This window comes from Scyliorhinus canicula, chromosome 2, assembly GCF_902713615.1.
Source record: "Scyliorhinus canicula chromosome 2, sScyCan1.1, whole genome shotgun sequence".
NCBI lineage: Eukaryota > Metazoa > Chordata > Chondrichthyes > Carcharhiniformes > Scyliorhinidae > Scyliorhinus > Scyliorhinus canicula.
Window position 1 is genome coordinate 110,510,390 of NC_052147.1, and position 144,179 is coordinate 110,654,568.

The window sequence follows — 144,179 nt, forward strand, 5'->3', positions numbered from 1 at the left end:
CAAAAGCTGATACCATGCCAAAAGGGAGCTAACTAAAAGGTTACATAAAGAGGTTTTTAACAAGTGTTTTATGAGATGGTGTGGAAAAAATAAAATTCCAGGTCGTAGGGTTGAGATTAAATAACAATGTGTGCACAAGCAGCCAGAATTCAAGTTACGAAGAGTTAACATTTAAAGTTATAACAATTTACAGAAAAAGGAAAGGGTATGAACGAGGTTACACACCAAGATGTTAGGAGACGAGAAAACCAGATAGGTTGATGGTTGAAGTGGATCTGGAGGATAGGACGTGGGAAACAGAGTTTTGGGTTAGCTCAAGTTTATGAAGGATAGATGATGTGCTGCAGCCAAGCCCGAAGGTTACAAAACGTATAAATCCAGGGTTCAGTAACTGAAGTGTTGAGGCAAGGAAACGAGCTAGATAATGGTGTCAGCTCAGAAGTGTAATGCAAGTTGTGAACAGTCTTCAATCCAACCAAAGATGGTGGCTAGAGGGGAGAGTGAGCAGTGAAGTTTGTGGTGGAGAGCCAAGATGATAGTTTTGATCTTCCCAATATTTTAACTGGAGGAAATTACAGCTCATTTAGCATTGGACATCAGTCAAGCAAGCTGATAAAGATATATTATGGTGGTGGAAGTCTGAAGACGTGGTGGACAATAGCATACAAAGGAGGTGGTGGTGTAGTGGTATTGTCACTGGACTAATAAACCAGAGACCCAGAGTAATGCTCTGGGGATCCAGGTTCAAATCCCTCCAGCAGATGGTGAAATTTGAAATCAATAAAAAAATGTGGAATTAAAAGTCTAATGATGAGCATGATACCATAGTCGATTGTCGTAAAAACCTATCTCGCTCAATAATGGCCTTTAGGAAAGGAAATCTGCCGTCCTTACCCATGTTTGGCCTAAATCTGACTCCAGATCCACGACAATGTGGTTGACTCTTAACTGCCCCCTCTTTAGGGATGGGTAATAAATGCCAGCATAGCCAGCGACAGCCACATTCCATGAACAAATACATGTAGAATTTACTACAGATTACGTTCCCAAGGGCAGCACTTAGATGATATTACAAAGCTGATGTCAAAATATTAACATTACTGTCAAAGCTGATGTCAAAATATTAACATTACTGTCAAGTGAGCAGCACGGTGGCGCACTGCTGCCTCATGGCACCAAGGACCTGGGTTCGATCCCAGCCCATGGTCACTGTCTGCGTGGAGTTTACACATTTCCCCCGGGCCAGTGTGGGTCTCACCCCCCACAACCCAAAGACGTGCAGGCTAGATGGATTGGCCGTGCCAAGTTATTTTTAAATATAAATTAGAGTACCCAATTCATTTTTTCCAAATAAGGGGCAATTTTGCGTGGCCAATCCATCTAACCTGCACATCTTTTTGTTGTGGCAGCACGGTGGTGCAGTGGTAGCACTGCAGTCTCACGGTGCTGAGGTCCCAGGTTCGATCCCGGCTCTGGGTCACTGTCCATCTGGAGTTTGCACATTCTCCCCGTGTTTGCATGGGTTTCGCCCCCGCAATCCAAAAGATGTGCAAGGTAGGTGGATTGAACACACTAAATTGCCCCTTAATTGGAAAAAATGAATTGGGCACTCTAATTTTTTTTAAAAATCAGTGTTGTGGGGGTGAAACCCACGCAAACACGGGGAGAATGTGCAAACACCACACGGGAAGTGACCCAGGGACGGGATTGAACCTGGGACTTCTGCGCCGTGATGCAACAGTGTTAACCACTGTGCCACCGTGCTGCCCTTGGCCACATTAAGTTGCCCTTAGTTGGAAAAAATAATTGGCTACTCCAAATTTATGGGGGAAAAACTTTATGGTTAAGTACTATAATTTTAGTATTATTTGGTGCAAGTTTGAAAACTGGTTTGAGACTGGTCAATGAAGACGTCCTATTTAAATATCAAGGTTTTGTGAACACATCACCTAATTAATTCTGTACTCACCCTTCATTCATTTTGTGCCTGTGCGCATCCGCAAAGGTAACTTCTCCAGCCTGTCTCATGAAATCTTTCAGATCCTATGTTAGATCAGATCAGTTAGGTAAAACAAATATGCATACTTACTCAGTCATCTTCTAACAAAGTTACTACGAAAGAAACCAAAGCTAATTTCATCAAAATGTATTACCTTCCTGTACAATTCCCTAGGCTATTCAACCAGCCAAATGCAAGAAGAACTTGCAGAGGTATCATCACGACTGACGACCCGATGGTGCTCTTCAGCACCCACTCGACGTGAGCCTCCCCGGACATCACCCATCCTAAAGGCGGGCTTTGGCGGTGCCATGGGAACAGGAATTGCTAAATCTTGTGTTGTTACCAAGGGCTCCTCACACTTCAAATCGAGCTTCCAACCAAACCTACTAGCGAATTTCTTTCAATCAAGGACCTCATTTTAGAGTCAGCTCTCAACTCGACTTTAGGACAACTCGTTACCAGCATTTTCAGAGGCGCAGGAACGAACCCCGGCTCTTAAGGTAGTGCCCACCAATGTTGGTCAGACCAGCATAATACAGATCACCAACTGATTGAAACGTAGGACTGGCAATTCAACTAGGCCCACCAAGAGACCAAGCCAGAGCGATTAGGAAAACGTCACTCGTCACAAGGCCAACGATACGAGAGGCTGGTAAATAAAGGTTTTAATATTTGGTTAAAGTTTGCACATAATTCAACACAGAAACCAAACCACATTTAAGGTTTTCAAATAAGCAAGCAATTTAGATAAATTACATAATTATGAATGTTAACTGTCAACACTCCTAAAGTTGCAGTACGTAATGAAAATTTTATAAATGGACAAATTAAAATTAGTTCAGTATTGTGCACCTTCAAATCCATTTACCATCTTCCTTCCCTAGGTCAGTTTGTGACCTCAGTTTGACAGAGGCAAATTATCTCGGTGCATTTTGGGCCAAGCTTCTAGACAACTCGCCCACCGTCCTCTGGCCAATATTTAAAACATAATTATTTTGAAAAGAAAACGTGCGTCAAATTATGCCAATTTTGTGATTTCTCTAAACATTAGGGAGTGCACACTACCAAGAAACATTTGGGAAGGAAGAAAAAAAATCTATCATGACGTTGATTTCTGACCACTATCAGCAACCTCTGCTAGAAACATGAATATCAGCAAAACATGTCAAGATGGGGCTTGACTGCAATAAATGCCAAGTAGAATTGCTAGTTAATGGTCACCATCTAGTACATACAAGTAATTGCAACTTGGCCAAAGTTCTGGAGAATCAGTACTCTCAGTGGAATCATACCCAGCATGAGTCACTGGCTTCAGAACCGAAGAAAAGAAAAAAAGGTGATGGACAAGGAGGTAGAAAAATACATTTAAAATTAAAGAACATTCGATCACCGCCTCTAATCTTTGACTTGGTTGCCAATATTGCACATTTGTCATTTAAAGTTTCTTAAGATAAAGGCAAACTTGTGGATTACAAGCCCTACTGGCAAGAGTTCAAACGGAAATCGGGCCACAAAGTTTCTGCAGTTTTCCAGAATCCAAATACTACTGGGAAGACAACATGGAACGACATCTTATGTCTGTATGAAGAGTAGCACCATCTATGAAATGCATCCTGCTGAGGTAGGTAATGCTCTTCACAATCCATTTGTAGTATTCTCTTCCTCACACAAAACAACCTCAGAAATTATGTAGCCAATTCCACATTCTAACAGGGCAAGGCAAATTTCAGGTTCCAATCCCTGCTTTCGTGTTTCTAATTTCCTCATTAACTTGTAACGCAGTAGTGCAAGCTTTGAGCAACATTGCACTTTGAAGATTTTCAGTCCCTGTTACACAGGTCCTCACCAGTAATATGTACTGCCATATCCATTTGTTTTTAGCTGTAAAAATCTCAGCTAATCTTGAAAGTACATTTCATATTAAATTATATTCATTTCCATTTATTACAGTGACAGGATCACAAAATACGATTCACTGTTGAATGCAACATACCTGCCAGCTAACTCGCGAAGACAAATTCTCAACAATCAGTCGGTTCTCTGTACGAACTGGAGGTCCATTTCTGAAACAAGCCACATGAACAGAGATGTAGAACTGGTTACGAGGATTCCCATATTCATCTTTTATTGAATAACTGCTCATCATGCAAACTTCAAATTATGGATATTTGCCATCTGATGTTAATAAAGGATGCCAATGTAAAGGTTCAGGAACCAACTTACATTGGTACCTCACAAATCACCTAGAACTCTAATGAATTGGTGCCCAGCAAAGAACAAACACTGTACATCAACAATGCGGACCCCAAGATAATTTTAAATGGGATTACACTACCAACAGCATGGTAGAATTGTGGATAGCACAACTGCTTCACAGCTCCAGGGTCCCAGGTTCGATTCCAGCTTGGGTCATTGTCTGTGTGGAGTCTGCACATCCTCCCAGTGTGTGCGTGGGTTTCCTCTGGGTGCTCCGGTTTCCTCCCACAGTCCAAAGATGTGCAGGTTAGGTGGATTGGCCATGATAAATTGCCCTTAGTGTTGGGTGGGGTTACTGGGTTGTGGGGATAGGGTGGTGCTGACCTTGTTGGCTCTTTCCAAGAGCCGGTGCAGACTCGATGGGCCGAATGGCCTCCTTCTGCACTGTAAATTCTATGAACATATATAGCCTTGTATGAAGTGTTAGTAACATTCAAGGTGAGACATTTCATTTCCCTATGCCCCTTCTCAAAGGATGCATCTTTAAATTTCAAGTGAATTTTAATGCACTTCATGAGATATAAATCACTTCCTGGATTTTCTGGGGAACAGAAGTACTACATCAATTCAGACTGTTTCTTTATAACAGCTATTCACTCAAAGACATCCAGAGCCATGATATTAACCTCTGCACAACAGGAGCCCAACGGGAATACATTTAAAGGGTGAAAGGTATTGTAGCACCCCAAGTGGTAGCTATTGGACTTGTACTGAAATCTGATTCCCGCAGTGCTATTGGGCCCTCAAATTAAAGTTTGCTGCAGTGTGATTTTCCCAGGAGTTAGTGGAAGAGTCCCTGGCTGCAGCCTTCTGTTGTTGTGGTTAGAATTTTCCAATTTGCCAGTTGAACAGGAAACTGACCAAAAAATGTTAATGGGTTTCCTCCGGGTGCTCCGGTTTCCTCCCACAGTCCAAAGATGTGCGGGTTAGGTGGATTGGCCATGCTAAATTGCCCGTAGTGTAAGGTTAATGGGGGGGGATTGTTGGGTTACGGGTATAGGGTGGATACGTGGGTTTGAGTAGGGTGATCATTGCTCGGCACAACATCGAGGGCCGAAGGGCCTGTTCTGTGCTGTTCTATGACTAGCACTGCTACCTCATATGCAAGGGACCTGGGTTCAATTCCAGCTGTGGGCGACTGCGTGAAGTTTGCATGTTCTCCCCGAATCTGCGTGGGTTTACTCCGGGAGCTGCCGTTTCCTTCCACAGCTCAAATATGCGCCGGTTAAATGGTTTGGTCATGCTAAATTTGCCAAAATTGTCCAAAGATGTGGTTATGGGTATACGGCAAGGGAGTGGGCCTAGGTGGGGTACGTGCAGACTTTTTGTTTTATAAATTTAGAGTACCCAATTAAGGGGCAAAACCCACGCAAACACGGGGAGAATGTGCAAACTCCACACGGACAGTGACCCAGAGCCGGGACCGAACCTGGGACCTCGGCGCCGTGAGGTGCGTGCAGACTTGATGGGCTGAATGGCCGCCTCCTGCACTGCAGGGATTCTATGAATCCTGCATTAAACTTGGTGGTCCCTGGCCTTATTTGGGGAAGTGAGGGTCATCTTGTACATGGGTTACTCATACATTATATTGAAAATAATCCTCTAATATGACTATATCTCATTTTTTCAAATTGCACGCAGGGAACCAAATCCAAGCAATCTCAAAGTTTTCAATTGAAATTCTTAAGTTAAAAGCAAATTACTGCGGATGCTGGAATCTGAAACAAAAACAGAAAACACTGGACAACCTCAGCAGGTCTGACCACATCTGTGGAGAGAACGAAGCTAATGTTTTGAATCTGGGTGACTCAAAGCTGGAAATAGGATGAAATTTATAGTTATGGGGGTGGAGTAGGATAGCGGGCCAATAAGATTGACAAAGTTGTGGATAAAGAGAATGTAAATGGTGGTGATCATGGCATTAAAAAATAGGTCATAACGTGTTAATGGCAAAACAAGCAGTGTGTCAAAGAACTCAGAACAGGGAACTCTAGTTGGGTGGGGAGACAATGGTGAGGAAAAAACAGATTAGTGGAAGGGAGTTCACAGCCTGAAGTTGTTGAACTCAATGCCAAGTCTGGGAGGCTAGCGCGCCTAATCAAAAGATGAGATGCTGTTCCTCCATGTTTGTGTTGGGCTTCATTGTGGACCAGGTTATCCCGAGGAAAATTTAGGCAAGAGTGAGGTATTTGTAGTACACCCTGGTGATCAGGAGGAGGGAATTGGGAGACTCCCCTTCAGGAGGGCAGTGAAGAGTTTCAGATACCTGGGGGTCCAGGTGGCCAGGAGTTGGGGGACTCTCCATAAGCTTAATTTTACCAGGCTGGTGGAACAGATGGAGGAGGAATTTAAAAGGTGGGACATGGTGCCGCTATCGTTGGCGGGTAGAGTGCAGTCCGTCAAAATGACAGTTCTCCCGAGGTTCTTGTTCCTTTTTCAGTGTTTGCCCATCTTTATCCCTAGGGCCTTTTTTTTAGAAGGGTGACTAGCAGCATCATGAGCTTTGTTTGGGCGCATGGGACCCCGAGGGTGAAGAGGGTCTTCTTGGAGCGGGGTAGAGATGGGGGGGGGGCTGGCGTTACCCAATCTCTCGGGGTATTATTGGGCAGCCAATGTGTCGATGGTGCACAAGTGGGTAATGGAGGGGGAGGGGGCAGCATGGAAACGGATGGAGAGGGTGTCCTGTGGAGATACAAACCTGGGGTCCCTGGTAACGGCGCCGTGGCCGCTCCCTCCTTCGAGGTATACGAGTCCGGTGGTGGCGGCTACCCTCAAGATTTGGGGGCAGTGGAGGCGACATAGGGGAGACGTGGGGGGCTCGATGGAGGCTCCGTTAAGGGGGAACCATAGGTTCGTCCCGGGGAACATTGATGGGGGATTTCAGGGTTGGTACAGAGCAGGCATCAGACAGCTGAGGGACCTGTTTATTGATGGGAGGTTTGCGAGCCTGGGGGAGTTGGAGGAGAAATTTGGGCTCCCCCCGGGGAACATGTTCAGGTATCTGCAGGTAAAGGCATTTGCTAGGCGGCAGGTGGAGGGATTCCCTTCGCTTCCCGCGAGGGGGGTGAGCGACAGGGTGCTTTCGGGGGTCTAGGTCGGAGAGGGGAAGATATCTGATATCTACAAGGTTATGCAGGAGGCGGAGGAGGCGTCAGTAGAGGAGCTGAAAGCTAAGTGGGAGGGGGAACTGGGGGAACAGATCGAAGACGGGACATGGGCTGATGCCCTGGAGAGGGTTAATTCTTCCTCCTCGTGTGTGCGGCTTAGCCTCATCCAATTCAAGGTGCTGCACCGGGCCCACATGACTGGGACGAGGATGAGTAGGTTCTTTGGGGGTGAAGATAGGTGTGTCAGGTGCTCGGGGAGTCCAGCGAACCATGCCCATATGTTCTGGGCATGCCCGGCGCTGGAGGAGTTCTGGAATGGGGTGACGAGGACGGTGTCGAGGGTGGTGGGATCCAGGGTCAAGCCAGGATGGGGACTCGTGATTTTTGGTGTTGGGGTGGAGCTGGGAGTGCAGGAGGCGAAAGAGGCCAGTGTGCTGCGCTTTGCGTCCCTAGTAGCCCGGCGAAGGATCTTGCTACAATGGAAGGATGCGAGGCCCCCAAGCGTGGAGACCTGGATCAATGACATGGCGGGTTTCATTAAGCTAGAGAAGATCAAATTCGCCCTGAGAGGGTCGGTACAAGGGTTCTTTAGGCGGTGACAACCTTTTCTCGACTTTCTGGCTCAACGATAGGGTACGGGGACAGTAGCAGCAGCAACCCGGGGGGGGTGCGCGCGGACGATGACTATGTTTGTTTATTTGATTTAAATTTATTTTTAAGTTCTTCTGTTGTTCATTGGGGTTGGGGTGGGATACATGCGTCGATACGGTCTGGGGGTGTTACAGTTATTATGTTGCATTTCATTGTTTGTCGTTACGTTTTATATTTTCTGCAAAAAATTCCAATAAAAATTATATTAAAAAAAAGGTTATCCCGAGGAAACCATCTGTGGAATACTGACAGGCGGAATGCGGAAAGGATGCATTTGATGGTAACGCCATGCGGGAGGTGGCGGAATTCTTTAAATTATTGCGTTTTACGTTTGGTTTGCACTTCCTTACTTCACAATTACATCAATCTATAACCACACTGTAAGAGTAATCCATAAGTATATTAATATTCAGAAATACCTGAAACTATGCAATGTGTTTTGATTGCATGGAAATGTATGTTTTAGTTCAACATGATGAGACATTCTTTACAAGAGCATTTTATTGTTACTACTAGGTCACTTTCGTTACTACATTTACCATTCTCTTTGCCATGACACCATTGTTATTTAATCTCCCCAACCCTATCCCAGACCGTCCCTTTTGGTCAATATGTCCCCCATCTTCCAACAGTATAAAGCCCATCACATTTTTATCATCTTTCACGTCCGAAGAATTGAAACTTTTCTCTCCAAAGATTATGCCTGGAGTGCTGAGTTTTACCAACACTTTTGTTTTGATTGATAAAATACTTTCTTGGTCAGAAATTATGCTCTAAATTTCCATTCGCTTAAAATTGGCATTGAGGCCATTTTTGGCACTCCACTCTACCTCAGATTAGCACAGGCTGGAGATCAAACCAGGTGTCCTCTCTCAATGCACAGCTTAGCAATTCATTGGATCATGTTGGGTAAGCCAGCAGTGCAGCTCCTGTTTAAAAAGAAGTGTCTCGACTTCCGGTGGCGGCGATGACGTAGGAAGCTACACATTTGGGAGCTCCCGTTTTAAACGGACTTTTCGGCTCTTTTTAGAGCCCCAAACGGAAATTTTTCGACGTCTCCCGGTGGGAGAAGGTGTGCTGATCGACTTTCCCCGCAGTCCATGACTCGAACTCGGAGTGGAAAGGGGGAAAAAACGGCAGCAGCTCCCCAGAAAAAAACAGGGGAAGGAATCCAAGATGGCGGCTGGCGGAGCTCCAGAGGAGTGGAAGCAGTGGGCCCAGGAGCAACAAGCTGCTCTCCTGCGCTGCTTTACAGACTTCAAGGCTGAGGTACTGAGCTCTCTGCAGGAAACGAACACAAGGCTGTCGGAGATTCACACGAGCCAGGGTGCTGCCATCAAGGAGTTGCAGACGCAGGCCACTGAACGAGAGGAGGAGGCCATGGTCCTCGTAAGGTGGAGGGGCACGAGGCACTCAACAAGAAGTGGCAGGAACACTTCGAGGAGCCTGATCACCGCATGAGGCGGAAAAACCTGCGGATCTTGGGCCTTGCGGAGGGGCTGGAGGGGTCGGACCTGACAACCTACGTGGCTACAATGCTGAACTCCCTAGTGGGGGCCGGGTCGTTCCATCTGCCCTTGGAGCCGGAGGGAGCACACAGAGTACTGGCCAGGAGGCCTAAGGAGAATGAACCCCCGCGTGCAGTGCTGGTGAGGTTCCACCGGTTCAGTGATCGGGAGTGTGTGCTGCGCTGGGCCAAGAAGGTGAAGAGCAGCAATTGGGAGAATGGGGTAGTACGGATCTACCAGGATTGGAGTGCAGAGGTGGCTAAGCAGCGGTCTGGATTTAATCGGACGAAAGAGGTGCTTTACAGGAAAAAGATAACGTTCGGAATGTGGGTAACTTATTCGGACCGGCATTATTATTTCGATTCCCCGGACCAGGCGTGGGCCTTCGTGCGGACGGAGAAACTGGACTTGAACTAGGGGTTGGGGGGTCGGTTGTAATGCTTTATTGCTGGTTTCTGCTGTTGCTGTGTCCTTGTTTTTTTTGTAATTTTGATATGGTTATTTATGAGGGTGTTGTTCTGTTATTTTTTTTTGCTGTGGGGCATTGTTTGAGTTTTGTATCTTGCGGGGAGGGTTGGGGGGGGGGGGGGTTTGTTGTATTCTAAGTCGGGTTGGGGGTGTGGAGTGGGGCTGGTATTTGGGAGCTGCGTCAGAAGGGTGTGGTGGGGCAGTGCGAAAGCGCGGGCTTTCCTCTGGTTTCCCACGCTGCGAGGCGGAGACAATGACGGGGGGATGCGGGGTCTTAACTGGTTCTTCCCCGTGCTGGAGCGGTGCCTGGAGGGGGGATAGATTGGGGGATGATCCCACTTTGGGAGGGGTCGGGTTATTTGCGGGAGTTTCCGGGGTCAGCAGAAGTTAGCTGACCCACGGAAGTACAATGGAGGACGGTTCGCGGCTGGGAGGGTTCCTAGTCTTGGGGGGGGGGGGGGGGGGAATACGGGGTGCTGCTGGTAGGGTCAAGAAGGAGCTGGTGGGGACAGAGGTGAGGTGTTGTCGCTGTGGGGACTGGGTCGGGCAGGGGGTGCTGGCCTGGGGCGGGTAGTCGACGGGGGAGGGACGCCCTCTGATCCGGTTGGTTACCTGGAATGCGAGAGGATTGAATGGGCCGGTGAAGAGGTCATGGGTACTTGTTCATCTGAAGGGGCTAAAGGCAGATGTGGCAATGCTTCAGGAGACCCACCTGAAGGTGGCGGACCAGGTCCGCCTGAGGAAGGGATGGGTGGGGCAGGTTTTCCACTCTGGGTTGGATGTGAAGAAACGGGGAGTGGCGATTCTGGTGAGGAAAAATGTGTTGTTTGAGGCATCGGAGGTGGCGGCGGATAGGGGGGGTATGTATGTTATGGTTAGGGGCAGGCTACAAGGAGAGAAGGTACTTGCTAGTGTGTATGCCCCAAATTGGGACGATGCGGGCTTTATGAGGCGTATGTTGGGACGGGTCCCGGACCTGGAGGCGGGAGGTCTGATCATTTGGGGGGGGGGGCTTCAATACGGAATTGGATCCTTCACTGGATCGGTCCAGCTCTAGGACGGGTAGGAGGCCTGCGGGGGCCAAGGTACTGAGAGGGTTTATGGACCAGATGGGTGGGGTGGATCCATGGAGGTTTGTGAGGCCGAGGGCACGCGAGTACTCTTTCTTCTCCCATGTACTCTCGGATAGACTTCTTCGTGGTGACTAGGCGACTGATTCCAAGAGTGGAGGAGGCCGAGTATTCGGCCATTGCAATCTCCGACCACGCTCCGCATTGGATAGAGTTGGAGATGGGGGAGGTGCGGGACCAGCGCCCTTTGTGGCGGTTGGATGTGGGGTTGCTGGCGGAGGAGGTGGTGTGCAGGAGGGTCCGGGCAAGTATTGAGGGGTACCTCGAGGTGAATGATACGGGGGAGGTTCAGGTGGGGATGGTCTGGGAAGCCCTGAAGGCAGTGATTCGTGGGGAGCTGATATCCATCCTGGCACAGGGAGAGGAGCGAGAGGGATAGACTGGTGGGAAAGATGCTGGAGGTAGACAGGAGGTATGCAGAGGCACCAGAGGAGGGACTGTTGGGGGAAGAGACTCAGCCTGCAGGCTAAATTTGATTTGCTGACCACTAGAAAGGCGGAGGCACAGCGGAGGAAGGCACAAGGGGCAGTGTACGAACATGGTGAAAAGGCGAGTAGGATGCTGGCTCATCAGCTCCGCAAGCGGGATGCGGCTAAGGAAATTGCTGGAGTGAGAGACAAGAGTGGGAATGTGGTGCGAAAGGGGGGTAGAGGTGAATGAGGTCTTCAAGGACTTTTACGGGCAACTGTACCGGTCGGAGCCTACGGGGGAGAGGAGGGAAATGGAGAGGTTCCTCGACGGGAGGAGAAGGTGGAGGGGTTGGGTGCGCCGATTGAGCTGGAGGAGCTAGTTAAGGGGATCGGGCAGATGCAGTCAGGGAAGGCACCGGGGCCGGATGGGTTCCCAGTGGAATTTTATAAAAAGTTTGTGGACCTAGTGGGCCCCTTGCTGGTGCGGACACTCAATGAAGCGTGGGAAGGGGGGGACTTTGCCCACGACGATGTCACGGGCGCTGATCTCGTTAATTTTAAAGTGGGACAAGGACCCCCAGCAGTGTGGTTCATACAGGCCCATATCTCTCCTCAACGTGGATGCTAAGGTGCTGGCAAAAATCCTGGCCATCAGGATAGAGGACTGTGTGCCAGGGGTTGTGCACGAGGACCAGACAGGTTTTGTGAAGGGAAGGCAGCTGAACACGAATGTGCGGAGATTGTTGAATGTCATCATGATGCCGGCGATTGAGGGGGGAGGCAGAGATAGTGGTGGCGCTGGATGCGGAGAAGGCCTTCGATAGAGTGGAGTGGGGGTACCTATGGGAGGTGATGGGGAGGTTTGGATTTGGTGAAGGATTCATTAGATGGGTAAGGCTGCTATATGGGGCCCCGATGGCGTGCATGGCCACGAATGGGAGGAGGTCAGAGTATTTCCGGCTTTACCGAGGGACCAGGCAGGGTTACCCCCTGTCCCCCTTGTTGTTTGCACTGGCAATCGAGCCGCTGGTGATGGCGTTGAGGGATTCAGAGAGGTGGGGAGGTGTTGTTGTATGCCGATGACCTGTTACTGTATGTGGCGGACCCGGTGGGAGGGATGCCGGGGGTGATGGAGCTGCTAGCTGAGTTTGGGACCTTTTCAGGTTATAAATTAAATTTAGGCAAGAGTGAGGTGTTTGTGGTGCACCCTGGAGACCAGGAGGAAGGAATTGGTAGGCTCCCGCTTAGGCGGGCAGGGGAGAGCTTTAGGTACCTGGGGGTGCAGGTGGCCTGGGACTGGGGGACTCTTCACAAACATAATTTCACCAGACTTGTAGATCAGATGGAGGAGGAGTTCAAGAGGTGGGACATGCTGCCATTGTCATTGGCGGGGAGGGTACAGTCCGTCAAAATGACGGTGCTTCCGAGGTTCTTGTTCCTCTTTCAGTGCCTGCCCATCTTTATCTCCAGGGCCTTCTTTAGGAGAGTGACTAGCAGTATTTTGAGCTTTGTGTGGGCACATGGGACTCCGAGAGTGAAGAGGGTGTTCCTGGAGCGAGGGAGGGATAGAGGCGGGCTGGCGCTGCCCAACCTTCTGGGGTACTATTGGGCGGTCAATGGTGCGTAAATGGGTGATGGAGGGGGGAGGGGCGGCGTGGAAAAGAATGGAGATGGCGTCATGTAGAGGTACGAGCCTGGGTGCCATGGTAACGGCGCCGTTGCCGCTCTCCCCCAAGAGGTTTACCATGAGCCCGGTGGTGGCAGCGACCCTAATAATCTGGGGACAGTGGAGACGGCATCGGGGGGGCTTGATGGAGGCTCCACTGGGTGGCAATCATCGGTTCATCCCTGGGAACAAAGATGGGGGATTTAGGGGGTGGCAAAGGGCGGGCATTAGTAAATTGAGGGACCTGTTTATTGGCGGGAGGTTTGTGGGCCTGGGGGAACTGGAAGATAAATTTGGGCTTCCCCAAGGGAACATGTTCAGATACTTGCAGGTAAAGGCGTTTGCTAGGCGACAGGTAGAGGGATTCCCTTTGCTGCCCTCGCGGGGGACAATGGACAGAGTGCTTTCGGGGGTGTGGGTCGGAGAGGGGAAGGTGTCTGACATCTATAAGGTAATGCAGGAGGTGGAGGAGTCGTCAGTGGAGGAGCTGAAGGCTAAATGGGAGGAGGAACTCGGGGAGCAGATAGAGGACAGGACTTGGGCAGGTGCCCTGGAGAGAGTCAACTCTTGCTCCTCATGTGCGAGGCTTAGTCTCATCCAATTTAAGGTGCTGCACCGGGCCCACATGTCCGGGACTAGGATGAGTAGGTTCTTTGGGGGTGAGGACAGGTGCACCAGATGTTCGGGGAGTCCAGCGAACCACGCCCCCTATGTTCTGGGCATGCCCAGCACTGGAAGAATTCTGGAAAGGGGTGGCGAGGACCGTGTCGAGGGTGGTTGGATCCAGGGTGGGGTCTCACGGTTTTTGGAGTTGCGGTAGAGCCGGGAGTGCAGGAGGCGAAAGAGGCCAGTGTCCTGGCCTTTGCGTCCCTAGTAGCCCGACGAAGGATCCTGCTACAGTGGAAGGATGTGAGGCCCCCAAGTGTGGAGACCTGGATCAGTGACATGGCGGGGTTTATAAAATTGGAAAGGGTCAAATTTGCCCTGAGAGGACCAATACAAGGGTTCTATAAACGATGGCAGCCTTTTCTGGACTTCCCAGCTCAAAGATAGGTATCTTGGTCAATAACAGCAGCAACTCGGGGGGGAGGGGGTTCCTTATTGTAGTTTCTATTCTGTAACTTTATATTGTGCTAACTTGTGTTGTTAAAATGCTGTGTTGTTCATGGAGGTGGGGCGAATGTTTATGATTGCTAATATTATTGTTATTTTACTATGGTGCGTTATTGTTGTATAAATTCAAAATTTTTCAATTAAAATTATTTCACAAAAAAAAAGTGTCTCACCTTCCCTCACTCTGTGGACGGCGTGGGCTAAAGCGACCTTGATATCGTCCTCCTCCACGACCTCCTCTAGGCCGTGCTCTGGCATGTTCAACTGTAACTCTGCAGGAGCAAAATAATCAATTGAAATTCCCATTTTAATTTAAATCACATTTACAAAGCAGCTATTATAACTTTTTGTTTTACCTTTCACTACACAACTCTTTTCCATCCAATTCATAAACAGCATCATCTGCATCCCTGTGATCTTCAAATTCCTAAGAGTTGACACAATAGCAATAAAAGTTAAATTTATATACACAAGTTGGTTTGTTCCAAAGATTGTTTTTCTGAATATTTTATTGGTTATGTTTTAGTGCTCAAATCTGTTGAACCGAAAAGCAACCTTACCACAAATCCAAATCCATTCTTCAAATCAATTTCCTTTATTCGCCCAAATCCTTTAAAGAATTTTTCCACATCCCTTTCTCTGGCATGAGGACTCAGTCGACCAATGAACACACGAGAGCTCATTTTGTCTAGTGGCATTTCATAGAAAATAAAGTTAGAAACAAGATGGATTAAGTTTGGATGTTGCTCAGGGCACTAAGGACCTGAGTTCCATCCCAGCCCTGCGTGAAGTTTACATTCTCAGTGTCTGCATGGGGGGGGGGGGGGGGGGGGGAGTGTTGTTGGGTTACGGGTATAGGGTGGATACGTGGGTTTGGGTAGGGTGATCATTGCTCGGCACAACATCGAGGGCCGAAGGGCCTGTTCTGTGCTGTACTATGTTCTATAATTCTTGATGGAAAGGCCAAATCAAAACAGATCTATTGTGGCATTGCTCCAAGTTGAATGACATGACACTAACAATAAAGTCATGCCACATAATGGGAAGGCTGCGTAGGCAATACTTGTATCTATATTTTTTTCCACATACAGAAAATTGAGCTGTGATCAAATCGAAGCATTCAAATGGCCACGGTAGTTCATGAAGCTATGAAGAGAAAGGATTTTCCCTAGTGAGTGTGTCAAGATTAATGGGAAACGGAACCTTAAAATTCGAGGCAGATCAATCATGGACAGGCACTGTAGCCGACCATTATTACAGTGTGCCGAGTGAGCATTGGCACAGAAAGAGTTTGCATTAGGGATGAGTGTAGTCAAATTAATGAGAAGTTTTGAAGTTACTCAATTGTCTTGACCTCCACACACTCCCACTGATCTCTTCCTGGATCTCACTTCATAGAACATAGATGCAGGAGGCCCTTCCTTCCTTGTCTGCGCTGACCCTCTGAAAGGGCACCTAGGCCCACTCCCCCATCCTAACTATGTAACCCAACCTAACCTTGGGCACTAAGGGACAAATTTGCATGGCCAATCCACCTAACTTGCATGTCTTTGGACTGTGGGAGGAAACTGGAAGACCCAGAGGAAACCATGCAGTACAGAAGGAGGCCATTTAGCTCAAGTCTGCACCAACCCACTTAAGCCTTCACCTCCACCCTATCCCCATAACCCCTCCTACCCTTTTTGGACACTAAAAAGCAATTTAGCATGGCCAATCCACCTAACCTGCACATCTTTGGACTGTAGGAGGAAACCCACGCACACCTTTGGACTGTTAGAGGAAACCTAGCACACACGGGGAGAACGTGCAGACGCCACAGACTGACCCAGCGCGGAATCAAACCTGGGACCCAGGCGCTGTGAAGCCACAGTGCTAACGTGCCGCTCAAAACATAGAATACAACTGTAAACTCTTTCAGGAGTTCAAATGAAGTCCCAGCTTGTGTTCGAAGGGTCAAAAATCAGAAAGAACAGATGATTGAAATCATTGGGGGGGGGGGGGGGGGGGTTGACTATCACCCTTACATCCAAATACTCTGGGGAGAAGAGCTCCTGCGGCCTGATGGCATCAGGAGACGGGAGGGTTGGGCTCCGGATTCCCCTCCCCCACAAACACGATGCGGGCAACGTGGAACGGCCATTGTGCAAGAAACGGCAGGGAGATGGGGAGTAGGAACCAGAGGCTGCGGTTTCTCGCCGAATGGGGGGTGGGTATGTTTCCGCCAGCACCATCTGCACAATTTAAACAATACAAAGCCTTGGGCTGAATACCATATCGATCCGGGGAGGGAGGTGAACAGTTCCATGACCCCGCCGGCGGGATGTACTACGGGGGGTAACCCCGATCTCAAATTAAATCCCCTCTTAATAAACACAAGAGCTGCCTCACTCCACGAACGCCTTTAAATTCCCCCTCTCTCTCCCCCCCCCAAAGAGTAAACACTCCCGCTCTTACCCGCTCCGACACTCGGCTTCCACTGACGCAGGTGGAAATAAAAAACCGCCGCACAAAATGGCGACTGACCCACCGCAGCAGCCAATCAACGCCCGGCGGTGCGTCACTTCCAGCCCCGGTCGCACGTCATCCTCCTCGCGTCCCCCATCTCCTCCTCCCCCATCTGCCCCTTGCCCGCGCTCCTTCCCACAGACTCCCCATCCACTCTCCCGCCCCCAGACTCCCCATCCACTCTCTTCCCTCCTCCCCATCCACACTCTATCCCCCAGAATCACCTCCACTCTCTCCCCTCCTCCCCATCCACTCTCTCCCCTCCTCCCCATCCACTCTCTCCCCTCCTCCCCATCCACTCTCTCCCCTCCTCCCCATCCACTCTCCCCCCTCCTCCCCATCCACTCTCCCCCCTCCTCCCCATCCACTCTCCCCCCTCCTCCCCATCCACTCTCCCCCCTCCTCCCCATCCACTCTCCCCCCTCCTCCCCATCCACTCTCCCCCCTCCTCCCCATCCACTCTCCCCCCTCCTCCCCATCCACTCTCCCTCCCCCAGAATCACCTCCACTCTCCCCTCCTCCCCATCCACTCTCCCTCCCCCAGACTCCCCATCCACTCTCCCTCCCCCCCCAGACTCCCCACCCCCCACCCCCCCAGACTCCCCACCCCCCCCAGACTCCCCACCCCCCAGACTCCCCACCCCCCCAGACTCCCCACCCCCCCAGACTCCCCACCCCCCAGACTCCCCACCCCCCCAGACTCCCCATCCCCCCCCAGACTCCCCATCCCCCCCCAGACTCCCCACCCACTCTCTCTCCCCCAGACTCCCCATCCACTCTCTCTCCCCAGAATCCCCTTCACTCTTCCCCCAGACTTCCCATCCACTCTCTCCCCTCACTCCCCTTCCACTCTCTCCCCCAGACTCCCCATCCACTCTCTTCCCCCAGACTCCCCATCCACTCTCTCCCCCAGACTCCCCATCCACTCTCCCCCCCAGACTCCCCATCCACTCTCTCCCCCAGACTCCCCATCCACTCTCTCCCCCAGCCTCCCCATCCACTCTCCCTCCCCCAGACTCCCATCCACTCTCTCTCCCCCAGACTCCCATCCACTCTCTCTTCCCCCAGAATCCCCTCCACTCTACCCCCAGACTCCCCATCCACTCTCTCCCCTCCTCCCCATCCACTCTCACTCCCCATCCACTCTCTCTCCTCCTCCCCATCCACTCTCACTCCCCATCCACTCTCCCCCCCCAGACTCCCCATCCACTCTCCCCCCCCCCCAGACTCCCCATCCACTCTCTCCCCTCCTCCCCATCCACTCTCTCCCCTCCTCCCCATCCACTCTCCCCCCTCCTCCCCATCCACTCTCCCCCCTCCTCCCCATCCACTCTCTCCCCTCCTCCCCATCCACTCTCCCCCCTCCTCCCCATCCACTCACTCTCCCCTTCTCCCCATCCACTCACTCTCCCCCAGACTCCCCATCCACTATCTCCCCTCCTCCCCATCCACTCTCTCTCCCCCCCAGACTCCCCATCCACTCTCTCACCCCCAGACTCCCCATCCACTCACCCCCAGACTCCCCATCCACTCACCCCCAGTCTCCCCATCCACTCACTCCCAGTCTCCCCATCCACTCACTCCCAGATTCCCCATCCACTCACTCCCAGTCTCTCCACCACTCACCCCCAGTCTCTCCACCACTCACCCCCAGTCTCTCCACCAATCACCCCCAGACTCCCCCTCCACTCATCCCCAGACTCCCCATCCACGCTCCCCCAAGACTTCCCATCCCTCTCCCTACCCCAGACTCCCCATCCGCGCACCCCTGACTTCCCATCCACTCTCCCTCCCTCAGACTCCCCATCCACTCACCCCAGACTTCCCATCCACTCTCCCTCCCCCAGACTCCCCATCCACTCACCCCCAGACTTCCCATCGACTCCTTTCTCCAGAACCCCATCCACTCCCTCCCCAGACCCCGCTTGCCCCTGACCCCCCCTTTCCCCATCCGCTCTCCATTCCCAGACCCCGCTCTCCCCCTGACTGTCATCCTCGGACTCCCTTCCACTCTCCCCTCCTCCCCATCCACTCACCCCCAGACTTCCCATCGACTCTCCTTTCTCCAGAACCCCATCTGCTCCCTCCCCAGACCCTGCTCGCCCCCAGATCCCCCTCCTCCCCAGACCCCCCTCCCCCATCCACTCTCCCTTTCCAAGATCCCCTCCCACATCCTCAGATTCCCCATCAAGATTCCCTTCCCCTCCTCCCCACCCGCTCTCCCCTCCTCCCCATCCGCTCGCAGGGTGGAGAAGCTGATCTCCACCCCAACAGGACCCGCCTTCGGGCGTTCAGCAAGGCGCAGGCTGAGACATCTGTCCTCGCACCCACTTCCAACCCAGGCTGGTCCAAGACCCCAATATGGCTTCTCGGGGACCTGGTTCGAATCTCACATGCACCACCTTCAAGGTTACCCTGAAGACCTCCCTCCAATACTCCTCCAGTTTTGGGCAAAACATATGAACATGATTTGCAGTGGACCCCCGAACCGCGTTCACAAGCATCCTTTACCCCCTCAAAGAGTCTGCTCATCCTCGCCTTTGTGAGGAGTGCCCTATACACCACCTTCAGCTGTATCAGCCCCAACCTTGCGCTGAAGCATTCAGCACCTCACCACAACCCCTCCATACCCCCCAACTCTTCCTCCCATTTTGCCTTAATCCCCTCCAGTGATACCTTATCTTCGCCCAGAATCACCCCATAAATCACCAATACCACCCCCTTCTCCATTCCCCCTGTTGTCAGTACCTCTTCCAACAGTGTGGTGGCCGGCACCATCGGAAAGCTCTGTACCTCCATCCTAGCGAAATCTTGGACTTGTATCTATCTAAACATCTCCCCCTGCCCAAACCCATATTTCCCCTCCAGCTCCTCCAGTCTCACAAACCCATCCCCCAGAAACAAATCCTTTAACACCCTAACTCCCCTCTCTTGCCATCTCCAAAAACTCCCACCCCACTTCCCTGACAAAAATCTATGATTCCCCCGAATCGGTATTTCCCTTGACCCCGCACACAACCTAAAGTGCTGGCGCAACTGCCTCCAGATCTTCAACATCGCCACTACCACCGGACAGCGAATATTTCCCCGGTGCCATCGGTAGCAGCACTGTTGCCAACCCACCCTCAGCCCAGACCCCCTGCACAAACTCTCCTCCATTCTTTCCTTTTTGTAAAATATTTTATTAAGGCATTTGTGATTTTATAACAGCAACAGTAAACTATATACAAACAACTATAAACATAGTGCAAAGACCCTCTACCTCCCTCACAGGTCCCACCCTCCTCGAACGGTAATCTAGACTAACCCCTGCTGACAGTTAATTTTCTCTAAGGAAGTCAACAAACGGCTGCCAACTCTGGACAAACCCTTGATTTGACCCTCTCAGGGCGAACTTGATTTTCTCAAGGCTGAGAAAGCCAGCCATGTCATTGACCCAGGTCTCTAATTTCGGGGGCTTTGAGTCCCTCCATGCTAACAGTATCTGTTTCCGGGCTACCAAGGAGGCAAAGGCCAAGATGTCGGCATCTCTCGCCCTTTGGACTCCCGGGTCCCCTGAAACTCCGAAAATCGCCACCTCTGGACTCATTGCCACCCTTGTTTTTAACACCATGGACATGACATTTGCAAACCCCTGCCACAATCCCCTAAGCTTCGAACATGCCCAAAACATGTGGACATGGTTTGCTGGCCCTCCCTCACATCTTGCACACCTGTCTTCTATCCCAAAAAACATGCTCATCTGGGCCACTGTCATGTGTGCCCGGTGAACGACCTTAAATTGCATCAGGCTGAGCCTGGCGCATGATGTGGACGTGTTGACCCTGCTTAGCGCATCCGCCCAAAGACCTGCCTCTATCTCTTCCCCTAACTCATTCTCCCATTTGTGCTCTAGCTCCTCTGTCTGCGTTTCCTCTGACTCCATGAGTCCATGAGACCTCCCCCTCTCCCACCCATACTCTAGAAATTACCCTATCTTGTATCTCCCATGGCTATAGGAGCGGGAAGGTTGGAACCTGCCTTCGCAAGAAGTCCCGAATCTTCAGATACCTAAACCTCCCGTCAACTTAAACTTCTCTAACTCCCTCAAACCGGGGAACAAATCTCCCATCCTCCCGATCCCTGCTCTTTGCCATCTCCGAAACCCTCCATCTAGTCTCCCTGGGGCAAACTGATGGTTGCTACAGATTGGAGCCCAAACCGATGCTGCCTCCGCTCTCGCATGTTTCCTCCACTGCCCCCTGACTCTCAGGACCGCCAGTACCACCAGGCTTGTGGAGTACCGGGCCGGCGAGAACGGCAGAGGTGCCGTGATCAATGCCCCTAAACTCATGTTCTTACAAGATGCTGCCTCTACCTTCTTCCACACCGACCCTTCCCCCACTACCTACTTACTAATCGTGGCTATATTTGCTGCCCAGTATCACTCACGGGGTTTTACCCATCCAACCAAAACCGGAGATCACCTTAATTACGCGCTTGAAAAAGGCCTTTGGGATAAAGATGTGGAGGCACTGAGAAACAAACAGGAATCTTGGGAGGACCATTATTTTCACTGTCTGTACCCTCCCTGCCAGTGATAACACGAGCATATCCCACCTTCAGAAGTCCTCTTTCGTTTGTTCCACTAACCGGGTCGTTTAGTTTATGTAACAGCCCCCAGTCTCATGCCACCTTCATCCCTAAATAACGGAAGCTACCTCCCACCACTCTGAACGGCAGCTCTCCCAGTTTCCTTACTGCCCCCGTGCCTGGATCGCAAACATCTCGCTTTTCCCCATGTTCAATTTGTACCCTGAAAACCGGCCAAATTCCCCTAAAATCCTCATGATCTCTCCTATCCCCCCTTAATGGGTCGGTAACATACAGGAGCAGGTTATCGGCGTATACCTGTGTTCCACCCCACTCCGGACCAGCCCCTGGAAGCTCTTAATGCCATAGTCAGTGGCTCAATGGCAAGAGCGAACAGCAATGGAGAGAGGGGGCATCCCTGCCTAGTCCACTGGTGCAGTCTAAAGTAGTCCAACGTCAGACAGTTCATCCAAACATTCACCTCTGGTGCCTGGTACAGCAGCCTGACCCCGCCCAAACCCGAACCGTCCCAACACCTCCCACAGATAGTTCCATTCCACCCGGTCAAAGGCCTTCTCTGCGTCCATTGCGACCACTACGTCCGCCTCCTTCCCCTCTGGGACCATTATGATTACATTCAAGAGCCTTCTAATGCTGGCCGTTAGCTGCCTCCCCTTAACAAACCCAGTCTGGTCTTCCCCTATCACCTCCGGGACACATAGAACATAGAACATTACAGCGCAGTACAGGCCCTTCGGCCCACGATGTTGCACCGTCCTGTGAAACCCTTCTAAAGTCCCTCTACACTATTCCCTTATCGTCCATATGCCTATCCAATGACCATTTGAATGCGTTTAGTGTTGGCGAGTCCACTACTGTTGCAGGCAGGGCATTCCACGCCCTTACTACTCTCTGAGTAAAGAACCTACCTCTGATATCTGTCCTATATCTATCTCCCCTCAATTTAAAGCTATGTCCCCTCGTGCTGGACATCACCATCCGAGGAAAAAGGCTCTCGATGTCCACCCTATCTAATCCTCTGATCATCTTGTATGCCTCAATTAAGTCCCCTCTTAACCTTCTCTCTAACGAAAACAGCCTCAAATCCTTCAGACTTCCCTCATATGATCTTCCCTCCATACCAGGCAACATTCTTGTAAATCTCCTCTGTACCCTTTCCAATGCTTCCACATCCTTCCTATAATGTGGCGACCAGAACTGCACACAATAGTCCAAATGCGGCCGCACCAGAGTTTTGTACAACTGCAACATGACCTCATGGCTCCGAAACTCAATTCCTCTACCAATAAAAGCTAACACACCGTACGCCTTCTTAACAACCCTCTCAACCTGGGTGGCAACTTTCAGGGATCTATGGACATGGACACCGAGATCTCTCTGCTCGTCCACACTACCAAGAATCTTACCATTAGCCCAGTACTCTGCCTTCCTGTTATTCCTTCCAAAATGAATCACCTCACACTTTTCTGCATTAAACTCCATTTGCCACCTGTCAGCCCAGCTCTGCAGCTTATCTATGTCCCTATGTAACTTGTAACATCCTTCTGCACTGTCCACAACTCCACCAACTTTAGTGTCATCTGCAAATTTACTCACCCATCCTTCTACGCCCTCCTCCAGGTCATTTATAAAAATGACAAACAGCAACGGCCCCAAAACAGACCCTTGTGGCACACCACTAGTAACTGGACACCAGTCAGAGCATTTCCCATCAACCACCACTCTTTGTCTTCTATCAGCTAGCCAATTTCTGATCCAAACTGCTAAATCACCCTGAATCCCATGCCTCTGTATTTTCTGCAATAGCCTACCGTGGGGAACCTTATCAAACGCTTTACTGAAATCCATATACACCACATCAACTGCTTTACCCTCATCCACCTGTTTGGTCACCTTCTCGAAGAACTCAATGAGGTTTGTGAGGCACGACCTACCCTTCACAAAACCATGTTGACTATCTCTAATCAAATTATTCCTTTCCAGATGATTATACATCCTATCTCTTATAAACCTTTCCAAGACTTTTCCCACAACAGAAGTAAGGCTCACTGGTCTATAGTTACCGGGGTTATCTCTACTCCCCTTCTTGTACAAGGGGACAACATTTGCTATCCTCCAGTCCTCTGGCACTATTCCTGTAGACAAAGATGACTTAAAGATCAAAGCCAAAGGCTCAGCAATCTCCTCCCTAGCTTCCCAGAGAATCCTAGGATAAATCCCATCCGGCCCAGGGGACTTATCTATTTTCACACTTTCCAGAATCGCTAACACCTCCTCCTTATGAACCTCAAGCCCTTCTAGTCTAGTAGCCTGTATCTCAGTATTCTCCTCGACAACTTTGTCTTTTTCCTGTGTGAATACTGATGAAAAATACTCATTTAGCACCTCTCCTATCTCCTCGGACTCTACGCACAACTTCCCACTACTGTCCTTGACTGGCCCTACTCTTACCTTAGTCATTCTTTTATTCCTTTCATACCTATAGAAAGCTTTAGGGTTATCCTTGATCCTACCTGCAAAGACTTCTCATGTCCTCGCTTGGCTCTTCTTAGTTCTCTCTTTAGAGCCTTCCTAGCAAACTTGTAACTCTCAAGCGACCCAACTGAACCATCACGTCTCATCTTCACATAAGCCCCCTTCTTCCTCTTGACAAGTGTTTCAACTGCTTTAGTAACCCATGGTTCCCTCACTCGACCACTTCCTCCCTGCCTAACAGGTACATACTTATCAAGGACACGCAGTAGCTGTTCCTTGAACATGCTCCACATTTCCATTGTGTCTATCCCCTGCAGTTTTCCTCTCCAGGCGATGCATCCTAAGTCTTGCCTCATCGCATCATAATTGCCTTTCCCCCAGCAATAAATCTTGCCCTGCGGTTTATACCTATCCCTTTCCATCGCTAAAGTAAACATAATCGAATTGTGGTCACTATCACCAAAATGCTCACCTACCTCCAAATCTAACACCTGTCCTGGTTCATTACCCAGTACCAAATCCAATACGGCCTCGCCTCTTGTTGGCCTATCTACATACTGCATCAGAAAACCCTCCTGCACAATTGGACAAAAACGGATCCATCTAAAGTACTCGAACTATAGTGTTTCCAGTCAATATTTGGAAAGTTAAAGTCCCCCATAACAACTGCCCTGTTATTTTCGCTCCTATCCAGAATCATCTTTGCAATCCTTTCCTCTACATCTCTGGAACTTTTTGGAGGCCTATAGAAAAGCCCTAACAGGGTGACCTCTCCTTTCCTGTTTCTTAACTCAACCCATACTACCTCAGTATTCGAGTCCTCATCAAATGTCCTCTCAGCCACCGTAATACTGTCCTTGACTAACAATGCCACCCCTCCCCCTCTCTTACCACCTTCCCTGAACTTACTGAAATATCTAAACCCCGGCACCTGCAACAACCATTCATCGCCCTGCCCTATCCATGTCTCCAAAATGGCCACAACATCGAAGTCCTAGGTACTAACCCATGCCGCAAGCTCACCCACCTTATTCCGGATGCTCATGGCATTGAAGTAGACGCACTTTAGACCACCTTCCTTCCTGCTGGTACACTCCTGCAACTTTGAAACCTTACTCATGACCTCACTACTCTCAGCTTCTTGTGTACTGGAGCTACAATTCAGGTTCCCAATCCCCTGCTGAACTAGTTTAAACCCTCCCGAAGAGCATTAGCAAACCTCCCCCCCGAGGATATCAGTACCCCTCTGGTCCAGGTGTAGACCATCCCGTTTGTAGAGGTCCCACCTACCCCAGAATGAGCCCCAATTGTCGAGGAATCTGAAACCCTCCCTCCTGCACCATCCCTGCAGCCACGTGTTCAACTGGTCTCTCTCCCTATTTCTCGACTCGCTAGCACGTGGCACAGGTAACAACCCAGAGATAATAACTCTGTTTGTTCTAGCTCTAAGTTTCCACCCTAGCTCCCTGAATTCCTGCCTTACATCCCTATCCCTTTTCCTACCTATGTCGTTGGTACCTATGTGGACCACGACTTGGGGCTGCTCCCCTCCCCCTTAAGGATCCCGAAAATACAGTCTTCTATTCTTGAGGACAGGATTTTAGCTAGCAGTTTGGCATCAACATTCAATAGGGAGATCGGCCTGTAAGACCCGCATAGCTCAGGGTCCTTCTCCCGCTTCAGGATCAGTGAGATCGAGGCCTGTGACATTGTCGGGGGAAGGACACCGCGCTCCCTTGCCTCGTTAAACGTTCTCACCAACAGTGGGTCCAGCATCTCCGAGAACTTTTTATAAAATTCCACTGGGTAACCATCTGGTCCCTGGGCCTTGCCTGACTGCATGTCCTCCAGCCCCTCTGCTATTTCTTCAATCCCAATCGGGGCTCTCAGCCCTTCTACCAACCCTTCATCCACCTTGGGAACTCCAGCCCTCCCAGAAATTGCCTCATTCCTTCCACTGCAGCTGGGGGCTTTGACTCGTATAGCCTGCTGTAAAACTCCTTAAACACCCCATTGACCCCTGCTGGGTCCAAGATTGTGTTCCCTCCTCTGTTCTTCACTCTCCCTATCTCCCTAGCTGCCTCCCTTTTCCTGAACTGGTGTGCCAGCATTCTACTGGCCTTGTCTTCATGCTCATGTATCGCCCCCCCCCTCGCCTTCCTCAAATGCCTTCCCTGTAGATAACAAGCCAAATTCCAGCTGTAGCCTCCGTCGTTCCTTCAGTAATCCTACCTCCGGGGCCTTAACATACCTCCTGTCTACCTGAAGTATTACCCCGACCAACCGATCCGCCTCTGCCCTCTCTTCCTTCTCCCTATGGGCCTGAATCAAAATCAGCTCCCCTCTGACCACTGCCTTCAGTGCGTCCCACACCGTTGCTGCTGAGACCTCTCCTGTTTTGTTAATCTCCAGGTAGTTCTGGATGGATTCCCTCACCCGCCCGCACACCCCCTCATCCGCTAACAGTCCGACATCTAATCTCCATTGCGGGCACTGACCACCTTCCTTGCTCACCTATAGATCCACCCAATGTGGGGCATGGTCCGACACAGCAATCGCTGAATACCCGGGGTCAATCACCCCGCCAGTAAAGCCCTGTTCAAAATTTTAAAAGTCGTTCCGGGAGTGCACTTTATGTACATATGAGAAGAAGGAACACTCCTTCGATTTTGGCCGTCCAAATCTCCATGGGTCTCCGGCATCCAACTGCCCCATGAACCATTTTAGTTTGTTCGCCATTGCCATCACCCTGCCCGTCCTTGAACTCGACCGGTCCAGCCTTGGGTCAGCTTGTGTGAATCCAGATCCGGGATCTTCCCTAACATCCATTTTACAAACTCCACATCATCCCAGTTTGGTGCATAGACATTCACAAGCATCACCCGCAACCCTTCCAGCTTCCCGCTAACCATGATATATCTACCCCCCACATCTGCAAGTATTCTCCCCCCCTCCGTTAACAGCACAATAAATGCAACCCCCTTCAACAAACAAAACATATGCTCACCCCCCACTGCGCTTCCGTGAGCCAATCCACCCAGCTGGCTTGGTGACTCCCCCCATGGTGCCAGATATTTTATCTCCTATTGTTCCCTTCCCCTCCCCCCACTCGGACATGTACCTAGTCAAAAGGCACATTTCCACCCAAACCCACCCAAATAAAAGCATCAAAGATTCACCCAACCATCCCCCACCCGTATAAAGTTAACTCACAAAACTTGGTAACAGCCCAAAAAACGTTACAAAAGGCATTTCTCATGTAGTGCAAGAGTAAGAACAATTTTAGCAGAGTCCCTACAACAAAGATCAGTCACCTCAGTCTCTATCTAGACCTTTGCTTTTCACAAAATCCATTGCTTCATCCGACGACTCGAAGTAAAATTGCCGCTCTTCATAGGTGACCCATAAAGGAGCTGGATAAAGTAGACCAAACTTCACCTTCCTCTTGAAAAGGGTCGATTTCACTCGGTTGAATCCCCCTCTTCTCTTGGCCAGGTCCGCACCCAGATCTTGGTAGATGCGCAGAATTGTATTCTCCCACTTACAGCTCCGAGTCTCCTTGGCACAACGCAAAATCTGTTCCTTATCCAGGCGACCTCGCAAGCATTCTGTGTGCTCTGTCCACTTCCAGTGGCCTAGAAACCGACCCCTCGCCCATTAACTTCTCAAACATATTTGCCACATAAGCCCTTGCATCCGTTCCCTCACATCCCTCAGGGAGGCCAACGATCCTCAAGTTCTGCTGGCGGGACCTATTCTCTAGGTCCTCCATCTTGTCTTGCAGCCTTTTCTGGTGCTTTTTCATCAGTCCCACCTGCGCCTCCAGCATAGTTAGGTGTTCCTCATGCTCAGCCATCGTTTCCTCCATCTTCTGGACCGCCAGATCTTGGGCTTCCAGTCTTTGCTCCAGCCGAATGATCGACTCCTTGATCAGGTCCAGGCATTCCTTTTTTTGCTTGGCAAAGCCCTCTCGAATAAACTCCACCAGCTGGTCCGGTGTCCACTGGGCCGCCGAGCCAGTACTCTGCAGATCCGCTATGCTTTCCTTTACTGCAGAATCTACACGTGCCTGCTCGATTTGGTTCTTCCTACCCTTTCGTCCACTTCTGTACCGTGTCTACATATATTGGGTGGAATTCCTCCTCACAGTCTCATCCACCACCGACCCCTCAAACAAATTCCGAAAAAAGTCGGGGGACAAAGGTCCAAAAGGTCTGTCATGAGCGGGAGCCACCAAATGTGCGACCTATACCCTCATGGCCGCCGCTGGAAGTCTCCTCTCCTCGATTCCACCCCACTGGGAGTTCACTGGGAATTTACATTCTAGAGTGAAATGGGCCTATACGACCCACACTCTGACGGATCCTTATCCTTCTTGAGAAAGAGGGAGATCAATGCCTGACCCAAAGTCTGTGGCAACACTCCTTCCCTCTCGCCTCCTCAAACATCCCCACCATCAGCGGCACCAACGTACCTTTAAATTTCTTCTATTACTCCACAGGAAACCTATCTGGCCCTGCGACCTTCCTCAACTGAGTCTTTTATCTCCTGCTCCCCTATCGCCCCCTCCAATATGGCCCTATCCTCCTCCCTCAACCTCGGGTATTCCAAACCATCCCCTCCCCCGTACAATTAAACCCCATGTACTCCTCCAATCTTATCACAAAACACTCAGTTCCCCAACAGCCCCACATCTGATCTCCACCTCGGACTCTGCACTGCCCCCTTCTCCAACACCATGTCCACCCAATGTGGCGCATGATCCAATATTGCAATTGCCGAATATTCCGACCCCTTGACCCCGGCCAACAGCGCCTTCCCCACCACAAAATATCTATCCGCGAATAGACCTTATGAACCAAAGAGAAAAATGAATACTCCCGCTCCCCCGGGTGCAAAAACCACCGAGGGTCCACTCCTCCCATTTCCACCATTAGTCCAGCCAATGCCTTTGCTCCCCCTGACTGGACAAGCGACCGCGGCCGAGACCTGTCCAATCTTGGTTCCTGCACCAAGTTCCAATCTCAAGCCACTATCAATTCATGTGAATCCAAGTCGGGGATGGCCTTCTTTACAAACCCTACATCATCCCAGTTGGGACCATACACGCTTACCAGCTCCACCAGCCTCCCCTCCAATGCCCCTGTCACTATCACATACCTACCTTGCTGGTCCTCCACCACTTTCTCTCTTTAGAACCGCACTCTTTTACTAACCAGGACTGCTACTCCCCGCGCCCTGCCATCAAATCCCAAATGAAACAGCTGACTAACCCAGCCCTTCTGAAGCCTCACCTTTTTAAAAATTAATTTAGAGTACCCAATTATTTTTTTTTCCAATTAAGGGGCAATTTAGCATGGCCAATACACCTAATCTCCCTCGCTGGGTCAAGAAAAGCTAGAACAGGAGCGGTGGTTAGCTTCGCTTTCAACTCAAGCCACTCTGCTTGATGTGCGGGTAGCCACTGGAAAGTGGTGGAATTCTTCACCAGGTGCCTGAGGGCTGTGGTGTGTGACGCGAGATTGGGAATGAACTTCCCCAAAAAATTTACCATCCCCAGGAAGCGGAGGACCGCCTCCTTGGCCTCTGGGGTCTTCATTGTGTTGATGGCCTTGACTTTGTCCGAGTCTGGTTGTACACCCTGCTGGGAGATCTGATCACCCAGAAACTTAATTGACGACATGGCAAAGGAGCATTTGGTTTTATTTAATTTCAGGCCGTTGGCATGTATGCGCCTGAAGACTTGTTGCAGACGAGAAATATGTTCCAGGGTCGTGGACCATATGATGAAGTCGTTAACATAAACCCGCACACCGTCAATGCCCTCTAGCATTTGCTCCATTATTTGATGAAAGATTTCGGAGGCCGAAACAATACCAAATGGCATGCGGTTGTAGCAATATCTTCCGAAGGGTGTATTAAACGTGCAGAGCTTCCTGCTGGATTCGTCCAGTTGTATCTGCCACAAGCCATGCGATGCATCCAGCTTTGTAAAGAATTTGGCATGTGCCATCTCACTCGTCAGCTCCTCCCACTTCGGGATCGGGTAGTGTTCCCTCATAATGTTACGGTTCAGATCCTTGGGATTGATACAAATGCGCAGTTCTCCAGAGGGCTTCTTGACACAGAGCATCAAGCTGACCCAGTCAGTTGCTTCCGTCACCTTGGATATTATTCCCTGATCTTGGAGCTCCTGCAGCCGCGCCTTTAGACGTCTTTTAGAGGCGGCAGCACCCGGCGTGGCGCATGGATGACAGGCCTGGCATCAGGCCTGAGCAGAATTTTATAGCGGTAGGGCAGTGTTCCCATCCCACTGAACACATCCGGGTATTGCAATAGTAGCTCCTCAATGTTGGCCTGAAGAGTGCTGTTGGCAGAGGACATCTCGCTGGACCAGATGGAGTAGCTTGCATGCATGGGCACCAAGCAGAAAGCCTTGCCGGGCTTGACGATCTCAAACCGCAAAGTGGCCTTGATGGCCTTGTTGGATACATGCATTTGACAGGACCCTAACGCAGTGATGGCATTTCCATTGTAGTCGAGCAACTGGCAGGCCGGCGGAATAATGGTAGGCTGCCTTTGGATAAGAGCAAGATCTGCTTGGCATATTAGATTGGCCGAAGCACCGGTGTCCAGCTTGAACCGGATGCTACAATCGTTGACTTGTACTGTGGCACGCCACTCGTCCGCATAATCCACATTGAGGATGGGTGTGTGTGTTGCTGAATGCGAGGAGGCCTTGTCACGCATGGTGATGATGCCCCCTCGATATGGGGACTCCGGGCAGTTGTCCTCTGGATCTGTGACGGGATCAGGTTCCAAATCCAGCAGCCCTTGCTGTACACTTCGAATGCCTCTGCATTGGAACTGGGATCGCTGGCCCCCTATCGGGGGTGCTGACCTGCACAAAGCCGCATAATGGCCAAGCCTCTTGCAGTTGAGACATCGCCTGCCTCTTGCAGGGCATTGCCGCTTTAAATGGGTGGTGCCGCAGTTGGGGCACGTCATCACGTCGACGTCGTGACGCTTGGTGCGTCATCGCACATGCGCAGTTAAGTCAGCCGTTGTTCGCACCTGTGCAGAGTAGTCTTCGGCCGCTTCGTTCTCCCGACTGTGGTGCGCATGCGTGGGACCCCTGGAAAAGCGCGCAAAATGGCCGCCTTCATCGATGCTCAGGCGCCGAACTCAGGCGATGGCCTGTACACTTTCAGCCTCGTGGTTTGCGGGTTTCTCTAGGCCAACTGGGTCGGGGGTGTCTGGGGCCAACCGGGTCGGGGGTGTCTGGGGCCAACCGGGTCGGGGGTGTCTGGGGCCAATCCTTGTATCGCCTTCTTACAGGCCTTGAGAATGCCCTCCCTCTTCCACACCAGCAGCCGATTGGCTGGTAGGCGGCCGCCTTGGGGTCCGTGGTGGCCTTGGAGTGGGGCAATTCTTTGCACATGCCCCACCTTCTTGCAGGCGTGACACCGCATGCCATCTGCAGACCAAAATATAGGGAAAGTCTCACCTTGATGGGAGATTCGAATCCCCTCTCCAATACCTCCTCCTGGACGGAAGCCTGGTGTCGGAATGAGCAGATGGGCCTGAGGAAGTGGCGCCACCTCGGAACGTCCTCCCCAGTATTTGGAGTCGTGGAGGAGGAGCTCCATAGGGAGGTAGGGTGGGACATCGGAGAATATGACCTTCTCGGTGGTGGCCTCAAGAGGGGTCCACTGTCACCTAGGTCCTGCCCACCGTGAGCCCCTTTTCAAGGGAGAGGTGGACCGCCCTCTCAGCCCTCATCAAAAACACGAGCTTCCTGTACATACGAAAGGCGGCCACAATGGCCGAGCGGCTGATGACTCCAGCCATTGCGTGAACGGACTCCTCTACCGTGACGGTGGGGTGAATGTAGCACTTAACCCCGAGTTTCAGGGTTAGCAACCAGAAGAGTGGCGGGGCTGCGGGAGTAATGGGGGCCTAAGAGGCCAACACCCCCGCATAGGTGACTCTGGACTGCCCGCCACCGTCATTAGTGGAAGGGCCATCAGGACAAGTGCCACATTCACGTCAACGTAAATAAATAAATAAATAATCTTTATTGTCACAAGTAGGCTTACATTAACACTGCAATGAAGTTACTGTGAAAAGCCCCTAGTCGCCACATTCCGGGTACACAGAGGGAGAATTCATAATTCTCAGCTGGTACAGGAATTGAACCCACGCTGCTGGCCTTGTTCTGCATCACAAACCAGTTGTCTAGCCCACTGAGCGAAACCAGCTCCTGTGAGCCTCGTCATGTCGGTGTCGATTGGAAAATGGGTGTGGGGGGGTTAGGGGAAGAGAGAGGTGGAACAATGTTCTCTCTCCCTGGAATGTATGCGGAAGAGTGAGGAAAGGACGGGACACACAAGGGGGGGGGGGGGGGGGGGTGGTGGAGGATAGCGGCACAAGATGATGGGGCACCATGGATGGATTGGTGCCTGAGGTGGGAGTCTCCTGTGAAGTTAGAGGGTGGGAGGATAAGTGAGCACAAGCAGATCTTCAGCCTGCGAGGGAGCAGAGCAAAAACACAGTCTGTGCTCCCCCCTGGAATGACCACACCGATGGAAATAGGTGCTGGTTTGCGAGGTCTTCAACCCATTTAGGGCTCAGCAAAAACACAGTCCTTGCTCCCACTCTGGAATGACCACACCGGTGGAATCTGACATCCTCCTTGCCAAAAGAAGGTCTTCAGCCCGGGCTCAGCAAACACCCACTGTCCACTGGATCCCCCTGTTCTGGAACAAGCATACTTGATGGAAGATGGAAGCCTTAGTCCTTACTGAAGGCAGATGTTGATAATTGGGCGAACCGGGCCAGGCAGGGCCCTCAGCCTGGGAGGGGCCCAGCAAACAAGTGGTCCAAAGGGCTCTGCTCCCACTTTGGTGCTGAAGTCACCTTCTTTTTGTCCCTCTCTCCTCTCTCCTTCCCTCACCTCACCTTCCTCCAAGCAGCTCACCAGCAACCGACCCTGGACAAAAGCAGCAAACTGAGCATTAACAACAGTAACAGCCATGATGTGGAGATGCCGGCGTTGGACTGGGGTGAGCACAGTAAGAAGTCTTACAACACCAGGTTAAAGTCCAACAGGTTTGTTTCAAACACGAGCTTTCGGAGCGCAGCTCCTTCCTCAGGTGAATGAAGAAGGAGCAGTGCTCCGAAAGCTAGTGATTCGAAACAACCTGTTGGAGTTTAACCTGGTGTTGTAAGACTTCTTACAGAACAGTAACAGCAACAGAGAGGGAGAGCAGCAGCAGCAGCCACTCTCCACCACAGCAACAACTCCTCTATTCCAAAGTCTGCAGTGAGGGTGCCTGCTTCGGATAGGCCATGGAAAATTGCCCCTCCATTGGAAAAAAATGAATTGGGTACTTTAAATTTAAAAAGTAAAAATAAATTTAACTATCCTCCATCGGAGTGGGATTCTAAAATATAATAGAAGCACAGTGGGCTAGACAGCTGGTTTGTAATGCAGATCAAGTCCAGCAACGTGGGTTCAATTCCCGTACCGGCCTCCCCGAGCAGGCGCTGGAATGCGGCGACTAGGAGCTTTTCACAGTAACTTCATTGAAGCCTACTTGTGACAATAAGTGATTTTGATTATGATTGGAGTTGATGCTTTTTTAAAATTCATTTTTACAGGAGCCAACATTTATTGCCCATCCCTAATTGCCCTTGAGAAGGTGGTTTCCGATGTAACATATGCTTACCTATGTTAAAGTCACTGAACCTCAAAATAATTGATTGTGTACAGCATATTTTAATATAAGTAAATATACATCACATAGTTTGATAATATTACATTTACATGGTAGTTAAAAAATTTTTAGAGTACCCAATTAATCTTTTCAAATTAAGGGGCAATTTAGCATGGCCAGTCCACCTACCCTGCACATCTTTGGGTTGTGGAGGCGAAACCCACACAAACACAGGGAGAATGTGCAAACTTCACACAGACAGTGTCCCAGAGCCGGGATCGAACCGGGGACCTCGGCGCCGTGAGGCAGCAGTGCTACCACTGCGCCACCATGCTGCCCGTTTGCATGTTAGTTTAACATTGAATTCCAAGATTCTCCAAATTGGAGCCAAGTAAGAATCATTGATCCAGGTAGATTGATTGGCAGGAATAACTGAAAGCCAACTTCAAAAGTATTTAATGGAGGAGAGTTAGTGCAGTGGAGGAGTTTATGGAGGAAGTTCTAAAGAGTTGAGGGAGCTAAAAGCTATGTTAAAATGGTAGAGAAAAAGTAGGGAGTCCAGTGGAAGTGATAAGCTTGGAAAGGGCACATATGAAACAAAGCTTTTGGTCGAGAATGGGTGGGACGGTCAGAGCAGGGGACTGGGGATGAGGGAGAATCATCCAATCAGCTACACAATTGGTCTCAATTGTAAAGTTGCTCAAGGCCACAGGCTTTTGATGTTTGAGGTGAGAGTGGAAAGGCAGAGGATATGTTTTGGTTATGGTTAATTATGACAAAAAGTAGGAATCTAGGATTGTCATCATCGTCTAGGACATTCCCTGAGGTAGTTTTGGCTGAGGAGGGAGACATACTTTTGGCTGTTTTAATTGGAACAAACATGAGGTTTGAGCTCTAGCTCTGACTAAAGCAAGTGAAAATGGGAGGCACTGTATTATTTCCAAAGGTGAGGCAATCAGTGTATAAGATTGATAGCAAGAGATTCTGTGATAGGTGGAGAGCAAGAGAATAAAATTTGAAATTTGGAAGCAAAGCTGTGAAGTTAAAGAGGTTTGGAAATTCGACTTGGGCAATGACGCAACACAAGCAGTGTCAGCTTAGCCGCCAGTTCTCTGCACAGGAAGGCAATGAGGTGTAGTATCTGTAAAATCTCAAACTTCGACCAGAATTTTAATCAAAGTTTTACCTAGATGTTTTTAATAGCCAGAAAAACAAAGGACAACACAAGTATAAAGTCAAACCAATTTTATTCAGCAATATTTATCCTTAATCAAAAACCATATTCTAAAGATTCCCAAGATTCGTTATACTACCCGTATTGATAGGTTGAGCCATGGATCGATTCTCTGAGTCCCGATTTCCTCAGGGTCTTTCTTTGTTGCGAAGGTGGGTCTCGCACTCTGCTTCCTTCCGCCTTTGGTTTGCCTCTGCGTGGACTCTTAGCTGTTGGGAGGTCCGGGTGTTTGATTCTTATACCCCTCCTAGAGGCTTCAGAAGAGGGTCCAACACCCAATGAATTAGATTTTCACAGTAACTTCATTGCAGTGTTAATGTAAACCTACCTGTGACACTAATAAAGATTATTATTATGAAGACTGCTTGACAGGACACCGGAGCCCACCCCCTGGTGGTGTTGCTGGCATGTAACCTGTTGCCATAAAAGGTAACGGCAGGAACTCTGGGTGCCAGAAAATCTGGCTTGATCTGGATAATCCAAAACAAATTGGTGCATATTCTTAAAATCGCTGATCTCCTGATGGGTGATTGATAAGGCAGGTCCAGACATGCCCTGGCAGCTTATCTGAGTTTCAATGTATTTGAAATCGGCCAAATTCGAGTTTCCATCAGGCTGCTTGCTAGAGCTGACTGTGGCATGATTTAAAATGTCCAATTTTTAAATTTAAAGTGTCCGATTTTTAAAAAATATATAAATTTAGGGTATCCGATTCATTTTTTCCAATTAAGGGGCAATTTAGCGTGGCCAATCTACCTACCTTGCACATCTTTTTGGGTTGTGGAGGTGAAACCCACTCAAACACGGGGATAATGTGCAAACTCCACACGGACAGTGGCCCAGAGCCGGGATCAAACCTGGGACCTCAGCGCCGTGAGGCAACTGTGCTAACCACTTGTGCCACCGTGCTGCCTTAAAGTGTCCGATTTTATCGGGCCTAAAATCCAGTCGTTCCATATCAGCACAGAGAATGGCAACTCTGAAGGAGGGCAGTGGTATGTGGGTACAAGAGATAGTCTAGTCAGAAATCATGTCTTTGGTACAAAGCTGGCCAGTGATATAGCTGGTAAAATTCATATCATGGATGTAATGGAGACGATAGGGGGATAGCAATGTCAGAAGGATTAGTTGGGTTGTTTGGATACAGAACAAAGCTCTGAATGGCAAGAAGTGCATGAACTCTCCTGCATGGGATTATTTTCCCAATGATGCCTTTGATCTGAGTGGTAAACATATGGAGTCAGAGCCTGTGCTTGATGGGAAACACCATTTTCTCTGCACTTCAACGATTGGAACAGAGTATCACAATTTAATTTAACAGATGCCATCTTTATAAGTGAACTAGGAAATTCAGCAGACCTGTCAGTTCAGACATTTGTCTCTTGCAACAGATACTCCCTCGTGGAGTCTGATCTTTCCCTGCTAACAATTAACATTGTCGCAACAAACTGTGATTATTTAACAAGTCTGTTCACTGAGAAAGATTGCTTATCTGGCATTTATCACAATGACAATTTAGGGATGCTTTTATAAAATGATGCTTGGTGTGTTGGGTATGCTGGGTCTGCGAGGACTGCGTTTACCATAGCAGTGAGAGAGACAGGCTTCCAACACTTGTAGAAATGCAACTCTATTTTATTGAACTATCAACTGTTAAACATACTTGAACTGTGAGTTGACACTATGCTGAGTTGACTGGAGACCTGAGGCTAACCTGACCAGACTATCTTACTACCACATGGTGGATGTTCATGTTGCTGCTCACAGGCTCTGGCTGTCTCAGAGGCTGCATCCCAAGAGAAACTAGTGTCCTCTGGCTTTATAGTGGCCGTGTCCTGTCTCATGATTGGCTGCTGTGTTCTATGTGTTCATTGGTCATCCTATGTGTCAATCAGTGTCTGTCTGTGCACCATCGTATACTTGTGTGTATATTATGACAATGCTTGTAAAGTTTAATGTGCAGCTGATGCAGAGGATAAAAACTGTGTCTTTGTCCCCTCCAATGTTTTACTTTACCTGTTGAAAGTTGACATTACCGTGGGCAGTTCAAAAGACATCAGCAGTGTTTAATTGCTACCTCCAATGTGTTATTCTTGATGCATGGAATGTCAGGAGATTAATAGAGTGGTATAACCAAGTGCAATTCTATTTTCCAAGAGTAGTGCACTCAAGAATAATGATGAGAAACAGGTACCCCAAATTATTTTACCTGGCCAACTTTGCCTGACCCCAGTTGAAGCATCATTAACGTTTCTAATTTATGTGCTCTGAATTTGCTTTGACAATGGGTTCCTCTTTCCAACCTTTCTCTTGTCTGCTCATGTTGGCTTTCCATTTCTCCCCTTTCCTAGTCTCTATGTTTTTCTTTCTAGGATTTGAAAGATTGCAAGAGTAGAAATGATTATGGTCTTAAAAAGCTCACCTGAACAAGTATTTGAAAAAGCTAGTTACTTTACAATGGCTTTATGTGCCTGTATATTTGCCCAACTTCTGATGTTCCCATGGTGATGAAACATGACCATCAAATGGGCTGACCAGAAGAATTGGCTAAATTGACACAGTGCTACAATGGAAAAGTACTAAAAGGTTACTTACACTTCGAGGAATCCTACCCAAATATTAGTCAACATCTTTAGGAGGATAATACACCAATAGGGAGTGAAAGTTGCCAAAGTCCTAGGATCATAGGCTGCTCTCCTCATTTTTGAGAGTGCTGACTGGTGGTGATTTAGCTGGAGGGTCATCACTCCTCAGGCAAGGTGCAAGGTTGAGAAAGCGGGACCTTCATGAATATCCTCAGTCGCAACACAATTTAACCCGGGCTGTTGGCGGCGCTCCGCATCACAATCCAGCCATCCACCCAACTGAGTTAACCGACCCCCTCACAAACGGGGAGTGGGGACAATTGAAAAGTTATTTTGAATCTGGATGACCCTTCGTCAAAGCCTCGATGAAGAGTCATCCAGATTTGAAATGTCAGCTCCATTTTTTTTGCCATAGATGCTGTCAGATCTGCTGAGATTTTCCAGCATTTTGTTTTTGTTTCAGATTTCAGCATCTGCAGTCATTTTTCATAGAATTTATAGTGCAGAAGGAGGCCATTCAGCCCATCGAGTCTGCACCGGCTCCTGGAAAGAGCACCCATCCCAAGGTTAACACCTCCACCCTATCCCCATAACCCCACCCAACACTAAGGGCAATTTTGGACACGTAGGGCAATTTATCATGGCCAATCCACCTAACCTGCACATCTTTGGACTGTGGGAGGAAACCGGAGCACCCGGAGGAAACCCATGCACACACGGGGAGGATGTGCAGACTCCGCACAGACAGTGACCCAAGCCGGGAATCGAACCTGGGACCCTGGAGCTGTGAAGCGATTGTGCTATCCACAATGCTACCGTGCTGCCTTTTGCTTTTATATTAAAAAGTTATTTTAGTTTATAGCATTTTTTCAATTCCTGAATTAGGCTGCAAGCATGGGTTTATTCACCTATATTTTGCTTGCTAGATATTTCTGCCAATTACTGTGATTGCTTTTTGTAAATTTATCAGATGTCCGCAAGGTAACTAAAGCAGGCTCTCTGCTAATATTCTGAATTAGTTAAGTTCAAAAGCAAAGCTATAAATCTGACTGAGCAAACATTGCATAGGGCACATTTAGCTCAAATAAAATTCTCAAATTTCTTTAACTTCTCTCTTATGTGTCTGTAAATTATTTTATGTTAAAAAAATTAGGAACTTGTTCAGTCATTTTCCATTACTTCACAGTACCTGTCAAGTGAATTGTGTTGATTCTCAATTTCCTGTACCCATTATGGGAAACGTCAGCCCAACCTTACGTTCTACTCTTCATGAGTTGGCCCCTTGTTTCAGCTTTGAACATATGTCCAGGAAAAATTGTGTTAATTTTTGTTTTAAAATAAAAAACCTCGCCATGCAATGGCTATTTTTAGGTTGGCATTAGAAGTCAATAGCCTAAAACTATGCTCATTCACTTTTTCCTTTAGGTGTAATGGATCTTTGCCTCAACCTCTGCTAAAGCATTTCATGTTCCAGCAACTAATAGAATCACAGATCTTAAATTAGGTCAATTTCAATTTTATTTATGAATTGTTTTAAGAAAATTATATTTGGGCATCACAGTGGCGTAGTGTTTAGCACTGCTGCCATACGGTGCCGAGGTCCCAGGTTCGATCCCGGCCCCGGGTCACTGTCCGTGTAGAGTTGACACATTCTCCCCGTGTTTGCGTGGGTTTCGCCCCCACAACCCAAAGATGAGCAGGTTAGGTGGGTTGGCCACGCTAAATTGCCTCTTAATTGGAAAAATTGAATTGGGTACTCTGAATTTAAAAAAATAAAATTTTACTTGATTTCCCATGCAAAGGTTCACTGTACAAAATGTACCTAAGTGCAGCTGGTTGAAATCTAGGTACAGGTTTCTGCCAGTGAATAATTAATCTACAAAAACATATTTTGTTTAAATATTAATGGAGAGAAATATTGCTGGAGCTTTTTGTCTTACACCCTTCAGGACAAATGCAAGATTTTAAAATTTCAATCAGGCCAGTATAAATTGTTGACTCTGAAATTTGGCATTCTTGCATTTGCTCTGATCAGTGCAAGACAAAATCTCTTTTTTCAGCAATATTCATATTTCTCTTAGTCAGTAACATGTATGTACACACAAAATTAAGGCTCAATCAAACTTATACAGAGGACTGACACCTCATCATTGTCACAGCCATATTTTCCACCAAACAAAATGCAGCCCTTGCTGGCAAAACAAAGAACCTGTGAAAAATAATTGTGACAATATCTGATTTGGAAATAGGAGTCAGATAGTGCAGAAGCTACAGTTGAAGTGTAATTATTGTTGCAATGAAGGAATTACAGTAGCCAGTACGCACAGCACATGGCAAGGTCCCACAGAACAACAACAAAATAAATGACTCGAACACATTTTTAAGAAGCTGCTTTAGGTATCAATATTAGCCAGGACTTCCCCGCTTTTCCTTGGGACCTTTTTGCATCGACCTGAAAGAACAGATTTGATATCTTATCCAAAAGAGGCACACCCAATAATGCAATGTTCCCTCAATGTAGCACTGAAGTACCAGCCTAAATTATATGTTCGTCTCTGGATTGGAGCTTGAATCCACAACGTCTGATTCCAAGGCAAAAGTGCTACCGCTAAGCCAAGGCTGACAAAGAAAAAGATGGAAATAGTCAAATCATGCTCTTATGAAATTATTTTTTAAAAATGCTCAAAGGTCACTCAGGTGGCAACGGCAAACATTTCATTCAAAGCCATTCACTTGGAGATAGCAATTAAATAGTCTAAGAAAATAAAATGTGTGAGATAATATTTATTTAGTTTCAATCAAAAGTATAATGCATCGGTTATAATTAACAGAAAAACTATATGAACTGGAGAGTCTAAGATGTGCCAACAGCTTTTCACGAACAACATTCTGCTATTAGTTTACTCAATCTATCCATTATATATTCAATACCAAAGCAGCATAGAACTTTAAAACCAGTTCTAATACAAGAAAATTTATTTTGCATTAATGGACTTTGTATAATAAAGAAAGTCACCTTTTACAGTTCAATAAAAACAAAAATCTAGATGACCAAAGAGAAGCATCCACAAACGCACGAACAGTCTTAAGTAAAACATGGCAAATCTCAGTTTACAGAAGAAAACAGCTTTTCACAAACATTGTCTAGTCGGCACTTTCCACCGAAGGTGACCTGGACCTCGACTGGTTCGTTAATCCAGAAGGAGATTTTGATCTTGAATGTGCCTTCTTTGTTGGCTGATCTTTTCTGCCTGGCGATCTGCTGGCAGAACGGGATTTACTGCGACTCCGACTTCTGGACCTACTTTCTGACTTTGACTGCCTCGGTGATGGTGACCTACTGCGAGATCTTGAGGAACTTCTAGAATGAGATCTGCTTCTGGTCCTGGAAATGAAAGTATATTACCAAGACTTTTCATTATCAAATATTTAGCTGCAAGTAGTAAACACGGTATGGTGGAACAGTGGTTAGCACTGCTGCCTCACAGCGCCAGGGATCAGAGTTCAATTCCAGCCTTGGGTGACTATGTGTGTAAAGTTTGCACTTTCTCCCCATGTCTGCGTAGGTTTCCTCCAGTGCTCCGGTTTCCTTCCACAGTCCAAAGATATGCAGGATGCAGGATTGGCCATGCTAAATTTCCCCTTAGTGTCCAGCAAGTTAGTTAATATATGGGGGAGGGGGGGGAGTGAATTGTTGGAGACTTTTTAAAAATAAATTTAGAGTACCCAATTCATTTTTTCCAATTAAGGGGCAAATTAGCGTGGCCAATTCACCTATGCTGCACATCTTTGGGTTGTGCAGGCGAAACCCACGCAAACACAGGGAGAACGTGCAAACTCCACATGGACAGTGACCCAGAGCCGGGATCAAACCTGGGACCTCGGCGCCGTGAGACTGCAGAGCTACCACTGTACCACCGTGCTGCCTAATTGGTGTAGACTTGATGGGCCGAACGGCCTCCTTCTGCATTGCAAGGAATCTATGATCCTAAACTTGATTTCTAAAGTTTATTCATGGAGAAAAGGCATCTCATAGGAGGTTAGTTAAAAACATTTTATTCCAATAGCATTTGTGAAGCATATACAATGTAGAGTGTACCATACACAGCATAAGCAATTTGGACAATCTGTGCCAAGGTTGAAAAAAACCTGAAATAATTCTGATCTTTTAAACGAAAATTCCAAGTAAGGGGCATTTTAGCATGACCTTTAGCATTATCCTCCACATCTTTTGGGCTATGGGGGTGAGACCCACAGACACGGGGAGAATGCGCAAACCCCACAGGGACAGTGACTCGGAACCAGAATCGAACTCGGGTCCTCGGCGCCGCAAGCCAGCAGTGCTAACCACTGTGCCGCCCTAGATAATTCGGATATTAATTAATTCCCTGTACCTCAGAGATATTGGTGTTATTGAGGGTAGTCAATGACCATCTCCATAGCAAATCAGAGTTCCTACAGATTTTAGCTGATCACAGCAATGGTGGAGAAGGGGAAAGGGGGGGTTGGGGTGGTGCAGAAGTTCCCACTCCTCAATAATATTGAGCAGTCTGACCGGAAAGTGCATGCGTGATATTACGCAAGTTCAGGATTAGATTAAGCTGTGATCGTCTCCTCCTCCTAAAGGTGAAGCAACAACAATGTCCCAAGGCATTTCACAGAGGCATTGTAAATAAAATTGGACACTCCGCCACATGAGATGACATTGGGGAAGATGACCAAAAGCTCGGCCAAACAAGGAAGGAAGGAAAGTAAGGAGGGGTGGAAAGGTCGAGGGAGATAATTCCAAACCTTAGGGCCCTGGCAGCTGAAGGAATGGCCACTACAATGTTGCTTGTATGTCGCATGGAAATAGTAAGTAAAAACTTTTGTAAATCAAAAGGGAAAACGCTAATAGTTCTTTAAAAAAATAATTTTTACGGGATGTGGCCATCACTGGTTAGGCCAGCATTTGTTGCCCGTCCCTAATTACCCTTGAGACAGTGGTGGCGAGCTGCCATCTTGAACCGCTACAGTCCATGTGGTGTAGATACACCCACTTTGCTACTCGGGAGGCAGTTTCAGGATTTTGACCCAGCAACATATTTCCAAGTCAGGATGGCGAGTGATTTCCTTCCCTAAAGGACATTAGTGAATCAGCTATTTTTTTTTAAAACAACAATCGACAATGGCTTCATAGTTATCATTAAACTTTTAATTCAAGATATTTATTGGATTAAATTTCCACCATCTGCCATGGCGGATTTGAACTTGGGTGCCTAGAATGGGTCTCAGGAGCACCAGTCCAGTGACAATACCACTATGTCATCACCTCCCCTTAACAGTCTTAGTAACTAAAGGGGGGTGAAACAACGAGAAAGGGGGAGGAACTATAGACCGACCCAGAGGGCAGCGAAATGTACATAAGGTCAGTCAAACGAAGGACAAAATAAACCTCTCTGTACAATGAAGTAAATTAGTGCTGGCAAGAAAAATGCAATTTATATATACTACCGTTTGTAACTATGAGAAAGGCCAATAAAAGATTTTTAAAAAAAGTCTGAGTAATTACCTGCGTTTCCGATCTTCAATTAATCTTATTTTTCGACCATTTATCTCTGTACCTTCCAGCTTGTTAAGAGCATTTTTCATATCGCTAGATGTGGCAAACTCAACCACCCTAAAACAAATAAATTACATTTTGAGAAATGCATATCTCGTGATATCGACAATCATGCAATATTTTGCCTCCTGCTCAGGTGGTAAGTGCACAGCCTGGTATAAACTAAAGCTTCAACAGAAGGCCACCCCCGGTTCAATCCCCAGTCCGTGCTGAAGGTACACTCACCCTGTGCTGTCACCCAGGATTATGCAGGAAATCATAGGTCATAGAATGTACAGTGCAGAAGGCCATTCGGCCCATCGAGTCTGCACCTTGGAAAGAGCACCTTACCCAAGGTCAATACCTCCACCCTATCCCCATAACCCAGTAACCCCACCAAACACGAAGGGCAATTTTGGACACTAAGGGCAATTTATCATGGCCAATCCACCTAACCTGCACATCTTTGGACTGTGGGAGGAAACCAGAGCACCCGGAGGAAACCCACGCACACACGGGGAGGATGTGCAGACTCCGCACAGACAGTGACCCAAGCCGGAATCGAACCTGGGACCCTGGAGCTGTAAAGCAATTGTGCTATCCACAATGCTGCCCGGTCAGTAAGTCAGTAAGTGTTCTCATCCTGATGGCTAAAGTGAATACCTGCTGCAATGTTAACATACATGGATGTTGGACAAGTGTGGGGTCAGATTGGGTTGTGATGCCTTCCACAGTTGCAGGGTCTGCCAAAGTTTAATTTTAGGATTTGTCGATGTTCAATGTCTGAATGAAGAATGGTAAGAAGTCTTACAACACCAGGTTAAAGTCCAACTGGTGTTGTAAGACTTCTTACTGTGCTCACCCCAGTCCAACACCGGCATCTCCACATCATGAGTGAAGAATGATCACTTAGGCAAAATGGTGGAGGAAACCTGGCGTACATGCAATCGTTACAAGAACACAGATCAACTCCTTCAAGAAAAAGGGGAGAGAGAACATTGGAAAATTGAGTTATAAAGAATCAAATATTATAGGAAAGATAATCAATATGTATAGATACTTCTTCTACACTCCACGGTTCTATCCTTTCTGTAACAGGAACCGCCAAATTGCCTTGGAATTGCCCTTGAGGCTATAGATAGTGGCACATGTAATACTCAGAATTTCAGAATACAGTTGGGGCTTCTTTCCACAAGAAGAGGGATTCGAGTGAGCATAATATCTATTGAGGAATCTGGCTGAAATCTGTGTTTTTTCCAGTGGCTCTTTTGAAGGTGCTGGAGACTGTTATTAGGTGCTATACAGTCAGATAGGATAATCAGAAAAGAATAGGTTAGATTCCAATCTCAAGGGATAGAACAAATTATGGTTTTATTTGAGATTGTAAGGCTGTGTAAAAACAGGACTTGATTGATTTCATTTCATTTTTCATTTTCATTTCTGCAAGGTGCTTCATCAACAAACTGGGAACCCTGGGAATATGTGGCTGAATCTTGGATTTTAACTGGGATGGGCACTCTATAATTCAAAGATCCACATTAAGCTTGATGAGGCTCTTAAAGTGGGAGTGAGACCAGGTTGTCGCCTATCCTATCGGCTGTGATAATCAAAGATGTTTCGCAAGACAATGTATGGCAAAGCTTGCAGTGTCTAAACTATTGTATCATCTAAACTATTGTGACACTGATTCTTGCAGATTAAATGGTGTTGCTGATGGACCCACCTAGAACTTTACATGTCATTAAGCATCCTGGGTTAATGTGTGGTCGACTGTACTGGGGGTCAATAAATGAAGTTATTACGTTTTACAAAGCCCAAAAGAAAATTGTGAGGTATTGTTTGGAGGAGAGGGTCTGCTTTAATTGTTGATTCACCTCATTACCCCGAGGATCTCAACGGATGCAAACCGTAGCCCCGAGACCATTCAGGAGGGCAAAGGACAACTTGATCATTTTTACCTTCCTTCAAGTTGCAATGCAGGTAAAGTTTGTGGAATATTATATAACTAAACATAATTTTATGGCCTAAAGCTTCTCAGCACGCAACAAAATAACTTTCTTTTGACCGGAACAACAGGCCTTCATATGACACGTGATTTGAACATATGGCCTGAGTAGATCCTTCCACTATGCTCAAGGCATATCTTTTAAAACAACTAATGGGGAAGCGATTACATTAACAGCGTTCAAAAGGCATCTCGATACATTAACGGCATTCAAAAAGCATCTTGACAGATACATGGATAGGGTGGGTATAGCGGGATTATGGCACAAGGAAGTGCTAAGGGTGTCGGCCAAGGTTGGTAATCTGACCGGTACAGGCTTGGAGAGCCGAAGGGCCTGTTCCTGTGCTGTATTGTTCTTTGTTCTATTGCTGGAAGACACAACTAAGTGTCAGAACATGTGCTCATATATCCAGCACTCGCAGCACATACCCTAGAATCCCCCAAAAAGCTTTACCTTTTTGCAAATAAGCTGTTTGTATTTGGGTAAATTGACTGTTTCCCCTTGGACCAAGATCATCAAAAAAATCTAAACGGCTTCCACTATTGTATCTTACACATATCGAATGAACAAAAATACCATGAACAACTAAAACAACTGAAATGTTCTTGTATTCACTAATATTTCCATTGGTCAAAGGGTACTTGCCAGCACAGAGTAACACCAGCAGTTACCCCACGGGTGATTGATCAAGCTACCTATCTCAAAGTGTCTTTATGCTATCATTAATGCGATATATTTGCATTCCTGAATTGGTAATCCAAATTAATTTACTTTTCCAGAATGGACTCGTGGAATTAGAATTGTACCAAAGTGAGCCAAGTGAATAAGAAGGTGCACATCCATCTTGATTGCTGCCAAATCAGAGACTATTTAAAATTAAGCAATGAATATGCCAAAACTAAAATGAACAAAGTTATTAATATGGGCGACACAGTGGTTAGCACTGCTGCCTCACGGCGCCGAGGACTTGGGTTTGATCCTGGCCCCGGATCACTGTTCGTGTGGAGTTTGCACATTCTCCCCGTGTCTTGTGTGGGTCTCACCCCCACAACCCAAAAAGATGTGCAGTTTAGGAGAATGAGCTGGGTTCAGCTGTCACTGGCTTTGAGCGTTACCCTGCTTGCTGCCCATTCTAACATATTTTATAATGACTCAGCCGATCATAAAAAGTTTATAATAAAAATATGCAACATGCTGAACAGCGTTCAATCAAGCGTGTAGTTCGCACCAAGTTCACGTTTTTTCTCCCGTTCTTATTTACTTGTTGCCACAGAATTTTCTCATGTGTCACCTTTCCACAGAATTACTAAACATGCCTGAACAGTCAACATGACAGCGATTAAACTGAAATAATCTTGTTTGAACATTACTCTAACTCCTCCAAAATAAGAGGGATTTGGGTGTCCAGGTCCACAAATCACAAAATGATAGCATGATGGTGTAGCATGTAATCAGGAAAGCTAACAGTATTATAATTTATTGCGACAGGAATTAAATGCACAAGTAGGGAGGCTATACTTCAATTATTCGGGGCACTGGTGAGACCACATCGTGAGTACTGTGTACAGTATTGGTCTCCTTATTTAAGGAAGGATGTAAATGTGTTGGAAGCAGTTCAGAGAAGGTTTACTAGGCTAATACCTGGAATGCGCGGGTTGTCTTATGAAGAAAGATATAGGACAGGCTAGGCTTGTCTCCAATGGAATTCAGAAGAGTAAGAGGCAATTTAATAGAAACATACAAGATCCTATGGGGTCTTGACAGGGTGGATGTGGAGGATGTTTCCACTTGTGCAAGAATCTAGAATTATTTAAAAATAAGGGGGTGATCCATTTAAGATAGAGATGCGGAGAATTATTTTCTCTCCAAGGTAGCAAGTCTTTGGAACTCTTTTCCTCAAAAGGCAATGGAAGTAGAGTCTTTTAATACTTCCTCAAAAAGCAGTAGAAGCAGAGTTTTTGAATATTTTTAAGACAGAGGTAGATAGATTCTGGATTAACAAGAATGTAAAAAGCTTTGAGTGGTAGGCAGGAATGTGGACTTGAGGTTACAATCAGATCAGTCATGATCTTATTCAATAGCGGAGCAGGCTTGAAGGGCCAAGTGGTCTATTCCTACTCCTAAATTGTATGTTTGTAAGATACCAAATGAAATGCCTGACTCAACCAACAAATTGAAGACGACAATTCCATATTATAACTTGCATCTCAGTAAGTGACCCTGAAGCTCTATCTAGCTCCAAGAAGGCTGCATCTTGAGTGCTGTGTTCGATGTGGGTCTTGTAAAATGATAGAATAATCTGGATTTATAGCAGGCAGCCCAGGAGGGAGCTACAATTTTGAGGGCTCAGCGTGGAGGAAAGAGGATTTATCTTGGTACGTTATGGAGAAGAGGAGGATGAAAAAGAAGCTTGCAGATCATGAAGATATTAATGCGTGGAAAGTTTGAATACACTGAAGTTCAGTCAACAGGATTTGAAAACCACAAGACTTAGTTTACAGTTATGTTTCTGAAGAAAATAGAGAACTTCGGCAACTTTCTTTTTACGATAGATGATAGAATTGTGAATACAAACAGAGGCGGTGAACAGAAATCCAAGGCAAGTTCTATAAAAGGACAGCAGAAAGTCCTATCAGGAAAGGGACACTGAGCTATTAGCTCCAGAATTGCTAAGGAAACTAATTGGTGATTTGGTAGGACATTTTAGACGGTGAACTCAAAACATTATCATGCTATAATAAACAATGAAACCTGCGACCAAAACTTGTAACTTTCTTTTTGAAGAGCTTTGGGTACTATTTCAGTCAGTCACCTATTGCTCACATCTTTGCAAAGCATTCCAAATCTGACTTGGGAACCATTCTAGTTTTGTTAACAATGCTCGGGAAGCTGAGCAGTGCTTACCAGAACTAGGTCCAGAAATTACCTAATATCAGTAATTTTGGAGCCCCCAAAAATCGACATGAGATGGCTGGTGAAAACATGGACTTCTTCATTCACAGCATTCTCTGAATAAATTACAAAATAAAACCAAATCGCAATCTTCATCTTGATATTTACTTTGACACAAAAATGCTAGATCAATTATCATTCAGCACCATTTGTTAACAAGAATGGTATAATTACATAGTGTGTATAAAAATTAAATGTTATAAAATACAATTTGCAAAACACAAAAAAAAAATCTTCTAGATGACATTCTTAGATTTGGATATAGATGCATTTGCTGCCTTTTGGATCAGTCAACGTTTAAGGTACATTGATGCAGACATATTGTGACAATGTAATGGCAGACTTGCGTTATGTAAAGAAAACTATTCTATGTTGTGTGAACTTATACAGTATTGACAGTAGCATTGACAAAGTTATACAAGCTATCCCCAAAAAATCCTTTGATGCAATTGCAAAATATAGTGGCTACTTTTTGTTGCAATTTCTACAGCTTTAACACATTCTCCCCTCTGATGAAGAGTCTATGACTTGAAACGTTAACTGTGTCTCTCTCCTGAGATACTGGCAGACCTGCTGAGTTTTTCCTGCGCCCTTTGTTTTTGTTTCAGATTCCAGCATCCACAGTATTTTGCTTACTTTGGCAAAACATGATTACTTCAGTATCGTAAGCATAATTATCAACGTGACCACAATTGCCACTCTTCAATTAAATATTACACATCATCACATTCATGCTTTATGTACACAAGTAAACTGTTAGCTAATGAAAATGAAAATCGCTTATTGTCACAAGTAGGCTTCAATGAAGTTACTGTGAAAAGCCCCTAGTCACCACATTCCGGCGCCTGTTCGGGGAGGCTGGTACGGGAATTGAACCGTGCTGCTGGTCTGCCTTGGTCTGCTTTCAAAGCCAGTGATTTAGCCCAGTGTGCTAAATCAGCACAAGTACTTTCATATTTAAACATTCTCAGTTGCATTTTCATTGTACTTGACTCCAAAATCTTAGATTCATTTGAGACATTCATTCGTTCTATGCAATCCAGATAAGCTTACAGCACTGGAGGCAACCATTCAGCCCCATCACTTCTGATTCTTTACTGACCAAACAAAAGTCAATCCTACTGCCTTGCTTTCTCTCCATACTCCTTTATTTTGCTCAACTTCAAGTGTTTGGTCAATGATCTCAACTGCACCCACTCTGTGCTAAAGCACTGAAGATTTTCTCCAAGCTTTTTCCTTCCGTTCTGTGACAGTTTTAAATTGATGACCTTGTCATTGATTCGTGCACCAGGAAATTGTATTTCACGGTTCACCTTGACATAACTCCTCACATTAAAATTTTACAGACTTGGTTAAATCTCTTATTCGCCACCTCTACTCGAGTGGAAATAGTCCCAATAGCATTAGTTTCTTTTCATAACTATAAATATAACTTCCTCTCCCTTGTATCATCTGGTCAATTTATAATTTCTGCTTCCTATGGCTTTAATGTTCTTTTGAATACTAGGTTCCAAATCTGAGCAATGCATAACTATTGTGGAACTAACTGATCTAATCACCCATTTATCCTTCTTGAACGAAAGCACTACATCGACTACTCTCGAGCCCCACAGCATAATTTGCACATTGAAGAATTTAATAATTACTGCCAGGGCCAATAAGATGGTGGGGAGGGTTTGAACTAGCTTGGCAGTGTTTTGAGTTCCTCATAGAAAAAGCAAACCTAGAAGTGGAAGGCAGCAAATTAGGAATACGGAAGGCAAAGGAGAAATTGTTGCTCAATAATTATGGATATATGCATTAACTGAGATAAAATCAGTGAGAAAGGAATGAAAGACAAACACATTCAGGAGAACATAGCAAGCCTAAGAGAAGGGGCAGTTAGATACAAATTAAGAACAGGAGTAGGCCATTCGGCCCTCCAAGCCTACTCCCCCATTTGAAAAGACCATGGCTGATCTGATTGTGGCCTCAATGTCACTTTCCTGTCTACCTCCTAAACCCTTTGACTCCCTTGTTAATCAAGAATCTAACTCTGCTTTAAACATATTCAATCACCCTACCTCCACCACTCAGACAGATAATTCCACAGACTCACAGAACCCTCAGAGAAAAGATTTCTGTCTTAAATGGGAGATCCCTTATTTCTAAACTTTTCTAGTTTCTCCCACAAGGAGAAACATCCTTTCAGCATCCACCCTTTCAAGGTTTCACATGGCGGGGCAGCACGGTGGCTCAGTGGTTAGCACTGCAGCCTCATGGCACTGGGGTGCCACGTTCGATCCCGGCCCTGGGTCACTGTCCGTGTGAGGTTTGCACGTTCTCCACGTTTGCGTGGGTTTCGCCCCCACGATCCAAAGATGTGCAGGGTAGGTAGATTGGTCACGCTAAATTGCCCGTTCAATGAAAAAAATGAATTGGGTACTCTAAATTTTTTAATTTTTTTAAAAAATGGTTTCACATGGCAGACTGGTCAGGAAATTAAAAGTCCAAGGGATGCCAGAGCAAGTGGCCAGTTGGATCCAAAAGTGGCCAGTTGGATCCAAAATTGGCACAGTGGCAGCAGTCAAAGGGTCATGATTGATGTGGCTATTTGTGACCAGATGGCTATTTTTCAGTGGGGTGCGAAGTCATTTTCTTTTTAATAACAATGATTTAGACTTGAATGTAAGGGGAAAAAAATTAAGAAATCTGCAAATGAAACAGAAAATTAATGCTTGGCTAATTGGTTAATAGCGAGAAAGAAGATTGTAGGACGATATCAATGAGCTGCTCAAGTGGGAAGACCGTAGCAAATAGAACGGAATGTGGGGACATGCAAAGTAATGCATTTTGGGAGGAAATATCAGGCAGGAGAATATGTAATAAATGGTAGGATACCGAGAAGTGTGGAGGAACAGAGGAATCTGAGGGTGCATATTCACAGATTGCTGAAGGTAGCAAGACAGGTAGATGAGGTGTTTAAGAAGGTTTTCCGTCTATTAGCCGAAGACTAGTATATGGGGGCGGGGGGTCGTTTGCTAGAACTGCGTACAACACCCATTATGTCACAGCCAAATTATTGCCGTACAGTTCTGGTCACCTCATTACAGGAAGGATGTGATCACACAAGGGAGGGTACAGAGGAGACTTCTGAAGATGTTGGCTGGAATGCACAATTTTAGCTATGAGGAAAGTTGGGTTAGACGAGGTTGTTTCTTGAGAAAAAAGATTTTATAATATTCCGTGGGTCCTAAACAGAGTGGATAACAGAGAAGCCAATAAAGAGGAAACATAGATTTGAAGTAGTTGACTGGTTTACAGAGAATTAAAGAATTTTTTCAGAGGGTCTGTAATTCACTGCCATAACTTTTCTATGTTCCATGCTTTTAGCCTCTGGTAGAAGCTAAAACCTGCTGAGTTAACAGCCTAGACTGTATACCATGAAGTCCTGGTGACAATTGACCTCAAGTTCCACCACTTTTTTTAGAAGCAGTTCTTTTTCTGCAGTTATTTCTAATAATGTCAAATCTCTTCTAGTATATCTCCATTTTGACTTGGACCATCTTTTGTAAAACCTGGTGCAAAATATTTATTTAATGCCTCTATCATATCGGACCCCATCATAATTAGATTGCCTTCCATCCGTGAACAATGAAATCTTCAGGTGTTACTTCTCATATGCTTACATAAAGCCCATACTATTTCCTTCTATATTACTGCTAATTATTTTTCTTATTTAGCGTGGTCAATCCACCTACCCAGCACATTTATGGATTGTGGGAGTGAAACCCACACAGATACGGGGAGAATGCGCAAACTCCACATGGATCGGTATTGAACCCGGGTCCTCAGTGCCATATGCAGCAGTGCTAGCCACTGTGCCATCCAAATATTCTATATTCTTAATGGTTTTCTCAGTACAGGCTTTCCTCAACTTTACAATGTTCTATTTACGATGAATGGTACTTACGATGTTTATAAATTGACACCGTTTTGATTTTGCAATGTGTGTCTCAACTTTACGACACCATGCCAGCGAACAGTTAGTCTCTACCAACTCTTATGTTCATATATGTTCCGCCTTTAACAACTTCATGAAGGGCAAACTACGCTCGATTCCAAGCTTGGGTCAACTATCTGCCCAGAGTCTGGCATGTTCTCCCCATGGATGCATGGGTTTCCTCTGGGTGCTCCGGTTTCCTTCCACAAGTTCCGAAAGACGTGCTGTTAGGTAATTTGGACATTCTGAATTCTCCCTCTGTGTACCAGAACAGGCACCGGAATGTCGCGATTAGGGGCTTTTCAATGTAACTTCATTGCAGTGTTAATGTAAGCCTACTTATGACAATAAAGATTATTATTCTCAGGTACAGTATAAAAGTGTCAAAGTGTAGCACTATTATATCATGGGATATCCACTAATGTAAGGCAATTATACTGAAATGCAAGGATCCTCCTGTTAATCCCTGCTGGTCTCTTGTTTCTTTCCCTTTTAACTTCTGCTGCTTTGCTATTAGAATTTTTGTACATGGACAATAAATGGACCGGTGCCTTTAAGCTGGACTTTGCCTTTAATTCGAGTAGCTAGTTTAAACTGAAGATCGACCTATGACCCTAAGGGAAGGCTGGTTGCATGAAGCTATTTACATTTCACCTCAGCAGATTCCAGGGAGATTAGTGCTGACACACCTCGATGGTCTTGGCTGTTGGCCAATGAACTGACTTGGACTGCCAGGCCTCATCAAAGGCTTCTGCTGATTGGTCGGGTTTTTCTCTGGAATGTTCCTTCCTCTGTGACACTGCTTTTCCAGTTTTGTTTTGATATCAGAAACCTGGAGAGTCACAGCTCTGATTTCTCTCACACCTAATGAATTTTTTCTACAGATCAGAGGTAAATCTCTCTCTCTGCACAGCCCGACTGAACTGCAAGGAAACCAAAGTAAAGCCATCTGCTTCAGCAGGGTTCAGATGTTTAAAACCCTTTTAAAATCTCGTGTGGGAACTCTGTTCTCATCTCAGTAAGGCTGTTGGTCATTCTGGTAAAGTTGGAAACAAGAAAGAATGAAACAGGCCTGAGGCTCCTCGTGTGAATGAAAGCCCTGGTTAATAAAAGTTAAAGTGCCTCTCCAGAGGAAATCCTATTGTTTGGGAGTACGGACTATCTGCTGCTGGCAGAGGATCATCTCTAATACTACACCGGTGGCTTTGATCACTAAGCATTCTAGCAGGTTATCCTCTTCTTATTTTCACCCTTTCCGTGTGTGTGTGTGTGTGTGTGTGTGTGTGTCTGGGCAAAAGGTTGGATGGTAAAAGGGAGTAGATGATTAGCTGGCCATTATTCGGTTATAATTACTGCATATTTCAACTTGATTTCTGTTATAAATAAACAGTTACTGGGTTCAACTTACAAACCTGGTGGCTGTAACTTTTGAGTAATCAAAGGGTCAAGGATTCTGCAAATTTTATATGAATATTGGTTAATTCACTTGTATCGGGACTGCGGGGTCTGTGGGGCTGGAATTGACTGCGCACTAGTCCAGGGTGTCGTAACACTAGGTCTCACAAACCTTTCACTATTCAAGGAAAATAGGGTTTCATGCCTTGGCTCAGAAACCAGTTCCCCCATTTACAACATTGTTCCCATGGAAAAACCAGTTCAAACTTACAACACTGTTTTTGGGACCAATTGTGTCATAAATCCAGGGACTGCCTGTATTTTTGTCCTAATTTGATTGCATGCCTCCTTTCTAAGTTTATTTGAAGATTTTGCACTAATCTCTCAGCCTGTTTGCTAGACTTTCTGCCAAATTGCTCACCTACTCTTACATCAGTCATTTGGCCCACTTGAAATGCAATGAAATGAAAATTGCTTATTGTCACAAGTAGGCTTCAAATTAAGTTAATGTGAAAAGCCCCTAGTCGCCACATTCCGGCGCCTGTTTGGAGAGGCTGCTACGGGAATTGAACCGTGCTGCTGGCCTGCCTTGGTCTGCTTTCAAAGCCAGCGATTTAGCCGTGGCTAATTCACCAACATTCACCAACATCAACATTCACCAACAGCTTCATTTACCAACATTAAGCAAGCAATTATTCTTTACCTTGTTGGACTTGAAAACTATTGATCTACGAAGCAGTTCTAGATGCATTCTAAAAAGAATCTCCCACATTCATCACCCTTATTCTGGTTTAAAATTATCCAATATTATTGTCCTGTTGTGCTTACATATTTCATGATATCAATGAAAAAGAGTGAGTTTAAATAAGCCAATAACCTGTGTATAGTATTGGTCTCCTTATTTAAAGAAGGATGTAAATGCATTGGAGACAGTTCAGAAGAAGTTTACTAGATTGATACTTGGAATGAGCAGGTTGTCTTACGAGGATAGGTTGGAAACTTACAGAATACTGCGAGGTCTGGATAGAGTGGACGTGGAGAGGATGTTTCCACTTGTTGGAAAAACTAGAACCAGAGGACACAATCTCAGACTAAAGGGATGATCCTTTAAAACAGAGATGAGGAGGAATTTCTTCAGCCAGAGGGTGGCGAATCGGTGGAACTCTTTGCCGCTGAAGGCTGTGAAGGCCAAATCACCGAGTGTCTTTAAGACAGAGATAGATAAATTCTTGATTAATAAGGGGATCAGGAGTTATGGGGAGAAGGCAGCAGAATGGGGATGAGACAAATATCAGCCATGATTAAATGGCAGAGCAGAGTCGATGGGCTGAGTGGCCTAATTCTGCTCCTATGTCTTATGGTCTTAAAGGCTAGACTTGTTTCCACTGGAGATTAGAAAAGTGAGGAATCTGCTGCTGCTGGATGTGGAAGGGGAGGGAAGTTTTGGGGATATATACAAATAGCTGGGGGAGCAGGGAGGCGAGCAGGTGGTGAAGATCAAGGAGAAATGGGAAGCGGAGTTGGGAGGGGAGATCAATTGAGGAGTATGGAGTGAGGCACTGCGTAAGGTAAACGGGACCTCCTCTTGTGCAAGGGTGATCCTGATACAGTTTAAGGTAGTGCACAGAGTGCATATGACTCAGGCGAGAATTAATGGGTTCTTTCAGGGGGTAGCAGATGAGTATCAGAGGTGTGGGCGGGGGCCAGCGAATCACACGCACATGTTTTGGGGTTGTGAAAAATTGGGAAGATACTGGGCGGGAGTGTTAGTCAGGATAGTGGAGGAGAAGGTGGCTCCGGACCCTTTGGTGGCGATATTTGGGGTCTCAGAGAACCCAGAGCTCATGGAGAGGAGGACAGCCGATGTCTGGCCTTCGCCTCTCTCATTGCACGGCGGCAAATTTTGCTGCACTGGCAGTCGGCATCGCCACCGGGGATAGCGGCCTGGTTGGGTGACCTGTACAACTTCCTGCGGTTGGAGAAGATAAAGTATGAGTTAAGGGGCTATTCAGGGGGGTTTGAGGAAAGGTAGGGGATGTTTGTGACCATGTTTGAGGGGCTGTTCGGCACAGGGGAGAGAGGGTGAAAAAGGGGAAAAATCTGTATAGACTGTATAGTTGATTGTTGGGAAGTATGTTTCCCGGGGTGTTTATTCGCTGTAACCTGCTTTGATACATGTTTGTAATAAAATACATTTAAAAAAAGGAAGAGCGAGGAATGACTTGATTGAAGTATGTAAGATACTGAATGGTATTGACAAAGTGGATGTTGAAAGGATGTTTCTTCTTGTGGGTGAATCCAGAACTTTTGGGGTTGGGGTGGGGGTGGGGGTTGCTGTTTTAAAATTAGGGGACCGCCCTTACAGGACAGAGATGAGGAAAACTCTTTTCTCTCAGAGGGTTTTGCAACTTGGAACTCTGCCTCAGAAAACGGTGGAAGTAGGGTCACTGAATATTTTTAAGGGAAGGTAGATTTATTTTCATGCTCCTTTCCTTTTTAACATTTAAAATTAAGTATATCCCAAGACAAAACAAATATAATAGCCTTCTCTTTAATATCAAAATACATCCTTTATTCACTGTCCTCCTATTCCCATAAAGCACAGGGTGACTAACTTCTAAATTACTGTGATCTTCTTAGCATTTGAGATTTCAGAAGGATCATTTGGGTGGATAGATAGGTGAACTGGAAGCCAGGACAAAGTTGTACAATATTTTGTTTAAGCCATTAATGTTGAAATTGACATGATGGATCTTACGCTAGCCACATAAACAGAATTTTAAAAAAAATGTCTCACGTATTTTAAAGAAAACAGAAAACTACATTTTAAAGATGAATGCTCAAAGAGCAGGCTATTACAAGGTTTTAACTTTAACCATCTTAACTTTTGCGTGATAATCTATTTCATTAGTTGACTGTAGGGATGTTATATAAAGATTGCATTTCACAATCTTTATGTCTATTTCTGCAGTAGTCAGATAAACGTTTCAAAGTTTTGTACTAAGAAATGCTGCATTAACATTTAATTCCAGTATGTGAAATCAATACACATTCTCCTTCTTATTAGCTCTAGCATTTTATTAAACCACAGCGACTGCCATGCTAGCATACACTGCTTTCAGATGATAATTTTTGAGACTTCAGGTAAATATCTTTGCATTAGAGAACGGGTTGGAAAAGATGGAAATATCGAGTGCAGTAACTAAGATAGGTGGAGTTGATACTGGGCGGCCAACGTGTCGATGGTGCGTACTGGGCGGCCAATGTGTCGATGGTGCGTAAGTGGGTGATGGAGGGGGAGGGGGCAGCATGGAAACGGATGGAGAGAGCGTCCTGTGGGGATACAAGCCTGGGGGCCCTGGTAACGGCGCCGTGGCCGCTCCCTCCCACGAGGTATACCACGAGTCCGGTGGTGGCGGCTACCCTCAAGATTTGGGGGCAGTGGAGGCGACATAGGGGAGAAGTGGGGGGCTCGATGGAGGCTCCATTAAGGGGGAACCATAGGTTCGTCCCGGGGAACATGGATGGGGGATTTCGTGGATGGTATATAGCGGGCATTAGACAGCTGAAGGACCTGTTTATCGACGGACGGTTTGCGAGCCTGGGGGAGTTGGAGGAGAAATTTGGGCTCCCGCCGGGAAACATGTTTAGATATCTGCAGGTAAAGGCATTTGCTAGACGGCAGGTGGAGGGATTCCCTGCGCTCCCCGCGAAGGGGGTGACTGACAGGGTGCTCTCGGGGGTCTGGGTCGGGGAGGGGAAGATATCCGATATCTACAAGCTTATGCAGGAGGTGGAAGAGGCGTCAGTAGAGGAGCTGAAAACGAAGTGGGAGGGGGAACTGGGGGAACAGATCGAAGACGGGACATGGGCTGATGCCCTGGAGAGGGTAAATTCTTCCTCCTCGTGTGCGCGGCTTAGCCTCATCCAATTCAAGGTGCTGCATAGGGCCCACATGACTGGGACGAGGATGAGTAGGTTCTTTGGGGGTGAAGATAGGCGTGCCAGGTGCTCGGGAGTCCAGCGAACCATGCCCATATGTTCTGCGCATGCCCGGCATTGGAGGAGTTCTGGAAGGGGGTGGCGAGGACGGTGTCAAGGGTGGTGGGATCCAGGGTCAAGCCAGGATGGGGACTCGCGATCTTTGGGGTTGGGGTAGAGGCGGGAGTGCAGGAGGCGAAAGAGGCCGGTGTGCTGGCCTTTGCGTCCCTAGTAGCCCGGCGAAGGATTTTGCTACAGTGGAAGGACGCGAGGCCCCCAAGCGTGGAGACCTGGATCAATGACATGGCGGGCTTCATTAAGCTTGAGAAGGTTAAATTCGCCCTGAGAGGATCGGTGCAAGGGTTCTTTAAACGGTGGCAACCTTTCCTCGACTTTCTGGCTCAACGATAGGGTACTGGGACAGTAGCAGCAGCAACCCGGGGGGGTGGGGGGGACGTTGATTATGTTGGCTTATTTTATTTAAATTTGATTGATCTAATTTTAATTTATGGTTAAGTTCTCTTGTTGGGGGGGGGGGGGGGGGGGGGGGGGAGTGTGATACATGTGATGTTATGGTATGGGGGGAATTGTGGGTGTTATGGGGCTGTTAGTTGCATATTACTGCTTTTTGCTATACTTGTTGTTATATTTTTATATGTTCTGTAAAAAATTCCAATAAAAATTATTTTAAAAAAAAAGGATAGGTGGAGTTGCAAATTGTGAAGCGGACTACCAGAGAATACAGCAGGTAGATTGGAGAGTTGGGCAGAGAAATGGCAGACAGAAATCAACCCGGACAAATGAGAGGTGGAGGTGATGCATTGGAAGATCAAATTCAGGTGTGAATTATACAGTAAATGGCAGAACCCTTAGGAGCATTGACAGACAGAGGAGTATGGGCGTTCAGGCCCATAGTTCCATGAAAGTGGCAATGCAGGCGGATAAGGTGGTCAAGAAGGCATATGGCATGCTTGCCTTCATCGGCCGGGACGTTGAGTACCAGAGTTGGCAAGTCGTGTTATAGTTGTATAAAATTTTAGTTGGGCCGCATTTGGAATATTGCGTACAGTTTGGTCACCACACTACCAGAAGGACGTGGGTGCTTTTGAGAGAGTGCAAAGAAGGTTCACCAGGATGTTGCCCGGTCTGGAAGGTGTTAGCTATGAGGAGAGGATTGTTTTAGTTGGAAAGACAGAGGGGAGGCCCGATTGAGGTCTGCAAAATTGAGAGTATAGACAGGGTGAATAGTCAGAAGCTTTTTTCCAGAGTCGAAGACTCAATTATAAGGGGGCACAGGTTGAAGATGAGAGGGGAAGTTTTTCACACAGAGGGTGGTGGGTGCATGGAACGTGTTGTCAGTGGAGGTGGTGGAGGAAGGCAATATAGCAACGCTTAAGATGTATCTTCTTTTTTTTTTATAAAAAGAGTACCCAATTCATTTTTTCCAATTGGGGGGCAACTTAAGTGTGGCCAATCCTTCTAGCCTGCACATCTTTGGGTTGTGGGGGCGAAACCCACGTAAACACGGGGAGAATGTGCAAACTCCACTCGGACAGTGACCTAGAGCCAGGATCGAACCTGGGACCTCGGCGCCATGAGGCAGCAGTGCTAACCTCTGCACCACCATGCTGCCTGTTTTAAGATGCATCTTGATAGAATGGGCGGGGAATGGCGGGATACAGATGATTTGGGCAATAAGTGGTAGGTCTAAATAAGCAATCTGGATTAGCACAGGCTTGTTGGCCGATGGGCCTGTTCCTGAGCTGTAATGTTCTTTGTTCTCATCCTAAATAATTGCATTATATTAAAATCACATCATCAGTAGATCGTTTGAAATAGCCAGACACTTGTAGAAGTTCTAATGAAACAATTTTAAAGATTAATTACAACACTGACGAGTGAACATTAGTCAAATAGATTTTTACGGCCCAGAAACAAATGGGACGGGATTCTTCGTTTCTGAGACTAGGTGTTGACCCCGATGCATGCATTTGTGGACTTTCACGACAGCAAACATGGCGCCGAACCTTGATCAATTCTGCTACTGTGGAGGGGCTAGGACCAGTGCCACATGGAACACAATCGATTCTATTGAAAAACAGTATGCGATTCGCCAGGTCCGTGATTGACACTTGGGAGACTGACAAACTGCAGCTGCAAATACACATTACAATCCCCACACACACTCATCCTAGCCAACAAGATGGCACTGGTTGTGCTGGAGCGCACCCATACAGCTGATGGATCAGCTGGGGCCACAGGCCTCCTAGGGGGGTGGCCTGGGGGACACATATGACTCGTGGCCCTAAGTTCACAGTGGGTTGTTAGTGGAGTGTGTAGCTGCATGGCTGCCTTGCTGGCTGCGGCAATGGTGTTCCTTGTTCGTCCACCCTGATCCCACAATCTACCTCCTGGCCACCCTCCGCTACACCCCCTGCCCCTGGCAGAAGCCCCCCGGCCTGCGGCAAAACTATCAGCACACTATGGCGATATTGGACACTTTCCATACCCTCTTTCTCTCCCTCAGCAGCCATGATGCCAATTTCACAATTTTTAAAAGCACACATGAACTGCACCATCAGGAACTCAGCCCATCGGAAGTGGAGCATTGTGGAGCCCCCGGAGAATACGGGTCGGGTCCACTAATGATATGCAAACTGTAACGATATGCATTATTGTACATGCATTGTGGATCGCATTGACGCCTCTGTCGAGGTGACAGAGAATTGTGATTTGGCGTCAAATCAGCACCCGCCGCGATTTTAGCGTTGGAACCTATTCTCTGCCCAATCGCGTTTCGCGATTTCAGCGTCAGCCAATGGAGAATCCCGCTCATGTTCTTTGTATTTATCCTCCACATGATCCTTCCCCAACTTTACTTTAAAAATTTTTTTAGAGTACCCAATTATTTTCTTTTTCCAATGAAGGGGCAATTTAGCGTGGCCAACCCACCTAACCTGCACATCTTTGGGTTGTGGGAACGAAACCCATGCAGATACAGGGAGAATGTGCAAACTCCACACAGACAGTGACCCGAGGCCAGGATCGAACCCGGGTCCTCAGTGCCGTAGGCAGCAGTGCTAACCACTGCTCTAACATGCCGCCTCTTCTCCAACTTTACTTGATCTCACACTATCAACCTATCCTTCCATTCCTTTTTATGGCAACTTCCTATCGAACTTCTCATCAAATGCCTGTCTCATTAAGTAACTAACAGCTATCACATGTGAAACATTAGGAAGGGACATGCAGAAAGATAACAATGCATCTATTGTTGCCAATTAAAGGGTCAAAAATGTACAAATAAAGTTAACTGGCAAAGCAAAACAACTTACCCTTCATTCTTGTTTCTGTGTGCATCCACAAATGTAACCTCTCCAGCCTGTCTCATCAAGTCTTTCAAATCCTATGTACAAGAAGAATATTTATTCATTTAAAGGTTCACACTTTGATATTTACAGAATACACATTAAAACATTAAATCTGATTCAGACATTTTCATAGAATTTACAGTGCAGAAGGAGGCCATTCGGCCCATCGAGTCTGCACCAGCTCCTGGAAAGAGCACCCTACGAAAGGTTAATACCTCCACCCTATCCCCATATCCCAGTAACCCCACCAACACTAAGGGCAATTTTGGACACTAAGGGCAATTTATCATGGCCAATCCACCTAACCTGCACATCTTTGGACTGTGGGAGGAAACCGGAGCACCCGGAGGAAACCCACACACACACGGGGAGGATGTGCAGACTCCGCACAGTGACCCAAGCCGGAATCGAACCTGGGACCCTGGAGCTGTGAAGCGATTGTGCTATCCACAATGCTACCATGCTGCCCGTCTGGTGACAGTTCTAGACATTCCAAATTGGGTGAACTTTTGTTCACCTTGGTTCAAAATATTAAGATAAGAAAATATGATTGTTTCAAAAATTGCTACTTGAATTTAAAACTTTAAAAAACATTTTTACAAAGGACTTTTGGTTACTTATTGGTCATAAATGGCACCACAAAGCCATTACTTTAAAAAGAAAGCATTTAAATGGAATTTTGTTCACTTTGGACGTGGCAAAGAGTAAAATAAATTTCACTCCTGGCACCAACCTTGTAAGTTAATTTGTGAAATATGTACGAGAAAAATAAACTAAAAGTATGATTTAATTACTTTTTTTGTATCAGCCCGAGGCAAGTCACCTTATAAGCCATAGCAGATGTCATTTAAGCACCTGTGCTGCCTTACCAGAGAGCCACTCTTCAATACTTAGCTGATGATCTTGTGCATTTCAGGCATTCAGGAAATCTGCTTCTTAAGTTTCTGGATCCACATTCTTTCATGGAAATGGAAACCGCTACAGAATTCCTAGGCAGTATTGGCTTTCCTTTTCTTACACTGTTCCTCCAAACAACCCACCATTGAAATTCTATTACTTCAATCAGAAGCAAAAACCCTTTTGAGACAAGGGTGGGATACCTGGTTGACAAGAACCATGCAGAAAAGGTTATCCTGATAAAGGCTACTGCCAATACCCCCCTCGTTTCTCAGGCACTCATTAAATTTGAATATCAAATACATTATGCATATCAGCCTGCAGTCAAATTAGTCAAGCCAGAGCTTCTATTGGTGTCAAAAAATATTTGCAACCTGCAAACAAATGAAGGAGACCATATATAAAGTCAACTAGATTACCTGATCATATATAAAAGAAGGGAAAACCAATCCTCAAACCAAGTGGTTACCCAAACAATAGCCAGTTAAAAAGAGAGTTCACACGTGCTTGGGAGAACAACAGTTGGCCAAGCATATAGGTGAGTTTTGATGAAAGGTCATCAAGCTGAAATAGTAACTCTGGTTCTCCCTCCACAGAAGCTGCCTGACCTACTGGTTACTTCCAGCACTTTTTTATTATTATCGTTGGCTAAGAATCTCTAACAATCAGCTTTAAACTAAGCCCATGCATAAATGAATTAAGTGGCAACAACAACTTCAAGAACAATTTATATTTATGTAGTGTCTTTAATGTAATAGAACATCCCAAGGTGTTTCACAGGAACATTATAAAATAAAATGATGCCAAGCTAAATAGAGATATTAGGTCACATGACGAAAAGCTAATCAAAGTGGTAGGTTTTAAGCAATGTCTTAAAGGAGAAAAGCAAGATCGAGAGGAGAGGAGACTTAAGGAGGGAATTCCCAAGCTTGGAATCTGGGCAGCTGCAGCTGAAGCCATAGCCACCAATGGCAGAGCAATTAAAATTAGGAAAACTCAAAAGAAGCCAGAATTAGATGAGCAGTGATAACCGAGAGGGTTTTGAGCTGGTGGAGATTACAGCGATAAGGAGGGGTAAGGTGTAGCCATCTGGGATGGCCACTTACAAAGGGAAACATGGCCACTTACAAAGGGAAACATGGCCACTTACAAAGGGAAGCATGGCCACTTACAAAGGGAAGCATGGCCACTTACAAAGGGAAGCATGGCCACTTACAAAGGGAAACATGGCCACTTACAAAGGGAAACATGGCCACTTACAAAGGGAAACATGGCCACTTACAAAGGGAAACATGGCCACTTACAAAGGGAAACATGACCACTTACAAAGGGAAACATGGCCACTTACAAAGGGAAACATGGCCACTTACAAAGGGAAACATGGCCACTTACAAAGGGAAACATGGCCACTTACAAAGGGAAACATGGCCACTTACAAAGGGAAACATGGCCACTTACAAAGGGAAACATGGCCACTTACAAAGGGAAGCATGGCCACTTACAAAGGGAAGCATGGCCACTTACAAAGGGAAGCATGGCCACTTACAAAGGGAAGCATGGCCACTTACAAAGGGAAACATGGCCACTTACAAAGGGAAACATGGCCACTTACAAAGGGAAACATGGCCACTTACAAAGGGAAACATGGCCACTTACAAAGGGAAACATGGCCACTTACAAAGGGAAACATGGCCACTTACAAAGGGAAACATGGCCACTTACAAAGGGAAACATGGCCACTTACAAAGGGAAACATGGCCACTTGAAAAGAATCACAGGAAATATGGCCAATGCAGGATCCAGACAAACTCAGAGCTTAAGTGTATATTTGCCACTAGTTAACCAGACACTATCGAATCCCCCAGCCGATTTGCATTCTAATGGCCCATTTCCCCAGAACAAAAGACTTGTACTCCAATATCAAATACAGATACAGACTCATCGGTGCCATCCCCTTCACCCAGGAAGCCCAAACAGCCAAGGTCAATGACCGCTCAGGACACGCCCAGCCATCAAGGCACCCGCCCCTTTATTGGCTAAAATCAAAGGCAGTAATTGAAGCCTGCCGAATTATTGGGTCCAAAGCTAAGGACCGCCAAAAAGAGTGCGAAATCCCGAAGGATGAAAAGAGACACTGCCATGTGTTCAATCTCTTTTGGCCCCAGAGCACGCTTGGCCCGGCCTTTGCCTGATACCAATTGCAGCACTACGACCAGAAGCAAGTTCAAGATCAACGACCGCTACCAGATGGATGAGCCCAGCAGAAACAAAGTCACTTCTTCAGACCCGGCCACGCAAGAAACGAACAAAGGCCTTGTTCCTCTGCCTAAAGCCGGGTGCCTGAAGTTAAGTACTGGTTGTTGTAGTGTTAGGTGTAATTTAGCTTGTCATGTTTTATGTTGCATTTCAAAGTAATTCTTGTGTGTAAATAAACTATTATTGAACTTGAACTAAGTAACTGGTTGTCGGGTCTTTGATCGATATCCGGTTAAACCTTGTGGTGGTATCATCTGATACCTGGCGACTCTGAAAACAACATCCTCATTAATAACTGTCAGATTAATATCTGAATAAAGTAGATACCCCACAACTGGCAATATTACTGGTGAGGCTGGTGGAATAGTATTCCACTTATTAAAAAGAACATTATTGGCGTCTCCGGTGCTAATTGGCAACATTATTGGCGACTCTGGTGGGATTCGACCTAGAAGTGCTTCTGTCACTCTAAGAGAACCCACAAAACGTTTGAATTAGAAATCGAATTGGGAAAAGTGAAAGAAACCACCATATCGATCAAATCTCCAAGATTCGGAAGTGTGTATTAACTTGCATGCATACTAACAGGGATATAAGGTAAACTCGTTAGATTTTGTTGTGTAAAACTATCAGGAGTATTGTGAACCGGAAAATAGCTCAGGCCATACCCGCTGTTCGAATCGCCGCCCTATTCCTCTTTGTCCCAAATTTACGCTAGAGGAAAAGAGATACCAGTAGCAATAGCAGCAAAGGCAATGGAACGCCTAATGAATCCGCAGGAACCCGAGGTCGCAGCGACCAGTAGAGTAGAGCAGTGCCTCATATGGGAAGGGGAATTGAGAAAGTACTTGAAGGGGAAAGGATGGCCCCTCTGGTCCAAATTTTGTTCGAATGAAAAGTCAGGTGCAGGTAGTATAGGACAAACCTAGTGGGATAACCTAACCGAGATACATAAAAAGAATGTAGGAAAAGTTTGTAAGCCGATGGCAACCGTGTCCTGTCTGGCACAATTGTGAGGCACAGAGGAGGTCGTGAGGACGCTCCGCAGACAGCTTGTAGAGAAAGAGGAGAAGAGTGAGGGAAATTTTAGTGAATGTGAGAAAGTTAATGAGCAACTCCGAGAGCAGCTAGAAGCTAAAGACAAGGAGATGGCTGATGTCAAACGGGCACACCAATCTTGTATAGTTCACCCAAGCAGCTTTCAGACACAATACGATAAGGCCTACCAAGATACACAACGCGCAGTTTTAGTAAGAGAAGAGACGGAACGGCAGTTAGAACAGCTAAAGAAACAATGCGCAGATTTGAAGGCAGCTTTACGAGCACTCCAGAGTTCCACAACGGAACAAAGGCAGAGTTCAGTGGATCACGCCAAATGTAGGCAACAAATAGCCAGATTACAGTCACTGCTCTCAGTGCACAACGGATTCAGAGACACCTTTGGACCAAATTTAGATTGGGAAAATGGCCCCTATTGGAAGGAACTCAATGAAACTGCCCATCGATATGTAGAAGTCACGGAGAATCAGAATAGAACCCCCAGGCCTCGAAAAGGAAAGCCCCGCACCACCGATTGCACGGGCAGCACACAACCCCATGAATCCAGTCACCACGCAACGCAAGTCACCGATTGACAATGAGCCCGATTTCATGTACACCACGCCACTAACCATCACACAATTGAGAGATGTGTGCGACAAAATAGAACCATTTCAACCCACAGCAGACCCACACCATTTCTTTGAGCGAGTAAGACAACAAAGTTATGTACGGTCTGGACAAACTGGAGGAAGTGAAGCTTATAGTAATGAGCCTTGACCCATTTGTTAGCCCAGCATTACTAGACCCACAGAATGTAGGAGGAGGAAGCTTCCAGGACACCAAGGCAGCTGTTTTAGACGCAATTGGTTACAACAGAGGAGACCCCGTAGAAGGTCTAAACCGTTGTAGACAAAAAAAGGGAGAGCATCCAACTGCATATGCAGGGCACCTTTGGATACACTTTAAAGCGGCCTTTGGGGATTTAGTCAGCGCACACTCAAATGTCAACAACACAACCAAATGGACCCACACTTAGTCTCCCACACCACAGAAGCAGGTCAAAAAGCCTGTGTGAATTACGACCACGCAGATGCCACACATAATGAAGTGTGGGTTTTAAAGAGACTCTCCAGAGCTTGGGAACAATCCGTACACAGGAAGGCAGATCAGGAGAAGGCAGAAGCCAATATGAACCCAGTAAGGCCACATCAGCACCACGCATGGGTAAATGAGGGTAGAAATAAAGGCCAGCACCCCAGAGCACAGGCACCACGAGGATGCTATAATTGTGGACAGCAGGGACATTACGCCCGCGAATGCAACGCCCCCCGAACCAGCAACCGAACGCCCCACTTAGAAACAATGTTAGGCCCATGCACAGTGTTAGCACCCGTCCAGATAATTCGACAAATAGCACAGATTGACTATGTTCGGACTCCCCAACTTGGGTCTGCGACACACTCTGGGACAAATCAGGCAGACCAGTAGTCACAGGCACAGTCTGGTCCCACACCACTTTAAACTCCTCCACAATGTTTCAGCGTGACAAATGGCCCACCACAGACACCATCACTCTTAGTGGATTTCCAGGACATGTACAGCAGGGATACATTACGGCCCCCACAGATATCCAACTTGGAAACATAAATACCAGACACCCCGTTGTTTTGGTGGATTTGCCCCAAACAGCAGAGCACGTTTTAGGAATCGACTTCATGAGCTCACACAACCTTTCCTATGACCCCGTAAATAAGTGTGTTTGGAAAATGGCCAGAACAGCAAGAGCCCCCGCCACGCTCACAGTAGGAGACTATGAACACAGAATATGCTCAGTGGGAGATTATTGGTTTGACCCACAAACGATTACCGCAGATAAGATGATTAGAAAGGTCCGAAGAAGTCATAAAACATCCTTCGTCCAGCACAAGCACGATTGTGGAAAGATTCCAGGAACAGTCACCATTACAGGTCCCGATCCCAAGCCCCAGAAGCAATATGGTTTCCCACAGCAAGCCGAAAGAGAAATTGCAAAAGTAATTCAAAGTTTGCCAGACCAAGGCGTAATTCAGCTCGTAGTCTCAACAAACAATGCCCCAATTTGGCCCGTAAGAAAACCAGACGGTTCATGGAGACTAACCATTAGAGAGAACTCAATAAAGTAACTCCATTAGCAGTCCCCACTGTTGCCACGAGTCCCGAAACAATGCCAAAGCAGGGACTACAGTCAAAGTATTTTACGGTACTGGACATTAGCAATGGCTTTTGGTCCATTCCTTTAGCTAAGAATTGCCAATACAAATTTGCCTTCATGTTCCAAGGACAGCAATATACATGGGCATGCCTTCCGCATGGTTTCCACAACTCCCCCTCCATTTTTCACCGATAATTGGCAAACGGACTATCCAAATTTTCCCGACCTGAATGCCTCATTCAGTATCTGGACGACTTGCTCCTACAAACTGACAAAGGAAGAGCACGTTAAGCTTCCTCCTGAATTATTAGGTCTCCTACACTCAATTGGATGTAAAGTTAACCCGAAAAAAGCCCAGATCCTAAAAGAAAAGGTCCTTTACTTAGGCACCACTATCACACACGGAAAAAGAAGAGATAGAACATAAATGGATTGAATAGATAGTTAAATTGCCCTTGCCCCACAATGTCACTGCACTCCGGTCATTTTTAGGATTAGTTGGTTACTGTTGGAACCATATAAATGGTTTTGCCACAAAGGCAGCCCCACTTTCCGAGCTCCTTAAAAAGAACGCCCCACCGGTAGGGAAATAGGCCGGCAGCAGCACCAACCCGGGGGGAGGGAGGGAGGGAGGGAGGGGGGGGGGGGAGGGTTTGGATCGGTGGGAGGGAGAACTGTGTACATGGGTTTGTGGGATGTGGCGGGTGTTATCTCTTTCCCTTTTGTTGTTTGGGTGTTCTTTTGTTTTGTTTTTTTTGTTTGTAGTTGCTTTTGAAGTTGGGTGGGTATTGTTCTTGGGGTGTTACCGCGGTTGTTTTGTTAAGAGTTGAGATGTTTATATTTTGTAAACATTTCAATAAAAATTATTTTTTTTAAAAAAATGCCCCATGGGAATGGCTTCCACAGCACACGGACGCCACTGATGCATTAAAACGCACGCTAGGCACAGCCCCTGCTTTGCAGGTACCAGACCCACACTCTCCATACGCCATAGAAGTAGCAACCACCGACCGAACCCTATCGGCCGTACTACTCCAAGAAAGACATGATCATTTAGGACCCGTAGCCTATGCCTCACGAATTTTGGATCCAGTGGAGCAAGGATTTACAGCCTGCGAACGGCACTTGCTCGCAGTCTTTTGGGCAGTTCAATATTTTGTATATATCACAGGCCTCAACCCCATAACGATTTTAACCGAGTACACCCCAACGCAGCTACTGTTATATGGTAGGTTTTATAAAAATAATTTTTATTGAAATTTTTTGAAAAATATATATCAACAAAATACAATAATAACAATAATGATAATAATAAACACCCCCCGGCACCCGTAACAACGCAAAAAACAAACCCCCCACCCCCCCAACCCCAATAAACAGAATAAATTACCAATAAGCAAATTAACTTAAACACTAACCCCCTAAACCCCCCCCCATCCCTCCCCTTTCCCCCCTCCTCCCCTTTCCCCCCCTCCTCCCCTTTCCCCCCCTCCTCCCCGGGTTGCTGCTGCTGCTGACCCAGTACCCTATCGTTGAGCTAGAAAGTCGAGGAAAGGCTGCCACCGCCTAAAGAATCCTTGTACCGATCCTCTCAGGGCGAATTTGACCTTCTCTAGCTTAATAAAACCCGCCATGTCATTAATCCAGGTCTCCACGCTTGGGGGTCTCGCATCCTTCCACTGTAGCAAGATCCTCCGCCGGGCTACTAGGGACGCAAAGGCCAGCACACCGGCCTCTTTCGCCCCCAAAGAACTTACTCATCCTAGACCCGGACATGTTGGCCCGGTGCAGCACCTTGAATTGGATGAGGCTAAGCAGCGCACATGAGGAGGAAGAGTTAACCCTCTCCAGGGCATCCGCCCATGTCCCATCTTCGATCTGTTTCCCCAGTTCTCCCTCCCACTTAGCTTTCAGCTCCTCTACTGACGCCTCCTCCATTCGTTATATGGTAGGTTAAAGGATGGTTCAGTTATCCAGATCAGAGCAGCTCGCTGGACACTATTATTACAAGGAAGGGGCATCACAGTTAAACGGACAAAGACTTGCACATTTTTAGCAGACAATTTACAGTATGAAGGAACCCCACGAGTGCCAGATCATTGCAGCCAAACACCACACAGGACCCTTTCTTCCAAAATCACTACACCCACGTGTAGGTAGTAAAGCTCAGAATCATCCAACCACGGATAACTCTTTAAACATTTATGCAGATGGTTCCTCCACCATTGATAATGGAAAAAGAACAACAGGATACGGTATTTATGTGTAAGACGCGCAGGGATGCGTATTAGAAGAGATATTGCTAAAATTGCCAGGTCACTTAGGATCACAGGCAGCCGAACTAGCCACAATTGCATATGTAGTGCAGCACACAGATTCTTTCCTGACCCCCGCAGATATATATTCGGAAAGTTTATATGTCTGGAACAGTTTGACGGAATTCTTGTGGGAATCTAGAGGATTTATATCCGCTGATGGTAAACCCCTACCCTCAGCCCCATTATTTAAAAAAAAAGTTTTTTTAAAAATAATTTTTATTGAGAAATTTTGATTTTATACAACAATAACGCACCTTAGTAAAATACCGAAAATAACAATAATATTAACAATCATATACATTCGCCCCATCCCCATGAACCCAGCATTTTAACAACAACGCAAATTAACACACTATAAAGTTACAGAATAAACACTACAATAATGCACCCCCCCCCCCCCCCCCCCTGGGTTGCTGCTGCTATTGACTCAGTTACCTATCTCTGAGCCAGGAAGTCCAGAAAAGGCTGCCATCGTTTATAGAACCCTTGTATTGATCCTCTCAGGGCAAATTTGACCGTTTCCAATTTTATAATCCCGCCATGTCACTGATCCAGGTCTCCACGCTTGGGGGCCTTGCATCCTTCCATTGTAACAGAATCCTTCGACGGGCTACTAGGGACGCAAGGCCAGGACACCGGCCTCTTTCGCCTCCTGCACTCCCGGCTCCACCCCAACCCCAAAAAATCGCGAGTCCCCACCCTGGTTTGACCCTGGATCCAACCACCCTCGACACCGTCCCCGCCACCCCCTTCCAGAATTCTTCCAGTGCTGGGCATGCCCAGAACATATGGGCGTGGTTCGCAGGACTCCCCGAACATCTGGTGCACCTGTCCTCACCCCCGAAGAACCTACTCATCCTAGTCCCGGACATATGGGCCCGGTGCAGCACCTTAAATTGGATGAGACTAAGCCTCGCACATGAGGAGGAGGAGTTGACTCTCTCCAAGGCCTCCGCCCAAGTCCCGTCCTCTATCTGCTCCCCGAGTTCCTCCTCCCATTTAGCCTTCAGCTCCTCCACTGACGACTCCTCCACCTCCTGCATTACCTTATAGATGTCAGACACCTTCCCCTCTCCTACCCACACCCCCGAAAGCACTCTGTCCATCGTCCCCTGCGAGGGCAGCAAAGGGAATCCCTCTACCTGTCGCCTAGCAAACGCCTTTACCTGCAGGTATCTGAACATGTTCCCCTGGGGAAGGCCAAATTTATCTTCCAGTTCCCCCAGGCCCGCAAACCTACCGCCAATAAACAGGTCCCTCAATTTGCTGATGCCCGCCCTTTGCCATCCCCTGAATCCCCCATCCGTGTTCCCCGGGATGAACCGATGGTTGCCACCCAGTGGAGCCTCCATCGAGCCCCCTGTTTCCCCCCGATGCCGTCTCCACTGTCCCCAGATTCTTAGGGTCGCCGCCACCACCGGGCTCGTGATAACCCTCTTGGGGGAGAGCGGCAACGGTGCCGTTACCATGGCACCCAGGCTTGTACCTCTACATGACGCCATCTCCATTCTTTTCCACGCCGCCCCTCCCCCCTCCATCACCCATTTACGCACCGTTGACACATTGGCTGCCCAATAGTACCCCAGAAGGTTGGGCAGCGCCAGCCCGCCTCTATCCCATCCTCGCTCCAGGAACACCCTCCTCACTCTCGGAGTCCCATGTGCCCACACAAAGCTCAGAATACTGCCGGTCACTCTCCTAAAGAAGGCCCTGGGGATAAATATGGGCAGGCACTGAAAAAGGAACAAGAACCTCGGAAGCACTGTCATTTTGACGGACTGCACCCTCCCCGCCAACGACAATGGCAGCATGTCCCACCTCCTGAACTCCTCCTCCATCTGATCTACCAGTCTGGTAAAGTTATGCTTGTGGAGAGTCCCCCAGTCCCTGGCCACTTGCACCCCCAGGTACCTAAAGCTCTCCCCTGCCCACCTAAGCGGGAGCCTACCAATTCCTTCCTCCTGGTCTCCAGGGTGCACCACAAACACCTCGCTCTTGCCTAAGTTTAATTTATAACCTGAGAAGGTCCCAAACTCGGCTAGTAACTCCATCACTCCCGGCATCACTCCCACCGGGTCCGCCACATACAGTAACAGGTCGTCGGCATACAACGACACCCTATGTTCCTCTCCACCTCGCACCAAGCCTCTCCACCTCTCTGAATCTCTCAATGCCATCGCCAGCGGCTCGATTGCCAGTGCAAACAACAAGGGGGACAAGGGGCAACCCTGCCTGGTCCCTTGGTAAAGCCGGAAGTACTCCGACCTCCTCCTATTCGTGGCCACGCACGCCATCGGGGCCTCATATAGCAGCCTTACCCATCTAATGAATCCTTCACCAAATCCAAACCTCCCCAACACCTCCCATAGGTACCCCCACTCCACTCTATCGAAGGCCTTCTCCGCATCCAGCGCCACCACTATCTCTGCCTCCCCCTCAATCGCCGGCATCATAATGACATTCAGCAATCTCCGCACATTCGTGTTCAGCTGCCTTCCCTTCACAAAACCTGTCTGGTCCTCATGCACAACCCCTGGCACACAGTCCTCTATCCTGGTGGCCAGGATTTTTGCCAGCACCTTAGCATCCACGTTGAGGAGAGATATGGGCCAGTATGACCCACACTGCTGGGGGTCCTTGTCCTTCTTTAAAATTAACGAGATCAGCGCCCGTGACATCATCGGGGGCAAAGTCCCCCCTTCCCACGCTTCGTTGAGTGTCCGCACCAGCAAGGGGCCCACTAGGTCCACGAACTTTTTATAAAATTCCACCGGGAACCCATCCGGCCCCGGTGCCTTCCCTGACTGCATCTGCCCAATCCCCTTAACTAGCTCCTCCAGCTCAATCGGCGCACCCAGCCCCTCCACCTTCTCCTCCTGCACCTTCGGGAAAGAAAGCCTGTCAAGGAACCTCTCCATTCCCCTCCTCTCCCCCGTTGGCTCCGACTGGTACAGTTCCCCGTAAAAGTCCTTGAAGACCTCATTCACCTCTACCCCCTTCCGCACCACATTCCCACTCTTGTCTCTCACTCCAGCAATCTCCTTAGCCGCATCCCGCTTACGGAGCTGATGAGCCAGCATCCTACTCGCCTTTTCACCATGTTCGTACACTGCCCCTTGTGCCTTCCTCCACTGTGCCTCAGCCTTTCTAGTGGTCAGCAAATCAAATTTAGCCTGCAGGCTGCGCCTCTCCCCCAACAGTCCCTCCTCTGGTGCCTCTGCATACCTCCTGTCCACCTCCAGCATCTTTCCCACCAGTCTCTCCCTCTCACTCCTCTCGCTCCTCTCCCTGTGTGCCCGGATGGATATCAGCTCCCCACGAATTACTGCCTTCAGGGCTTCCCAGACCATCCCCACCTGAACCTCCCCCGTATCATTCACCTCAAGATACCCCTCAATACTTGCCCGGACCCTCCTACACACCTCCTCCTCCGCCAACAACCCCACATCCAACCGCCACAATGGACGTTGGTCTCGCACCTCCCCCATCTCCAACTCTATCCAATGCGGAGCGTGGTCAGAGATTGCAATGGCCGAATACTCGGCCTCCTCCACTCGGAATCAGTCCCCTACTCACCACGAAGAAATCTATCCGAGAGTAGACCCTATGTACGTGGGAGAAGAAAGAGTACTCACGTGCCCTCGGCCTCACAAACCTCCATGGATCCACTCCACCCATCTGATCCATAAACCCTCTCAGTACCTTGGCCGCCACCGGCCTCCTACCCGTCCTAGAGCTGGACCGATCCAGTGAAGGATCCAACACCGTATTAAAGTCCCCCCCTATGATCAGACCTCCCGCCTCCAGATCCGGGATCCGTCCCAACATACGCCTCATAAAGCCCGCATCGTCCCAATTTGGGGCATACACACTAGCCAGTACCACCTTCTCTCCTTGTAGCCTGCCCCTAACCATCACATACCTACCCCCCTTATCCACCACCACCTCCGATGCCTCAAACAACACATTTTTCCCCACCAGAATCGCCACTCCCCGTTCCTCACATCCAACCCCGAGTGGAAAACCTGCCCCACCCATCCCTTCCTCAGGCGGACCTGGTCCGCCACCCTCAGGTGGGTCTCCTGAAGCATTGCCACATCCGCCTTTAGCCCCTTCAGGTGAGCCAGTACCCTTGACCGCTTCACCGGCCCATTCAACCCTCTCACATTCCAGGTGACCAACCGGATCAGAGGGCGTCCCGCCCCCCTCCCCCGTCGGCTAGCCATAGCCCGTCGACTGCCCGCCCCAGGCCAGCATCCCCTGCTCGACCCCGTCCCCATAGCGACAACCCCTCACCTCTGTCCCCCCAGCCCCCCACCAGCTCCTTCTTGACCCTACCAGCAGCAACCCGGTATTTCCCCTTTCCTCCCCCCTCCCTTCCCCCCAGGCTAGGAACCCTCCCAGCCGCGAACCGTCCTCCATTGTACTTCCGTGGGTCAGCTAACTTCTGCTGACCCCGGAAACTCCCGCCAATAGCCCGACCCGTCCCGAAGTGGGATCATCCCCCAATCTATCCCTCCTCCTGGCACCGCTCCAGCGCGGGGAAGAACCAGTTAAGGCCCCACCTCCCCCGTCACCATCTCCGCCCCCCAGCCCCGCAGCGCGGGAACCAGAGGAAAGCCCGCGCTTTCGCCCTGCCCCACCACACCCTTCTGACGCAGCTCCCAAATATCAGCCCCCCTCCATACCCCCACTCCGACATAGAATACAACATACCCCCCCCCCACCCTCCCCGCAAGATACACAGCCCAAACAATGCCCCAAGCACAAAAACATAGCAGAACACCCCCCCGTAAATACCATATCAAAATTGCAAAAGTACTAAAACAAGAAGAAAAAAACAGAAGAAAAAGAGAACACAGCAACAGCCGAATCCAGCACTAATATCTTACAGCCGACCTCGCAACCCCCACCCCTCGTTCAAAGTCCAGTTTCTCCGTCCGCACGAAGGCCCACGCCTCCTCCGGGGAATCGAAATAATGGTGCCGGTCCAAATAAGTTACCCACAGGCGCGCGGGCTGCAACATTCCGAACTTTATCTTTTTTCTATAAAGCACCTCTTTCGTCCGATTAAATCCGGACCGCCGCTTAGCCACCTCCGCACTCCAGTCCTGGTAGATCCGCACTACCCAATTCTCCCAATTGCTGCTCTTCACCTTCTTGGCCCAGCGCAGCACGCAGTCCCGATCACTGAACCGGTGGAACCTCACCAGCACCGCACGCGGGGGTTCATTCTCCTTAGGCCTCCTGGCCAGTACTCTGGGTGCTCCCTCCAGCTCCAGGGGCAGATGGAGAGACCCGGCCCCCACTAGCGAACCCAGCATTACAGCCACATAGGCTGTCAGGTCCGATCCCTCCAGCCCCTCCACAAGGCCCAAGATCCGCAGGTTTTTCCACCTCATGCGGTGATCCAGCTCCTCGAAGCGTTCCTGCCACTTCTTGTGGAGTGCTTCGTGCCCCTCCACCTTACTCACGAGGACCACGGCCTCCTCCTCTCGTTCAATGGCCTGCGTCTGCAACTTCTTGATGGCAGCACCCTGGGTGGACTGAATCTCTGACAGCCTTCTGTTTGTTTCCTGCAGAGAGCTCAGTACTTCATCCTTGAATTCTTTAAAGCAGCGCAGGAGATAAGTTTGTTGTTTCTGGGCCCAGAGTCTCCACTCCTCTGGAGCTCTGTCGGTGGCCATCTTGGATCCCTTCTCCCGTTTTTTCTGAGGAGCTGCTGCTGTTTTTTCCACCTTTCCACTCCGAGTTCGAGGCATGGACTGCAGGGAAAGTCGTTCAGCACACCTTCCCCCACCGGGAGACGTCGAAAAATTTCCGTTTTGGGCTCTCAAAAGAGCCGAAAAATCTCTTTAAAACGGGAGCTCCCACATGTGTGGCTTATTGCTGCATCACTGCCACCAGAAGTCCTCAGCCCCATTATTGAAGAACATTCTCGAAACAGCTAAAGACCGCACATATGGCATAATAAAAGTCAGAAGTCATCATCGTTCGTCCCCACCCGGTAGCGTAAAGGCAGACGCCCTAGCAAAGGCAGGATCACGACATAGTCACTTTTGGCACCCCCCCCCCCCCCCCCCCCCCCCCCCTTCCTCCCGAGAGTGAGCCAATACACGCAGTCCAGGTCTCACAGACAAATATCAAAGATTTAGCCCAGGCCCAAAAGGCAGGTGACACTCTTAAGACAAATTTTAGACGTCACCTTCCCAGCCACCTACGACAAATCCAAGGACACACTGATGGTACAGGACGGAATAATTTTAAAGAATGGAATTTATGTGGTCCCCACCCAGGACAGAAACCAGATAATTTGCCAATTACACTATGGACACGGACATCAGGGGACTGAAACCACCATTGCCCACTTAAGATCTTTGTGCTGGTGGCCCTATTTAAAAGCAGACGTCACGCATTATGTTGGCAATTGTTTAATTTGCGCACAAAATAATCCAGAAAGATACTCCAGGAAAGATCAGTTCAGGCACACCCGACCTGTTAATGGCCCATGGACGAATTTACAGCTTGATTACATTGGTCCCCTCCCCCTCTGCAGAAAAGGTTTTAAATATGTGTTGGTAGTGATCGACACCTTCACAAAATGGGTGGAAGCATTTCCCTCCAGGACCATCAAGTCCTAATAAATATTAAGTTCCTTTCATGGGTCATCCGGTCAGGACAAACACGGCTAAGGCAACAGCCAAGATTTTAACTCAGCAGATATTTACACAAAGGGGACTCCCCCGCAGTATTGAGTCGGATCAAGGTTCTCATTTTACAGGCAGAGTAATGCAGAATGACCCAACAATGTTCGGCATAAAACAGAAGTTCCATATTGCTTATCACCCACAATCCAGCAGCATTGTGGAACATATGAATCGGACCCTGAAAGCTACTATTAGGAAAATGGTGCAACAGCACAACACCACATGGGACACAGTTCTCACATTCTCCCTTGTGTTTATTAGGAACACAGTATCAAGTTCCACAGGATTCACACCCTCATGACTGGATGACCCATGAAAGGAACTTAATATTTATTAGGACTTGATTTGGCCAGCCCCACAGTCACCGCCCTCACCCACGAAAAAGCAGTCCAACAGGTCACAGAAAATATTAAAGCAGCCCAGCTCGCTGCAGCTGTCCGACTAGGCGCTAGGAAAAAGCAGAGGAAGGCCTGCTTTGATAAAACAGTCCACCCAGTAGAGTATACAGTCGGTCAGCAAGTGATGGTTTCCCTATACAACCTAAGTTTGTTCCTCTCCCCTAAATTTGCAGGACCCTACTCCATTTCAGATAAAGTGAGCCCCTCTGTATACAAAATAACGTACCCTAATGGAAAATCAGGTTGGTTCCATATCAACCAGCTTAAAGTTCATGGAACCCAATGCAGCCACTCACACCACGTCTCCCTGGCAATGGCAGACGAGAACGCCCTGCCCACTGACAACCTAAACCGACCCTCCGCCAGCCAGGACAGCACGTCCACGGACCCGACTGTGTCTCCGTCCACAGGAACGACTTTCTGCCTTGAATGTGATTCAGACGCAAGCGACAGCACTTCAGACTTATCAACGACCAATGGCACAACTGCTGAGGCTCCAGTCGCTCCAGCTCCTGGAACCATGACCAAGACATGTTTGGCCCTCTAGACCCCCTTTCATTGCCACAGCCAGAGCCACTGCCCGACGAGAGAAATTTGCCCTTTGCAGCTACCGCCCCTCATGACCAAAGAATTCCCCATTGGCACTGCGATAACTCGTATCGATTGATAAGGAACAATGATTCGGATCACACAACGGCCCACGTGGCCACGGCACGAAAACGCCAGACACGAGTTTGGCAACCGGGAGATGGTGATGACTCAGAGTCTGACCCCCGTTACGGTAACCCTTTTGTGACACTTTTTCATACTGAACCCTCAGGGTCCAGATGATGAGAAAAAAGAACAGCATGTGAATGACGGTGTCCTATTCCCTGATGGAGCCTGCCCGCTTTCTTACTTTCTTTCTTTCTGATCTTACATGGTTTTAGTTAATGTCACTTCGACATGGAATTTCTTGATACAGTTTATTCTTCCAATCTCACATGTTTTAATTAATGTCGACCATTTACTAAATTTCTTGATGCAGCTATGATTACTCTTCTGCACATTGTCAGAGTCCATATATTACAAATTCTTTCCGTTCGTGTAAGGTCACCCAGGCTGTGGAGCAACGGCACTGATCACCGCCCTACCCGAGGAAGTCCACCCATTCTTGCCCTGCCGCAGCTCACACGCACCCCATGTTCCCGTCATTGCGAGTAATTTGGAAAAGTTCTTAACACTCCTTACTGTCCTTGGCAGGTCTTTGTTTCCCCTTATCTGTTCCTTTGCATGTGGTTTAAAGAATGCTCTTTGCCACAGTCTCAGCACTCAACTCTTTACTTTCAGCGACTCTTTGGTCATTACCCCAACTGCTATTTATATGTTCAACACACTTGGTTGTAACAAAATTTGCTGCTATATGCATCGACCACAAGCTGCGAGATTCCTTGCACTTTAACAGAATTCTTTTTTCCTTGGATGCCTCATCTCCAAAATGGTATTTCAAAAAGAAAAAGAGGGAGTTACACGGTGACGATTCTAATGGGTAATTGAAGTTCAGAAGAGTAAGACAAACAAAACAAGATATTTACCAAGGGTAATAACAGATATTATGCTTGCACCCCCAGAAATATATATTAAGAATGAAGTACAAAAAGACAAGGTGGTGAAGACAGAACTGATGACCTCCATTGTTATCATCGTTGGATCCCTACAGTTGCGCGCGTTGTACGCATTTACCCCCACACCACCCCGAACATAACCACACATGATACCCCTAACCCGGACACCACAGCACACATAGAGATACACAGTGATACCCCCACATGGTGCGAAAACATTGTAAAGTGGTATTCCCTCTCCTATACAGTAGAAGCCCTCTTGCTAATAGCAATACTCTGCAGTGTCGTTCAGACACTAAGACTCCGCAAATGGCGAAGAGCCTCCCGCTCCCCAATATATACACTTCGAGCCCCTTTCCTTGGAATCCACCAAACCCCACCAACTTTTTAAACCTTTTTACTGATGAAATAAAGTTCGTATTTTTCTATGAGTGTAATAACTTAAGTAGAAATGTGATGCTGCTGTTGTTTAAAATTTTTGTACTGTATTATAAGTTCCTTTTGATATTTACCAGCAGCATGAGTGTAGCTTAGGTAATGACAGTTAGAGGTCCCCTTGTGTAAATAAATGTGTAATGATTAAATGTTTTATAGTGGCCCCTTGGAATTTATGAATGTGTGATGTATTAAAAACTTAGGTAAATGCACCAAAAACATAGGACAGAGTAGTGTAGAACCTGTCTTTGACCAAGGGTAACCGGCACACCAAAGATGGATGAAGGATCAATAGTGTGATGCACCACGCTTCACGTTTGGGATCAAAAGGTCTGGATGTAGCAACCTGGGATGGCCACTTACAAAGGGAAGTATGGCCACTTACAAAGGGAAGTATGGCCACTTACAAAGGGAAGTATGGGAGGACTTCCGGTTGCGGCTCTGCGGAGCTAAGCCGCATGTTCGGCAGCTCCCACCAGGAACGGACTTTTGGGCTCTTTTAAGGGCCCCCAGCGGTACTTGCTCGACGGTTCCCGACGTGGGAAGGTGTCTGCAGCGGATCCCCAGTGGTGTATGGTCTTGACCAGGAGTTGGGCCAGCAAAATAGCGGTGGCAGCGCCTAAGAAAAGGCATGGGAAGAAAATCAAGATGGCGGCCGGCGGAGGCCTCGAGGAATGGAGGCAGTGGGCGCAGGTGCAGCAGGAGACTCTCCAGCGCTGTTTTCGGGAGCTAAAAATGGAGCTGCTAGACTCGCTGAAGGCGAATACGGACAAGCTGCTGGCGACGCAGACAGCCCAGGGGGTGGAGATCCCGGAGCTCCGACAACAAGCCTCTGAAAGAGAGGATGAGGCTGCTGCCCTTGCGGTAAAGGTGGAGATGCATGAGGCGCTCCATAAGAAGTGGCAGGAGCGGTTCGAGGAGATGGAGAACCGGTTGAGGCGGAAGAATTTGCGGATCCTGGGCCTCACGGAGGGGCCAGACCTGGGGGCCTATGTGGTCGTTTTGCTGAACTCGCTGATGGGAGCTGGGTCCTTCCAGGGGCTCCTGGAGCTGGAGGGGGCCCACAGAACACTGGCCAGGAGGCCCAAACCAAATGAGCCGCCACGGGCGGTGCTGGTGCGGTTCCACCGGTTCGTTGACCGAGAGTGCGTGCTTAGGTGGGCCAAGAAGGAGCGGAGCAGCAAGTGGGAGAACACGGTAGTGCGGATCTACCAGGACTGGAGTGCGGAGGTGGCTAAGCGGAGGGCTGGGTATAACCGGACGAAGGCGGTGCTCCACAGAAAGAGTGTGAAGTTTGGCATGTTACAGCCGGCGCATCTGTGGGTCACTTACAAGGACCGGCACTTATATTTTGAGTCTCCGGAGGAGGCGTGGGCCTTTGCGCAGGCCGAGAAGTTGGACTCTCACTGAGGGTCGGGGGTTTGTAAATAACTGTGTTAACCTTTGGTGGGAAGGGTCTCTGTTTTATGCTGTTTTAAGATGGTTGTGTGTTGTTGCTAGGGCGGGTGGGGTGCTGTCTTTTTTGCGTGGGCGGGGTCGGGCAGGGGGAAAGCGCGCGCTTTTCTTCTGTTTCCCGCGCTGAGGGTGGATGGGGGCGGGGTCGGAGCCGAGAAGCGCAGGCTTTTTTTCCCGCGCGAGAGCGGGAGGGGGAGGAGGAGGGTCTGCTGATGGGTCTGGGGGAGGAGAAGTAGCCCCAAGTTGGGAGGGGTCGGAGGTGTGGCGGGAGCTGCCGGGGTCAGCAGAAGTTAGCTGGCTCACGGGAGTGCTATGGAGGGAGTAACGTGGCTGGGAGGGGTCCTAGCCTGGGGGATGGGGGGGTTACCGGGTTGCTGCTGAAATGGCCAGGAAGGAGCTGGAGTATGCAGGGGGGGCCGGGGTGGGGGTTTGCCGCTGTGGGGAACGGGCCGAGTGGGAGGCGCTGGCCTGGGGCGGGCAGGGGATGGGTTATGGCTAGTCGGCGGGGAGGGGGGCAAGGAGCCCTCTGATCCGGCTGATAACTTGGAATGTGAGGGGGCTGAATGGGCCGGTCAAACGGGCCCGGGTGTTTACGCACCTGAAGGGGCTAAAGGCGGACGTGGCTATGCTCCAGGAGACGCACCTGAAGGTGGCGGACCAGGTTAGACTGAGGAAGGGCTGGGTAGGCCAGGTGTTTCATTCGGGGCTGGATGCAAAAAATTGGGGGGTGGCGATTCTGGTGGGAAAAAGGGTGTCGTTTGAGGCGTCAAAGGTGGTGGCTGACAGTGGAGGGAGGTATGTGATGGTGAGCGGCAAGTTGCAAGGGGAGCGGGTGGTGCTGGTGAACGTCTATGCCCCACACTGGGACGATGCGGGTTTTATGCGGCGCATGTTGGGTCGCATTCTGGATCTAGAGACGGGGTGCCTGATACTGGGGGGGGGGGGGGGGGACTTTAATACAGTGCTGGATCCCCCACTGGATCGATCCATGTCCAGGACGGGCAGGAGACCCGCGGCGGCTAAGGTGTTGAGGGGGTTTATGGATCAGATGGGAGGGGTAGATCCTTGGAGGTTCACGAGGCCGAGGGCCAGAGAGTATTCATTTTTCTCCCACGTGCATGAAGCCTATTCCCGGATCGATTTTTTTGTTCTGAGCAGGGGGCTGATTTTGAGGGTGGAGGATGCCGAGTATTCGGCCATAGTCATTTCGGACCATGGCCCGCACTGGGTAGACCTTGAGCTGGGGGAGGAGAGGGACCAGCGCCCGCTCTGGCGCCTGGAGGTGGGACTGCTGGCGGATGAGAAGGTGGGCGGGCGGGTTCGGGGGTGTATCAAGAGGTACTTAGAGGCCATTGATAATGGGGAGGTCTGGGTGGGGACGGTTTGGGAGGCATTGAAGGCGGTGATTAGAGGGGAGTTTATTTCCATCCGAGCCCATAGGGAGAGGGGAGAGCAAAGAGAGAGGGAGAGATTGGTGGGGGAGATGGTGAGGGTGGACAGGAGATACGCGGAGGCTCCGGAGGAGGGACTGCTGAGGGAGTGACGTAACCTTCAGACCAAGTTCGACTTGCTGACCACCAGAAAGGCGGAAGCTCAGTGGAGGAAGGCACAGGGAGCGGTGTACGAATATGGGGAGAAGGCGAGTAGGATGCTGGCGCATCAGCTCCGACAATGAGACGTGGCCAGGGAGATTGGTGGAGTGACGGATAGGGGAGGCAATGTGGTGCGAAGGGGGGTGGACATTAATGGGGTCTTCAGGGACTTTTATGGGGAATTGTACCGGTCCGAGCCCCCGGTGGAGGGAGGGGGGGAATGGGGTGCTTTTTGGACAGGCTGAGATTTCCGAAGGTGGAGTAGGGACAGGTGGAGGGGCTGGGGGCGCCGATTGAGCTGGAGGAGCTGGTCAAAGGGATAGGCAGCATGCAGTCAGGGAAGGCACCGGGGCCGGATGGGTTCCCGGTCGAATTTTACAAAATGTACGCAGACCTGCTGGGCCCCCTGTTGATTAGGACCTTTAACGAGGCAAGGGAGGGGGGGGCTTTGCCCCCGACTATGTCACGGGCGCTGATTTCCTTGATCCTTAAACGGGACAAGGACCCCCTGCAGTGTGGATCATATAGGCCGATCACGTTGTTAAATGTGGATGCCAAGCTGTTGGCAAAGGTCTTGGCCACAAGGATAGAGGACTGTGTGCCGGGGGTCATTCATGAGGACCAGACGGGGTTTGTGAAGGGAAGGCAGCTGGACACCAATATATGTAGGCTTCTGAATGTTATAAGGATGCCGGCAGTAGAAGGGGAGGTGGAGATAGTGGTAGCATTAGACGCGGAGAAGGCCTTTGATAGGGTTGAGTGGGGGTACTTGTGGGAGGTGCTGGAAAGGTTTGGGTTCGGGGAGGGGTTTGTCAGTTGGGTGAGGCTGTTTTATGATGCTCCGATGGCGAGCGTAGCCATGAATAGGAGGAGATCGGAGTACTTTCAGTTGTACCGGGGGACGAGACAGGGGTCCCTTGTCCCCCTTGCTCTTTGTGTTGGCAATTGAGCCCCTGGCCATGGCGCTGAGGAAGTTGAGGAATCGGAGGGGTCTGGTGCGGGGTGGGGAGGAGCACCGAGTGTCATTATACGCAGATGATTTGTTGCTATACGTGGCGGACCCACTGGGGGGAATTCTGGAGGCGATGAAGATTCTTAGGGAATTTGGGGGCTTTTCTGGGTACAAGCTCAACCTGGGCAAGAGTGAGCTGTTCGTCGTGCACCCGGGGGATCAAGAGGAGGGGATTGGTAGGCTCCCACTGAAAAGGGCAGGGAGGAGCTTTCGGTACCTGGGAGTCCAGGTGGCTAGGAGCTGGGGGGCCCTTCACAAACTTAACCGTACTAGGCTGGTGGAGCAAATGGAGGAGTTTAAAAGATGGGACATGTTGCCGCTGTCGCTGGCGGGCAGGGTGTAGTCCATCAAGATGACGGTGCTCCCGAGGTTTTTGTTCCTGTTCCAGTGCCTCCCCATCCTTATCCCGAAGGCCTTTTTTAGGGGGGTCAACAGGAGTATTATGGGATTTGTATGGGCGCATGGGACACCGAGGGTGAGAAGGGTGTTTGTGGAGTGGGGCTGGCGTTGCCCAACCTCTGTGGGTACTATTGGGCTACCAATGCAGCGATGGTGCGTAAGTGGGTAATGGACGGGACAGGGGCAGCATGGAAGAGGATGGAGATGGCGTCCTGCGTGGACACGAGCCTGGAGGCGCTGGTAACGGCGCCGTTGCCGCTCCCTCCAACGAGGTATACCACGAGCCCTGTGGTGGCGGCTACCTTCAAAATTTGGGGGCAATGGAGACGGCATAGGGTGGAGGTGGGGGGGCTCGTTGGAGTCCCCGATACAGGGGAACCACCGGTTTGTACCAGGGAGCATCGATGGCGGGTTTCTTGGCTGGAACAGGGTAGGTATTAGGAGGTTGTGGGACCTGTTTGTGGATGGGAGGTTTGCGAGCCTGGGTGAGTTAGAGGGGAGGTTTGGGCTCCCCCCGGGGAACATGTTTACGTACATGCAGGTTAGGGCGTTTGCCAGGCGGCAGGTGGAGGGGTTCCCTCTGCTGCCCCCACGTGGGGTACGGGACAGGGTGCTCTCGGGGGTGTGGGTTGGAGGATTTTGGACGTGTACCACGTCATGCAGGAGGTGGATGAGGCCTCGGTGGAGGAGCTGAAGGGTAAATGGGAAGAGGAGCTGGGTGAGGAGATTGAGGAGGGGACGTGGGCGGATGCCGGGAGTGCAGAAGGCGAAAGAGGCCGGTGTTCTGGCCTTTGCGTCCCTAGGGGAGAGAAATGTGCATATGTGTTTATTGAATATGCAGGGTGCTTATCTATTTCTTCTTTTTGTAGTTACTGGGGGGTGGGTTTGGTTCTGGGGGTTATTGTGTTTTTCTTTTTGTTGTTGTTAATACTGTTTTCTTGTTGTTATTTTCTGTTTTTGATATTTTTTGGAAAATCTCAATAAAAATTATTTTTAAAAAAAACCTAAGGGAAGTATGGCCACTGACAAAGAATCACAGGAAATATGGCCAATGCAAGATCCAGATAAACTCAGAGCTTAAGTGTATATTTGCCACTAGATAACCAGACACTATCGAAACCCCCAGCCGATTTGCATTCCAATGGCCCATTTCCCCAGAACAAAAGACTTGTACTCTGATATCAGATACAGACTCATCGGTGCGACTCCCTTCACCCAGGTAGCCCAAAAGGATGAAAAGAGACACTGCCATGTGTTCAGTCTCTTTTGGCCCCGGCGCACCGGCACTCTCTTGGCCCGGCATACGCCCGATACCAATTGCAGCACCACAACCAGAAGCAAATTCAAGATCAACGACCGTTATTAGATGGATGAGCCCAGCAGAAACGAAATCACTTCTTCAGACCCGGCCACGCAAGATCCGAACAAAGGCCTTGTTCCTCTGCATTAAGCCAGGTGCCTGAAGTTATGTACAGGTTGTTGTAGTGTTCGGTGTAATTTAGCTTGTAGTGTTTTATGTTGCATGTCGAAGTAATTCTTTTTTTTTTTAATTTAGAGTACCCAATTATTTTTTCCAATTAAGGGGCAATTTAGCCTGGCCAATCCACCTACTCTGCACATTTTTGGGTTGTGGGGGCGAAACCCACGCAGACACGGGGAGAATGTGCAAACTCCACACAGACAGTGACCCAGAGCCGGGATCGAACCTGGGACCTCAGCGCCGTGAGGTGGTTGTGCTAACCACTAGGCCACCGTGCTGCCCCGAAGTAATTCTTGTGTGTAAATAAACTATCATTGAACTTGAACTAAGTAACTGGTTGTTGGGTCTTTGATCGATATCCGGTTAAACCTTGTGGTGGTATCATCTGAAACCTGGCGACTCTGAAAGCAACATCCTCATTAATAACTGTCAGATTAATATCTGAATAAAGTAGATACCCCAAACTTGGCAACATTGTTGGTGATGCTGGTGGGATAGTATTCCACTCATTAAAAACAACAACATTATTGGCATCTCGAGTACAAATTGCCAACAAAGGTCATGGAGGGCTTTGAAAATAAGGATGAAAATTTTAAAATCAAGATTTACTGAGTGCATGAGTGATAGGTAAATGGGTCTTCGTGAGAGTTAGGACATGGGTGGCAGAGTAAAAGATGACCAAGTTTACAGAGAATGGAAAGTAGGAGACGGGCTAGGAGTGCATTAGAATAATGATGAAGTCCAGAGGTAACAAAGGCATGAATGAAGATTTCAGCAGAATGACGACAACGGCAGGGGCAAAGTCAGGTTATATTATGGACATAGATGGGCTATGTGATGGTGTAGACATGTGGAACAAAAGAAGTGCAAGATATCTCTCAAAATATATAAAGTCAGATCACTCTGGATGCTAAATTACTGTACAAATTTAATTTTGAACAGCTGGAACACAGGGGTCTTGAAATAGCAGCTGATTCATTGTTTTGTAAACAAATACTGAAACTCAAAACCTTTTTGGCTTTATTAGTGCAACATTGTGACACCTTATATAAACAACACAAGAGAAAAAAAAACTTTGATTTAATTAGCGTCCTATTAAGTCTGTGGACATCCTAAAGCACCTCTCAATTAATTAATTGCTCTGCATGTGCAGGCACTGTTGTTATGCGGCTACATGCAGCCACCAATTTGCAAAGTGTAACTAACAGTAAATTGGATTATGGTCCTGTTGGCTCTGTTGATCGAGGAAGTAATATTGGTCAAGGCATTGGAAGGACTCTGCTCTTCAAGTAAAGGGTCTTTCACATCTATTTCAGTGGTCTCCAACCTTTTTCTAATTTTTAAAAATAAATTTAGAAAACCAAATTATTTTTTCTCCAATTAAGGGGCAATTTAGTGTGGCCAATCTACCCAACCTGCACATCTTTGGGTTGTGGGGGTGATATCCACGCAGACATGGGAGAATGTGCTACCTCCACACGGACAGTGACCCAGGGCCGGGATTCGTACCCGGTTCCTCAGCGCCGCAGTCCCAGTGCTAATCATTGTGCCACATGCCGCCCCATCTCCAACATTTAAAAAAAAAAAATAATTTTTATTAAGGTTTTCACAAAATATAAACAACAAAACAATATTAACAAAACAACCATGGTAAAAACCCAAGAACAACACCCACCCAACTACAAAAGCAACTACTAAAACACAAACAAAAAAAGCAAGCAACAAAAAGGAAAGAGATAGCACCCGCCACATCCAACAAACCCATGTACACAATTCTCCCTCCCACCGAACCAAACCCCCCCCCCCCCCCCCCCCCCCCCCCCCGGTTGCTGCTGCTGCCGGCCTATTTCCTTACCGTTCTGCCAGGAAGTCAAGGAAAGGCTGCCACCGCCTAAAGAACCCCTGCACTGATCCCCTCAGGGCAAATTTCACCTTCTCCAATTTGATGAACCCCGCCATATCATTGATCCAGGCCTCCACCCTTGGGGGCCTCGCATCCTTCCATTGAAGTAAGATCCTCCGCCGGGCTACTAGGGACGCAAAGGCCAGGACACCAGCCTCTTTCGCCTCCTGCACTCCCGGCTCCACTGCAACCCCAAAACTTGCGAGTCCCCATCCTGGCTTGACCCTGGATCCCACCACCCTCGACACCGTCCTTGCTACCCCCTTCCAAAACTCCCCCAGCGCTGGGCATGCCCAAAACATATGGGCGTGGTGCGCTGGGCTCCCCGAGCACCTAGCACACCTGCCTTCGCCCCCAAAAAGCCTACTCATCCTCGTCCCAGTCATGTGGGCCCTATGCAGCTCCTTGAACTGTATGAGGCTAAGCCTCGCACAGGAAGAGGAAGAACTCGCCCTTTCCAGGGCATCCGCCCACGTCCCCTCCTCGATCTCCTCACCCAGCACCTCTACCCATTTACCCTTCAGCTCCTCCACCGAGGCCTCATCTACCTCCTGCATTACGCGGTATACGTCCAAAATCCTCCCTCCTCCAACCCACACCCCCGAGAGCACCCTGTCCCGTACCCCACGTGGGGGCAGCAGAGGGAACCCCTCCACCTGCCGCCAGGCAAATGCCCTAACCTGCATGTACCTAAACATGTTCCCCAGGGAGAGCCCAAACTTCCCCTCTAACTCCCCCAAGCTCGCGAACCTCCCATCCACAAACAGGTCCCTCAACCTCCTAATTACTACCCTGTGCCAGTCCAGAAATCCGCCATCGATGCTCCCTGGAACAAACCGATGGTTCCCCCGTATCGGGGACTCAATCGAGCCCCCCACCTCCCCCCTATGCCGTCTCCATTGCCTCCAAATTTTGAGGGTAGCCGCCACCACCGGGCTCGTGGTATACCTCGTTGGAGGGAGTGGCAACGGCGCTGTTACCAGCGCCCATCTCCAACATTTTTAAGCACAAGATCACTTTTAAAATCTAAATACAAACAAGGTCTCCTGTTAAAAAAAATTGACTTTATGAAAACCCCCAAAAATTTACACTGTGCATAACACTCATCTATTCTTAGTGTGGCACTTGTGCTTCCACACTATCTGAGTGCTGTGAAGTCTGGGTCATAGTTTGAGAAAGCTAGTCTCAAACAGTCCATCAGATCTGGGCATCTGTGAGATGAGTGCGATACTTGGACTTGATGACTTTCATCTCAGAGGTATGTGGAACTAAAATAGGCCTTCATCTTGAGTGTGCGGGATGTCAGAAAAGGGTACTTCTCTCTGCCTACAAGTTCCCAAAAGTCTTTATCATTGACCTAACTTTAAGTTCTCTGTCATTTTGCATGGTGATGATTGCCGCATCAAGTCCACTGCTTTCTTCAAATACCTGCTGAAATTCTGCTGTCAGTTCTCCAATGTCCACTTGAAGAAAGAGGTTTGAGACAAACAGTGATTTGTTCCATCTTGCTTAACTCCTGAAATCACCCGCCAAATTCCTTTTCCCAATATGTCCAGGCGGTCACAGATTTTATTTGGATGGAACCCTTCCTGTTTGACCGGTTTTTGGATTTTCTCCAGATTTGAGAAGTGCTCAATAATTTTATTTTTTAACTGAGACACCCACAGGCCCAGTTTAAACTTGAGCACATTCACTGCACTTATCATGTGTGACAAATCTCTGTCGCTACCCTGCAGTTCACGATTCAGCAAATGTCAAGTCTAGCAACCATGCATTATCTGACAGCTCGCTGTAGACCTAATTTCTTGATACAAGGTGACAATTTCATGGAGCAGATCTAAAAATTTCTGGAGGACATTTCCTCAACTTAACCACCTCAGATCAGGTGGCAAGGTGGCACAATGGTTAGCACAGCTGCCTCACGGCGCTGAGGACCCGGTTTCGATGCTGGCCCTGGGTCACTGTCCGTGCGGAGTTTGCACATTCTCCCCATGCTTGCATAGGTCTCACCTCACAACCCAAAGATGTGGCGGCTAGGTGGATTGGGCACACGGAATTGTCCCTTAATTGGAAAAAAATAATTGGGTACTCTAAATTTATATTAAAAAACACCGTACATCTGCATGAAGGATTAGTTCACTGTAGGTGGCATCAAACTCATCAAGTAACGGTTTGAGCAGGGGATGTTGCAGAGCTCTGGCATGAATTGAGTTAACAATCTTATTTTTAAAAAATAAATTTAGAGTACCCAATTATTTTTTCCAATTAAGGGGCAATTTAGCGTGGCCAATCCACCTAGCTGCACATCTTTTGGGTTGTGGGGGTGAAACCCACGCAGACACGGGGAGAATGTGCAAACTCCATACAGACAGTGACCCAGGGCCGGGATTCGAACCCGGGTCCTCAGCACCGTAGGCAGCAATGCTAACCACTGTGCCACCGTGCTGCCCCGAGTTAACAATCTTGACAGCAACTGTCATTACATAGGAAAAGTCAATAATGTTGCTCGCTAGCACTTGCTGGCGGAAGGAGGGGAAGTCAGGAACATTTCTGTAAAGTGCAACAAAGCCTGCTTTGACACCCAGCATTGGCGGTCCCACCATTGGTTGTGATTGAAACCAGTTTCTTGATCGGAATGTTTTTCTCAGTCACATATTTTTTTAATACATTGTAGACATCTTCACCTCTTGTCCTTTGAGAGGCAAATGAATGATAAAGTTCTCCTTCGTTTTTAAGTCTCTGAACGGCAGGCGAACAAAACCAATCAGCTGGACTGTATCAGTCATGTCTACTGATTCAAACTGCAGTGAGAAACATTCACAGCCTGATAAGTCTTGGTGTTTTTGCTGAGACACATCCTTGGACAACAATTCCACCCTTCTGGCTACTGTTAAAGTGCCAAACATGTTCTTGGTGGCTGTCACAATTTCATCTTTGTTTTTCAAGTCTTTGAACAAAGTGTTGGCAACAACGTCATAATCTCCTTGATAACTTTGTCATCAGTGAATGGTTTCTTATGTTTTTCTAGCGGACGGCAAATGTATAAAGGTGCCTCTTTGCTAGCCTTGTCTTAACCACAGGTTTTGAAAAGAATGACTGTTCAGCTTTCAAAATTCCCTTTAGCTCCCCAAATTTCTTCATCCGAATCGCACTGTTTAAAGAGAAATATTCTTAAATTTCTGCATGCATCATCTTGTGATGCCGTTCCAAATAATCTTTTACTCAAGGCTACACTGTTGACAAATGAGACAAATGGTCTTGCCTTTGACATTCGTAAAAAAAAGAATTTCCCATTCCCGGTGAAAATGGTAATTTTTCTGCCCTCTTGGAGGTCCCTGGCTCCTTGCTCATCAAGTTGTCTTCAATCAGCTTATTCCAAATTTTCGTGCCTGCGAGAATCCCGTTGCCCAAATCCTGCAGACTTCCGGCATCGTTCAGCATTCAATGAGTTGATTAGCTCATCATTATGAGAATCCAGAGTCACGTACAATTTGGCGCAGTTCAGCACGCAATGAGCTGATTCTTTTGTCACTTATGAGATATCCCAAGTCTTGTGCAATTTGGTGCGATTTGGCAGGCAATGGGCGATTCACTTGTCATTAGGAGAAATTCCGATTCTCGTGCAATTTGGCATGGTTCAGCACGCAATGAGCTGATAAGTGCTTGCCATTACGGGAATCCAGAGGCTTGCGCAACTTGGTGCAGTTCATCATGCAACGAAAATTGATTATTTGAAACCTAGGGATTGACCTGTCGATCTGCTATTTGGAGACCACTGATCTACTTGAAGAGGCAGGGCCTCAATTTTGCACTTCAACTGATTTATGGCAGCCCTGATATTGCAACGTTCTGCTCATCCTAGATTAGAGTTGAAAACAGAATCATCTGACTCAGAAGCAAAAGTGATACCAGATAAGTCAAGATACATCTTGGCTGGAATCTTTCCACCCAGACTGGTGGTGTACTGTGATGTATAATTGCACGTCAGGGGCTGTTCGTCGACGCCGTCCCACCCTTGGGCCAGTTTTCCAGTGGTGGCCTTCACAGGAATTTGCAACCCGCTCCACGGAGGTGGAAAGTGAATTAAGACGCCTTAGGGACCATTTTCCAAACCTGTCGGTATTTTCCTGGGGTCGAGCCAGCCCCCCCCTCACTCCTGTCCCCGCGGCGAGTCCAGTGTGTTCGAAAGATTCATGTGAAGTTTTATGCAAAGATTAATCTACCCCAAGCACACTGACTGCTCGTACCAGTTTCATACATACATGATATATCTGTCTTTAAATACCAACTTCCGAAATGCATGTGGTTTAGAAAAAAGTATCTGAAGGATGGAGGTTTGTTTAGAATACCCAAACATTTGTCAATGTTGACATCAATTAAGGTCAAACAAGCAACATGGCCACCAAAAGACTTCAGCTATTGGATAGCGATAGCTATCCAAACGGTCTCTCAAAGACTCATCACATTCCTCATAAGATCATTAGAAAAGGAATTTCAAGACCAATGTTGCACATTATCTACAGAAAAGCTTGCCACAAAAAATGCATTCTGTTGCACAAAGGCAATTGATTCAAATCATGGGGAGTTCAGGATCAAAGAACATTAGTCAAAACACTTACCAATTCAGGAGATATCAATGTGGATGAAGGACACATTATCTAAATAGTATGCTAAAACGCTCAAGAATGTTGGAACATGGTAAAAGCATTTCTTGATGTAATATCAAACAAAATTGTTCTAGGATAATCCAAAATAAATCGGCAGATTTATTAGGGTTACCATGTACATTATTGAGCACACATTCAAAAGACTGCCATTCATTGAAACCACAATAGCACAAGTACATCTCAATGTGTTGTTACATAACAATTCACTATGCCAAACAAAGATGTTAAGCTCATAATAAATTTTCTTTCAACGCAGGATATATGTTTTAAATATGAAACAAAGCAATTTTTTCAATTAAAAACGAATTAATTTATTCCATTCTGTGGATACATTTTAATAGCACTCTGTTTAGCCACTTGGTGATATGCCAGTGAGACTATCCCAAATTTTAAATTAAGATACTGAGTATAATTCGGCAATATGTAATTCCCACTATACTCCACAAATTATTAGCTAAATTAGTAACAGGGCCCATCAGTAACTTTTGCTGACTCACCACATTACTTTGCCAAAAAGTATCTTTTACCATGTGCATCTTGTGTTTTGCAATCTTAGGTGCAGTATGCCGTGTCTCCACTTCCAGAGGCAAACTGAGACTCGCATATTCATTCAGCATTTTGAAACTGCATTTACTCTGGTGGTAACCAGCTACTAAACAAGGTTTCCAGCAAAAACTAAGGAAGAGAACACTAATATATAATATTAATAAATGTGTTAGAAAATACATCACATTTCACATTTAATGTTTAGCTTGTTTTGCACAACTAATACATTTCAGGACGCAGAGTGCAGGTAATGGAAGGTTAAATTTAGGTAAGTGAAATGCCAAGTCATCAGAAAATTAATGTTGGGTCCCTGTAGTACAATAATTGTACACAGCAACAAACGTGAACATTGATTTCCCCACTGCATTTGTCTTATAACAGAACTATCAAAAATACCCAAGTTAGTATAATCAGTTTTAGCATAAACTGCATTACCTACAATACTTTAGGTTTAAAAACAATTAAGCCACTCATGAAGTTATATTTAGTGGCCCTGCAACTTTGAGGGTAGAGCACCGAACTAATCAGACGATCTAGACTAGAGTTCCATCCCCAGTCTGCTAGATGGGCCACTGAGTACCAGCAGAGCATTCCATCTCAGAGGGAAAAGTAAAAACAGGCAGGAACTGACCCACCGTACAAAAGTGCACAATTCCAGTTGTCTGATCACGAAGTGAACGGATGCTGGCCATGGAGAAGTCTACAGCTCAGGCCATGCCATTGTCCCAGGTGGAGGAGGAAATGTGTTGACAAGAGGTAGCAGATAGGGACCTAACAGGAAAACAAGTTATCTGACATCAGCTGTTTTGGTTTCTGGCACTTGATGTGTTGGTCAAAGTATCATACTCAAAGTACATTCTTCAAAACAGAACCAGAACCGTTAAGTATAAGAGTTATAGGTTCTGGTAGACTTGATCAAACCCTTTTTTTAAAGCTTTGACACTTCAGACTAGGCACTGCCGTCTGAGCACATTCAGACTTGTGTGATTCAAGTATTTTGCAAAATATTATACAATAAAGGGATTTTAAAAAATAAACCACAGTGCTCACCTGCCAACTAACCCTGGAGGACAAGTTTTCCACAATAATTCTGTATTCAGTACGAACTGGACGGCCACCTCTGAGAAAGGAACAAGAACAATTTATTCAATTCTTTAAGCCAGTATTATACTGACTGCGTTTGAGTGGCAATTCCAGTGCAGATCTGAAGAGCCGTTTTTTTTTTTTTTGTTTTTGTTTTGCAGACAAAGCTTTTTATTTTAAAGGGACAATTTATCTTGGCCAATCCACCTAACCTGCACATCATTGGACTGCGGGATGAAACTGGAGCACCTGGAGGAAACCCATGCAGGAACGGGGAGAATTTGCAAACTCCACACAGACAATGACCCAAGGCTAGAATTGAACCAGGATCCTTGGCGCTATGAGGCAACAGTGCTAACCACTGTGTCAGCCTAACGCCCACCACAGACAGAGTGCGTATACTCAAACGCAAACAGTAAGAGCCGCCTTCCAGACTTTTTCATTCCAGCATGTTTCTACTGATTGAGAAGAGCTCTCCTAATAGTTAGTTCTTCAATCACAAGGAACCAAAAGGCAAGTTGCTGCTGCACAAGAGGTTTTAAAAAACTTTAAAACAAGTAATGTTCCTGACTTTAGCAGCACAAGTAGTACTGTTCTGGGTAATCTAATTTCAAATGAGGCAGCACAACTGCTGCAATTCTGCAGGACAGGATATAAGGAGGGAAAGAGAAATAGCCCACGTTCTTATTCTCAATCATTACTCCTGTGACCATTGCTGGAAACTATTATTGTGTGAATGCCACAAGGGTATGTCTAGGCTTGGTTGTGATGTTTCTCAAAACCAAATAGTCTATGGAAATTCCACAACTGGGTAAGATACTGGAAGGCACGCAGAACAATATGCAACAAAGAGCAAATGCATTCAAGTGAAGAGGAGTTGTAACTGAGAAGGAGAAACAGAAATCTAGCAATGAGGCATATTAGAAGTGGGACCAAGGGCTCAACCAAGCACCTTGGGTATTTTAAATAAAATCATAAAATAAAGTGGGTATGATAATGGGACAAGCTATAAAACTTGCTATGTGAATGGATTACACAGGGTATAGTGCACAGAAACAGACGTCTGGCCCAACCAGCTCATGCGGATGCTCATACGCCACTTGAGCTTCCTCCTAACTTTCCTCATCAAGAACATGCTTTAAGTTGTAATGCAAATGCATCGTAAAACAATAAGAAACTTGTTTACAGAAGAACTTCAAAAACAAGGAGCTGGAAAAAGCAGTGGCTTTGTAAATATAATTTTTCACAATGCTTTTCCTCAAGGATGCACTTTTAATATTTCAGTATGGTTTTAAGGGATATGAAACATGTTTTAAAAAAATTATTAGGGGGAAATTTAGCGGGGCCAATCCACCTATCCAGCACATCTTTAGATTTTGGGGGTGAGACCCATGCAGACACGGGGAGAATGTGCAAACTCCACAAGGATAGTGACCCAGGACCGGGATCGAACCGGGTCTTCAGCACAGTGAGGCAGCAGTGCTAACCACTGCGCCACCATGCTGCCCTTGGAACATGTTTTATTGAAGGGAAAGATTCCTTTTGGGAAAATCCTTTTGCATTTGGCCTAATCCGGGTTATTAGGTTGAGATAGTGGTTTCTACCCCTCTCCTTGGATGTTCGTTAAAATGGATTCAACTACCACCAAAATAGAGCAGCAAAAATAACTTCAGATTTAGTGTCATCTAATGGAGTTAGGTAAGTCATTTAGGGCAGCACCGTGGCCTAGTGGTTAGCACAACCGCCTCACGGCGCCGAGGTCCCAGGTTCGATCCCGGCTCTGGGTCACTGTCCGTGTGGAGTTTGCACATTCTCCCCGTGTTTGCGTGGGTTTCGCCCCCACAACCCAAAAATGTGCAGAGTAGGTGGATTGGCCACGCAAAATTGCCCCTTAATTGGAAAAAATAATTGGCTAATCTATATTTATAAAAAAAAATTTTTTTAAAAGGTAAGTCATTTATGTATCTAGCTTTTCTTTGATTATTGTAGTCAACTCTTCAACCACTTAGATCAGATTAGAACACTACAGTGTGAAAATGATCATACAAATATTTAGTGAACCTGCATTAAATTTTCATTTACTGTTATCTTGACTTGGTCCATTTGTGCTAACCATAGTTTTATATTTTAGGAACAGTATATCTTGCTTTCATTACAAACATTACCCCCATTATTATGCAAATTTGTCTTTTTTCTATTATCCTTTTCTCCCAACTCGCTGCTCACTGTTGAGTGTTTCCTTTTTAAAATAAATTTAGAGTATCCATTATTGTTTTTCCAATGAAGGAGCAATTTAGTGTGGCCGATCCACCTATCCTGCACATCTTTTGTGTTGTGTGGGTGAGACCCACACAGACATGGGGAGAATGTGCAAACTCCACACGGACAGTGACCCAGGACTGGGGTCGAATCTGGGATCTCGGTGCCATGAGGCAGCAGCACTAACCACTGCACCTCAATGCCCCCACAACGGTTGAGTGTTTCAATTGTATTCAATCTTTCCCCTTTCACGAGAATAATTTTAAACTCCACATGCCACTGGTCAGTGCTTGTTTTATGCCCTGCAAGCATTCAATTTCAACCCAAGTCCAACATTTCCTTTTGAAGGACACAAGTGTTATTATTACAAAGCATTTGACAAAGGTTCTCACCTTCCCTCTCCTCCACCACCATATGGTCTGCGATAACTGAAGTGTTGTGGCATTCCGCTTCCTCTGCGCCATCCTCCTCTTGATCGTGATCGAGCATATTCAATTGTAACCCTGTGAAGATGATTCAGAAGTTTGAATAAATCTCCTTTAGAGCTACATAACCATATTTCATGAAGGCAGAGCAAAGTTTCCCACTACTTCCTCTAGGATTCTCCCCCCCCCCCCCCCTTTCAGGTGTAGATTAGACTTCAGTTTTAATACAGAATTCTGAGTTTCACAGGCAGACGCTATCGCCCTAGTCCTACATCCCCTGGAGCATCTTGACAACAAGGACTCCTATTCATTGACTACAGTTCTGCCTTCAACACCATAATCCCAGCCAAGCTCATAACTAAACTCCAAAACCCAGGACTTGGCTCCTCTCTCTGCAACTGGATCCTTAACTTCCTGACCCATAGACCACAATGAGTAAGGATAAGGAACACCTCCTGAAATGAAATGAAAAAGAAAAAATGAAAATCGCTTATTGTCACGAGTATGCTTCAATGAAGTTACTGTGAAAAGCCCCTAGTCGCCACATTCCGGCACCTGTTCAGGGAGGCTGGTACGGGAATCGAACCGTGCTGCTGGCCTGCTTGAAAAGCCAGCGATTTAGCCAAGTGAGCTAAACCAGCCCCTCCATGATAGTCCACAATACCGGGGCCCCGCAAGGCTGCGTACTTAGCCCCCTACTATACTCCTTATACACACGTGACTGTGTGGCAAAATGTGGCTCCAACTCCATCTACACGTTTGCTGATGACATGACCATAGTGGGTCGGAACTCAAACACGATGAGTCAGAGTACAGGAAGGAGTTAGAGAACCTAGTGGTATGGGGCAATGACAACAATCATTCCCTCAATGTCAGCAAAACTAAGGAGCTGGTCATCGACTTCAAGAAGCAACGTGTCGTACACATCCCTGTCTGCATCAATTGGGCCGAGGTGGAGATGGTTGACAGCTTCAAAGTCCTCGGTGTGCACATCACCTAAAATCTGTCCTGGTCCACCCATATTGACGCTACGACCAAGAAAGCACAACAGTGCCTATACTTCCTCAGGAATGTCCACATTGACTCATACCTATTTTTACAGAAGCACCATAGAAAGCATCCTATCTGGCTGCATCACAGCTTGGTATGGTAACTGCCTGGCCCAAGAAACTACAGTCGTGAACACAGCCCCATCATCATGTGAACCCTCCTTCCATCGTTTAACTTGGTCTCCACCTTCCGCTGCCTTGGGAAAACAGGCAGCATAATCAAAGACCTTTCCCACCCGGGTTATTCTCTCTTCCAATCTCTTCCATCGGGCAGGAGATAAAAGTCTGAGAACACGCACCAGCAGATTCAAAAACAGCGTCTTTCCCGCTGTTACCAGACTCCTGAATGGCCCTCTTATGGACTGATCTCTCCACGCATCTTCTGCACTGTGGTACTATACTCTGTATGCTTCACCCAATGTCATTGTGTGTGTATTTATTGTATTTCTTATGTTTTTCATGTACAGAACAATCTGCCTGGACTGTACGCAGAACAATACTTTTCACTGTATCTCCGTACATGTGACAATGAATCTAAATTTTAAGTGTCACTGTTGGGTCATTAAGTGCCCACGGTGTAATTATTCATAATCATTAGAATTTCCCATGTTTGAGCAGCATGGCGGCGCAGTGGTTAGCACTGCTGCCTCACGACGCCGAGGTCCCAGGTTCGATCCCGGCTCTGAGTCACTGTCCGTGTCGAGTTTGCGCATTCTCCCCCTGTTTGAGTGGGTTTCGTTCCCCCCAACCCAAAGATGTGCAGGGTAGGTGGCTTGGCCACACTAAATTGCCCCTTAATTGGAAAAAATGAATTGGTACTTTAAATTTATATACAAAAAGTATTTCCCACGTTTGTTCGGGTCGCACCCCCCCCCACAACCCAAAGATGTGCAGAGTACATGGAATTGGGTACTCTAAATGTATTTAAAAAATAATTAGTATTTCAAATATACTGTTACTTCTTTTTTATTTAATACATTTAGAGTACCCAATTCATTTTTTCTAATTAAGGGGCAATTTTTATAGAACATAGATTATACAGTGCAGAAGGAGGCCATTCGGCCCATCGAGTCTGCACTGACCCACTTAAGCCCTCACTTCCACCCTATCCCCGGAATCCAATAACCCCATCTAACCTTTTTGGACACTAAGGGTAATTTAGCATGGCCAATCCACCTAATCTGCACGCCTTTGGACTGTGGGAGGAAACCGGAGCACCCGGAGGAAACCCACGCAGACACGGGGAGAACATGCAGACTCCGCACAGGCAGTGACCCAGCAGGGAATCGAACCTGGGACCCTGGCGCTGTGAAGCCACAGTGCTAGCCACTTGTGCTACCGTGCCAATCAATCTGCGTGGCGAATCAATATGCCCTGCACATCTTTGGGTTGTGGGGCGAAATCCATGCAAACATGGGGAATACGTGGAAACTCCACACGGACAGTGACCCACAGCCGGGATCGAACCGAGGACCTCAGCGCCATGAGGCAGCAATGCTAACCACTGCAACACATGCTGTCCATACTGTTATTTCTTTTTTAAAAATAAATTTAGAGTACCCAATTATTTTTTCCAATTAAGGGGCAATTTAGCGTGGCCAATTCACCTACCCTGCAAATCTTTGGGTTATGGGGGCGAAACCCACGCAAACACGGGGAGAATATGCAAACTCCACACGGACAGTGACCCAGAGCCGGGATCGAACATTAGACCTCGGCGCCGTGAGGCAGCAGTGGTAACCCACTGTGCCACCATGTTGCCCTTGATACTGTTATTTCTGAACAAGTGGTTAGTACTCCAAGCTTAAATCATTGTGAACACATATGTAGAATCATACAATGATACACACAGGGGGCCATAAAGCTGGCGCTGCATCTTTGAAACAGCGATCTAATTAGCCACAAGCTGGGCTCTATCCCCATTGCTCAGCAAAGGTTTTCTCTTCAAGAATTTATCTAATCCAGTTCTGCTGCAATAATGTGGCAAAATTGTTAAAAACATAGAAAATACAGCACAGAACAGGTCCTTCGGCCCACGATGTTGTGCTGAACATTTGTCCTAGATTAAGAACAAATTAATCTACAACCCATCATTCTACCATAATCCATGTACCTATCCAATAGCCGCTTGAAGGTCTGTAATGTTTCCGACTCAACGACTTCCACAGGCAGTGCATTCCATGCCCCCACTACTCTCTGGGTAAAGAACCTACCTCTGACATCCCCATTCCACCATTCAACTTAAATTTATGTTGCCTTGTAATAGTTTGTTCTACCCGGGAAAAAAGTCTCTGACTGTCTACTCCATCTATTCCCCTGATCATCTTATAAACCTCTATCAAGTCTCCCCTCATCCTTCTCCGTTCTAATGAGAAAAGGCCGAGCACCCTCAATCTTTCCTCATAAGACCTACTCTCCATTCCAGGCAACATCCGGATAAATCTCCTTTGCACCTTTTCCAAAGCTTCCACATCCTTGTAGTTTAAGATGTACTTTGTATGGGCCCCCTGTTGGTTAGGACCTTCAACGAGGCGAGGGAGGGGGGGGGGGTTTTGCCCCTGACGATGTCTCGGGCGCTGATCTCCTTGACCCTTAAGCGAGGCAAGGATCCCCTGCAGTGTGGGTCATACAGGCTGATCTCACTCCTGAATGTGGACGCCAAGTTGTTGGCAAATATCTTAGCCACGAGGATAGAAGATTGTGTGCCGCAGATCATCCACGAGGATCAAACGGGGTTTGTGAAGGGGAGGCAGCTGAACACTAATATATGGAGGCTCTTGAACGTTATTATGATGCCGGTGGTGGAAGGGGAGGCGGAGATAGTGGTGGCGCTAGATGCGGAGAAGGCCTTTGATAGGGTCGAGTGGGGGTATTTGTGGGAGGTGCTGGAAAGGTTCGGGTTTGGGGAGGGGTTTGTCAGTTGGGTGAGGCTGTTGTACGAGGCCCCGATGGCGAGTGTGGCCACGAATAAGAGGTCGGAGTATTTTCGACTATGCCGAGGGACGAGGCAGGGGTGTCCCCTGTACCCCCTACTTTTTGCGCTGGCAATTGAACCCCTGGCTATGGCGCTGAGGGAGTCGGGGGATTGGAGGGGGCTGGTCCGGGGTGGGGAGGAGCACCGAGTGTCGCTCTATGCGGATGACCTATTGTTGTATGTGGCGGACCCGGTGGGGGGAATGCCGGGGGTGATGGGGATTCTCCGGGAATTTGGGGATTTCTCAGGGCATAAGCTTAACTTTGGGAAAAGCGAGCTGTTTGTGGTACACCCGGGGGACCAGGAGGGGGGGATTGGGAGGCTCCCACTGAAAAAGGCGGAGAGGAGCTTCAGGTACTTGGGGGTTCAGGTGGCCAGGAGCTGGGGGGCCTTGCATAAGCTAAACCTCACAAGGCTGGTGGAGCAAATGGAGGAGGAGTTTAAGAGGTGGGACATGCTGCCTTTGGCGGGTAGGGTGCAGTCAGTCAAGATGACGGTGCTCCAGAGGTTTCTGTTCCTGTTCCAGTGCCTCCCCATCCTTATCCCGAAGGCCTTTTTCAGGTGGGTTAACAGAAGCATTACGGGCTTTGTGTGGGCACACGGGACTCCAAGGGTGAGACAGGGATTTGGGGGGGGCTGGCATTGTGGGTAATGGACGGGGAGGGGGCGGCATGGAAGAGGCTGGAGATGGCATCCTGTGTGGGTACGAGCCTGGAAGCGCATGCAACGGCGCCGCTACCGCTCCCTCCGACGAGGTATACCACGAGCCCGGTGGTGGCAGCTACCCTCAAGATTTGGGGGCAATGGAGGCAGCACAGGGGGGAGGTGGGGGCCTCAATGGGGTCCCCGATACAGGGGAACCACCGGTTTGTTCTGGGGAGAACTGATGGCAGGTTCCTGAGTTGGCACAGGGCAGGTGTCAGGAGGCTGGGGGACCTGTTCATAGACAGGAAGTTTGCGAGCTTGGGTGAGCTGGAAGGGAAGTTCAGGCTCCCCCCGGGGAACACCTTAAGGTACATGCAAGTAAGGGCGTTTGTCAGGCGGCAGGTGGCGGGGTTCCCCCTGCTGCCGCCGCGTGGGGTCCAGGACAGGGTGCTCTCGGGGGTATAGGTTGGAGAGGGGAGGATCTCGGAAGTGTACCAGGTGATGCAGGAGGTAGAAGAGGCCTCGGTGGAGGAGCTGAAAGATAAATGGGAGGAGGAGCTGGGTGAGGAGATTGAGGAGGGGACATAGGCGGATGCCCGAGAAAGGGTGAACGCCTCCTCTTCGTGTGCGAGGCTTAGCCTCATACAGTTTAAGGTACTGCATAGGGCTCATATGACCGGGACAAGGATGAGCCGGTTTTTTGGGACCGAGGACAGGTGTATTAGGTGCTCAGGGAGCCCAGCAAACCATGTCCACATGTTCTGGGCATGCCCAGCTCTGGGGGAATTTTGGAAGGGTTTAGCAAGGACGGTATCGAGGGTGGTAGGGTCCAGGGTCAATCCAGGCTGGGGACTCGCAATATTTGGGGTTGCAGTGGAGCCAGGAGTGCAGGAGGCGAAAGAGGCCGGTGTTCTGGCCTTTGCGTCCCTGGTAGCCCGTCGGAGGATTCTTCTTCAGTGGAAGGATGTGAGGCCCCCAAGCATGGAGGCTTGGGTCAACGATATGGCGGGGTTTATTAAATTGGAGAGGGTGAAATTTGCCCTAAGGGGGTCAGTGCAGGGGTTTTGGGGGGGGGGGTGTTTGTCTCTTTGTTTTTGTTTTGGGTTGAATATCTGTTTTTTGCCAATGACGGGCGTTAATTTATTGTTTCTCTTTTGTATTTACGGCGGGGGGTTGTTTTTTTTGTTCTTAGAATTTTCTGTTATTGTTTTCTTTTTTGTGAAAATGTGAAAATTTGAATAAAAATTATTTAAAACATGTACTTTGTAATCCATGTTAATCTTTAAATATGTGTGTATTTGTTAAGTTAAGAGGAAAGTAAAAGAGTATTGTATTATAATCTAATTTTTCACGTTTAATCAATTTTTTCCCCCATGTTATTAAAACTAATCAGCTCTGCTCCACCACTTTTTAAAAATAAATTTAGAGTACCCAATTTTTTTTTTCCAAGTAAGGGGCAATTTATTGTGGTCAATCCACCTAACCTGCACATCTTTGGGTTGTGGGGTGAAAACGACGCAGACACGGGGCGAACGTGCAAACTCCACACGGACAGCGACCCAGGGCCGAGACTCAAACTCGGGTCCTCAGCGCCACAGTACTAGTGCTAACCACTGCGCCACATGCCGTCCCTATTATACTCGGAGTTGACCAAACAGGTATTGTACAGATTAAATAACAGATCCATCCACTTATCTACTATGTGAGATATACACTAGTCCCTGAAGGGGAGGATAATATGCACTTTATGCTCATCAATAACATTCTGCATTCTTAGTAATATGGATAGCAATATTATGGAAATAAAATGTAGATAGGTTAGCATTGTTTTCGTGGCGAGGCATGCCCCACATTAATTGTAATGCTGAATGGGGTGGAAGATTACCTTTCATTGCACAGTTCTTTCCCATTCAATTCATAGACTGCATCATCAGCATCTCTGTGATCTTCAAATTCCTGGAATAGAACAACTGGTTGCAAATTACCTTTCTACCAGATGCACAGGGAATGATATGTAGAATGAAGGGCAGTGAGTCATTGAGTTTTGCTAGCTCCAAAAACACTTGACACTTACCACAAAACCAAAACCATTTTTTAAGTTGATTTCTCGAATGCGTCCATAACCCTTGAAAAACCTCTCAACGTCCTTCTCTCGGGCATGAGGACTCAAGCGACCGATGAACACACGGCATCTCATTTTAACTTAGATGTGGTTGAATCTGCTTTATTAAAACATTTAAAAAAATATTAAATTAAAAGTAGAGTATAAACACTGACTAGAGAAAGTAAAATAAACATATTTTGAAATATACCTGCCATTTAAACTAAATTGCTAACTTATTTTGATCCTATCTGATATGGCAAGCTGGCCAATTTATCAATTATCCCGACAGGTTAATGCACATATTACACCCTCAGCACATAAAATCAATTAGAACCAAACTTAGAGAGATCCTTTTCATATTCAAGCCCAACTTTATTTAAGAAACGTTTTTTCTGAGATTAGAAGTCAACATACCATTGGACTTGGCCATTGCAGAGAAAAGAAAATGGCACAACAAATGAAAAGACAGGATAGGGCAGCACGGTAGCATGGTGGTTAGCATAAATGCTTCACAGCTCCAGGGTCCCAGGTTCGATTCCCGGTTGGGTCACTGTCTGTGCGGAGTCTGCACGTCCTCCCCGTGTGTGCGTGGGTTTCCTCCGGGTGCTCCGGTTTCCTCCCACAGTCCAAAGATGTGCGGGTTAGGTGGATTGGCCATGCTAAATTGCCCGCAGTGTCCTAAAAAAGTAAGGTTAAGGGGGGGGGGGGGGGGGGGGCGTTGTTGGGTTACGGGTATAGGGTGGATACATGGGTTTGAGTAGGGTGATCATTGCTCGGCAGAACATCGAGGGCCGAAGGGCCTGTTCTGTGCTGTACTGTTCTATACAATTATATTTTTGTAAGTCATCACATCATTGCTTCGTTGACAAGGCAATGACATAATTGAAGTTTAGCCTGTCATATTGTAGATGCTGGAGATGCAAAGCTCAGCAAGTTAAAAATTTGGGTTGGAGCTTCCATTGCAAATCATTTGGGTCACTGCAGATATTTCCATGGAGGCAACTGTAACATTTACTTAGCTCATATGGAACCTCCAGTGGTGGGGTTTGGTTATCACAGTGTTACAAGTTGAAATAATGCAGAACTTTACACTTCAAGACTGCAATGTTTTGTCATTGCAAAAAGATTGTAAATCAAGAATACTGTACAGAACTACTGGACAGCAAGGCAAAATGACAACAAACTGTACAGTAAAATAATTTTAAAATGTAGCACACAGGCACAAGGATGACCAATTTCCTTCCCTACAGGGAATTTGTTATTTATAATAAATTATAGTTTCATGACCATCATTACTGAGGCTACCTTTATATTCCAGTATATTTTTAACAGTATTTAAATTCTACCAGCTGTCCCCAGAGCATTGGCTGGGCCTCTGCATTACTAGTCCAGTGACAATACCACTATGCCACCATCTCCCCCTGCATCTTATTGCAAACAGCAACCATGCAAGTTAGGAGGCCAGCAATATTGTACCAGGAGGTGGAAAAGTTCTGCAGAAATGATTAACCTTCTTGAGTATTTTGGCTTTGAATCCTATTTTTAACAAGGCCTCCCCTTAAACGTGCTACTCATGCTTTGACATAGCCTATGTACATACTCAGTTGTACATAAAACAAAAAGACAATTGCCCTTCAGAAGGTGCTGGTGAACTGCTGCGTGTGGTGCAGGTATACCCACAGTGCAGTTTGAGAGAGAGTTCCAGGATTTTGATCCAGCAAAGTTAAAGGAAGGTGAGTAACTTCCAAGTCAGGAAGGTGGGTAACTTGGTGGGAAGCTTGCAGGTGGTGGTGTTCCCATGTGTCCACTTTCCCTTGTCCTTATGGATGATAGAGGTTGTGGATTTGGAAGGTACTGCAGGAGACATGGTGAATTGCTGTGGTACATCCTGTAGGTGGTACACACTGTTGCCACTGGTGGAGGGAGTGAATATTCAAGGTAGTGCAAGGGGTGTCAATCAAGCAAGCTGCTCTGTCCTGGATGGCATTGAGCTTCTTGAGTGTTGTTGAAGCTGTACTCATCCAAGCGGAGAGTATTCCTCACACTCCTGACTGGTGCCTTGTAAATGGTGGACAGGTTTTGGGGAGTTAGGGGGTAAGTTACTCGCCTCAGAATTCTCAGCCTCCAACTGGCTCTTGTAGCCACAGTGTTAATATGGTTAGTGCAGTTAGATTTCAATGATAACTCGCAAGATATTGGTGGTAGGCCACTAAATGTCAAGGAAAGACAATTTGAATCACTCTTGATGGAGATAGTCACTGCCCACCCTGGCATGTGCTGATAAGTTGGCCATTGCTACACCAGGCATGGACCGCTTCACTACCTGAGAATTACAAATGGTACTGAATACTGTGCAATCATCAGTGAACATCCCCACTTCTAACCTCATGATGGAGGAAAGGTCATTGATAAAGTAGCCGCAGATGGTTGGGTCCAGTCTATTATCCTGAGGAACTCCTGTAGTGATGTCTTGCGACCAAGATAATTGGCCTCCTACAGCCACAACCATCTTCCTTTGTGCCAGGTGGACTCCAACCAATGCAGAGTTTTCCCCTTGATTCCCATTGACTCCAGTTTTGCTGGGGCTTCTTGGTGTCACATTCAAACAAATGCTGCCTTGATGTCAAGGATAGTCACTCTCACCTCACCTCTGGAATTTTAGGTCAATCGTACATGTTTGGACCAAGGCTGTATGTGGTCTGTAGCAAAGTGGCTTTGGTAGAACTCAATCTGAGCACCGTGAGCAGGATGTTGCTGAGTATGTTTTGCTTTTTAGCACCATCAATGACACCTTGCTGATTAAGAGTAAACTGACAAGGTAATTGGCCAGATTGGAGTTATCCTGCCTTTTCTGGTCAGGGCATACCTGTGAAATCTTCCACAGCATTAGGTATGTAGAATTGTAGTTGTACTGGAGCAGCTTGGCTAAGAGCATGACTAGCTCTGGAGCACAAGTTTTCAGTATTACAGCTGGAATGTTGTCAGGATGCACAGCCTTTGCAGCATTCAATGCCTTGACTACAGTCACTGATTCTCCAACATGAACATATTTTTTCCCAAAGATTTTAAATGTAATCATACGAGATTGTCAAAAATCATTTTACACAGGAATTAATCTTAAAACGCAAGTTGCTTGATGTTATTATGGACAACAATATGGATGGACTAGTACGGCTTGGTGCAAATCCTTTCAGGACTCATTTTGAAAGAATTATTCAAAGATGAGCAACATCTTTCATCAAATTGCAATTGCAAACAATGAAATTGGGTCAAGTCTCAAAAGAACATTTTAATTGCAAATTCCTGAGAAAATCCAGCGATGCGTGTGAAAATGCATTTGCAGCAATTTCTGCTCCCCTGCACACCATTCCTCGCCTCGACACCTCACATGGAAGCATGGAAATTGAGCAAGCACCAAAACTGCCAATTTCCACCTCTGTAACATTCCCCTGACTCCACCCCTGCCTAACTAATCTGCTGCTAAAAACCCTCATCCGTGACTCTGTTGCCACCAGTTTGGACTATTCATTGCCCATCCCTCTCCCTTTACAAGTTGAGTTCATCAAAAACTATGTGGGGAAAACACCTATATGTCCAGAAGACCATAGGACGCAAGAGCAGAAGGCCATTTGACCCATCGAGTCTGCTTCACCATTTAATTAGACCACGACTGATCTGATGTTTTAATCCTCAACTCCATTTTCCTGCCTTATCTCCATAATCCTCGATTCCTTTACTGATGGAAAATGTGTCTATCTCAGCCTCGAATATAAATTTAAAAAATGCTTTTATTTTTTTAAAAACATTTTCCAATTAAGGGGCAATTTAGCATGGCCAATCTACCAACCCCCTGCACATCTTTGGGTTGTCAGAGTGAGACCCACAAAGACACAGGGAGAATGTGCAAACTCCACACGGATAGTGACCCAGGGCCGGGATCGAACCAGAGTCCTTGGTGCTGTATGGTAGCAGTGCTAACCACTGCACCACTGTGCCACCCAGCCGTGAACATAATTTAAAAAAATAAATTTAGAGTACCCAATTATTTTATCCAATTAAGGGGCAATTTAGTGTGGCCAATCTGCCTACCCTGCACATCTTTGGGTTGTGGGGGTGAAACCCATGCAGACACGGGGAGAATGTGCAAACTCCACACGGACAGTGACCCAGGGCCAGGATTCGAATTCAGGTCCTCAGCGCCGTAGGCAGCAATGCTAACCACTGTGCCACCGTGCTGCCCACCGTGAACATGCTTAACGACCCAGCCTCTTACAGCCATCTGCGGTAAAGAATTCCACAGATTCACTACCCTTATTAGACTTCAAACATTTAGTGGTATGTTTAAAAGTGCTGCCACATTTGCACATTTTTGGAATATAAAAGGCCTTTTACTATGCATGAATTCTTGAAGAATACAGTAAAATATTGAACAAAAAACATGGATATGTGAAAGATTATAGAGGCAGAGATAGAGTAGCTCCTGTAAATAACCAGAGACTAAAACTGAGCAGGGACAGTCTTTGCCAGTTTTAAAAAAAGGATTCCAACAGTGATGTAAAATTGCTGAGAGAGATGAGAATTGCATATCTTAAAATTCTGCAACTATTTTGGAACTATCAGTAATACTGGTACTCCCTAGTTTTCAGTATCATATTTGAATTCTTACATCAAGTCAACAAGATAATCTACAATGCTGCAAGAACTGGCTAGAAACTGGCCATATTATCTTAACCTGATAATCCCAAACTAGCCATGCATTGGAAACTTTTAAAGAAAGTCTGTTCTAATTAAGCTGCATATGAAAATGTATTGACATATACCAGTGCTGAAACATAAACAAACCCAAGTCCTTTCCAAGTAGCATGTTGAACACACATCATTGACACTTCCTCTCAAACCCAGACATCCACCAGTTACATGTCTCAATCATTACTCCTTCAAAAGGGCATATTCAGTTCAGTTGGGAGACCAAATTAATTTCCACACAAACAAAATAGGCCCGAGTCAAACCCTGCATTTTAAAGAAAATATTTATGGATTAAGAATAAATCTACAGGAATTAAAGAACTCTTCTGCATGGAGCTTTTCCTCCACCCATCCCGAAACCACCACCCCATCAACATCATGTAAAAAAAAAACACCCATCCACCCAAAGACCTATCACCCCAACCGCAGCTCCCACCAATTCAACACTGCCATCTCCCCAAGCCCAACCGAGTGTGCAAGGGAAAGGAAGGGGGGGGGGGGGGGGGATGGGGGAGGGGATGGGAGGGATAATTACATAGAAAATAGGAGGAAGAGGTCATTCGGCCCTTCAAGCCGACTCCATCATTCATTATGATCATGGCTGATCATCAAACTCAATACTGATACTGATCCAGCCAGCCCCCCCCCCCCCCCCATACCCTTTGATCCCCTTCACCCCAAGTGCTAGCGAACTGCTTCTTGAAAACGTAAGACAACAATGCGTGTTCTCATCCCACTTCCTTCACTGAAATTACCCTTCCAAATTTGCAAGTGCCTTGCTTTTTTTTGAGGGGAAGGGCCGGCCGAATTTGGGCCAGAGTCCTGACTAAGTGATGGCGTGTTTCTAGGACTGAAAGTCAGACTGGGGCCGGGGTGGGTTAGACCCTCTGAAGCTCAGGCTCCCTGAGTCAGTCAGCCTCCAGCAACAGGTTTCACTGAGAGAATGCTGCAGATACTCTGCACCATCTGCTTTTATTTCGCATGAACGGTTTCTCTCTCCCTCCCGCCTCTTCGCATTCTCACTCAGTCCGTCGCAAACTCACTCACTTCCTTCTCCTTTTCCTCTTTCTCTCCCAAACCTTTTTTTCCCTGGTGACCAACAGCCTCCGCCTCCTGAGGTTCAGGCAGATCCCGTGCGGGGCCAAGAGTGACCGCACCGGCCTCAGCGACCACCCTCCCGCTCTTACCGCCCCCTCCCGGCCGGGAGGACCAGCCTGCACAGCAGGACCCGGCTGCACTGCCCCTTCCCGGCCGGGAGGATTAGCCTCCACTTGCAGAACCAGGCTGCACTGCCCCCTCAGGTCGGAGGACTAGCATACACGGTAGGAGACCCCGCCCCCCAACCTACGCCAGAGGGCCAGGTTGCATTGCCCCATCCCGGTCGAGAGGACCAACCTACACTGTAGGACCACCCCAGCCTACACTGCCCCCTGCCGACTGGAAGGACCAAGCGCTCCCTCAGTGACCACCGCCTCTCAAAAACCCTGCACCATTAATTTCTCGTTTCGAATGCAAATACTATGAAAGCCCATTTCTCAATGCAGCTATGATTAAGCCTGTTATTCAATGATCAGAAATTGTTTTGTAAAAGTTTTCCAAAGGGGATGCTTATTAAAAAATAAGTTTAGAGTACCCGTGGCACGGTGGTTAGCACTGCTGCCTCATGGCCCCGAGGACCCGGGTTCGATCCTGGCCCCGGGTCACTGTCTATGTGGAGTTTTCACATTCTTCCTGTGTCTGTGTGTCTCCCCCACAACCCAAAAGACGTGCAGGGCAGATGGATTGGCCACGCGAAATTGCCCCTTAATTGGGAAGAAAAGAATGAAGTACTCTTAAAAAATTTTTTTTAAATAGAGTACCCAATTTTTTTACCAATTATCCTGCACATCTTTGGGTTGTGGGGGTGAGACCCAGGCAAACACAGGGAGAATGCAAACTCCACACGGACCGCGACCTGCGGCATGGATCGAACCCAGATCCTCAGCACCGTGAGGCAGTAGTGCTGACCACTGTGCTACCGTGCTGCACCTCAAAGAGGATGCTTATTATTCCTTTCTAATGATTTAAATCTGTGAATGGTTAGACTATGGACAACCGATTTCAGAATAACTCGTTATGTTTCTTGTTGACTCTGTGACATTTTAAGAACCTTTCAAATTAATTGTCTTCAAGCAGAAGAGAGGCAGATTCAATTGAAACATTCAAATGGGAATTACACCATTTCTCTGAAAAGGGAGAATGTGCAGAGTTATGGGCAGAAGATGGGGAGATGGCACCAAGTGAATTATTAATTTGGAGAGCTGTCGCAAGACACAATAGACTGAATGGTTGCCTCCACCTGTCACATGACAATTCTGTAATTTTATGTTCATAAAGCATTTTCACCTTGCACTCATCTGGATAAACACAAGAATGCCAAATTCCAAACGATCACAACAATTTTTACTACAGAGCTGATTGGATGGAAAGTTGGCTAGTTTTTTTTAATAAATAATTTTTATTGGAATTTTTTACAGAAAATATGACAACAAACAATGAAATGCAACAAAATAACCCCATAATAACTGTAACACCCCCAAGACCGTATCCACGCATGTATCACATCCCCCCCACCCCCCCAAACCCAGTGAACAACAAGAGAACTTACAAATAAATTAAAATTAAATAAACAAACATAGTCATCGTCCCCCCCTTTTCCTCCCCCCTTCCCTTTCCCCCCCCCTTCCTTTCCCCCTCCCTTCCACCCTTTCTCCTCCCCCCTTTCTCCCCCCTCCCTTTCCCCCCCTTTCTCCCCTTCACCCTTTCCCCCCTTCTCCTCCCCCTCCCTTTCCCCTCCCCCCTCCCTTTCCCCCCTTCCCCCTCCCTTCCCCCTCCCTTCCCCCCTCCCTTCCCCCCTCCCTTACCACCTTCCTTTCCCCCTCCCTTACCACCTTCCTTTCCCCCTCCCTTCCACCCTTTCTCCTCCCCCCTTTCTCCCCCCTCCCTTTCCCCCCCTTTCTCCCCCCTCCCTTTCCCCCCCTTTCTCCCCCTTCACCCTTTCCCCCCTTCTCCTCCCCCTCCCTTTCCCCTCACCCCCTCCCTTTCCCCCCCTTCCCCCTCCCTTCCCCCTCCCTTCCCCCCTCCCTTCCCCCCTCCCTTACCACCTTCCTTTCCCCCTCCCTTACCACCTTCCTTTCCCCCTCCCTTCCCCCCTTTCTCCTCCCCTCCCTTTCCCCCCCCTTTCTCCCCTTTCCCCTCCCTTTCCCCCCCTTTCTCCCCTTCACGCTTCCCCCCTCCCTTTCACCTCCCCCTCCCTTCCCCTCTGTCTCCCCCTCCCCTCTCCCCCTTCTCCCCTCCCCTCTCCCCTTCTCCCCCTCCCCTCTCCCCTTCTCTCCTCCCTCTCCCCCTTCTCGGCCCTCCCCTCTCCCCCCCGCCTCCCCCTCCCTCTCCACCCTCCCCTCTCCCCCCTCCTCCCCGCTCCTCCCTCCCCCCTCCTCCCCTTCTCCCCTCCTCCCCCTCCCCTCTCCCCCCTCCCCCTTCTCCCCCTCCCCTTTTCTCCCCCCCCCCCTTTCTCCCCCCCCTCCCCTTTTCTCCCCCCTCCCCTTCTCTCCCCCCTCCCCTTTCTCCCCCCCTCCCTTTCTCTCCCCCCCTCCCTTTCTCCCCCCCTCCCTTTCTCCCCCTCCCCTTTCTCCCCCCTCCCAGTTCTCCCCCCTCCCCTTTCTCCCCCCCCTCCCCCTTTCTCCCCCCCCCCCTTTTCTCCCCCCTCCCCTTTCTCCCCCCCTCCCCTTTCTCCCCCGTCCTTTGACAAATCCTGTCTGATCCTCGAGTATCACCCCTGGCACACAGTACTCTATCCTGGTGGCCAGGATCTTCACCAGCAACTTAGCGTCAACATTGAGGAGCGAGATAGGCCTGTATGATCCACACTGCAAGTGGTCCTTATCCCGCTTCAGGATCAGAGAGATCAGCGCCCGCGACATCGTCGGGGGCAAAGCCCCCCCCCTCCCATGCCTCATTGAAGGCTCGCACCAACAGGGGACCCACCAGATCCGCATACTTTTTATAAAATTCCACCGGGAACCCATCCGGCCCCGGCGCCTTACCTGACTGCATTTGACCAATCCCCCTGACTAGCTCCTCCAACTCTATCGGCGCCCCCAGCCCTTCTACCAGCTCCTCTTGAACCCTTGGGAAACATAGCCTGTTCATGAAGCTCTCCATCCCCCCTCCCCCCATCGGAGGCTCCGACCGGTACAGTTCCTCGTAGAAGTCCCTAAAGACCCCATTTACCTCTGCCCCCTTCTGCACCACATTCCCACCCTTATCCATCACTCCACCAATTTCCCTAGCCGCATCTCGCCTACGGAGCTGATGCGCCAACATCCTGCTCGCCTTCTCCCCATACTCATATACCGCGCCCTGCACCCTCCTCCACTGTGTCTCCGCCTTTCTGGTGGTCAACAAGTCGAACTTGGCCTGCAAACTACGCCGTTCCCCCAGCAACCCATCCTCCGGTGCCTCCGCGTATCTCCTGTCCACATCCAAGAGCTCCCTCACCAGTCTCTCCCTCTCCTTCCTCTCCCTCCTTTCCCTATGGACCCGGATGGAGATCAGCTCCCCCCAGATCACTGCTTTTAGAGCCTCCCAGACCATCCCCACCCGGACCTCCCCCGTGTCGTTGGTATCAAGATACCCCTCAATACTTCCCCAGACCCTCCTACACACTTCCTCATCAGCCAGCATCCCCACATCCAGGCGCCAGAGCGGGCGCTGGTCCCGCGCCTCCCCCATCTCCAGATCAACCCAGTGCGGAGCATGGTCTGAAATTGCTATGGCCGAATACTCGGCATCCTGCACCTTCGGGATCAATCCCCTGCTCAGGACGAAAAGATCTATTCGGGAATAAACCCTATGGACATGAGAGAAAAAGGAATACTCCCGCACCCTCGGCCTCCCAAACCTCCAGGGATCCACCCCTCCCATCTGGTCCATGAATCCCCTCAGCACTCTGGCCACCGCCGGTCTCCTACCCGTCTTTGAACTGGGCCGGTCCAGTGGGGGATCCAGCACTGTGTTAAAGTCTCCCCCCATGATCAGGCCCCCTGCCTCCAGGTCCGGATTGCGGCCCAACAAGCGCCTCATGAAGCCAGCATCATCCCAATTCGGGGCATATACATTAACCAGCACCACCTTCTCTCCCTGCAGCCTACCCTTCACCATAATATATCTGCCCTCCTTGTCCGACACCACCTCAGCCGCCTCAAACGCCACCCTCTTCCCCACCAGAATCGCCACCCCCGTGTCTTCGTGTCCAATCCTGAGTGAAAAATCTGCCCCACCCACCCCTTCCTCAGACAAACCTGGTCCGCCACCTTCAGGTGGGTCTCCTGGAGCATAGCCACGTCCGCCTTCAGCCCCTTCAGATGAGAAAATACCCGGGCCCGCTTAACCGGCCCATTCAGCCCCCTCACATTCCAGGTGATCAGCCGGATCAGAGGGCAACCCGCCCCCCTCCCCCGCTGGCTAGCCATAGCTCATCGACTGCTCGCCCCAGGCCAGCGTGCCCCGCCCGACCCATTCCCCATGGCGATAACGCCTCTCCTCTACCCCTCCGGCCCACACCAGCTCCTTCCTGGCCATTCCAGCAGCAACCCGGTATCCCCCTCCCACAGGCGAGGACCCCTCCTAGCCGCGACGCACCCTCCATGGTACTTCCATGAGTCAGCTGACTTCTGCTGACCCCGGCAGCTCCCGCCAAAACCCGTCCCCTCCCGGCATGGGGTCATCCCCCTCTTGCCACACCTCCTTGGCCCCGCTTCAGCGCGGGAAAAATAACCAGTATAGGCCACGCCCCCACCGCCAGCTCCACCCCCCCGCCCCACAGCGCGAGAAACCAGAGGAAAGCCCGCGCTTTCATACTGCCACACCCCACCCTTCTGACGCAGCTCCCAAAATCCAGTTTCACCCCAACCCCCAGCCCCGTACAGAAGAGAAAATAAAAAACACAAACCCCCAACATTCCCCACATAACCCAAAGCCATACCCAACAGACAGACCCACTCGGAAACAGAGCAAAAAAAAAACCAGCATAAAAAACACATGTCAAAATTACAAAACAGCAACAGCAAAAACAGCAACGACCATAGTGTGCCCCCAGACCCTAGTTCGAGTCCAGCTTCTCCGCCTGTACAAAGGCCCACGCCGCCTCCGGGGACTCGAAGTAGTGGTGCTGGTCCTTATATGTCACCCACAGACGCGCAGGCTGCAGCATTCCAAATTTGACCTGCCTGGCATGCAGCACCGCCTTCGTCCGGTTGAACCCGGCCCGCCGCTTAGCCACCTCCGCACTCCAGTCCTGGTAGATTCGCACTACCGAATTCTCCCACTTGCTGCTCCTCTCTTTCTTGGCCCAGCGCAGCACACACTCCCGGTCACTGAATCGATGGAACCGCACCAGCACCGCCCGCGGGGGTTCATTTGTCTTGGGCCTCCTGGCCAGCACTCTGTGGGCTCCCTCAAGCTCCAGGGGCAAATGGAAGGACCCCGCTCCCATCAACGAGCTCAACATCGTGGTCACGTACCACGGGAGATCCGACCTCTCCAGCCCCTCCGCCAGGCCCAGGATCCTCAAATTCTTTCGCCTCGTGCGAACGTCCAGCTCCTCCAAGCGGTCTTGCCACTTTTTGTGAAGTGCCTCGTGCAACTCCACTTTCCCCACGAGGACCACGGCCTCCTCCTCCCGCTCAGCGGCCTGCTGCTGCAACTCCTGAATGGACACCTCCTGGGCCTCAAGCAGCCTGTTGGTAGTCGCATTCAGGGAGTCCAGCAACTCAGCCTTCAGCTCCGCAAAACAGCGCAGAAGAGCAGCTTGCTGCTCCTCCGCCCACTTCCACCAGTCCTCGGGTGTTCCGCCGGCCGCCATTTTGTCCTTCTTCCCCCGCTTTTCTTGGGGAGCTGCTGCAGCCTTTTCCTTTGCCCCACTCCGGGTGAGCACCATAAATTGCGGGGAATGCTCCTCCAAACACCTTCCCCCACCGGGATTTGTCGAAACAGCGCCGTTTGGGGCCCTCAAATAGTCCTTACGTAGCGGGAGCTGCCGAACGTGCGGCTGAGCTCCGCATAGCCACAACCGGAAGTCCCTCGAAAGTTGGCTAGTTGACAGAAACTTCTGGAATTCTTGTGTTTGACCTGAGTGCAAGATGAAAGGCTTCAGCAACATGTCTCTCTTTTTAGCAATATTAAAGTTCCACGCTACCAAACAACTGTTTATTTAACAATAACTCCTGACTTGTAAACTATAGCTGCTTCCGATCAAGTTAAGTGCTCTCACTTCCTCTTTTTCTTTTCAGAAAGCACTTAACTGCTTATGGTGTGGTTCAAGAGCTGTCAATCATAGCTAGATGTTTATAAACATTGTGGTTAGTTACACAGCTGGTTCCTGAGGTCCATTCAAGCATGAAGTGGATTGAAATTAAACAATCCAGATAGCTAGTTGTGTGAAAGCTGTCAATCACAGCCTTGTGCAAGCAATTTCCCATTTATGTGAATGAAAGCCTTGCGGATCAAAGATCTGAGGCAGTTTAAACCCTGGAGATGCAGTTTATACTTTCTTGGAATGTACAGGTGCTGCTTTCTCTGCCTGAGCCAACAGCTGTAGGACAGATGTGAGTTTTAAAGCAGTAATTGATTTTCGCTGTCACATAACATCATAATCCCTCCAGCGCAGAAGGAGGCCATTTGGCCCATTAAGCCTAAACCTTTTGACACTAAGGGATAATTCAGAATGGTTAATCCACCTAATCTGCACACCTTTGGACTGTGGGAGAAAACCGGAGCACCTAGGGGAAACCCATGTAGACACAGGGAGAAAGTGCAAACTCGACATAGTCACTGAAGTTGGAATCTAACACAGGTCCCTGGAGTTGTGAGGCAGCAGTGCTAACCACTGTGCCACTTGGGTCTCTGTCTGGACTGCTCTTTAGCTTCTAGACAGGGGGCTTATATGGGAGGTGGGGTTCTCTGGTATGGGACTCTCTTGTGGGGGAATCTCTGGTCGGGGGCTCTCTTATGCGGGTATGTCTGGTGGGAGTGGGGTGGGCAGGATCTGCATTGTCGGGGAGGTGGGGAAGTTGGACCCTCTGATGGACTTTGGGGGCACCCACCTTGAAGACTTACCCGCTTGGCCGACTGCGAGGTCCACCATACCAGGGCCATGCTGGGAAATCCCTGCACCAATCCATGTCCACATGAATCACGGCCCAGAGGGCCAGAGAATCACGGAGGCATGGAGAATCAGGTGCTCAGCCCATTCATAGGATGCAAATGGGTCAATTTGGCTTAACTGCATCCTCCAGTTGGCACGGGGCGCGAACCTTAAAGTCTTCGCCAGCGGAGAACCCAGATGCTGGATTCTCCACAACATGGGAACTCCACTACCGGCGGCAGGTGGCAGGTGGCAGGGGCGAACCCAACTCTTTATTTGTATTCATAGGTCACATAGACTTTAAACTCAACACATGTCAAACAGAATCTTTAACTCAACGAATGTTACATAGACTAATTCAATATATTGATAAATGTTACTCAACTTGCATATCAAACTCAAGTATCACCCACAGAACAGCTGGCCAGGCTCTTCTCCAAAGGTACTTCACTGGTCTCTGGGTCTGACTCAGGGTCTTCTTCTGTGATGGTTGTTATCAGGGTTTTCACTCCAGTGTTGTCACTCCCAAGGCTCTGATCCCCTGTACCTTTATACATTTCGTCCCCCTTTAACATTTTTGATGATGAATAAGACCCTCATGTGGCTGAGGTCAATCTTCCCAGAATCTGGACACATCTGTTTCATGTTCCCTGTACAGTTTCCCACCTTAACAGTCCTTTGCCACCACAAAAGTCAGGTGACTCTCTTGCTCTGCATTGCATGGGGTTGTCTGGTTTCAACATCCCTTCCTCCTTTTCACTATGAAGTTGCTATCTTTTGCTTATGACCTTTCTTATGGCTCACCATGGTAGGTCTTGTGTCTGGAATGGCCTTCTTCTGCACTGTGAGGATTCTATAGTCTATGGTCCAATTGCCAAATTGCCTCAAGTGTTCATTATTTGAAAAAAGAATGGAAGAGGCGGGTCCCACAACATCATGCTGGCAGGGTGAGTTCTTAATGAACCCACCCCACCAGCAACCTTGGTCTGACAGATCGGGGCGCCCTTGATCTGAAAACAATCAAAATATGAACACATCTATCCCACGGAGAACGCCCTGCCAACGAACACAGGATCTCCCTCCAGGGGTCCCCCATGTGCCAGGGGGCAGTGCCAGGGGTACTGCCAGGGAGCAGTGCCGGGGGTACTGCCAGGGAGCAGTGCCGGGGGTACTGCCAGGGAGCAGTGCCGGGGGTACTGCCAGGGTGCTGCTTGGGCATCACCCTCTTCCCTTTGTGGACTGTACTTACCTGTGCACCCCAGCAGGTTTTGTTAGCATTGGTCAAGAGCTGTGTCAACCCTGCAGCATGATGTCATGTAGCGGGGTTGGGGAATGATAGATTCCGTATGTGGGTGGATGATACAGCGGGAAGGCCCACTAATTACATTTAAATGTATAGTAATGGGGTTCTTTCATGGTGGGACCATCATTATGTCACTGGTGGGCGTACAAGCGAGCGGGGAAATCCTGTTGGCATGAAAAACATTTTGGGACCCCCCCCATCCATCCTCATTTCCATTCCGTCGCTTTTCCTGCCTGCCGAAACAGAGATGGAAAACCCTCCCTGATGTCAAATTAAGGTAATATAAATGAATAAGGACAGGATGCACAACTTTTAAAATGGGGGACTGAATTACATCTGTGCACTCTGGTGCAATTATTTCCCCAGCTTCTCCCAGTCTTGATTTCCAGAGGCAATGTCAAGAGAGATGAATGAGTATGCACGTTACACTGTGTTTTCTCCCCCTCAGTGCTTCTGGTGCCTCCTTCGATGCTCCCACTCCTGCCTGATTGCAAAAGACCCCAATGGAAACCTTCCACATTTCCAAAGTTCTGGGGCTGGATTCTCTGCAGCCCTGTGCCAAAATTGCGTTTGGCACAGGGGCGGAAATCAATTTTCCCGACGGAATCGGGCCCGGCGATATTCTGGGCCCCGAATATCGGCGCATTTGCAAATTACCTGTGGTGAACGTATTGCAGTAACCATTCACCATATATGTAACGCTGTTGCCCATGAGGGCTCCACCTATGGACCATTGTAAGGTATTACCTGCGAGGTATCACGTTGGTGCCTTTGTGGGCTCCGCCCCTGGTTCCTCCCCTTGAGGGGAGGTATAAAGAGCAGTAGCCCTGTAGGCGGCTCTCAGTAGCAGAGCAGTCGCAAGCAGGCACTGTTCTAGTAAATTAAAGCCACAGTTTACATCTACTCTCTGTCTCGCGTGAATTGATGGTCGCATCAATTTAATCGACTACAACACCACTATGGAATCTTTCCTCAAACCTGACCTACTGGAACTCAACCCACAAGCCGCGGAGGCCAAAGGGATATTTTCGCACAGGCTCCACTGCTTCGAGGCCTACCTCACCGCCTCCTCCTCACCTTCCGTCTCTGACAATCAGAAGCTGAGCCTCCTCCACGCCCAGGTGAGCCATTGAATCTCTGTACCACCCGAGGAAGCCTCTACTTATGCAGACACCCTCGCGATGCTGAGGCGCCTATACGTAAGACCCGTGAATGAGGAGTACGCGCGGCATCTCCCCACTACTCGCTGCCAACGCCCCGGGGAATCGCTGGAGGAGTATCTACGCGATTTCAAAGTCCTTGCGCGAAGTTGCAACTACCAGGCCGTTACGGCCTCTCAACACATGGACCTCACCGTCTGGGATGCCTACGTGGCTGGAGTCAGGTCCAACTACGTGAGACAGCGCCTACTCGAGAAGGATGCCCTGGACCTGGAAGAGACGATAAAGCTAGCCTCCTCCCTAGAAGTAGCGTTCCAAAGCCTCAACGCGTTCCCGTCTGATCACGCGATCCCCTCGTGGACCCCCGACCAAAGAGTATACCAGGCCTGTGCTGCGCGGCTGCCCGCCCAACACGGGGGGCTACCGTGCTATTTCTGTGGCCAACACCAGCCCCCCAGGCAGCGCTGCCCGGCCTGGAATGCGAACTGCAGTGATTGCGGGGAAAAAGGGACATTTTGCTAAGGTTTGCCTGGCCAGGTCCAAATCCTCAAAATCGCAGGCCCGACCCTCAGACCCGCAGATTCCGCACTGTAGCAGCTTGCCTGCCGGCTCCGCCCCCGGACGCATCATCGGCCTCGTGCTGTCCGTGGGGGCAGCCATCTCCAAGCCCGCACAATATGTGCGACTCATGGGGGCCGCCATCTTGGCCATCCTCGCCAAATTACTTGTGGTGAACGTATTGCAGTAACCATTCACCATATATGTAACGCTGTTGCCCATGAGGGCTCCACCTACAGACCATTGTAAGGTGTCACCTGCGAGGTATCATATTGGTGCCCTTGTGGGCTCCGCCCCTGGCTCCGCCACTTGAGGGGAGGTATAAAGAGCAGCAGCCCTGTAGGCGCCTCTCAGTAGCAGAACAGTCGCAGGCAGGCACTGTTCTAGTCGATTAAAGCCAGTTTACATCTACTCTGTTTCGCGTGAATTGATGGTCGTATCATTACTCTGCGCGGCTGGGAGGCCATTGCTAGAGGCCCGCCCAGCGATACTCCGCTCCCGACCGGCCAAGTTCCCGACGGCGTGGAACTAACATGGTATGGACGGTCGGGACTCTCGCCTACCGGCTGTAGACTCAGTCCGCGGCCGCTTTGGTGGGTGGTGGGGTCGGATTGGGCCCCGGGGGGGTCCTTACGGGCGGCAGGGCACAGATTGGGCCGTTCTGATGCAGGGGCGCCCGGCCGATTGGGGGGGCCTACATTATGGAGCTGCCTCCGCGGTCCTAGTCTGCCGTGGCGCATGGTGCGGCCACTGGAGGCTGCTGCCGTGCACATGCGCAGACTCGAAACCAGAAGTGCGGGTGTCCGGATCTGCAGCTAATGCTGCGTGAATTACTCCGGGTCCCTGCTAGCCCCCTAAAGGTAAGTGAATCGGTCTATTATTTTTTGAGGAAACTCGGGAATGCAACGCCAGCCCTTTTCCACCGGCGTGGCGACATAGCCCCATTTTGGGAGAATCCAGCCCCTGTGTTTTTCCAATCACCATAGAAGACATCTTGTTGAATCAACCTCAGCATTACCCCCCCTCCCACACATCCAGTGTTTTCAGGGCTCACAGTTAAATCTAAGGGCATTCCCACATCGCAATATCCTCCAAATCTAAGGGCATTCCCACCTCGCAATATCCTCCAAATCTATGGGCATTCCCACTTTGCAGTATCTTCCCCCATGACTGTTCCCCCTGAACAAATCCCCATAAATGACCCAATTCCCAGAATGCAATCACATTTAATGCTCAATAACACCAGCACTCCCACAACCTACTTTCCATGATTGCCCACCTTCCAGCTCAAAATGCTCGTATAGTCTATTTGTTAATACTCTCTATTCTAAAAGGATTGTTCGCTAAGAACCACCAAATTATTAAAGTTTGGAAAGAGGATCTGCATAAAACTTAAATTTAAAAAATTGAACAAAGTTTTGTCCAAATGTTGCACAACAGGTTGTTTGGAAATTGTTTTAAAATTTCATACCCAAAAAGGACCACAGACTCACAGAATTGTTACAGCTCAGAAGGAGGCCATTCAGCCCATCTCATCTGCAGCCGCATTCCATATAAGCATTCTGACGTAGGCCATTCCCCTGCCTTTTCATAGAATCATAGAATTTACAGTGCAGAAGGAGGCCATTCGGCCCATCGAGTCTGCACCAGCTCTTGGAAAGAGCACCCTACTCAAGGTCAACACCTCCACCCTATCCCCATAACCCAGTCACCCCACCCAACACTAAGGGCAATTTTGGACACTAAGGGCAGTTTATCATGGCCAATCCACCTAACCTGCACATCTTTGTGACTGTGGGAGGAAACCGGAGCACCCGGAGGAAACCCACGCACACACGGGGAGGATGTGCAGACTCCGCACAGACAGTGACCCAAGCCGGAATCGAACCTGGGGCCCTGGAGCTGTGAAGCGATTGTGCTATCCACAATGCTACCGTGCTGCCCTATCCTCATAGCTTTGCACTTCTTTCCATTCAATTAATCATCTAATACCCTCTTGACAGCTTAAAATTTTTTTTTAGTGTATCCAATTCATTTTTTCCAATTAAGGGACAATTTAGCATGTTCAGTCCACCTACCCTGCACATTTTTGGGTTGTGGGGGCGAAACCCACGCAAACACAGGGAGAATGTACAAACTCCATACGGACAGTGACCCAGAGCCGGGATCGAACCTGGGACCTCGGTGCCATGAGGCAACAGGGCTAACCCACTGCGCCACCGTCCTGCCCTCTCTTGATAGCTTTAATTGAATATGCCTCCACCACACTCCCAGGTAGTGCATTCCAGGCCCAAACCACTTGCTGTGTGAAAAAGATTTTTTCCTCACATCACATTTGCTTAATTTGGAAATCACTTTAAATCTGTGGCCTCTTATTCTTTTATGAGGAGGAACAGTTTCTCCCTGTCTACTCTGCACAGCTACCTCATAATTTTGAGCATCTCTATCAAATCTCCTCTTAGTCTTTTTCTTTGAAGGAGAACAGTCCCAATCTCTCAAATTTCATAGATTTCATAGAATTTACAGTGCAGAAGGAGGCCATTCGGCCCATCGAGTCTGCACCGGCTCTTGGAAAGAGCAACCCACCCAAGCCCATACCTCCACCCTATCCCCATAACCCAGTAACCCCACCTAACACTAAGGGCAATTTGGACCCTAAGGGCAATTTAGCATGGCCAATCCACCTAACCTGCACATCTTTGGACTGTGGGAGGAACCCGGAGGAAACCCACGCACACACGGGGAGAACGTGCAGACTCCACACAGACAGTGACCCAAGCCGGGATTCGAACCTGGGACCCTGGAGCTGTGAAGCATTTGTGCTAACCACTATGCTACCGTGCTGCCCCTAATGACTTTTTTTAAATGATAAATTTAGAGTACCTAAATCTTTTTTTTCCAATTAAGGGGCAATTTAGCGTGGCCAATTCACCTACCCTGCACATTTCTTCAGGTTGTGGGGGTGAGACCCACGCAGACACGGAGAGAATGTGCAAACTTTTCATGGACAGTTGACCCGGAGCTGGGATCGAACCCGGGTCCTCGCCGCCATGAGGCAGCAGTGGTAACCACTGTGCTGCCCTCATCTATCCTCATAACTGAAGTTTTGCATCCCTGCAAACATTCTTCCAAACCTCTTGTGCACTCTCTCCAATGCCTTCAAATCCTTCCTATGATGTGGCGCTCAGAGCTGTACAGAATATTCCAGCTGAGATTTACGTAGTGTCCTGTATAAATTTAGCATGACCTCCTTGTTCTGGAGATGATTCACACTCACTACTGAGATCCAGGTATTACCCACACTGATGAGGGAGCTGGCTAGGCTTCAGTCACTCTATATGGCTATCTTCTTCCCGCAATGGTTGTTCTTCTTTGCTGAGCTCCGAGCTCAGGGTTCTCCCTGAAGTGTTGGATAATGTAGACTTGCGAGGTGAACATATACCACCAACACTGAGGAAGGTTCAACTCTATTTTATTCACTATTAACTAATCGACATACGAGAACTATGGGTTTAAACGATGCTAGTTTAAACTAGAGACCTAAGCCTGTCCGAACCAGTTAACTCTCTCAGCACGCAGTGTGAGTCTGTGCTAGACTTGATGAGTTCTTGTTACACTGAGAGGCAGCACCCAGAATGAACGGGAACCGTGGTGCCCTCTGCCTTTATAGTGTGTGTATTCTAACTGGTGATTGGCTGCGGTGTTTGTGCATGTTGATTGGTCCCAGTGTATGTCCATCAGTGTGTGTCTGCACCATGATATACTGGTGTATATTATGACACTCCCCTTTCAATGGTTGTTCTGAGCTCTGCGTCCTCCTTCTGTAATGGTGGTTCCTGGGTTGTAACACTTTCTTTTTTTACCCTTCATGTTCCAAGAGCCCTTCTCTTAAACAGAATCAGTAAAGTGATTAACCACAACATGACCTGACTTGCCTCTGTCAGGTTTCAGTTCCGGGCTCACAAGATGCCCTCAGTTGGCATATTTCCTGTTATATTCACCTGTCACACCTGCCTAATTTATTGCCATGGAATCTTTATTGTCCAGTTTAAAGGTGCCTTGGCTTAATAGCTTCTTCTGTAATGCACAAGTCTATTGCACGACAGTGTTAGCCTAGCTTATGTATTCAAGTTTCAAGAAGGGGGAGAAACTTACTCGATGTCACCCTCATCCCGATGGCCACCTTTGTGTGAAGCTGTGTGTAGACCCTTGGAAAGTAAATACCAAGTGTTATTACATGCTGAGGATCTACCTGTACCCTGGTGTTGCGAAGGAAGGGTCCAGCCATGTTGCCGCGGAATGCTCCATTCAGTTGTACCATGCGGTACCTCCTGTACCTTGTTGACAGGTTTATGCAGAAAAAAGCATTTGACCACATGCACATCAGGCAGTGGTCTGCACGTAACATCCTAGAGGCCCCGTCAGGTGGGAACTGAGCAGGATGTCAAAGTCATTTGGCAGAGGGGCAGCACAGTGGCGCAGTGGTTAGCACAGCAGTTTCACGGCACCGAGGTCCCAGGTTCAAAGTCGGCTCTGGGTCACTGTCCGTGTGGAGTTTGCACATTCTCCCCGTGTTTGCGTGGGTTTCGTCATAATATACACATCAGTATATCATGGTGCAGACACACACTGACTGACACACTGCAAGACCAATCAACACACACAACACAGCAGCCAATCACCAGTTAGGGCACGCTCACTATAAAGCCAGAGGGCACTAGTTTCCCGCTCATTCGGAATGTAGCCTCTGAGAAGGACAGAGCTCCCAGCTTGTAGCACAGATCTTCACCATGTGCTAACAGTTTAGACTGGTCAGGATAGGCATAGGTGTTCAGTTTAATCTAACATAGTGTCGACCCACAGTGAAAGTATGTTCAACAGTTCCTAGCTTAATAAAATAGTGTTGTACTATTACAAGTGTTGGTAGCCTGTCTATGTTACTGCTAAGGTAAACGCAGTCTCCACAGATCCAGAGTACCCAACACATCAGGTTTCGCCCCCACAACCCAAAGATGTGCAGGGTAGGTGGATTGAACATGCTAAATTGTCCCTTAATTGGAAAAAAATAATTGGGCACTCTAAATTTAATTTAAAAAAAGTAATTTGGGAGAATGCCTCATCACCAGAACTTTTGAAAAAGCACCAAGGCATAGCTTGGCTTTCAGTGAGGATGGCACACCCAGATATAACCTTCCTACACACCGGAGTCTTACTCTGCACGTTGCCCTCGATGTGACTGTGATGGGGAAGAGACTATTGTCCACATGCTTCTGGAACGTCCCTTTGGAAAGATCTGGAGGGAGATCCAGTGGTTTTTGTTGAAATTCATCCAGAACAGTTCTGTGACCAGGACTTTGTGCTCTACAGACTGTTTCCAGGGACGCACACTGGGACAAACATCAAGCAGCTGGAGAACCATCAACTTGGTGAAAGATGCTCTTTGATCTGCCTGAACCTGGACTTGAAATGAAATGAAAACCGCTTACTTTCACAAGTAGGCTTCAAATGAAGTTACTGTGAAAAGCCCCTAGTCGTCACATTCCGGCGCCTGTTCAGGGAGGCTGGTACGGGAATTGAACCCGCGCTGCTGGCCTTGGTCTGCTTTAAAAGCCAGCTATTTAGTCCACTGTGCTAAATCAGTCCCACTATTCCAGTGCAAAGCGATGTCCCTGACTGAGTGTTGCAGACTGGCACATTCCAAAGCCCCGGACTACATGGGTGAGGGATGTACTAAAGCTTGGTGGTCCGCTGCAGAGGCGCAATGGAGGAAGGTCGGTGTCTAAGACCTTTCAGCCAAAATACACTGAAGACTCTGTATGCTGATGCACTATCAATTACGACAAGACGAGAGTAGAGAGTAATCAAGGCTTTATTAAGCAGAGATATGTAGCCTCCCGCAGCTGCTGCCGAAATGGCTGCAGCTCGGTGAGCACACACATTTATACTCCGCCTACTGGGCGGAGCCAGCAGGCAAGGATCTAAACCTCGTACCTGTAATACAGGGGCCTTACCGTATTACCTCTCATATATGCAATATACAAACAGTGGTGACTATCACATATGCCTGACATGGAACGGGCGGCACGGTAGCATAGTGGGTAGCACTGTTGCTTCACAGCTTCAGGGTACCAGGTTCAATTCCCGGTTTGGGTCACTGTCTGTGCGGAGTCTACACGTTCTCCCTGTATCTGCGTGGGTTTCCTCCCCGTGCCCTGATTTCCTCCCACAAGTCCCGAAAGATGTGCTGTTAGGTAATTTGGACATTCTGAATTCTCCCCCTGTGTAACCGAACAGGCGCCAGAATGTGGCATCTGGGGGCTTTTCACAGTAACTTCATGGCAGTGTTAATGTAAGCCTACTTGTGAAAATAAAGATTATTATATTGTAAATATCAAGGGTATTACTTTGCAGTGAGGCCCCTCAAGAGTGGAATATCCTGCATGGAGGCAAGTTGAACTTTATTGCACTTTCTGTGATTTCAAGTCAAAATGTACTTTTACAAATGTTATGAATAAAGTATATTTTTGGGGGGAAAGTCTCAAAAATGGCAGCAGGGTGACATAGTGGTCAGCACACTGGCCACGTGTCGGTGTGGGTTTCCTCTTCGTCCACTGGTTTCCTCCCACAGTCCAAAGATGTGCAGGTTAGGTGGGGTTATGGGGATTGAGCGGGGGAATAGGCCTAAGTAGAGTACTGTTTTAGCGGTTTGGTGCAGACTCAATTGGTCAAATGACTTCCTTCTGCACCGTAGAGATTCGATGAATATTTTGTAGGGATTCTATGAACATTTATGAATGGAATTTGAATCCATGATCTCACATCTCAGATGCAAAGATGCCTGAACCAAGATTGATTTGTACATGTATTATGAGGCAATAGGTTTATTTACCTAGCTGCAATTGGGAAGAGAAATATTATTTATATTCCATTCTCCCCAAATGTTCTTTTTTTTAAATTAAGGGGCAATTTAACATGGCCAATCTACCTGCTCGCACATCTTTTGGGTTGTGGGGGCGAAACCCACGCAGACACGGGGAGAATGTGCAAACTCCACACGGACAGTGACCCAGAGATGGGATCGAATCTGGGACCTCGGCGCCGTGAGGCAGCAGGGCTAACCCACTGCGCTACTGTGCTGTCCTATTCCCAAATGTTCTTAAATGGTAAGTGTCACTCAACAGAAGAAAAAATCGGGCAGCACGGTGGCGCAGTGAGTAGCACTGCTGCCTCACGGCGCCGAGGTCCCAGGTTCGATCCCGGCTCTGGGTCACTGTCCGTGTGGAGTTTGCACATTCTCCCCGTGTTTGCGTGGGTTTCGCCCCCACAACCCAAAAAGGTGCAAGCTAGGTGGATTGGCCACTCTAAATTGCCCCTTAATTGGAAAAATGATTGGGTACACTAAATTTAAAAAAAAAAACAGAAGAAAAAATCCTGTCCACATCCGACATTCAGATCAACACATTTTTCAGTGGGGCTTTCATGAATATCATTCAGGATGAGGAAAGCTCCTGTAGCTTAATGGCACTGTGATCAAACCTGACACCACTACCCTGGCTGAAACTAACTTAGCACAGACCAGAGATTGAAGCTAGACCGTTTTGTTCTCTGTGACTTTAGTAGCACTGCAGACTGAGTACTTTACCCACTAACCCCAATGGGAACTCCCACTTAATTCACGTTGCTACATCAGGAACTATGATGATCCCGGACCAGGCCCCAACAGTGGCTAGGATACTGGACATAAACAATATATTATTTTCATTTTGTGAGACTGAGAGGAAAGGATTCCTCACTCCAGGAGTGATTTCACACAAAATAGGGATATGGTATATTAAAACAAATTTTATTACTAACACAGTATGAAAATATCTTTAACATCACACAAGAAACTAGCTACAATTACTCTATAAACAATTCTACACAATACAGAGACACAATAACCCTTAACTGCTATCTTTATTTCCACTCATACAACAAAACTATCTCAGGTCCCAATCCACTTTTAAATAGTTAGCCCTCAGGAATACTTGCTTTCTGGAGATGCACTGGATACTTCACTTTGAGAAAGAGAGATCTTTTGAGACTGCTTGAAAGAGAGAGACCTGACACCCTGTGAAAATAATGCAGAATCTCTGGCTGTATTTCTTCGGAAACCTTCTCAGCTCACTAACTAACTCTGAAAAACCTCAACACCCATCTGCTTCAACGCCGGCTCTTCCCATTAACTACATTAGCTTGCTGATCTGAACACAATGTCTCTAATTAACAACTCCGCAGGGAACCCTCTTAATATAAATAAAAGTACATTAGCCCATAGTTTTTTGATGCTCTAATTGCACCTCTGGCTCCAAAACACCTAGCTGTCTTTTAAACCAAGATTTAAAAAAAACATGACTGCAGCAGTCATACACATACACTCCCAGTTCAACCCTTACTGCACCAAATACATACAATAAAACATATCTGAAATTCCTACATTCATCTCACGAATTCATGCCAGAAAATATTCTACCCTCTGTTTTCACTAATTGACCATAGTCGTTCGGCTTTGCTGTGTCTGTTCCCAAGTCTGAAGAGGAATCCTGGACCTCTGAAACAAAATAACTGTTAAGGCTCATGAATTCACTTTTGTGGGCAAATGGAGGAATAAAGTATCTTTGTTTAGTTATCACTGACATCACAAAATGACCAGTTTGGAACACTTTGATCCTCTGAGGAGAATGAGAATCAGCAGAAATGCAAACAGCCAATTATCAAAGCAACAGGTTAGGTTGATTGATGTTTTTCTGTTCTAATGTCTTTCAATGGAATTCAGCGGGAAAGACAAAACCACTTACTTACTTGTGATGATTCAGTGATGTCACATTTTAGTCTAATGATGCAAACATGGTATGAGGGACTAAGGCGGTATATTTTTATAAAATATATATAGATATGCTGGTTAAAAGCAAATTACTGCGGATGCTGGAATCTGAAATGAAAGAAAAAATGCTGGAAAATCTCAGCAGGTCTGGCAGCATCTGTAGGGAGAGAAAAGAGCTAATGTTTCAAGTCCAATGACTCTTTGTCAAAGCTAACAGACAGAGAAAGTGGGAAATATTTATACTGTGGAGTGAGAATGAAAGATGAGTCATAGCCACAGAAACCAAGGGAAACGGCTAATAGCCAAAGAAACCAAGGGAAAGGTGTGCCAATGGCAGTCCCCAGAGAGGACAAAAGATGTGAAAGGCCAAACAGCAGAGACACTAACATCAGAGGGTAAACTGTGACAGATGTAGATGTGAAAATGGGGGAAGGGGAAGGGGGAAGCAAAGGGGAGAAGGGGTAAAGAAAGGTGGATAAGATGGGGGGGGGGGTTATATAGTAAGCAAGTCAAGAAAGAAAGAAACGGTAAAAGACATTTAAAATGAAATGGGATGAAAATAAAGGGGTTGAGGTGGGGTAGAGCTGATCATCTGAAGTTGTTGAATTCGATGTCAAGACCGGAAGGCTGTAGCATGCCTAACCGGAAGATGAGATGTTGCTCCTCCAGTTTGCGTTGAGCTTCACTGGGACATTGCAGCAGGCCAAGGACGGACATGTGGGCAAGGGAGCAGGGTCTTGTGTTAAAATGGCAAGCAACAGGAAGGTCAGTGTCCTGAATGGCACAGACCAAAGGTGCTCAGCAAAGCGATCACCCAGTCTGCGTTTGGTCTCTCCGATATAGAGGAGACCACATTGGGAGCAGCGAATGCAGTAGACCAAATTGAAAGAGGTGCAAGTGAAACGCTGCTTAACCTGGAATGAGTGTTTTGGGCCTGGGATGTTAAGCATGGAAGAGGTAAAGCGCCGGTGTTACACCTTCTGCGATTGCATGGGAAGGTGCCAAGGGTGATGGGAGAGGTACTGGATATGGTGGAGGAGTGGACTAGATTATCTCGGAGGGAACGGTCTCTGCGGAATGCTGACCGAGGGAGTGAAGGGAAGATGTGTTTGGTGGTGGCATCATGCTGGAGTTGGCGAAAATGGCGGAGGATTCTGCTTTGCATACGGAGGCTGGTTGGATGAAATGTGCGAACGTAGATCTACTCGTTACTATTTCTAAAAATTTCATAATGGAACAAGGACCTTTAAAGTTGCTGAAACTGTGTCAGTGACCTCAGGACAAAAGAAGCGATTTGGGACTTTTAGGTGACTGGTGGAGTTTGCACTTTCTCCCCGTGTCTACGTGGGTTTCTTCCAGGTGCTCCAGTTTCCTTCTGCAGTCCAAAGATGTGCAGATTAGGCCATACTAAATTGCCCCTTAGTGTCCAAAAGGTTAGGTGGGGGTTATAGGGATAGGGTGGAGGCATGGGCTTAAGTAGGGTGCTCTTTCCAAGGGCCTGTGAAGACTTAGTGGGTTGAATGGCCTCCTTCTGCACTGTAAATTCTATGATTCTATGAAAACAAACACCTCGTTATCTCTGAGGGGTCTCTATGACCTGCTGTGAACTGTATGGCCCACCTTCAAAGAGAGCTATACAACGGCCATCTGCTTTCGATAGCCCAGGCTGGCCAGAAAGAGATGGAATGTCTGATAAGACAAAGGCCATACAATCTTCCTTTCAATTCCTAATAGCTGAGAAATCACTAATCTTTGGAATCCAGGCAATGGGTGTATCTCCCTTGTCAAAGATGATGGAGAGGTGGGAGTCATGTGGCATGTGCCTCTGGCTTGTGGAAAAAGTATTATTGCCTTGCTGAACTGAAAGACTCAATCAGCTGTTTACCATTCAACTACCAGCCTCACAGAACAGGATCTCTACCCAGGTGGAACACAGGGCCCCATCTATACTGCTTCCACTGAAATTCCATACTGTTGGCCACAAGACTGATTTATCTCTGCATTTCTTTCACGCCTTGTGAAGTTAGCATCGCTCCGAAAGTGAATCATACAGCATTGGTTTTCAGTCTATTGACCTCAGTGAAGAAATCTCATTGGACTTTGATCCTGGAACCCACATGAAACAATATTTATTTTTCCCTGCAGTCTTTGTACTACAAAACCTTGTTCTTTCTATCCCTTTTTTAACTGTACGAATGTGAGAGGGTAACGTTGCAACCCTCTTCATTGCATTTTGAGTCTGTGCAAATAAACCCTTTGAATTCAGCCTATCTTGTGTTTCCTGTGAGGTTATTAATAGAAAATTGGATCACATCAAAAACGAGGGGTCGGGAAATAAGCCACCGCTTATAAAGGGGGAACAAATCAAATCACTTTCCTGTTTACAGACAGATCATAGAATCATATCATAGAATTTACAGTGCAGAAGGGGGCCATTCAGCCCATCGAGTCTGCACCGGCCCTTGGATATAGCACCCCACTTAAGCCTACACCAGTAACCCAGTAACCTTGCCGAACCTTTTTAGACACGAAGGGCAATTTAGCACGGCCAATTCGCCTAACGTGTACATCTTTGGAATGTGGGAGGAAACAAGAGAATCCGGAGGAAACCTATGCAGACACGGGGAGAACGTGAAGACTCCGCACAGACAGTGACCCAAGCCGGGAATCGAACCTGGGACCCTGAAGCAACTGTGCTGCCCGGCAGATGGTGAACGGAGAATTTAGTGGTGCTTAAATTAACTTCCCTCCTGTCTGTAACAATCGCAAGCAATTTGTTCAACAATGTCTAGCAATAATTGGATAGTCAGACAATATTATTCTTTATGTGGTGTTGTTAAGTGAGGAAATTTGGTAAGAATACACCAAACTGTCACGGAACATGATGATGTTACCTGCGAGGGCATTCCAACTTGCAACACCAGTTCACAGGAGAGTATACACACAGGCGAGAGAGACTCACGTTTGGTATGTTGCCTCCCAGGTGCAAGGGTACGTGATATCTCGGATCATGTTTTCCGGGTCCTTAAGGGGGAGGGGGAGCAGCCCCAAGTCGTAGTCCACATTGGCACTAACGACATAGGTAGGAAAGGGGACAAGTATGTCAGGCAGGCCTTTAGGGAGCTAGGATGGAAGCTCAGAGCGAGAACAAACAGAGTTGTTATCTCTGGGTTGTTGCCCGTGCCACGTGATAGTGAGATGAGGAATAGGGAGAGAGAGCAATTAAACACATGGCTACAGGGATGGTGCAGGTGGGAGAGATTCAGATTTCTGGATAACTGGGGCTCTTTCTGGGGAAGGTGGGACCTCTATAGACAGGATGGTCTACATCTGAACCTGAGGGGCACCAATATTCTGGGGGGGAGATTTGTTAGTGCTCTTTGGGGGGGGGTTTAAACTAATTCAGCAGGGGCATGGGAACCTGGATTGTAGTTTTGGGGTATGGGAGATTGAGAGTATAGAGGTCAGGAGCACAGATTTGACTTCGCAGGAGGGTGCCAGTGTTCAGGTAGGTGGTTTGAAGTGTGTCTACTTCAATGCCAGGAGTATACGAAATAAGGTAGGGACAGGAATGGTTGTTGCAGGTTCCGGGGTTTAGGTGTTTTAGTAAGCTCAGAGAAGGGGGCAAAAGAGGGGGAGGTGTGGCGCTGCTAGTCAAGGACAGTATTACGGTGGCGGAAAGGATGCTAGATGGGGACTCTTCTTCCGAGGTAGTATGGGCTGAGGTTAGAAACAGGAAAGGAGAGGTCACCCTGTTGGGAGTTTTCTATAGGCCACATAATAGTTCTAGGGATGTAGAGGAAAGGATGGCGAAGATGATTCTGGAAAAGAGCGAAAGTAACAGGGTAGTTGTTATGGGAGACTTTAACTTTCCAAATATTGACTGGAAAAGATATAGTTAGAGTACATTAGATGGGTCGTTCTTTGTACAATGTGTGCAGGAGGGTTTCCTGACACAATATGTTGACAGGCCAACAAGAGGCGAGGACACATTGGATTTGGTTTTGGGTAATGAACCAGGCCAGGTGTTAGATCTGGAGGTAGGTGAGCACTTTGGAGACAGTGACCACAATCCGGTGAACTTTACGTTAGTGATGGAAAGGGATAAGTATACCCCGCAGGGCAAGAGTTATAGCTGGGGGAAGGGCAATTATGATGCCATTAGACATGACTTAGGATGTGTAGATTGGAGAAGTAGGCTGCAAGGGGTTTGGGCACACTGGATATGTGGAGCTTGTTCAAGGAACAGCTATTGCATGTTCTTGATAAGTACATACCAGTCAGGCAGGGAGGAAGGGGTCGAGCGAGGGAACCGTGGTTTACCAAAGAAGTGGAATCTCTTGTTAAGAGGAAGAAGGAGGCCTATGTGAAGATGAGGCGTGAAGTTTCAGTTGGGGCGCTTGATAGTTACAAGGAAGCGAGGAAGGATCTAAAGAGAGAGCTAAGACGAGCAAGGAGGGGACATGAGAAGTCTTTGGCAGGTAGGATCAAGGAAAACCCAAAAGCTTTCCATAGGTATGTCAGGAATAAAAGAATGACTAGGGTAAGAGTAGGGCCAGTCAGGGACAGTGGTGTGAAGTTGTGTGTGGAGGCTGAGGAGATAAGCAAGATACTAAATGAATACTTTTCGTCAGTATTCACTCAGGAAAAAGATAATGTTATGGAGGAGAATGCTGAGACCCAGGCTATTAGAATAGATGGCATTGAGGTGCGTAGGGAAGAAGTGTTGGCAATTCTGGACAAGGTGAAAATACATAAGTCCCCGGGGCCTGATGGGATTTATCCTAGGATTCTCTGGGAAGCCAGGGAAGAGATTGCTGAGCCTTTGGCTTTGATTTTTATGTCATCATTGGCTACAGGAATAGTGCCAGAGGACTGGAGGATAGCAAATGTGGTCCCTTTGTTCAAGAAGGGGAGTAGAGATAACCCCGGTAACTATAGGCCGGTGAGCCTCACGTCTGTTGTGGGTAAAGTCTTGGAGAGGATTATAAGAGATACGATTTATAATCATCTAGACAGGAATAATATGATTAGGGATAGTCAGCATGGTTTTGTGAAGGGTAGGTCATGCCTCACAAACCTTATCGAGTTCTTTGAGAAGGTGACTGAACAGGTAGACGAGGGTAGAGCAGTTGATGTGGTGTATATGGATTTCAGTAAAGCGTTTGATAAGGTTCCCCACGGTCGGCTATTGCAGAAAATATGGAGGCTGGGGATTGAGGGTGATTTAGAGATGTGGATCAGAAATTGGCTAGTTGAAAGAAGACAGAGGGTGGTGGTTGATGGCAAATGTTCAGAATGGAGTTCAGTTACAAGTGGCGTACCACAAGGATCTGTTCTGGGGCCGTTGCTGTTTGTCATTTTTATAAATGACCTAGAGGAGGGCACAGAAGGTTGGGTGAGTAAATTTGCAGACGACACTAAAGTCGGTGGAGTTGTAGACAGTGTGGAAGGATGTTGCAGGTTACAGAGGGACATAGATAAGCTGCTGGGCTGAGAGGTGGCAAATGGAGTTTAATGTAGAGAAGTGTGAGGTGATTCACTTTGGAAAGAATAACAGGAATGCGGAATATTTGGCTAATGGTAAAATTCTTAGCAGTGTGGATGAGAAGAGGGATCTCGGTGTCCATGTACATAGATCCCTGAAAGTTGCCACCCAGGTTGATAGGGTTGTGAAGAAGGCCTATGGTGTGTTGGCCTTTATTGGTAGAGGGATTGAGTTCCGGAGCCATGAGGTCATGTTGCAGTTGTACAAAACTCTGGTACAGCCGCATTTGGAGTATTGCGTACAGTTCTGGTCGCCTCATTATAGGAAGGACGTGGAAGCTTTGGAACGGGTGCAGAGGAGATTTACCAGGATGTTGCCTGGTATGGAGGGAAAATCTTATGAGGAAAGGCTGATGGACTTGAGGTTGTTTTCGTTAGAGAGAAGAAGGTTAAGAGGTGACTTAATAGAGGCATACAAAATGATCAGAGGGTTAGATAGGGTGGACAGTGAGAGCCTTCTCCCGCGGATGGAGGTGGCTAGCACGAGGGGACATAGCCTTAAATTGAAGGGTAATAGATATAGGACAGACGTCAGAGGTAGGTTTTTTACGCAAAGAGTGGTGAGGCCGTGGAATGCCCTACCTGCAACAGTAGTGAACTCGCCAACATTGAGGGCATTTAAAAGTTTATTGGATAAGCATATGGATGATAATGGCATAGTGTAGGTTAGATGGCCTTTAGTTTTTGACTTCCCATGTCGGTGCAACATCGTGGGCCGAAGGGCCTGTACTGCGCTGTATCGTTCTATGTTCTATGTAAAGACAAATACACACAAACTCTCACGCATTAAGGTTATGAATTACTAACCGTCCACAGTTTATATAGAATGTACCCGTTGTTACACAATATATCCATGATACCTAAACTCTAATACTCCTCCTGTTCTCCAACAACATCCAAATTGAACAATCAGCTGCATTTACAGCACAATACAGGGATGATACTCAAATCTGGAGACTGTCTTTTTCCTGGTCCAGTGAAGATATTTAAAAACTGCTGTTACAAAGGTTTTCTGCACTGCCTTGGCTCTAAGACTTTGAAGCTTCCCTGCTGTATACTTGGCCTTCAGGCTTGGTGGCTGGAAACTGGTCTGTCTGCTTTCTGAGACGGCTGGATTACAACTGCCCACCTTTCTTCTCAGGGACTGGCCAATTATACCTTTGTTGTTCTTTGATCATGCCTGCTGTGTATTAGGCTGGCTGTCTGTATCATCTTTCTTGACTATACATTAACATTTGTATACATCATGGACCTTCCCAATCACCTATAATCTGTTTCTCCTCCATAAACTATTCACACTTGATTATTATCTAAACTGCCATTCTAAATGCATTACCGGGAGAGACGCATATCAATTGAGGCCTTTTGAATACTGTCTATGCTGACACTAGGCAGACTCATGACATGACAAAGCACCTGCTCATCTTCAAATGATATCTAACGGTGCCAAATAACTTTTTATATCTAGCTAGATGTGCTGTCAGGGCTTTGTCAATCTCATCTAATAGACAAGTGTCAGCTGTAGCTCCATTGGTCATGTTCTCATTCACTGACTCAGATAGCTGCGGGTTCAAGGCCTACTCCAGGATTTATGTACAAAAATCCAGACTGACGCTTCAGTGCAGTACTGAGGGAGTGCTGCACTGCTGGGGCTGCTGCCTTCTAGATCAGATGTTAAAGAACAGGGGAGTTATCCCATGGTGCCCTGGCTAACGTTTATTCCTCAATCAGCATCAGTGAAACAGATTTTCTGGTCATTATTACATTTTTGTTTGTTGGAGTTTGCAAATTGGCTGCTGTGTCTCCCACGTTACAACATGCAGAGATATTTTACTGGCTGTAAGGTGCTTTGAGATGGCCACTTATCATGGTAGTTGCTACATAAATGTAAGTTCTTCTTTCCAATAATGTGATTCTCCCTCAGGACTTCAGGGAAGTGTTGACCTAGGTTATGGACTCAATCTGTTTTGGGATTGAATTCAGAACCCAGCTGAGCAGATGCCACTTAAAGATCCAAGCGGTATATTTTAATTATTGCCACTGGAAAGGTTGATTGAAAGGAAATTTTTCTACAGCCTGCCAGAGTTGCCCTTCCACTTCATTGGAAAGAAAATCTGACAGGGTATAAAAGGAGTGTATAGCTCATGCTGAAAGTTAAAATCTACACCAAATCCTGTCACCAAGAGCTTGCTTTTTAAGACCCTAAAATACGAGAAGGTGGTATTTGTAGTACAAGGGTCTGGCAGGAAGGGCGGGGGGGTGGACTGAGTACAGTACCGCCCATACGATAATGTAAGACAATATAGAACCCACACCCAAGGTCAGTGTAATGTTGGACAAAGCCTTGTGTAGAAGCAAGCACGGAGACAGCTCCTAGCTTCGATCTTTACTGTACCTCTGTACATGGGCCTGAATTTCACGCTCCCTCCCGATGTGTTTTTAAGCTGGGGGGTGGAGATGAGGGTGAAATGGAAGAAATGGGCTTCCTGCTGGGTTCCCACCTGCCCCAACCTTGCAGTGATTTAACTTTGGGATGAGCAAGACCTCCACCGGACCAAATCAGGCCCTCGAGCAGCTAATTAACGGCCACTTCCTATCTCAATGTTTAGGCTGGTGAGATTTTCCGGGCATGGAGGAAGCCAGGAAGCAAGCAGGCTTAGGCTTTGGGCAGGAAGCTGTTGCTGCAGACTAGAGAGCTACCAACCAATCAAATTGGCCGGCAGCTCTCTAATGTGGGACTTCTTCCTGAGCGAGGGGTGGACGTCCCTCCTTCAGCCAATATCTATTCATTCGAGTGTGTAATTGCTGAGGGGCATCAGGGTCGGCAGGGATGTGTTCCCCTCTGACTCTCTGTATGGCAGGAAGGGAAGCCCCCTGTCATAACTCCCATGAGGCCCATTATCGATCTCATTATGGGGCTTGTGGGGCCGGAAGTCTACCAAACTGGGTGTTGTTAGAAACAAGCATAAAGGTCGGCCCGAGTAGGAACTGGCATGTTGGTTGCCCCAAGAGGGCCGACGAGTGTAGATATTGGGCAACTTATTCTTAAAAATGAAATAAATATTGAACTTCTAAGGTTCATGGATGGCACGATAGCACAGTGGTTAGCACTGTTGCTTCACAGCGCCAGGGTCCCAGGTTCGATTCCTGGCTTGGGTCATTGTCTGTGTGAAGTCCGCAGGTTTCCCCCATGTCTGCATGGGCTTCCTCCGGGTGCTCCGGTTTCATCACACAAAATCCAAAAAGATGTGCTGTTAGGTGATTTGGACATTCAGAATTCTCCCTCAGTGTACCCGAACAGGCGCTAAAATGTGGTGACTGGGGGCTTTTCATAGTAACGTCTTTGCAGCGTTAGTGTAAGCTTACTTGTGACAATAATAAAGATTATAAAAAAAGTTAATAAATACTTACTATTGAATGACCCAAGACCACAAATATCTTAATAAAACTCTACCAAATTATGCCCAACACCGTAGAACTGTATTAGCTCTCCTGATGGCTCAAATCGCAGGTTCAACCCTGGGATTCACTTCCATTTATTCATCTCAGTTGTGCTGGATGTTGAATCATTTAAATTTTGGCCGTCTAAACAGCTCCTGTCGGGGAAAGCAGTGGATATGGTAGGGACACAAATCAGCCAGTTTCACGGTTCTGTTCACCATCTAAGATGGTAGAGATTTCACCTGATGGTCTCTTTATGGTTGGCTGGGAAAAGCCATGGTAGATGGTTGAAATATGAGAAACACCGAGAATTAGACATGTCATTAGATGCAAATATCCAATATAGAGAAATAGACAACAAAAACCTTCACATATAATAGTTTTACTTCCCCTTTCCAGCATTCCTTGGTAATTTGCTATACAGACTTCGGAGTAATTAAAAGAGAAGTTAAAACAATTTCACTTGATTCACCAAGAGTTTTGTTGGGATAGTGTTTGTTACAGAATGGTATGTTTTGAAGAAGTCTCCATCATCTCCTCTAGGTTAACCGCAAGTTTTCAACAACTGGAACTATTTACACACAAAGGCGACAAGCCAAGATTAATTCATGTCTCTGTTTAACCCCACACCGACCCTGGGTCTGGGTCATGTGCCTTCTTACATGTGAGCGGTGCTGCACTCAATCCCACATTAACCCTAAATGTGCCAGACCATATACTAAAGGTTTTTTTCAGTTTACAAAAGATTGATGTGGTGCAAATTGGCTGTTAACGTTTTGTTCGTTTTCTTAGTCTGTAAGGAACTTTTCCTCATTTCGTGTACCACTCCCACGTTGAAGATTGAGCTCCCATAGGAACAGGAGGAGGCAATATAGCCCTTTCTGCCATTCATGGAGATCATGGCTGATCCGTAACTTTTAACTTAATGACTGGAATTTTACATGAAATGCAATGAAATGAAAATCACTTATTGTCACGAGTAGGCTTCAATGAAGTTACTGTGAAAAGCTCCTAGTCGCCACATTCCGGCGCCTGTTCGGGGAAGCTCGTATGGAAATTGAACTGTGCTGCTGGCCTGCCTTGGTCTGCTTTAAAAGCCAGCGATTTAGCCCAGTGTGCTAAACCAGCCCCTCCAGTCATATTGGGAATCTCATAGCGCTACTTCCTTTGATATATCCTTTCTTAATTCTCAACCCAACCACATCCGCTTCCTCCTTATTGTTGTTTGATATATGGTACAAATTTACTACTCACGAGGGTGGATGTGTTAGATCCCATAAAGGTACGAGGGCACCTGATACACACATTGCAGTGCAATTCAACAAACATTTAACATGGGAGTCTCTGAGCTCCCCTTCCTCAGTTGGAACTTGGGGTATTCAAATAGTATGGCAAAGCAGCAACAAAGTAACAACACATTTCTTTGTGAGTTCAGGAGACAGTGCTTAAGTAGAGACGAGGAAAATGAATCCATGAGCTTTTATGATCACTTATGAAAGGCACCCATTGTGGGCGATTAATAGGGTTAGTGTGCTATAGGAACAGGTCATTCAGACTCTTGAACCTGTTGAGCCAGTTAGATTATAATTAATATGTCTTAGCTCTGCCTTGGTTCTCTAGGGATACTTCCATGTCCCTCAATACCATTGCCTCTCAAAACTCTATCCATAATAAGGGCAGCACAGTGGCACAGTGGGTAGCACTGCTGCCTCACAGTGCTGAGGTCCCAGGTTCGATCCCAGCTCTGGGTCACTGTCCGTGTAGAGTTTGCACATTCTGCCCGTGTTTGCGTGGGTTTCACCGCCACAACCCAAAAGACATGCAGGCTAGGTGGATTGGCCATGCTAAATTGTCTCTAATTTGGAAAACATGAATTGGGTACTCTAAATTTCAAATACAAATCTAGCCATAACAACAAAAGCAAAATGCCCCGGATGCTGGAAATCTGAAATAAAAACAGAAAATTCTGGAAAAACACTTCTAGATCCGATAACATGCCATTGGCAATGGCACTCCCAATTCATCGCTATGCAAGTTGCGGAGCATCTCATTTATTTTGCAGCAAATTGTGGCATGCATCCAAGTTTATGCCATTCATTGGAGTAAATTCCAGGCCAATAAAGTGTTGGAGATATAAATTTGAAAATTATGGACAGAATTATATGTTAATGAACTTAAAACAGTGGACAAGATCTTGCTGGAGCACGGCACCTCATGGTGTACACCTCGAGTTTGACATTTTCATGCATTCTTCAGCTTGAATGCGTTTTGTGCTATTGCTAACAGGAAGGGAGAACTGATTAACAGCACATTAAAGGCAAGAGGGAGTTTGCGACTGACAGTCTATCCCCATAACCAAAGGGATTTAAGGATTGAGAAAGAAACAGAGGAAAAACAGAAAATGAAACAGGGTGAATTTCAAATCAATATAAGCATACTCATGACAATAAAAATTAATTTATTATGGGAGACTCCAGACCCATAACAATATGGCAGACTCTTAACTGTCCTCTAAAAGCCTAGCAAGGTACTCAGTTGAAGGGCAATTATGGATGGGCAACAAATGCTGGGCTTGCCAGCGACACTGGTAATTCTGCGTTGTCGTGTGTCCTGAAGGCTGCCTTGGAGAACGCTTACCCGAAGATCAGAGGCTGAATGCCCTTGACTGCTGAAGTGTTCCCCGACTGGAAGAGAACATTCCTGCCTGGTGGTTGTCGCGCAATGTCCGTTCATCCGTTGTCGCAGCGTCTGCATGGTCTCGCCAATGTACCATGACTCGGGCCATCCTTTCCTGCAGCATACGAGTAGACAGCGTTGGCCAAGTTGCACGAGCAGAAACTGATAGCCAAGTTCCGCACACATGAGTACGGCCTCAACTGGGATTTTGGATTCATGTCTCACTACATTTAACCCCCCACCATCTGGCCTGGGCTTGCAAAATCCTACCACTGTCCTGGTTGAGACAATTCACACCTCTTTAACCTGTGATTATCCCTCTCTCCAGTCGTACCATCTGGACCTGTAAAGAACAAAGAACAATATAGCACAAGAACAGGCCCTTCAGCCCCCCAAGGCTGCGCCGATCACGTGTCCTATCTTGACCAATCGCCTGTATCCTCCTATATCCCATCTGTTCATGTGCCTATCCAGATAGGTCTTATCCTAACGTATCTGCCTCAACCACATCACTTGGCAGTGCAATCCAGGCCACCACCACCCTCTATGTAAAAACCTTTCCCTGCACATCTCCACTGAACCTTTCCCCCCTCACCTTGAACTTGTGCCCCTTGTAATTGTCATTTCCGCCCTGCGAAAAAGCCTCCAACTGTTCACACTATCTATATCCCTAATAATTTTATAACTTCTATCAGGTCGCCCCTCAGCCTACATCTCTCTAGGGAGACGGTTAATTAAAGACTTAATTACTTGCAAAGACTCGCATTCAAAGTATCATCATGCATCATTGGTTTTGTCTATATAGGCCGTGTTTGTGTAACCTACCTCTTCACTGACCTGAAGAAGGAGCTACGCTCCAAAAGCTCGTGATTCCAAATAAACCTGTTGGACTATAACCTGGTGTTGTAAGACTTCTCACAATATCCAGAGGTACAGCAAACCCAACTTTTGAATTAACTCACTACTTAACATACTAATATATAATTGATTTGCAAATACATTATCTTTATTTGTAAGTTTAAAGGATGAGTGACCAATACAAATAATTGTTTTAAGTATAAATATGCCGCAGTCAAAATTCTTCTTTACTTAATTTCTCAATGAAAAGCATAGATGCAATTGGACAATGATTTCTGCTTTGCTGACCCTCCAAAGATAAAAGTCATTTAGTTCAAAGATTTGAGTCACTTTTCGAATATGCCAGAGAAAACGTTTGTGTGTGGCTAGGAGTCTAGGTGGCATCAAAAGATCAAAGTTTGGTCTGAACGGAATCTTCTTGTGTGTGAATTCTGTCATAAAGAGGCAGCCATTTTGATTGTTGATATCAAATGTATTTCAGCTGCTAAACAAACTTTAGCAGAGCCCAGTCCCGCTTAGTGCTAAATGGACCATTCTCCAGGATTATTTTGAATGGTGGCCTAGCATCACCATTGTTCACGTTTTAACATTTTAATAAACAGGAATATTCAAGTGTGGTGTGGCATAGAATAAGCAAATACGGCTGGTGTTACTTGACGTTCTCTCGTTTTGGCTACTTGTAGAGTCTGTTCCCACTCACATTTTACAAGCCCTGCACAAATTTGTTCCACATCTCAATGTACAGTAGGCCCAGGATCAGACTACAAAGTGACATTTTTGATTAAACATAAAAGTTTTGTTCAAACACCGAAAGTCTGAAATTAAGAAAATAACTTGAAAACCTTGTGCACCTAATGAGAAAAGTTACGTGGTCTTGAGCGGGGGGTGGGGGAGAGGGAAATAAAAAATAACTTGCAAAACGTATCTTTCAAGAAAAAGTTTGCAACTTGGAAAAGTAATTAATTTTTCAAACAATGTTACGGAGACACATATTTGTACTTTTGCATATGGGTTAAAAAGTAGCCAATATGTTCCATTTCTTCTCCCCCATCAACAGTCTTCAGTAACTGGATCACAAAGCAGGGATGTCAAAGCATTTTTGTTTATCAGTGCACTGTTCAGAGGAATACTATAGAACCTTGGATGAAGGGAAAGCGCATGTTCACTTTAAAGCAAAATTCTCATTAAATCGTTGCTACAATATCTTAGGTTGCTGATATTAATAGCACATGGTATAGTAATCTAGAATGTATCCACCAGTGAGGTAACAACACTTTTTAAATTCAGAGTTCACAATTCATTTTGTCCAACTAAGGGGCAATTTAGCATAGCCAATCCACCTACCCTGTACATCTTTGGGTTGTGGGGGTGAAACCCACCCAAACATGGGGGGAATGTGCAAACTCCACACGGACAGTGACCCAGAGCTGGGATTGAACCTGGGACCTCTGCCGTGAGGCAGCAGTGCTAACCACTGCACCATCATGCTGCCCTGAGGTAACAACACTTCAGCAAAAAAATCAATGCAAACCTCTGGAAATGCAAGATTCAAACAGGATCAACCAACAAATTAGTCTGGCTTGCCCTGACATTGAAGGGCTGGATTTACACAAGAACATAACTAAGAGCAGTGGGCAATTCAGCCCCTCGAATCTGCTACGACATTCAATATGATCATCGCTGACCTCATCTCAGCCTCAACTCCACTCTCCTGTCCGTTCTCCATAACCCTTCAACTCATTACTAATTAAAAATCTGTCCATCTCCTCCTTAAATTTCCTCAATGTCCCAGCATCCACTGCATTCTGGGATAGTGAATTTCACAGACTCACGACCATTTGGGAGAAGTAATTTCTCCGCATCTCTGTTTTAAATCTGCTACCCCTTATCCTAAAACTATGACCTCTTGTTCTAGGTTGCCCCACAAGAAGGCTCAGGGTGGGGGAACAGGTAATATCCGCGCCGCAGGTTGGGCATCACAGATATAAGAGAATACAGGTGAGAAGCTCTTTGAACTGCAGCTGAAATATCAGGTTTAGAAGTCTGCAATGCAATCTTCTTGCTGCCTTTCCCCATTTGAATATTTTCACTGCAACATTTGAGACCACACATTGAATGTCGATATTGAGATTGAGGGGAAAAAAACCCTTAAAATATCAAAGCAATGGCACCCAGCATATACAGGGCATGGTGATTTAAAAGAAAAGTCTGAAAATACTTGACTTACTTATAAAATAAATCCTTTATTATGCAGTGTAATGAGTGAACTTGCGTAATTTTGTGCAACAGTGAGTTACAACGTGGTCTTATTTCATATACATAAAATGTGTACAATAGTAGAAAATCATGGAATGCAACATTGTGCTTAACTACTGGTATCACAACAAAAGTAAATGGTGCATTTCGATTCTTTCTTTCCGGAACATTTTGAGAAAAATACCTATTTCTATAATAAAATATGTTTTGAAGTCGCCTGAAGAAAAAATATTTCTTCTGTAAACTGCACTTGCCAGCTCAAGCAGACATTCCGCAATTTCTTTAGTTTAAAGCCAAATAGAGGGGAGCAGACACTGGTTTGCATACAAAAGATGCAGAGTTTAGAGGTCACTTTCGCCATAGAGCGCTGTGGAGAAGGACATGTAGTCCAAGGAGCCCGGAACGGCATCCGGCCCACTGTATGGTGCCATTCTTGCGATGCAGTATTCTGCCTGGTCTGGAGGTAATTCACGGCGCAGTTCATCCGCCGTGATGTAGTTCTGCAAGATGGAAGAAAATAAGGTCCTTCAACACAGCAGCTTCGTCTGTTTAACATATAACCTGGACAGTCTCCCACAGAAAAAGTTATGGTGCAGAAAGAGGCCATTCGGCCCCTTGTGTCTGCACTAGCTAAAAGGGTAAAAAATAAACTAGTTTCTCATTTTAATCCCATTTCCAACACCTTGTCCACAGCCTTGCAGCCTTTAGACGCAGTTAAACGTTTCAGCCTCAACCACCACCGTAGGCACTGAATTCCAGATGCCCACGGTTTCAAGTTTTTCTTCATGTCCCTTCTAATCCGTCTACCAATTCTAATTCTCAGACAATTCTATTAAAAGCAATTACCTTGGGAGGACTTCCGGTGGTGGCCATGGAGTGAGTGGTGCACATTTGGTAGCTCCCGCTCAAGGTGGATTTTTTGGTCCTTTTCCCCATTTGCTGGGCGGATGTTTTGGTGGAAAAAGGTGTAGAGGTCATTGGGGAAAGTTATACTCCACTGCTGGATGGATCCATGGACCAGAAGTGGGTCGAGTAGAAGGGAGCAGTTGGAGCAAGAAATTCTTTGTGCGCCACAGGTGAAGATGGTGGAGAGTAAAGGGTCGGCCTTGCCTGTCCAGTGGTCAACAGAGCAGCTGGTAGACTTCTTAAATGAGAAGTTCAGCCGGCATAGGAGGGAAGCCCAGGAGGACCTAGCCAAGGTGGTGGAACCACTAAAAGTGGGTATCGATCGGGTAGAGCAGAGGCTGGAGACTCAGGGCCAGGTTATCTGGAAAGTGGAGGAGGTGGTGGGGTCCTCGAGGTGCAGCTTACCTCGTTGGTGGCCGAGATCGAAATGATATGGGAGACCCAGAAGCGGCTAAAGAAGAAGGTAGAGGATCTGGAGAACCGCTCCCGGAGACAAAACGTAAGAATCGTGGGGATGCCCGAGGGCCTCGAGGGAGCAGACGCTGGCTCATATGTAGCCAAGGTGTTGGAGATGTTGATTGGGGAGGGGGCCTGCGACCGCCCCCTGGAGTTCGACCGGGCGCATCAGGTGCAGATGAGGAAGCCGCAGGCAAACGAGCCACCGAGGGCGATGCTGGTGCGTCTTCACCAATTCCTCGACAAAGAGAAGATATATGGTGGGCAAGGCAAATGAGGAGGTGCACCTGGGAAGGCAATGAGTTCCGGGTGTACCAGGACCTGGGCGCGGAACTGGCAAAAAAGAGAGCTGGGTTAATCGAGTGAAGGCTGCCCTCTTCAAGAAGGGGATGAAGGTTGGGATGCTGTAACGACCTGCCTCTGGATGACTCACAATGGCCGAGAACATTATTTTGGGACACCAGAGGAGGCGATGGAGCTTTTCGGAGACAAAGAACTGGCAAGAGAGGGAGGACATTGAACTGTGGAGGAGTGAGGAGATGTTGGCTTTCTTTGCCTTTTTTGTTTTTATTGCCTTTTGTTTAGTGGCTGTGGGAGAACCTCACTTCTGAGAGATGTTTTGCTGGGTTCTCTGGCGGGATGTTTGGGGAGCATGGAGAGTGGGTGCACCTTTTTCTTATTTCATTGTTTGTGCTATGGGGTGTGCGAAGGGGGGTGGGGAGAAGGGGATGAAATTGTTGTTTTGTTCAGGGGAGGAGGTGGGAGGAAGAGGGGGGGGGGGGGCTCCTGACAAAGGTATGGTTGCCTGTGGCGCAGCAAGGTGGTGACGGTGGACATTCAAAAGTGGGCCTGGAGGGTTGGGCGGCACAAGCCGGGGGCTGGCCCAAGAGAGGATATGGTCGATCGGCAGTGGGAGGGGGCAGAGTGCCCCCCGACCAGGTTGGTCACATGGAACGTGAGAGGGCTGAGGGTTGAATACAAATGGTTGCATGTATTCGCGCACTTGAGGAGACTGAAGGCGGACGTGGCCTCTTTGTAAGAAACACACTTGAAGATCGGGGACCAAACTAGGCTAAGGAAAGGGTGGGTAGAGCAAG

General features: G+C 47.6%; 3 protein-coding genes across 13 annotated transcripts in view; all 3 read right to left on the reverse strand.

Annotated features, from left to right (window-relative positions):
- The window catches only part of LOC119957096 (serine/arginine-rich splicing factor 5-like), an 18,884-nt gene extending 1,987 nt beyond the window's left edge, over positions 1–16,897 (reverse strand). The window contains exons 1-6 of one of the 2 annotated variants that reach the window (XM_038784789.1): positions 16,766–16,897; positions 14,872–14,999; positions 14,668–14,738; positions 14,485–14,583; positions 3,996–4,065; positions 1,970–2,043 (exon numbers count right to left, since the gene is read on the reverse strand). In XM_038784789.1, coding sequence (XP_038640717.1) covers positions 1,970–2,043; positions 3,996–4,065; positions 14,485–14,583; positions 14,668–14,738; positions 14,872–14,994 — 437 coding nt within the window. In that variant the 5' untranslated portion in view covers positions 14,995–14,999; positions 16,766–16,897. Of the gene's footprint in view, positions 1–1,969; positions 2,044–3,995; positions 4,066–14,484; positions 14,584–14,667; positions 14,739–14,871; positions 15,000–16,765 lie in introns of those variants that run through there. The other variant, XM_038784798.1, reaches the window with a different exon arrangement.
- Positions 16,898–40,191: 23,294 nt separating this feature from the next.
- Positions 40,192–108,075, reverse strand: LOC119957111 (serine/arginine-rich splicing factor 5-like). 5 transcript variants are annotated; one of them, XM_038784819.1, is made up of 8 exons: positions 107,924–108,075; positions 102,101–102,245; positions 101,912–101,982; positions 95,326–95,436; positions 92,642–92,711; positions 60,655–60,725; positions 42,974–43,081; positions 40,192–40,807 (listed from the first exon to the last, which is right to left on the reverse strand). In XM_038784819.1, the coding sequence occupies exons 2-8, from the start codon at positions 102,221–102,223 to the stop codon at positions 40,567–40,569; spliced, it is 795 nt and encodes a 264-aa protein (XP_038640747.1). In that variant the 5' UTR covers positions 102,224–102,245; positions 107,924–108,075; the 3' UTR covers positions 40,192–40,566. The 5 variants fall into 5 exon arrangements, with proteins under 5 accessions (XP_038640747.1, XP_038640739.1, XP_038640767.1 ...); XM_038784811.1 differs by having other exon boundaries at positions 102,101–102,248; positions 107,924–108,065; XM_038784839.1 differs by having other exon boundaries at positions 107,920–108,016.
- A 33,612-nt stretch (positions 108,076–141,687) lies between these two features.
- Positions 141,688–144,179, reverse strand: part of actn1 (actinin, alpha 1) — a 230,981-nt gene continuing 228,489 nt past the window's right edge. For all 6 annotated transcript variants that reach the window (XM_038784898.1, XM_038784860.1, XM_038784870.1 and 3 more), the window contains one exon: positions 141,688–142,220. In XM_038784898.1, coding sequence (XP_038640826.1) covers positions 142,062–142,220 — 159 coding nt within the window. In that variant the 3' untranslated portion in view covers positions 141,688–142,061. The remainder of the gene's footprint in view (positions 142,221–144,179) is intronic.

Bases quoted from the DNA above. Each gene is read 5' to 3' on its own strand.
- LOC119957111 (XM_038784819.1), bottom strand. From the start codon at position 102,223: ATGAGATGCCGTGTGTTCATCGGTCGCTTGAGTCCTCATGCCCGAGAG. The intron at 95,437-101,911 runs GTAATCTTCCAC...TCATCTTCACAG, and splicing joins AAAGAACTGTGCAATGAAAG to GGTTACAATTGAATATGCTC. The intron at 60,726-92,641 runs GTGAGCACTGTG...TCTTGTACATAG, and splicing joins CCTCCAGGGTTAGTTGGCAG to GATTTGAAAGACTTGATGAG.